This window comes from Psittacula echo (genome assembly GCF_963264785.1).
Source record: "Psittacula echo genome assembly, chromosome: 4".
NCBI classification, from domain to species: domain Eukaryota; kingdom Metazoa; phylum Chordata; class Aves; order Psittaciformes; family Psittacidae; genus Psittacula; species Psittacula echo.
Genome location: NC_137738.1, coordinates 111,854,279 through 111,964,182, shown reverse-complemented (window position 1 = coordinate 111,964,182; position 109,904 = coordinate 111,854,279). Strand labels below are relative to the sequence as shown.

At 44.1% G+C, this 109,904-nt stretch overlaps 3 protein-coding genes and 1 long non-coding RNA gene across 7 annotated transcripts; 2 read left to right on the top strand and 2 right to left on the bottom strand.

Annotated features, from left to right (window-relative positions):
* Positions 1–21,445: 21,445 nt before the first annotated feature.
* ACTR2 (actin related protein 2) lies at positions 21,446–47,021 on the bottom strand. Of its 3 annotated transcripts, none has more exons than XM_080614792.1 (9): positions 46,885–47,021; positions 40,627–40,737; positions 35,019–35,234; positions 30,358–30,430; positions 28,241–28,377; positions 27,328–27,477; positions 26,459–26,604; positions 25,939–26,071; positions 21,446–24,413 (listed from the first exon to the last, which is right to left on the bottom strand). In XM_080614792.1, exons 1-9 carry the CDS (start codon positions 46,930–46,932, stop codon positions 24,243–24,245), a joined length of 1,185 nt encoding a protein of 394 aa, XP_080470918.1. In that variant the 5' UTR covers positions 46,933–47,021; the 3' UTR covers positions 21,446–24,242. The 3 variants fall into 3 exon arrangements, with proteins under 3 accessions (XP_080470918.1, XP_080470920.1, XP_080470919.1); XM_080614794.1 differs by lacking the exon at positions 46,885–47,021 and adding an exon at positions 46,490–46,570; XM_080614793.1 differs by lacking the exon at positions 46,885–47,021 and adding an exon at positions 44,478–44,511.
* A 206-nt stretch (positions 47,022–47,227) lies between these two features.
* LOC308219584 lies at positions 47,228–78,482 on the top strand. The gene is made up of 4 exons (XR_013956537.1): positions 47,228–47,403; positions 48,122–48,256; positions 68,334–68,504; positions 77,318–78,482. It is a non-coding gene; the product is annotated as an uncharacterized lncRNA (long non-coding RNA).
* Positions 78,483–79,140: 658 nt separating this feature from the next.
* RAB1A (RAB1A, member RAS oncogene family) lies at positions 79,141–93,647 on the top strand. 2 transcript variants are annotated; one of them, XM_080615211.1, is made up of 6 exons: positions 79,144–79,475; positions 86,485–86,557; positions 88,691–88,786; positions 90,285–90,380; positions 91,389–91,520; positions 91,801–93,647. In XM_080615211.1, exons 1-6 carry the CDS (start codon positions 79,453–79,455, stop codon positions 91,996–91,998), a joined length of 618 nt encoding a protein of 205 aa, XP_080471337.1. In that variant the 5' UTR covers positions 79,144–79,452; the 3' UTR covers positions 91,999–93,647. The 2 variants fall into 2 exon arrangements, with proteins under 2 accessions (XP_080471338.1, XP_080471337.1); XM_080615212.1 differs by lacking the exon at positions 90,285–90,380 and having other exon boundaries at positions 79,141–79,475.
* Positions 93,648–95,748: 2,101 nt separating this feature from the next.
* CEP68 (centrosomal protein 68) lies at positions 95,749–101,821 on the bottom strand (the record flags this gene model as incomplete). The annotated part of the gene is made up of 6 exons (XM_080616539.1): positions 95,749–95,799; positions 97,370–97,524; positions 98,340–98,436; positions 98,603–98,725; positions 99,521–100,945; positions 101,438–101,821. 6 exons carry the CDS (start codon positions 101,819–101,821, stop codon positions 95,749–95,751), a joined length of 2,235 nt encoding a protein of 744 aa, XP_080472665.1.
* Between the last annotated feature and the right edge of the window lie 8,083 nt (positions 101,822–109,904).

The following is a 109,904-nucleotide window of genomic DNA, read 5'->3' as shown; positions in this document are numbered from 1 at the left end:
GAGCCCTGGGGCGGCTAGCACTGCCGTCCCTGCTTGGAGATGATGGAAGAGGAATAACCTGGCTGATATGAACATCAGGCTGCAGACTGACAAAACCGAGGGGATATCTGGTGAGTATATCGAAATTTTCATGTTTATTTTCAAAGGGGGCCAGAAAGGCCAATGCTAACCACTTCAGTTTTATTTACTGAGGTAACTTTTTGCCCAGAGAAGCTGTGTTCAAGGGAGGTTGGACGGGGCTTGGAGCAATCTGGTTTAGTGGAAGGTGTCGCTGCCTGTGGCAGGGGGTTGGAAGTGGATGGGCTTTAAGGTCCCTTCCAACCTAAACCATTCTATGAGTCTGTAAGTGATATAACCAGCTGTGCTCCTTTTTCTATGTGCTGCTGCTTGTTTCATTGCTGAACAGGAAAGCTGCCTCAAGCGGCACGTAAGAGGGGAACCAAGAGTACATGCACCGAACTATATATTGTCTTGTAAAAGGTTTGCTCCCTGCAATGGTGCTTTGCATGATCTGCACCCACCCAGCGCATGGGCTGGCACATTGGTTGTGTAAGTAACCTCAGGGTTTAATTCACCACAGCTTTGCTGAGATCCCCGCGTCCCCTCTCACTTTTTATTGGTTTCTATTTGTATTTACATACTTCTAGAAATATTATATGCTCATATAAACAGATTGCTATGTGTGTTTGTCATACAACTGTATGTTTGTTATGCAGTCAAAAACAAAACAACTTCGTGTACTTCATGAGAAACACATGCATGGTGGGTTGGGGTTTGTGTTCGGGAGGACTCGCTGCACACAAAATCCATTGGTCTTTGCTGGTGTGGGCTCCATCTGTGGCTAAACCGAGGGCAGAGTGACTCTGACAGGCTGTTGCTCACAGTCCATCGTGCTCCCTTGGTTAACTATGGCAAGAAGACTTCTATCCTGCTTCCTGGTTGGTTGGATTTAGCTTGTCCCACAGAAGACCTGGCTAAGCCATGTATCTTGCAGCCTGCAGCCTTCTTGCTTTCACCTGTGAATCAAAGGGGTTACTTATGCCTTGAGATTTCTAAAGTGAACCAATAAATGGTACATTTGGACTCTGGATCCATGGAAAATGCAAACTCCACCAAGATACAAGGCAACATGAAAGTCAATCAACCTTCTGCAGGCTAGTTGGTGTGGAGGCCCCAGGCTTACTGATCCTGCTGATCATCTGGGATGGGTACTATCCTCTCGGCAGGATACTATCAAGAAGATTTGGAGAGGACACAGCTATTGTAAGCTCACAACCATAGGAAACAAGGTTGAGTATTTAATGGCCTTTAAAAATATATATATTTCACTAGTAAATGTAATACAAATTACATTTTAAAGCAACATCCTTTCACCCAGGCCGAGTTTTAGGGGCTGACAATGCAGCTTTGCATTTTATAGCGAAGACACAACACTAAATCTGCTGCTACCATTGCCTGGGTCAGAATGGCTCTCCTGGCCTCTCCTTTCCCTGCTTTGGCAGCAGGAGCATCACTGATCCGATTCACCCCCAAGCCTTTCTCCTAGGGAGGCATCCTTGGGTTCAGACAAATGTTATCACAGCAGTCCCACCTGTGTGAGGTTTTCTCCTTGTAGCCTGTGCAACTGAAGAGGCAGAGGGCAAGGAGAGGATTTTCTTGGCTGTGCTCACTCAGGAAACCTGCAAATACTTTTAACAAGCCTCTCCTCATAAAAGCAGTGTCAGGTCGTGAGCTGCAGTGTGAACAGAGGGTGACTGAGGGATAACCAGTGTGGGTCCCTCCAACTACAACAGCTCTGTTTTCCTGCAAGGTATCAAGATAAGAGCTAACCAGGAGTGACTGTAGCTGCTCACTGTTGCCTTCAGGGGCAGAATGTTCGCACGAGGAGGGCTCACCCAGCCTCCTTTAGTCACTCAGTAATAAAAAGTTTTTCTTACTCTGCTCAGAGAGCTGTAATTTAAATAGGAGGAACTGACTTATCCCTGCTGTGAAAATGAGTAAGTCCAAGAGAGTCTGAATGACTTGTGTAATGTCACATAGTAATCTGTGGCCTGGAGTATCCTGAGTGCAAATCCACCACCATCTTCATCCAAAGGTCATCCCTCCGGTCACTGAAGCTCAACTGAGAGGTTTGGGCTTCTACAGGAGCCTTGCTGCATGGAGCACAAACCAAACCAATAGGCCCAGCCAGCAAGGGATGTGTAAATCTCCTTTCTCTGCTAATTCCACTTAGAAATGCAAATTGGAAGTAGCTGTCAGGATGCCTGGAAACAAGAGGTATCACTGCATGGATTCCCGATGCTTATCGCAGGCAGAACTTGGCTTCTGGTACAGACCAAATGCAGCCTTTTTCACAAATCGTTTGAGAGCGTGCTTGCAGCACTAGCAACAGGAAATGCTTTGCTTTCTTCACCACATGATGCTAGGTGACTTAACATCCTCCTAACGCCTTGTCCTTTTCCAGGATGTTCAGCCTTCTGGTATTTTCTTAACATTTTGAATTAGGCAATTAAATTCCTTAGTATCTTGGTGGCATACGTGGAAATAAATAGAAAAATGTTTGGCTTCCACCCAGAGACAAGATATTTAAATGGTGGAAAGTATGTGTGTATTTTTGGGGTGGTGTACTTAGATCTCCACAAATTCTTTTAGTTGCTTCCCTGCACAACCATCCCATGCCATTCATCTCATTCCCCTGTTCCCCACTTGTAAATTCATTTGGGAAGAGTTAACAGCCTTTGGTTTGGCTCCTGCTAGATTTCAAGCCTGCTGCCTAATGTTGTGTGAGACAGGATCTCACAGCAGCCCTCTGGGTGGTTGTAAAGGGAAAGGTTTCTGAGGACTGTAACACACCCCATCTCTCTGCATGAGCAATCACAGCTCCATGCACTGATGTGTGCTCTGAGGTGGCAGAGAAAGTACAAAGTCATTTCCAGACCTCATATAATTCATGTAATGACCTAAGGAGTCACTGATGTTAAGAATACGTATCCTTGCATGGGGAGCTAGAATTAATGCCTGCTTAGGGATGTCTAAGACATTACCAAGTCATACACAGCCTTGAACTTAATTCTTATGTAGAATATTTAATTATTCTTAATTATATAGAAAGTGTAATGTGAACTGACATTTCTTTTTCTGCATTTTCTAAGGTTATGTCACAATGAGCTGCAGAATTGGCCAACATCTGTTTTAAGGGAACTGACAGGACTACTATTGGGCTTACCACTTTGAGTAAGCATTTTTCTGATTTTCACACTCTTATTTCCTCTGTTTCAGTGTTGTGCCAATGTTAACTTATTATCTGCTTAAGCTCTTGATGTGAGAGTTCAGTATTATGAAAAAAAGAACAGGGATGGGGAACTTGTCAGTGCAAACAGCGAGATCTTTAATGGTGAAATATCAAGTCTGATATGTTCCCAAATGTACCCTATCTTCTAATCTGGGATTTCCGGTAGTCACATTATGTTTAGCTCTGACCTGATTCAGAAACTAAAAGCTCAGACACTTCTAAAATTCTAAGCATTAACATCCTTGTGCCCTGGAGGGCCATTTCCAAGCTTAAAAGCTCAATTCCAGAACTACTGAACTCAAGTGATTTCACTTTAAAAGTGCTTACTCTTTACAACTTCCTGAGAACAATGATAAAAGCCAGGTTAGAAAGTATAACTTTCAACCACATTTGCAAAAGTGCTGGCCACAACTTAAAACAGAAAGCATTTTGATGTGCATGGCCAAAAGAAGCAGCACTCTGCTGGTTTTGTTCATGAGTTTAAACATTGAAAAATTCAAATCCCAGTAAATGTGTCTCACAAAACTCTGAGCAGCTAAAAAAGACAGAGTAGAAGCTAGGGCTGAAGGTGGGGTATATGGCTCACCCCAGATATGAAACATAAGTAGAAATGCACTAATTTTTCTTCTTTTTTGATCGGGTTTTTTTTTGGGGGGTGCCTAAGGTGAAGATCCAGGTGTCACAGTAGTGTATTGATGCAGGGCCTGATGTTGAAGCTAAAGTACCTCTAGCAGTTTCTGCGTATTCCTGCTGGGAAGGGCAGATGGTCTGTGCCTCTGAGGGTTCAGACCATCACTGCAGCTCTGACTGCAAGCAGGAAATGTATATACACACATATATATGTGTGTGTGCACGCATATCCTTTTGGAGCAAAAATTGCCACCATGAGCTAAAACCCCAAGTGATAGTTACGCTTTAGATAAATAAATACACAGGTAAAACTCCAGCTGTGTGGCTGACCCTGGTGGCTTGGCAACAATGAATGGGGTTTTCTGTGCAGTGGCCCCAAGTGTTGGGTATCGCTGCAGGATTTCTTTGTTCGTGCAGTGATTAGACCTCAGTGAATGTCCTCATCATGGTGAATATCCCAGAACCCCATTAAGTGGTTGAGCCAGCCACAGAAAGGGAAGGCTTCCAAAGGAGAAAATGAAGCAATAGGATGAAGCAGAGTATTCTGCTCAGAGGAATTATCTGCTTTGCTATGACTTGAGGGTCATGTGCTGAGCGGTCAGTGCCTCTGTTTCTCTGGGGCCAGTGAGTGGTCTGTGGGGAAACCATGGGCATTTTGGGGAGTAGGAAAGCCTGTTTATTCATTCATCTGCCTGAAATGGAGGGGTTTGGTACAAAGGCTGGAGCAAGGCAGCCTTTGCAGTGATGCACCACAGTTTATATATGGTTTGTACCATTTGCCGCAGGGCTGAGGCATAGTTGTACTTCCACGTGTAGCCAGAAGTGCCACAGGCCTGGAGCAGGCTGCTGGGTGAGAAGAGTCCTCACACTTAAGTCCTGCTTTGCAGAGAGATTCAAAGGGCTGTAATGTGTCAGAGAGGAAGCAAGAAATACCACATACATTTCATTTCAAAACTCCAGCACCGACCACAGGCGCAAAGCTGTTTGCTGCATTTGTGCTTCCCTAGACTTTAAACAAATGGCTCCTTCCAGCATCAGGTAGGAGAAGACTGGAGAAGAAAAGAACATTTGACGGCAACAGACTGCATTCCCCAGTTCCCTGACTCCATTTAAGTCAGTGGCAAAAATCCCATACACTTAAGCCAGGATTTGTCTCCCAGGGTTTGAAGGATTTGGATGCCAGTATATCAAGATTTGACACTGAGAGTACCCCTTCCACTAACATCTCCCTGAGGTGTACTTCCCATGGTCTTCTCCCTTCCCCATTCTCCTAAGGGACACTATGTACAATGACAGCCTAAGTCCATAAAAAGGGATTTCTTATCCTACACTGTGCACCAGCTCTACAATTTTGTCTTTAAGGAGCTGTGTTTGAAGTGGGAGCCACTTTCTGCTCCTGCAGAGTTGCAAGTGGGTGAGTGAGGAGTGAGAGCATCCTGCTGACAGCGCAGGAAGGGCTTTGTGGGACCCCAGGATCACTGGTTTTAACCTTAACACCTTTGCTATCACCTTTTTTCCTGTGCTGAACTGCCAGGTCATTTCATTCACTTGGACCTTCAAAAATAACAGATGGCAAAGTGAAAAATACATCCAGGAGGAGTAAGCAGTTTTTACTTAAAAAGTGACAAATTGGCAGGGACCTTCCTTCAGCCACCTTGCATTCATTTTGACAGCTTAGAAGGTTTTGAGCTGTCACCAATTTTTTCAGATATTAGGTTGAATTTCCATTCAAAAAGGCTGAAAGGGTGCCCATGTACTAACATACATGAGAAAAAGGCCCTGTAACAAACAAGTACTCCTGAAAGGACTCTGTTTTCAAACCCACTCACATACATAATGTTTTAAGAGCTGTCACCATCAGAGCACATTTTATGGCCAGTTCCTGAAGGAAGCGGTTGTAAAGATGTGGCACGAAGAGCAGAAAATCCAGGTGCTGAGCAGAGAGCTTTTGAACTTATAGCAAATGCGTGATAGTTTTTTCTAACCAGAACAACTGCTGTTTGTGACCATCTGAACTTTGAGCTACAAGAAAATGTCTTTGGGGTTCGTCAGGCTGATATCCTGTTTCTAACCACAGCTTCTACCAGATACTTCAAAGGCAGAGAATACAAGAAACTCTGTATTGGAATCATCTGCTAGCAGAGGAAATTTCTTCCCAACATCAGACAGTTTGTCACTGATTTATCCCCTCTGACAGGAAAGTTTATGTGCCTCTTAAAAAACAATCCAATTGAATGTAACAGTGATGTAAGTTTGTTTATTAAGCCTAACGATTTTTTGTTTGAAATGTGTTTGATTTCTCTGACCTACCATTACAACCCTCCTACCATTTTCTCTGGAGATTTTTCTGGTGCTGAAGTAACAGTTTGATTCTTTTTCCAGCCAGTTTTTATATAGATAACCCTGCAAAGTTAATGATGCTCAAGCGCTGAGGCCCTATAGCAGCCATTTTACAAATGCCAGTGTCTCCTTCTCCAAATCCTTCTCCTGGCAAGTGTTTTTAATCCCCTTTTATGGATTCTTTAACCTTAATTTTCTTATTGTTGGGATGATACTGTGTTCTTATTGTAGTACAGTTTCTCTGAAGCCTCTTATCTGTCAAAAGACACAAAACAGATTGAGGATATGAAGAGACAGCAAATTTTTTGGTTTATGTGTCAGATTGCTGACATTGAGCTGGATTTGTAATATTTGCTTTCTGGGGCTCGGATACTTTCAAAGACAGCTGTGCTGTGGCTCTGTATATAAACTAAGATGCACTGGGTGTCTGAGATGAAGGTGTAAAGTCCATATTTAGGCTCTATAGTACAAGTGGCTTTGCTATGAGAGGTGCTGAATGTCTTAATTTCTTCCTGAAACCCACAATATTTCCTAGCTGGGTAGGTGTAAAACATTGGCCCCACTGAGGTCAATGGCAAACTTCCCACTCCCTTCAATAATGTATAATCACCCCCAAAATACAGAGCTAGGAGTCTAGTTATTGGCAGCTATTTTTCCAAGAGCCCAGTTAATACATAGGCCATTATCCAAAATGCCCCTTTGTGTTTATTTCTTTGTGCAAAGCTCTTCTATGCTTTTTCCCAACTCCTATAAAGAAACACAGAAAAATTCAGCAGCCTGAATTGCCATCACAGCCTATTTAAAGGCATCTATTCAGCCTTAGCCATAAACAACACAAGTGAAAGACCTGCTTTGCTTATAACATGGCCTAGCCAGGTGAGCAATTCAGCCAAATAGTAGAAACTTAGTGGTTCTGATGTAGAAACTCATTGGTTGATGTTTGGATCCTAGTTTGAGACTTCTAATTTGATTGTTTAGCAGTTGTTAATTGCTTCAACATGAACTACAGATGATCAGCAATTCAGGAAATCAGGCCATAGATTGCTGAAAATAGGGAGGTTTTAAGCTGTGGGTCCTAAGGCTCTGCGCCTCAGTGAATTTAATCACACCTTGGAGTAAAAAGACACACACTGATTCAACCTTGGCTTGATTTCTAACAGATCTGAATTTGCACCATTAATCTTCTACTTGCCCTACTCCCATAATGGTTCTTGAGCCACATGGTCAGTGAAAACCACACTGAGGTCTTGCAGAAGTTGATTTCCTATGAGCTTCATAAAAATAGGCAGCTGGGTAAAATAGAGAGCTGTTAGTGTGCTTGCTGAGCCCATCCCTGATCAGACACTGGGAAAACAATGTGGAACAGCCCTGTTGTGAATGCCCTACCTGGGGATAAGCTCCACTGGCAGTCATGCCCTGCTGGACGATAAACATGCACCCCACAAGAGCAACTTCACTTTCACACCATACCTCTCTGAGACAGCCAGTCATGCTCAGACACATCCTTTGGAAAGCAAGTGCTGTTGTTTTCATCGCTTGTGGAATACTTGTTTTAACATATACCAGTGATATCTAGGAGGGAAGTGACATGTTTTCCCAATCAGGGCAAAGAAATGTGTCAAGTAATGCCCTGCTTTTATTCAGTCTGGCTCTAGCTGCTAAAGGTCTGCTTCACAATTTGTTAATTCAGCTGAGAGTGTTGGCTGTGTCTTTGAAGGGCTGTAGGTGGATGAATTGCTTTTTTTGTTGTTGTTGCCAGATTAAAGTCTGCTTTCACCTTTTTCCTCACTTGCTTGTGCATAAATATGAGGATCTTTCCATCTATGAAACTGAATTACTGTAGCTGGAAAGTCAGTGATTCCAAGAGACTTCCTTGGGCTTCTAATTGCATGAATAAAGAGATTCCTGGGCTCCAAAAGGCTTAAAATATCTGGATCCTACTAATAATAACACCCCAAAGGGAATAGTCCAGATGACTGTATGTAGGCCAGACTTAATCAATTAACACACTGAGATAATGACATACCATCTTATGAAGCCACCTAAACAGGCTCACGTGTGAGGACAGCCACTGGCTAAAGGAGGTCTGATGGCTTCGCAAATTAAATAGCACAGAACTGTCAATATTTAGCTCTGGGATTTCCAGAAAGCCACACTGAGATTGAGAGTAACAGTGATTTCTGAAGAAACGTCTATCTTTCCATGCTAGTACCTAAACTAAAACCACGGCTCAGGGGACATTACCAGAAATAAATGTCTTTCAGATGCACTCCTTTATGGGCTGGTGGTTGCAAACTGATACCTGTTGGAGCTGTTCAGCCAGAGTCAATAGGACCTTTCCTGCGCATGTCTCTGCAGAACAGGGTTCCGCGTACAGAAATGTTGCTTACATTGGAAGTTTGGATTGTACACGTCTCCACATTGTTCAAGCCCATGTGAGCCAACGTTTGCATAACAGCTCTTGAAAAAGTGGGCCTCAAAATGTCAAAGGGAGCCCCCTTTCATGTGAAAGATGAAAGCCACGTTGTCTTGGCTAAATTCCAGCATCTATCCTTGTGTGTTCAAGCGGATGATGAAGGTTTTCTTGTGGTGGCTCCTGAACTGGGTGCCCTTTTACAGCCGATAAAGCTCAGTCAATTCGCCTTGATTTTGCTGTGGGCTGAATTGCGTACAAAGGGGTTACAGTAAACTCTTAATTGGTGGCTGCTTGAATGTGTTTGTGAGCCCGTAGTTCGCCCATCTGTACCATGAGGGCAAAAAAGGGGTCCCTTCCTTTTTGACCCTTTTGTCTGATGTGGTTTGTTTGCAAGATCTTCCAGGCAGAGATTGTTACCACATGGTTGCACACTGTCTACTGGGATGAGGGACCCTGGTCCCAGTAGTAAATAACAGCCTTCAACAGTTACTCTCACGTGAATAAAATACGACTGGCAGAGTGATCCAAGTCATTTATCAAATAACCTACAGCTCCATCCGCATACAGCTCCTCCATATGAATCCTGAGGTTAATTAAAAGAATCTAAAGAATGGTGGGGTTAGGGTGATTTTGGTTGAGCACTGAAGATTGATGTATCCTCACAAGGTCCCCGTGCTCTTCCTCGAGGCTGGCAGTTTTGCATGGTCACTAGCCAGGCCCCAAAAGACCGCAGCTAGGTTTCTAGCTCCCCTGTGCAGGCTATGCCAACCTACAGGTTTAAATATTCATTGCATTCCTTACATGCCAAATCATCTAAGTTGGAAAGCAGAAGCCTAAGATTTTGCAAAGCTGCTTTTGCACATAAAGACCATTAAAAATTCATCATGACAGGGAAAAAACAACAACATTGCCAGTAGTAGGGAACTTCGTGTTGACTTGGCTAATGCTTTGTGGGGCTAAGTTAGAGCTAACCCACATTAATCCACTTAAATGGAAGGGTGAGCCTGATCCAGTAAAAGCAATAAATCCTCTTTACAGCTGACCATACACTGGTTGCACTATAGAAGAACAGGGCTGAATGGCAAACAGTTAACAGGAGGTAACTGGATGGGGCCTGACTTTCCAATGTGCTGGTAATTTAACCCACAGCATCCCTTTCCCCCTTATGCACAGACCGGTTGTGGGTAGGACCACATCCCAAAGCTCTTGGCACCAGAGGTGGAATGATAGACTGCAGAGTGGGGAAACTCCTTGCCAATACAGAGCTGGAAATGTTGAAGCAGCTCTCCGTCATCGCAGGGAGTGGGTACCCGAGATGGCTGTGTCGGCAGAGTTATTTTCCCAGGCAGCTTGAGATGCAGGAAGCAGAGATGGACAAACACCTGACCTGGAGCTGGTGAGGCTCTGCCTTGCCTTGGAGACAGCCTGCAGATGTCAGGAGAGTAGAGCCAGCTGCTGCTGCCTTGTTATGGGTGAGGGATGAACTGAGTTGCTGTTAAACTCCACAGAATCACATCTGAAGCTGAACTGGCTCTGAAGCAAGTGGACCCACACGTCTGGGAAGTGGCTGTTACTGTCAGAGAGCAATTTTCTCAAGGCTGACCCAAGGCATGGAACTAACTCCAGACTGGGTGAATATTTGTTTCCTTATTCCTCTGAGAAACTGGGCCTGAATTTAAAAGGCCGTTTAACACTTTGAAGCCACCCACAGTTCTGTCTTTGCCTCCCACACAAGCTCCAAGGAACTGACTCATTCCCACCGTATTTTCAGCTGCTTGTAGATCCTGCTCGCAGCCCAGGAGGATCCCGGTTCAGCCAACCGAATCAAGCACACACTGTGACTTGAGTTAGTGGGTCTTGAAAGGGTTTTTGCCACGCCGACTAACAGTCGACTGTATCTGAAGACATCTGGCCTGCCTTTTAAAGTAGAGTAGGAACCATATTCTTTAGTTAGCTGTATAATTTATGCCTTGTCTGCTGTTCTCTATTCATGATGCTTCCTTATGTTAAATAGCTGTCTGTGAAAATACGTGACACTGTCATCTGCTGTTAAATGAAAAGAGGTCTGCTCTAGGAGCAGGCATTCACCTCTTCTCTTCCCTTCTTCGTGGCAAACTCATGTTGCTCATGTTCCCATGAGACGCACCTTTGGGCTTTGCAGCGCTTTAGAGAGTGTGAGTGATATGTACAGCTCTCAAGGGTTCATAACTCAGGAAAATCAACGAGCCTTTCTGCAAGGGGAGACATAAGGCTCTCCCTCTGTCCCCTGCCGATCTGATGAAGTCCAAATGCTCTTTCCAATTTGAACTAAAGTCCTGACATCCTTGGATTTCTAGCTCGCTAATTCTTTCACTGCTGAGGAAAACAACTCACTTCTTGCTGACATCATGCTGTCCTCCTGTTATGCCGTATCCACTGTGAGTCTTTAAAGCTTCATGCTATGCCTGAACAATTACACCCACGTTTTGGCTGAGAAACAGAGGCAAGTGAAGGCAGTTAGAAGCAGGACATAGGAGCCCTGCTTTCCATTTTCCTGTTCTTCACACTAGGCTCATTACTGCTGTATTTCCCTCTACCTGGTAGCAAATCCCCTGCAAATACGTGTTGGGGTCACCGCTCTGTGCCTTTTCCCTGCTCCTCTGCAGATATAACCCTGGTCTGTTTGGGCTCTGGAGCAGTTCTGCATGCTGTGACACCACAGCAGTCTTTACAGATAAACATTTGCAGGTTTTTGAGCATAATCCTGCTCACTGTATTGTTACTGAAAAGAGGGGGAGGAAACATCCTTTGCAATACAAAGGAATTGTCAACAACTCAGAGAAGAAGGGGAGAAATGTCCAAAGGCATGCTCTGGTTTTGGTTTGTTGCATTTGGTTTCCTTCATGCAACTCGCTGGATGTTTGCCCCCCTATGCAAAAAATCTGGGGCAAAGGCCTGGCTCTTGTCTACACTATTAGCTAACAAAGTCAGGAATTTACCTCTGTCACCACCTGGGAATTGAATAATGTGAAACCAAGCTCCTCCATCCTACTGGCACTGGGCTGAGTTCCATCAGCTTCTGAGGAGCTTTTTGGAGTGCAGAGTCCTGACCTGCTCACGGTGGCTAGTATTAGCTGAGACATGAATAAACAATAAAGGAGATAAAGGAGAGGCTGGCTTGAAAGCAACAGCTGTTTCCTATGGACTCCTGAATAAATTCAGGCTCCTCTTGCTGAGGGGTTGGGCTTTTGTCTTTGTGCAAAGGAATGAACAGCTCTGGGAACTGAATTCTGATATGAGAGCAGAGTAGTATCTGTTGATCACTAAATATAAAGGCTCAGCTCAAAATGTTTCAAGAATCAAAACCATCTATTTTAAAATGTATTTATTTCAGGTAGTTCCAAAACTTTAAGCTGCATTAGTTCCCTTCAGCTGTGACTCCAGGAGCAGAATTACAACTCAGACTTGCATCTGTAGAGCATATATGGCAAAGAGCAAAGTCCTTGGCCCGAGATAGCCTTTTGCTGACTCCAGATGTGCTCCCCTGCCATAAAACACTTTGGAGGCCTGATGCTACATTACATAAGCCACACAGTGGTTTTAACATTGATTTCAACAGAAGGAGTGATCCCTTCTCTGTGTAACTAAGCAAAAGGTTTGGCTTGAGCCTGTTGCTAGAGTGGATTTCTAAAGCTGGGCTTGTGGGAATGACTCCATTCGCAAAGCATGAGCCTTTGCTCTGCTCTACCCCCAGGAGTCTCGGAACTTTAGGCATTTACTCCTGATTTCCACCAGTGGAGCAGAGAGAAGAGCTTGGCCTGGAGAGGTGGGTTTTCCTGGTACTTCTCTGGTGTAAGCTCATTCCATTCGTGTGGAAATCTAGCATTTTTCTTTTATAGGGAGACACAGCCTTCAGTTATCTCAGCAGTACAGCAAGAGGGAATTCTAACATCACGATCCAGGAACCAGATAAGTGCAATTTGTCTTAATGCAACAATCTCCTTTTCAGTTCCTACCACCAAGTTCCTACATCTGAAAACCCTTTGCAAACTCTATTCACTCAGGTTATCTCTTAGTTTGCTGAGGGCCTGCCCGCTTTTGTTTGTATGTGTAAAACCTGCAACAAATTTGGATTCCAGATTAGCTGACCCCTATCCTCCCCCTCTGCTGCCCAGCTGCAGATGGGTGGTTGCAAACTGCAGCAGTTTGCTTTTGGCAGGACTGGCACCACAGAGACCTTCCCCACAAAAGCAGAGTTTGGGGATTTTGTAGGGAGCAGAGTTCAAACAAGCCCCATTTTTAATTTTTTCTCCCTTTTATTTTAAGTAGGAGGGATAATTTGTTTTAACATGAGTCAGCTTCCCTGGTATATCTACCTTTCTGATATAAAACTGCAGTGGGAATTGAGGACAGGTGGGGTTAGTGGGCTGTGATGACTTTGTGGCTCTCTGGGCTCTGCAGGCTACTTGGCTGCTGGCAAACTGGCCACTTTGGGAGAATAGACTATAGTAGCTCCATTTCTTTGCTAAGTCTAGTATTGAATGGTGAAATGGATCTGTGATTGTATTAGCTGCATCCAAGTTGTCTGTACGATCCTTCTTTTTTAGGGGGAAGGGGGAGTAAAATCCCTGGAAAAGTAAAACGTAAGGGCAGTCAAGCCTTAAAAATTCTGCTATTTGTATATTTGCAATGAGTAACACCTTGCCTTAGAACAAACCTAGCGTATTGAAATCTGAACCTGATAAATTTCTAATGCTGTTTTAGAAGAGGGCATCTTTGTTTTAAAGCTTAATATTAGCTAGAACTCAAACAGATCCCTTCAGCATTTCCTTTTTTCTCCTTTCTATTTTTCACCAAGTCTTGCCCATTTTGACTGCTTTCCTGAGGCTCTTTTTTGTTTATCCTACACAATTTCCTTCCTTCCTTCAAGTCCAGACCCCTTTGCTCCCCTGGGGCTTCCTATGATAGCTAGGCACTAATCATGTACTTCTGCCCCAGAAGCACAGATAGAGGCTTCCTCCCCCCTGCTTCCAGTCAAAGGAGGATGTAAGGCATAATGGTAATCTTAAACAACACTGCTATTCATTGTTTGGGAGATCTGGGAAATATCCTTGAATTCAGCTTGCTAAATTAGCTGCTTCTTGAGTAACCCACAGCTGCTGCGTATCTGTCCCATTACATTCTACAAAAATGCAGCAGTTCTCATTACATATGATATTCTCTCAACATATGGACCTTCCATTAGTTTATGTCTCTGTGTAGCTCTGTTGCCATGAATGTATACACAGAAACATTTTCTTTTGTACTTAAAGAAAAAAAGAAGAAAAACCGAACCAACAATTCTTGAGAATAGATTAAAGACAGGCATTTGCAATTATTCAGATGGAGCAAAGATGTTGGAGTGCCCCAGAATACAGAATCCTCCTCTGTCAGGAGCCAATACTTAGATTAAAATGTTGCTTCTGACAGTAAAAGTGTAACTACTAGTGGTTTTAAGGCTTCACCCCGCCTGTTGTGCACATGAGTATCTCCCCTGAAGCTGGCAGGCATCATCTTGTGCATTCAGATATTGGAAGTCAAATGGACCTTCAGTGTAAGGTGGTGCTTAACCATCTATCTGAGGCTCCTAAGGAGGCAGAGACACGGTTTTTGGATTTGGTCTTGTGTGTTTGCTCCTTCACAGTGATTCACAGAGGAATTTGGTTTGAAAGAAAATGGATTCCTGGTGTTAGTGGATTTACACTCCCTACCCTTTTAATAACTTCTCCGCATGAGCAGGGAACATGAGCAAACCCTGGGGAGAAAGGTTTCTGCCTCCCTTCCCTCTTGTGCACTTTTCTAGGCTCTGCCCCTCAAAGTGGAGCTGTGTCTTTGAGGAAAATCGAAACTGCCATCTTTTCTGTGCTCCTTGTGAAATAGCTGGTTCCAGCAGGGTGTAATCCTTGATGCATCAAGTACTTTAAATAAAAATGCAAAGCTAGAACAAGTGCGAATTTTCCTTGGAGAACTTTGAGCACTGTTCAACACCTCTCTTATCCTGTCCAGGGCTTATTTCATGGACTTCAAAAGGAATTTGGCCAGGGGCGAACACAGGCTCTACTCCACACATTGGGAATAGTGCTACACGTTTGCACACTGACTATTGTAACCTTGCATAAAATGAGAGGGGACAGGCCGTGTCCTCTGAAAGGCAGCCCTGGTCTATGCTTGACTGCATGGTCACCAGCAAGGACTAGAAAATATGTCTGTGACAGTGGTCTTGACTGTGACTGTGGTTGGTAAGTTAGTGGTATCCGCCTCATTGTCTTCTTTCCTTCCTTCCAAGTACCCTGATCTTCTTTCTTTGTTTTCCTTTTCCTTCTCCCATTCTGCTTGGTTTTCTTTTCTTGAGTCAAATTTTCCTTACTCCATTTCTGCCTTGCTGGAAGTTTGGAGCACTACATCTCTGTCACTCTTTGGGATGTTGCCATGCTTAATCCTGCCTGGTTCAGGGATGGGATTTTGAGGCTTCTGATTAATCACATTCAATTAAAAATTTGTAATTCTGTTTTACACCTCTTTCCTCCTTTTATAACTAAACTGCACTCAAGCCCTCTCAGACTTATCCACCCAGCTACAGATACAGCCTGCTTTACACCTGTATCTGAGCAATGTACTTAGTGCTCCTGTGCTGCAGGAAGGGAGGACCATCTCCCATAGGAGCTACAGAGCAGTTGCAGACCTGAAACTGTGCAAGGATGTGGCTTTAGTGCAGGCTGAAGGAGCTGCCAGTGCTAGGGGCTGTCATGTACTCCATTTCATGCTGATGGATGAATCACAGCATGTGCAGAGGATCCCCAGGATTTGGTCAGCTGTGTGCAAGGAGCTGTCAAAACCTGGCAAATAAGAGGGGCTAAGGACACGGATGTGGCCCCCACAAAGCCATTCACGTGCTGAATCCTGTGTTAGAAGATGTCTCCTCCTCATCAGGATGCACAGGCAGGAACTCTCTGCAAAAGAGGCCCTTCCCATGGAACAGAGGAAGAGGATTTGGGTTTCCCTTCAGTGGCCTCTAAATCATTTGTCCAGAGCACAGAACTGTCTCTTCCTGGAGGTATTTAGTCCCATTCCTTTAGAAGTCATCTATGATTGTGTTAGTATTTGTGCATAAATGAATATTAATGGTGAATGTGGTCTGACTACTGGGCCCATTTCCTCCCACAGCTGTTTTTGTGCGAGGCTCTATCCAAAAACATCTTGCACACACATCTTCCACCCTGGCTCCGCAGGCAAGCTTGATGGAGAATGCTTTGCTGGTGAAGCCTGTTGTGGTTTAGGCATAGACACAGCACATAGCTGCTCGGTGCTGTCAGGGTCTCAGCAGATCTGCATTCGCCTCACAGCAGACATTCAGGTACCCAGGGAACTTGTGTTTTAACTGGAAAAAAGCTCATGTGCCAAAGGCCTCCCGTTGCAAAGGGAAGTTGCAGCTGAACCGAGGTTTGGAGGGGCTGAACACTGGAGTTCACTGCTCCAGATGGCAGGGAAGGCCCACCCACAGCTTAGGTGGTATTTAGGCCTCCAGATTTCAGCCTGAGCACCAGCACCTCAAATCAAGTATTGAAACACATGCAGTATAGCACTTTGATTTGATTTGGATGTGGTTCTGTGCGTTTCTACATGTATCTTTTTGTGGATTTGTCCTAAAGAGATTGCTGGGACTGAGCCTGGGACTCCTGCAGGAAAAGACAGCCCCAGAGACAACAGGTTCTGAGAACAAATACTTTCCAACACCCTATTTTTTAATCATTAAATGAGCATATCCTCACTGATTTCAATGTATTTAAGCAGGGAAAGGGATTCATTGTATGACTCACATGTCTGAACGAATTGCTACTCATATACTTTTTGATGCAAGACCCTCACAACTGCACACCCATGTGCAAGGGGTGTGTGCTCTGAAACTCTTGAGCAAGTAATTTTGGACCCGAAAGGCTTGCTTGCACACAATGCGCATGCTGACCACTTCTATTGAGAAGGGGCATGACCCACAGTATGGCAGGCAGCTAGAAGGGTCCCATCCCCTGAAATTAGTCACAAATAGTTGGCCCTGTTCTTGGTTTTAATCACATGATCCAATTAGAACTTAATCCCACCAATATGAAATAAGCGTTCCCACCTTTGGTCTTTTTCTTGGTGTAGAAAGCTGCTCACAGCCTCGTGCTTGACAATTAGTCTGTGTGTTGTGTTCCTGGTGCAGAAGGGGAAGGGGGAAGGAGGAAGGATGGTTGGTGAAACACACAACTTGAAACCCCTTCTTTCAGCCCGAAGTGGGAGCGGAGCAGCCCGTAGAGGTGCTGTCACGGATCCAAGCAGGCTGGGGTTAAACGGTTTCCTCAGCTTTTCTTCCTAAATCAATTTGAATATTCTTGGCAAGCTCTGTTACTATGCATGGTGGGCAGCTGTGATTCAAGCAGGGAGTTTTTTTCCCCCTTTCTACTGTCCCAGTCTTCCTGTCTTGTGCAGATGTGATCCTTTCCCTCTGTCTGCCTAACAGCTAATTATTTTACCAGACGAGCCAATAGTCTGAAGAAAACAGACCATGCATATTCTTGAAAGCAACAACTGTGTTACAATGTCAGGGGGGGATGGGGAATTAAAAGAAGAGAGAAAAAGGAGTCACTTCCTTCTGACCTACTCCACTCCATAAGAAATCCTCCAGAAATAGCAAGCGTTCTGATTTATAAGGAACCAACCTACCTCCCAAATTAGTACCCCCCTTTAACAGCAAGAAACTTGCACCATGTATTTGGGAAAAGTGGGGAAAAGCCAGCTTGAATATAAAAGACATCCATCTAACAGCTCTGTAATCAACAGCAACCCAAAAATGTACACACACCCCTGTTACTGCAGGACTGTGGACAAGAGTGCATCAGCTGCTCCCCAGAAACTGTCTGGGTGTCGCTGCCCCTGCTGAAATCTCATTCCCAGTCACAATGGTGCCTTTCTGATTAAAATAATCAGTCCCTGGGTCTGGAAAGGGCATGAAACCTGCTTTCTGTGTTTGGTGGTTCTGTTTGAGGGAGGTTTTCTGGTGGGGTGGATCTCTGAGCTTTGCAGCGTGCTCCAAAGCCAACAGCTCTAAGCCACTGCCTGCCATGCCCCAGGCATGGACCACAACTGTGTAATTGTGTTTTATAGCCTACAGGCTCTGTTTTGAGAATGCCTCCAGGACTGGGTTTCATAGGCAGGACAGGCAGAGGAACACTCCATTTCCAAACCTCACAGAAGCTCAGCACAGTTGCTTGCTGGAACAGCACTGTGACACAAGAAGCATGTTGTCCTGCTGATACCCACTGAGCCACATTTACTGCCAGCCTTCATCCCACTGCAGTGAAGAACAGCAGGTCAGGGGTGTTTGCTCTGCTTTGAAAAGACTGGTACCTGCCTTGTATTTGAGGAGCCCTGGTGTTTTCTAAGTGGGGCAATAGCATACTAATGCTGGGAGGCAGGAGGGAAGGCTCTTGAAGGAAAGCACATGCCTCGGGGTGAGGTGGAAGCTGCCTGGTACATTTTGGAAAGTTGTATTAGAGCCTAGGGTACTAATCATTGGTGGATTCAGCACTTAGAATGAGAGTTTTACAGAGGTCTACTCCTGCTGGTGCAGAAGCTGCAGGGTCTTTAATCACACAGAGAAATGCCTCTGCTTTTTTCTAACAGGCAGCGCTTTTCCTAGGAGGTAGCAGCATGCCCCTACATGGGTAAACCCAAGTGCTCCAAAAACATTCTCTTTATCATTCTGCACAAGCAAACCCTTGAATATAAAAGGTGACCCATGCTGCTCTGAAGGCCAGCATCGGCTGCCTACAGGCATAACCTGCACCAGTGAATCCTCCTTCATTTTCAGTTGCAGCAAAAAGTTGAGTTGCTTTCAAGCAACTAAAAACCCTAAAATCAATCTACTCTCCTAAAAGCCTCAACAACCCACTACAGAATTCAGAGCATCCATCAGGATGAGGAGAGCCCTGTCCCTCATGGACTGCCTCACTCACCTTTCGAGGAACACGTGACTCTGCTCACAGAACTGGAACAAGAGCCAAAAGGATGAATGTGCCTCATTCCTGTGTTGCCATTTTAAGCCCGGATAACCATTTCATTAGTTGTTCACCCTCCGGGGCTGTGAATTCTTGTATAATTAGATAATGAGCAATTATCATCACAGCATTTTGTTCTCACGTGGTACTAGATGTGGATTCCAGCACTGTCCACGTTTCAAAGGCTCACGTTCCAGGTTATTACCCAGTAATGCTATGGGAAGCACTAGCACCCCCTGGACAATCTTAGAGGGGACAAACTGCCAGAATTACAGGTGCTAACACAAATCCCGCCTGATCTTATTTAACTTGCCCATGGTAGTTTTGAAGTAGTGTAGATATTCACTACAATGGGAAAGCCCTAAAATATTCCAAGGAGATTATGTGGTTGAGTGCTTCCCGAAATACTGCCTTTCATGTCCTTAATGCCACCCTTGCCTTCCCTGCTTTGGCACGGAAAGCCAACATCAGGGTTACACGGAGCGGTTTAGAACAGAAAGTTACTGGACAACACAAAGGTTTAGATTTGGAGTAGCCGCCAGAAAGGCTGCTGTGCTAAGAAAAGTGCCTGATGCAAGTCAGGACATACAGGATGTACTTGCGTTGAGGTCAGCAACTGGCAATTAATTACTTCGTTAAAATACCTGGAGAGGTTTAAAATGGGCACATGGTGAGAACATGCGTGCAAGAGGAGGATCTTGAAACCACTTCAGCTTTAGGGCAAACAAAAACCAGATGGGAGATGGGCGCGGTGATGAAAAGGTGTAGGCAAGGGGCCCATATCTGTCATTATTCCTCCAGCTACAATTTAATTACCATTCCTAGGCTTTGGGGAACAGAGATTTTGAGAAAAAAAAAGATATATGGGAAGGAACATAAGTTCTGCGGTTGGAAGATGCCCCTTAGCATCATCCCAAGCCTCTGCTATGACTTTTAATATGCTTTACTCATCACCCAGAATAGAAACTGTTTCCCTAATCTCCCATGTTAAGGAATTGCTTCCAAAGGACAGGGGGAAGAGAATTTAATAAAATATAAATTGAGAAGCAAATCTCCCCTCCATGAACTTCTCCTTTCAGCTGCACCAGAGCAGAACTCGGCACAAGGCAGGCAAGAAGTCCTTCTCCAGCTGTGAGGGCAATAAGCAGATGTGCACTGCACTCTTGTTATGTGCAGTTGTTAGTTGCGACAATAGCCTGCAACAGGGGGTTACAGAAAGATAAGCTGTGGATCTGGAGGATGTTACTTAAAGCTCATCTTAATGCTGTAATGCAGTGAAGGCAAGAGGCAAAATTAGCAGCCTACTCTGAACGGAGCATTTCTTTTCTTGAGGCCTATAAAAGTGGCAGTGACTGATACCACAAGGACAACAAACCAGCCCATTATAGAAGAACAAGTATCACATGGCAGGGCTCAAATAAAGCAAAATTTTAGTGTAGATTTTAATACTTGCTAAAAAGGTCCAAACCATTTTTTTCCTAACACAGTTCTTGCTAGAACACAGGAAGAGATATATTTGGATTAAAAAAACCCCGAACAACCAACCCAACAACAAAACCAACCCCAAACCAACAAGCCCCCCAGAACTTGATTTTTCACAGTATTGAAACAGCAAATGAAGCTTGTTTGTGGAAAATAGATGATGTGCCTGCAGGGAGGTATTCACTATTGAAAAAGTTGACTAGCAAACGTCAACTGAGCTGTTTTTAGTCCTTTCCACACAAAAGCTATGTCAGGCAAAGCAAAGGGAGGAGTGGGGAACATGAATTAATACTGAGCAGTGGTAAAGCCCAATTTAGTTTTTTCCCCCAAAATGCAGAGTGATGGAATAAAGATTTTAGGTTTGGGCTTACATTTGTTTGCTGCCTACCTGTATCTAAGATGACATGTACTTGATCTAGCCACCGAGACAGACGCAGCCAAATCCAAACTGCACATGCTGATTCACTCCAAGAAAACCAAACCCATTATCCTAGTGGGGCCACGATGCCTGGGGAACATACATACAGAACAGCACAAACAATGAACTGGGGTGAAGAGGCTGGTTGAGCTTGCTTCAAAGCCAGATAAATGCATCATGATGAATGGGCCAGCCACAAATCCAATCCACACAGCAAGTTGAGAATTACAACATTTCAGGTGCAAGAGCTGCTTCAAACCACTGCATCTCTAAATGCTACACATGAACCCCTCATACAGTTCTTGTATCAGTTAAAATGAAGGAAGCAGGTGAAGCAGCTCATGAGGTCAACACCACCAAGGAGATTTTTCCTAAATGGAAGACCATTGTGTGACTTCCGAGCTTATCCAGGGATGCTGAAGTCAATACAAGTTGAGGGCTCTTCCCATTTTGCAGTACTGAGCATAGAGCTTGAACTAGAAAAGAATCTTGTCCAAGGATAAGGACTTTATTTTCTTTTTAAAGAAACCAGGATGGAGGGAGTGGTATCCTGGCAAGAGAATGGAGTCGGGGTGCTTCTCTCACTCTACAACAGCAATCAGTAGGGAATGTGTTATTCTGTCATGTCAGATTTCCTCAGCATAAGCAGCTGATGATGGTTTTGTGATGGAAGTTAAGTTAGAGAAAAACTGACAGAACTGTGATTTCCCAAAGGAAACAAAAGCAAACATAATCTACTTTGAAAAAATCTGATTTTATTTTCGTATTGAAAAGACCTGTCAATTTAAATAGATGTTTATTTCCATTCATGGTCTCAACCAGTGTTGTGTGTTAACATTATTCAGAACTGTATAAAAAGCCATTTGTGTTACATCAGTTAACATCCTAGAACACTGGGGGGAGGGAGGGGTTTGAAGCAGCTTAACATTAAAAATAGGATGTTCCCAAAAAACTTACAACTGATGCGGCATCTTCTAGTCTAATTTTATAGGAGCTGAAGCATATTGCAAATACAACTCAAGTTATTTGGTCTTCAAAAACAACTTTAAAACCAGATTGCTTTCATAGCAATATCGAAGCTGTCAGCTGAGAGAACACACACATACACTCTCGTGTGTGCAAACACACACATGGAGAACCACACTGAGCACAACTGGAACACCCCATTCAGTATCTGAATTACGTATGTGTTCTGAATCCATGAGAGCTCCAATTTAAAATGCTAGTTGCCTTTTTTTAATATATACACCGTTTCCATGGAAACCCAAGATTCTGCACAATCAACTGACATTTATTACTCATGGTGCTGTGAAGTTCTCTAGTGAAAGGGCCGAATTCCAAAACCTTTACTCAAACATGCACATCCCTAACCAAAGCCAATGAATAGGGGAGAAGATGCTTTAGAAAAGGGGTTCTGCAGGGTCAAGGTCTAGATTTGAAAAACCACATGACAGATTGTCATTCAAAAAAAGGTTTTTAAGTCATTCTTTGGTTTATTTCCATGATTCTCAACACTGTCCAAAAAGCCCAGAGACAGTCACATGAGAAACCATTGCTCTAAAGCAAGCCCACAGCATTTTAAAATCTCGTGTATTAAATGTTCAGAAGACTACAGGAATTCTGAGTACCCCTTACATTCATGTCCCCAGAAATCTAGTAACCGCTTAAGTGCATGCACTGAGGCATGACCGGCATGCCTGTAAATCCGTATTGTTCAAGTTAAGAGTAAATATAGCTGCAAAAAACCCCACCCACCTATAATTAAATGGTCATTACTAGCAATACTATAGCGACTGTCTTGTTATTAAAGACATGCAGACATCGTTTCTGCCCCTTTGGCTCGCTCAGCCAAAGGGAAGCTGTCTGCTCGATTTAGAAAGAAAGCAAATTTTAAGAATCCAAGGGAGTTGAATATTTCCACGTTCCTGGGGTCAAATATTAAAGATGTAGACAAATGGCAAGGATATGAAAGCATCTCTCGTACATTCCAAGGTTTGGAAGTCAAAAGCAGATCTTAACTTCCTTACGCTTAAGTGTTATGGTAGGCTTGGAAAACCAGTAAGAAGTGATATAACATTTCCATGAAAAGCAAAGTAGAACTAAGTCTAACTGGCATTTGTATGCAAGTATTTTTTGCTATGCTTTCTGTAAGGCAGATTTTGTCGCAAAGATAGTTACCAGTCTGCTAGAAGGAAGAAAATACAGGCCACTATACTCAGAGAAGATGGCTGATAATTACTAGTGACAACTTCTATTTTTCAGAACAACTCAGCTTTAATGTACTTTCTGGAAACAGCATTTTCATCACTGGTTTTCACTTCCTTCCCCATCCCACGTTAGGTATCAAAAATCAAGAGTGGACAAAATGAATTGTGGATATTTACCAAGCAGCAACGTCTCCTATCCCAATGTTATTTTTAACTGGAACAAATATAGGTCATTCTTTATAACCTACTGCCAGTGGTTGTTTATAAATATCTGCTTGCTGCAATAAACACTGGTCATTGAAATATTCATTTGCAGTTAACTACTTGGCACTAGGTTAATATACTTGTAAGTTTAATGGAAGTGCTTCTGACGTACATACAAGCACTTGAAACAACAGACTTTGAAAACTTAGGTTTGGGGGGGTTTAATATCTATAGTTATAGTTTTCATAAGCATTTCTGAAAGTATTAGCTCTCTTCAGAAGTTTAGAGGCTCCTGTCTCAGCATATCTAAGTTTCTCAACAGTTACAGAATAGCTAATTTAACATTCTTGCTCCCTATGCTGAGACCACATGGTACCAAAATTTCGCTATAAAAAGAGGCATTTTTGGTCAGATTGACCCCCCAGCTGTCCCTTAACAGAAAAGCAACACAGCTCAAACCTGTCTCCTCCCTCCAGAAGACAACACCTAAGGCCACAAATTCACATTTGCCAGAGTATCAGGTGTTTCTCCATTTGTGGCAACCTTGTACATGCCCACTTAGAGAAATACAGTATGAAAGCCCCACCACCACCTTTAAGGACAAACCACCTCAGAAGCCAGTGTAGGCAGCAGTGCGTATGGAACCACATTACATTGAAACAGTGTGTTAAAGCCATTCCATCTAGTTAAAACTAGTTTTTAACAATGTTTAATCAAAATTCCTAATTGCAGGAAAGAAAAGAAAAAAACCATGATCTTAATGTAGAGAGAGGCAAAAAGATGCGAAGATAATCACCACAATGATCCAATAGCAAAAAACTCCTGTTTAAAGGTTTTCTTATGCTAAAAAAGGCACACAACCCCTTGTGAACTAGAGACAAAAGCTAGCAGTACTACAGCAATAAACCCAGAAGAAAAAGCCTACCAGAATTACCCAATTGCCTACTGGGAAGGAACAATGAAGTAGACAGGCTGCTCTTGCTCTGTTTTGTTTGCAGGGAAGTGGTCAAATTTAATAGTCAAATTTAGCCACATTAAGAAACATTTAACAAAAGCTACCCCAAGAAACCAGAACAAAACCTGACCTTTGGGTCAAAAGGCCACAGACAGGCCTTTCCATAGCATGTAGCTGAGTGAGTTCAGAGATTGGCAATGAAAGAAAAAAAAGCTTTAGACATGTGATGGGAACAAGCTTTGGGATCTATCGAACAGTCACACCAAGCTTCTCCAGCACACGCACTCCCTTTTCTTGGTATTCTTGTCGGGTCATCCAGAAGTTGTCTTTGTCTTTCATGATGTCTGCTAGCACCGCACCGCCCAGAAACACCATGTGCTTTCGGCGAGGTGGATCTTCGATTCGGATCTTGAATTTCTAAGAAAAAGAGAAGAAACTGTAGTAGGATTCTTGACACAAAGCCTTGCAAAATAAAACCCTGCCTTCCACCAGAACAATCACATGGAAGCTGTTTAGCGAGAAAAATGTAACCAAAAAACTGAAAGGCCAGACCAGGGAATGCAGTGTGAGCTTCCAGCTCGCGCAACCCAAGTCAAATAACTACTTTGAACTGGAAACTAGAGACAGCTCTTGACACTTCCCCCAAAATGATACTTTCAGTGTATCCACAAAAAGCCCAGGAGTCAGGATACAAAATTAAAGACCGTATTCTTGCACTTCCTGAACACGGTGAAGAGCAGTGAAACACTGCCTGAGCTTCAATGGCTGCAATGTTCATAAATTACCAGATCAAATCACAGAATATTTTAGGACTATACCGAGTTTTACAAGGGCAGATGGAGCAGATTTTAAATTTACAGAATCTACACCAGCTTAACTAATTAATATGCCTTTCGATTCTTTGATGCTAAAGCTCTAACTTCAAGAGCAACAATGAGCACGGTCAAAGCTATGTGTGAAATATTGTTTCAGACTTAAATCATTCTGTACAATTGAAACATTCCATATAGCTGCAAAAATCTTTAGAGAACACTGTATTAAGGGCCAAGGAAGTTCAGTTCAGTTCAACATTAGAAACTTCACTGAACGGAATTTTCTCTGTAAATATCTCCTCCTTGAGAAGCAGACAGCATTACAATGCAGTGTAACGTGTGTGGCTGCTGTTTTGGAGAGGGACTCTTCATCAGGGACTGTAGCGATATGACAAAGGGTAACGGGTTCAAACTTAAACAGGGAAGATATACAGAAGAAGTTCTTTACTGTGAGGGTGCTGAGGCACTGGAACAGGCTGCCCAGAGAAGCTGTAGCGGCCCTACCCCTGGCAGTGTTCAAGGTGAGGTTGGACAGAGCCTTGAGTGACACGGTCTAGGGCAAGGTGTCCCTGTCCATGGCAGGGGGTTTGGAACTAGATGATTTTAAGGTCCTATCCAACCAAAAACCATTCAATGATTCTATGGTTGTCTGCTTACCGCATTAAACAATAAACAAAGAAAATTTATTCCACTTGAAGGACAGAACTCTAGCCTCATACTTTTAAGTATTTCATTTATAGCACGAAACCCAAAACTTTCCCAGCTAAAAAAAAAAAAAAAAATCATTTTTGCTCAATGATGACTTCAAGGCACAATAACTCATTAGCGTTGTTTAACCTACACTGCAAGTTGTGCCGTAGCATTTATTAGCCCGTTTTACATTCAAACTAACACAAGACTTCAGGAATTACTTGCTATTAGCACGGACTAGAAGGTGGCTTTATTGCAAGTATATACACATAAGCCACACGTACGAAACACAGAGGTGTGAAGAACTGAGAGGCAGCAATTCTGCAAGTTGCAGGAGTGCCACCCGCAGCGTTTGTCATTTCTGGCTGCTTGGTTCCCTCTAGTGGGGACTCGGGATAAGCCTTTGCACCACATAAAGCAAGCAGCAACTTGGCACCTACCGAGAGTTTTTCCACATCTCCTTTCAGAACTCGTTCCAGGTAGAGCTGTTTAAGTTCCCGCTCCAGTCGCGAAGGCAGCCCGGGGTACATGGTGGACCCTCCAGACAGCACAATGTGCTTGTAGAATTCAGACCTGACCAAAGAAACAGTCTTTCTGATGTCTTATAGGACACTCTGTAGTACAAGTAGGTACCTGTACATACAGGGGAATAAATACAAATCTAGGAAGTGGTCACTAGACAATGACAGACTCTGTGTGTTTGGCAGACTTCCATGCTTTTCCAGGCATTCCAGAATGCAGCAGTAAAAGAATATTGTGCTTTTAAGATTTTAGCCTTGCTCATTCATGCCAAAATAGCCAGGTTTCCAGAAAACCCATGAAGCTCCAAGATCCCATCCCAAGCCCCACTGCCAGCAATTCACCTATTAGTTTCCACAGCAAAAGACATTATTTTGTTTGAATGCAGTTCTCACTTCACACCTGCACCCAGACAGAGGATTTTAAGTGTTCTCCTCTTACCTGGTATCGATGTCAGCAGCCTGGATGGTGTTAAACAGCAATTCAGCCACACCAACCCCCTCTACATTGATTAAGTGAGGCTGGAAGAGAGCCTCTGGTGCCTCAAACCGTTCTCCACCGACTTTGATAATCCTGCCATCTGGGAGCTAGTGAAAAGAAAACCAAACAGCATTTAGAAGACTACTTTTAGCCACTTGGATGCTACACAAACCAAGAGGAAACGACCTACATTGTTCCCTAATGTTATAAAACAGGAAATTGTTGATAATTGTCACCACTGCAAGAAGTCATTCAGGACTACTGAAAGGAGATACAAACTCTTCAACCATTATGCAATTCACTTAGAGACATCAGGGACCAGATACATTGATACTGATGTACCAAACATTTCCTTGCAATACAGCTCCTAATATAGATTTAAAAGATGATCTTACAGAAGGAGTAATGCTTTCCTGCAAGTTCTTTTCTTCCATGTGTGATCACAGGAAGTTTCCACTAACAGCAAGTTTACCATTCTTGTCACCAGGTATCATCAGTCTCACATGTGTCACTGCTAGATGGATGAAGCTGAAACAATCTGACATGCTAGAGTAAGTCCACTTTCTCTAAGTTCCTGGACTATAATATTCAATTTCAAGGATCTAAAATGACAAAAATGAGTACAAAGTCTTAAGGATAATCTGAAAAGAATAAAAGAAGAAACACAGCTTTTAAAAGTTTTCCCAGAACCAAGTAATCTGATTCTACAGGCTCCTACATCTGGGAAGTGAGCTACAGCCAAGAAAAATTTAGATGGAGTCAAAACTAAATGCTACCCAAATTTAAACCTATGAAGTTTAGCACAAGAAAAGCTGTCACAAAATACTCACCGTGTAGGATTCAACTAGTACTGTGGTCTCTAATGCCAGTTTCTGCTCCTGTTCAATGTTGTATCCCACATAACACAGCTTTTCCTTGATCATGCGAACAGTCTCAAAATCAGCAGAATGGTTGAAAGCATACCCTCGCAGCAGGAGGAGCTACAGAAAACACAACATCAGGTAAGCAGGAAATGAGAGGAACAGTCCAGATCTCTCTGACAGTAGATGGGTACATTCAAACACCTATCTTTAAAAGTTCACCTCCCCTTTTTAACTGCAAAATTAGTATGAAGTCAAACCTGTCACAGTACACCCATTATTAGCAAAAAAGTAGAGTAGCAGCAGCATTACTCCAAGTGGGAAATTTTCTTTGACATCATAACTTTCAGCATAACTGCTACAAAGTGAAAGATAACCAAAATAATTCTTATATTTAGGGCTTCACTTCAGAACATTCCAACATTCCAGTTTAACCACAGCATTCATCAATCCAGAATGTTGCTTATATTAAAAAGCAAACAAATAGTCTACAAAACATACTGTCTTATTTAGTAATCAGGGAAGAATCACTAAACCATTTTCCACACTCTAAGAAAAATTACTTCTGAAAATAGATGTGTAGAACTGATAGAATACAATTTTGTTTTCATTTTATGTATCAAAAGCCACTTTTGAGTTTTTCCTTCCCAAATATGGTATAAAACCCCTTCCTACAAGACTGACACTAAGAAATCAATATCACGTGTGATTTAGATGAGGAAACATAATAGACTGAAGCAGTACAGTGAATAAAAGAGTTCTTCATGCAGTTAACAAATAAATAAAGGGAGAATGTACGGTGGTTTCTTGGTATCAAGGATTCTAACTTGAACCCAAGTACCACAGACGCCAGACTCGACCATAAACATCCTTTCCAGCTTACCTTAATGAGGTACCTAGTGATATCTCTCCCAGCGATATCTAACCGTCTGGTGAGATGAGGCAAAGAGAAACCTTCATAAACTGGGCAAATATGAGTTACACCATCTCCAGAGTCCACAACAACACCAGTCAACAAACCTAACAGAATGAGAAGGGAAAAAAGGTACAACTTTCACTAACACCTTCAGAAATAGAGCAGAATAGCAGCGACTTTAAGATAGGATTTTTCATCGTTATCTTCATACAACTTCCATTTCCCCATGATGGCTGGTCATCATTTTGGGAAAAGGAGTCACAATTTAAAATTCAGTTGCTCCCATTCAGCTGGATTTTAAACTTCAGGGTTTCAGAGTAGCAAATACTTTCGTATAAGTTTTCCAAAAGTGTTACCTCTACTTTTTCCCAGATGCTTGTGACTCTATCATTCACAATCTTACCTGGTGTTTTACATCTTGAATTGCATTCTAATTTAAGAGAATATCTAAGATCATTAAATGCTTGTTGGGGACACAAATTCCTTCTCAAGATTCAGCTGCATATGTGCAACTTTATATTGAATTCTCAAATATGAAGAAACCTAGAGGTATTCAGGCCACAAGTTTACCTTGTAAAAATTATTAGGACTTATTGATGTTGAGTGGCATTTAAAAACCAAAGCAATGCTTTCATAAGCTAAACAACATTTGGACTATTCAGTACACATCTTATTTATTTTCCCCACAGAAATAGCATTAGGCTGAATCTGATCCACTTTTGTAGACTAAAGAAATTAACTCTGGTGAAAAAAATTTTACCATAAAACCATTTAATTCTAAGTTGTACAAAACTGAGGTATCATATAGAACATATAGACACAAAAGTTCCTATACTTCACTAACAAAGTAAGAAGCAGAATTAAGGGTGGAAGTTGATCAGAAAACAGTTTTATAGTTTCTTACAAGCTACCTAAAGCAAGAAAAGGGGAGACCTTAAAATAAGAAAGGAACATTTATGGCAAGATGCATTGGTTTGGCTACTGTAACTTGCTGAAGCTCTGCAAACAGAAGGCAACCAAATTGCTTATTTGCCTCAAATGAACCAAAGAACACACCTTGTTCAGGTATGTGATCAGATCTTCACATTTATTGAACTGGAATAACCGCTATGCAAACACAAGGTGTCTTGCAATCAGACACATTCAGTAAGGAAGGAAACAGTCACAAGGGACTACACCTAACTCCCAAAGACTGTTGTGAGGAATTGCTAGAGAATTTCCAAGTTAGAACTATGATTTGATATATAAACCCTTTTGCCTTGAAATGGCACGAGTACGAAGAATTCCAGGTAAAAGCAACAATTAGTTTTAAGAGTTTTAACAGCAGCAACAAAACGTGGTGCACTGAAATGAGGCACATCTCTCTTTAATTTTAGCCACTACTTTAATCCTTAATGCAATTTAAATTGAGTAGGATGTTTTAAAGGGCTTTTTTATTTTCAGATGTAAATATTCTATTTATGTGCCGCTTGGTTTTTATATCTTAGAAGGCCTTCAACTTCGGTTTAGATGATCATATGTAGGAACACTGTGGACTGCTCTAAGTTGTTTTACATTTTGTTATTCACAAAGTAATTGAGCACTGTTTGCTGCTAAAGCACAGAAGAATTTGAGACTCCGTATGTTACTCAATTAAATACTTACAAGGAATCAAACCAAAGAAAACGCAAAGAGGGAGAAGGGGGAAGAGGAAGAGTAACAGCACAGATCTCAGCAAATAAAACTAATACCCAGGTCTGCAAAAGTGGTTTTGATTTAACTAGTTTTAATGACTTGCATAGCAGTACATAACTTGCATAACATAACCGTACCCCATTGCTTTTGCTCTTGTATATAGAAACTATGGTGACATGTTAACAGACAATGAAATTTATGTCCTACTGTCTCTGCAGTTGGTTTATGAAACCATCACCACCAGAGGTACCTATCAGTAGTTCCTCAAAACAAAAAGCAAGCTCCTAAGTCAGAGCTGAGCTTACTTACACCACCATTAAATTAAGCCCAAGACCTATTAACACCATATTAGTACTTTGGCTCAGCAGCACATTTATAAACCAAACAGATGGTAAGTTATCTTTGCCTACCTTGAGCATACAAAGTAAGAACCGCCTGAATGGCTACATACACCCCAGAGAACTGGTATGTCTCAAACATAACCTGTAACATGAAGACAAAAATTAATGTCCAAAACAGGCCAAATACGTGAAAGAAATTTCACAGTTCATACATGTTTGAAAACTGTTTCTAGAATTCTGTATTTCTGCTCATCAGAAATACTTTCCAAGACAGAATCGCACAGATTCTATACAAACATCAGAAACCTACTTGCTTTATGGCAGTAAGTAGTACATTCAGTTCTATACCTTACCTGTTCACACAAGATAAGCCATACGAAACATGCCACATCCCTTTAGCAACAAAAGTGAATACTTACAAGAAACCCACACACCAGTTCCTGCAGCTTTACTAACCCGTTTTCCACAGTGCTTAATGAGCAGGAGGCAGCACTTGTAGACCAGCCAAGTACTTCATTACTGAAGCGTGAGTTGGAAATGAAATGTTCATTAAAGGCGTAGGCTCTAAATCTAATGAAGTTCAGAGTTCTGTTTTATTTATTCTTCCTATCAAGCCCTACAGGCTTTGAACAACCGCAGACACGGTCAAGATCAGACTCCTAAGCATATGGGTCTAGAATAAGCCCTGTGTCACAGGCTGTTCTCTGGATTTGGGCCGCCTTCTTCCCTTCTTTAAAGCACAACTGATGAAAACTTCCAGGGACTAGTGCAAAATTCACAGTGATTGAAAGAGTACAGGTAGGGCTAACGCTGTCACTACATACAGAAAGCCACAGGCTTGCAGAACTCTTCTTGAAACATGAAAAGTAAGAGCCTGTCTTGTAGCCAGGTTCCCCTAACCACTAAACCAGTTTCAGTGAAGAAACAGAGTCCAAGATTAAAGGATGTAGAGTTTATAGGATCTTGTCTTCTTTATAAACACAAAAAAGGCCAAGTAAACAAATCAGACTGTACAGCAGTTTTCCCCTCAAAATGCTTTACCAGGAAAAGCAGATGAACTCTGATTACTCCAGCACACACTGAAGTTTTGCTTTTGCTATTCTGCAGCCTCCTGAGCACTTCTGCAACTTCTAGGATTAGAAGCTGATGAAATCCAAAGTACTCCCGCAACTCAACAAAAAGATATCTAAACATTTTTAAACAAAAAAAAGCTGATGCCTGACAATTTTAGAATTCTGAGCTATTTCAAGAACCTCCTCTGTTAGAACAGTGGGATTTTAAAAGGCTGACCACTATCAAAAACCTGATCCTTGCAAAGCCAAGTTAATTATTTCATAGCTGCAGCGAGCACACTGCAAACCCCCTGGGAAAACTGATGCTGCCTATCTCAGAATATGTGCTGTGAGCACATAGCATGGCAGACATCCAGCAGCAAGGAACAGAGGGGGCGAGCTGCAGAACACCCTGCCATGACAACACCACACTGTGGGGTCTTGTAAACCCCCAATGTGAGCTGGATAATATAAAAGGAAATTTAATATAGCAGTCGGGTGCATGGATTAAGAACAAGTAAGACATTACAAGACTGGCTGCTGGCTAGTAACTTCCGTATTGGACACAGTTTAGCACAGATGCAATACCTTCAGGAACACGAAGCAGAAGTGTCTGCCAGAAAAGGAACAGTTGAAAGAGCAGCAGCTCACAAAGAGATCCCCTTCGAGTAGCCATTGCCTAAAGCCAGCACTATTCCGATAGATGACTCCTTCAAACAACCTGAGTGCTTACAAAATAAAAACTAATTTAAGAAAAATCTAAATTATCATCTTCATACAACAAAATGAATCATAGAATCAGAATAGTAAGGGTTGGAAAGGACCTCAAGATCATCTAGTTCCAACTTCCCTGCCATGGTCTTCAAATGGCATTAGTTAATGCCTTGACATGTTGCACTGAACTCCAGAAGTCACTACAAAACCCTTTATGCAGGCCTTTGGGGAGCTGTTATTCTTTCTCTCAAGACAACGCTAGATCTGTTCTACTGGACATGAAAAATGCCTTGACATGGGACATATGTTAAAAAAAATTCCTAAAATACAAACACTGAGCAGGATGCTCTCCTGAAAAGACTCTTCTTCTCGTGACAGCAGCTTCTGGATGACCTACAAAGTGCTGCTCTAACTGGGCACAGAAAGGAAGAAATAAAACCTGGAAAAAAGGATAAGGAATACTAGGTTGGGATTAGGAGAACTGACTGTGCTAGAGTATCTCTACAGCTACATGATATGCCATCAGAGTCTGGCTGCTCCTGAGGGTATTACAGAATTGAGAATGCAGAGAGATAAACAACAAACACTCAGTTAAGATGAGGAGCAGCCAGTGTCTTGTACACACCATGGAAGAATCTGCACTTTAAAAATATGTATCAGGGAACTGGAGCACCTCCCATATGGAGACAGGCTGAGAAAGTTGGGGCTGTTCAGCCTGGAGAAGAGAAGGCTGCGGGGAGACCTCATAGCAGCCTTCCTGTATCTGAAGGGGGCCTATAAGGATGCTGGGGAGGGACTCTTCATCAGGGACTGTAGTGACAGGACAAGGGGTAACGGGTTCAAACTTACACAGGGGAAGTTTAGATTGGATCTAAGGAGGAAGCTCTTTACTGTGAGGGTGATGAGGCACTGGAAGGGGTTGCCCAAGGAAGCTGTGAATGCTCCATCCCTGGTGGTGTTCAAGGTCAGGGTGGACAGAGTCTTGGGTGGCATGGTTTAGTGTGAGGTGTCCCTGCCCACAGCAGGGGGGTTGGAACTTGATGATCTTAACGTCCTTTACAACTCTAGCTATTCTATGATTCTATAGTATAGCTGTCAAGTGAGCACTTGCTGCTGTTACTGTGCAGCTGAGTTTGATGGAGCGATGGGGTGAGAGAGAGAATTACTGGAAGCAGAATGAAGTACAAGCGTATATAATTATCTATCATCTTGATATGGTCCAGATGACTAAGCTGTTCTTTCAAAATGCTACTGCACTGTATCACAAACTGCAGAGACATTATTATAGTAACTGCAGGCTTTAGGAAAAATCTTATTCAGTCCTCTGCTTCATACTGGGCTAACCTCCCTGAAAAGGAGGAGCCCATGTCAGAAATGGAAGGGGTATAAATGTGTTGCAGTTAAAAACCTAAATACTGCTAGTCCTCACAACACTGTGATCCATTAAAAATATTAATAGAAACAACGAGCTTCTGTTAACTCAGATTTAAATTCACAAAAATAGATTCCAGTTCTTCTTAATCCTCTGGATCATGATTAACTATCTACAATCTCTGGAGTGGTTTAAAAGGAACAAATGGAGCAATACAAATGTTTTATCAGAGTTCAGAAGCCATGCAAGATTTTTCAGTTTATAGTATAAAATTATTCAGTACCAGAATAACTAAAATCCAGCCTTTTGCATTTAGCAGGAAAACAGAAACAAGAAGACTATTGTAGACAGCTGAAAAGCAAAGAAGCCTGAACAGGAAATTCAACCATCCGTGCTACATGGAGGCCAACCAGAATAATCTGCTACGTCTATCACACCACAGCTGACTGACACACGTAAAAGGTATTATTAATGTTGCATTATAGATTACCTAAGTATTAGGTCCCTAATGTCCACAATTGCTAAGAAATTATGAACTAAGTTACTACAGTTGGATTTTTTCACTTCAGGGCTTCCAACTTTGCTTCACTTCACTTGCTCAAGCCATTGAAAGGAACGATTAGCACAAATATCTTCACTGCTACACTGCAGGAAGCACTACTGTAGCTATGATGACAAAAGGATTTTAAAAGAAAGGTCAGCAGGTCATGCTAAAGGTAAACTCTTACTAGACTAAGCAACAGGTTTGGGAATATATATATATACACACACAAGCTTTCATATTCAACGTTCTGGTAAATGGATAAGGTTTCAGACTTGGAATCCATTTTTCCTGTAATGCATTTTTTAAATTACATTTTTGTTACAGTGAATATTTACATTAACTGAAAATGCCTATGATGCTTGAGAAAAGAAACCAAAAAGTCCCCAAAGCCCAGGCAATGAAACTTTTTGACTTTTTGTTCTCATCAAACAATACTGCTCTTCAAAATCAAATCTTTGTCACATGGTACTACAGCTAAACAATATACATCTAACAACCTACACTAAAACAAGGTTCAGATGGACCTCAGGTCACCCAGGGGAGTATTCTGAAATCAAGGACCCAAGAACCAGGCTTCCCTTCTTAGAAGGCCTTTCATTGATAATTCACTGGCCTTTGATTAATGCTAGGGATTGGGTGTCATCACACCTTTGTCTCTACTACCTCTAACAACAACATTTCACCTGGTAAGCATCATCTTGCTCAAGCCTCAATCTTCTCTGAAGCATTACTGGTTAACAGAAGTCCAAGCTAATTTAAATGAGTCAGTAATCAATGTATCTTGGATACATGAAGATAAAGATGTATTTCCAATTCTACGCTTTAATGATGATACCACTTGAGACAAGAAGCTTGCTTATAGTTTTTAAATGAGATCAGCTTGTTTTGAATTTAACAACAGCAGCCTTCATGACTACAGGTGGACACAAGTTCTGGTTAGGAAACAGAACTGTTTTGCTTCAGATAGTAATGAGGTGTTCCAAGAAGTCAGAATCTCCTAGTGCTGCTTCACTGACAGTACATATCAATTTCTACTAGACAGACATACCTCCACGATTTTCTCCCTGTTTTTAGTTGGATTCATGGGAGGTTCTGTGAGAAGTATTTTACAATTTTTTGTGTCAATATTAAGTTTTTCTGGTCCAAACGTGTAATCCCAGAGATGCTTCATATCATCCCAGTTCCGAACTATGCCATTCTCCATCGGATAATTCACCTCCAGCATTGAGCGCAATTCACTTGCTTCATCACCAACCATGAGATCCTGCAAAATTTCAATACAGAAACATGTCAGTGCTTCAGAGTGTTCTAAACACCAAAATGCTCAAGAATGACATGAACTGCTCCAGCCTGCGTCCAACTGTGTTGTTAAGGAATGCCCACATTTTAGAACCATTTTCAGGTACTCCGGAGAGAAACAGAATATATTTTGTGTAGGATTTAAATTTGGCTGTTACCCATCCCAAACCTTATCCAAAATAAACTTTATTAATTCCATTTTCCAATTAACCTTAAACATGCCAATAAACCCTGTCACAGCCAGATGCCACAAAGACCTTTATAAGCACAGATCTTTCTCCAAAACTCTTTTATCAAATACTGATTTCCAAGGGTTGAGATGCAAAATAGCACATAAGGGCAGTAGGTGGGATTGGCAGAGTATTTTTCCATGCATGTTGCAAATTTCTGTGCACAATACCAAAAAAGGAATAATGAGTGGTGAATAAGCATACCGAACAGTAGCAAAAGCAAATAAGAGATTAGAAGTTCCACACCAGACATTAAAAGAAACAATGGTTTACATATTGCCTATGTCAGTAGGGTGTGAAGAGACACATCTAAATATAAAGTATACTCTCATCTGTTCCATGCCAAGAGTCCCAAGCCAAAACCCCCAGTAATGCATTCTTACACAAATACAACCAACTAATGCATAGTTTGTATAGTCATTTCACACTGATTAAGCAATCTGTTTATTAAAGTTAGTTATGCAAACACTGCACATTCAAATTAGTAGCATCATATCGTCTCCTTTCCCACGTATTTCCCAGAGGAAGTATGCACAATAACATCTTCTCCTTGCTCCCTATTATACCCCAGACTTCTCTAAAGAAGCCTTAACTGACTTGCTTGTATTTAGCCCATAAGAACATACTTCCAGGTACCAATAGCACTGTTTCCATACTAATATTAATTTAATAGAAAAAAAACCTTATCTGCTTCATGCAAAAATATGCCCCACAGTTTGCAGTTGCTGTGGCACAGAACTCTCTGAAGTGAGGGTTACTCAACCTGCTGTTCAATGCTAGGGAAAAAAAAGATGCACAATGAAAAACCTGCTGCCCGGTTTATAATGCCTTTTTTTGAAGTAACCTGAACAGTTACTGTTGACTATATAAAAAGGAAATGAATTGAAAATCAAACCATTCCTCTTCCACTCCCTCTCACTGACAATGTGCTTTGTTTTCTCTTGCAGAGCAAATCACACCTCAGTTCTCGACTGTACAGAAGACAAAAGTCAAGACTCCAACATTTGAAATCAAATGTACTCTAGTGAAGCTGTACTATGAAAACTCTACCACGCAGCCACATCACTCCTGAGAATTTAGGATGACAACTCCATCAGTCAGAAGAATCAGAAGCCTTTTTTACGCATTGTCCCTTGAGACTTCATGCTGCTGAACAGGACATAGCCCAGGAAAAGCCACTACTCAAACATGCAATGAAAGCTGCACAAAACTTTCACATCCTTTCAAAACAAAGCTAAAGGCCGGAACAATTGCTCTCAAGAGCATCCTAACAAATACAAGCACTTGGTAGGTGAAAAGGAAGAAGGACAGCACAACTGAATTTGCTCAGAGGAACCAGTATCATGACATCCAATGTTTCCACAACTTTGGTACTCAGTAACATTTGTCTAACTGATTATTCAAAGGGTTTATTCAAACTCTTGGTTTGTAATGTTAAACAGAGCAATTCCTACTGTTAACAATGCTGAGCTCCTGTTGATCTCTAAGTGTTATTCTTACATCTTGCAAAACTACAAGGTTATGTAGCATTTAGAAGCAATACATAAAATATTCTCATGAATTAGTTGCTAGTAAACCAAAGCAATGATCAACGTCCAAAATAAGTATGTATTCAAATGTAAAATGTAGGACAAGACAAAACAATGAGTAGCATCAAAAAATAACATAACAGCTACCAGGTCCCATCAAGCAAAAATGGTAAACAAACAGCACAGGGGCACCTCACTTACCATCTTTTTGTTATTCTACTTCAACAGGTCAAGAAAGGTGAAGAAAGAAGGTAGAAGCAAGAAAGTCAGAAAAGGCCTAAATGAAATTCTCAAATTATTTTAAGTACACAGTAGAAATAGGCTGAAAAGAGATGCATGTACAGCAGGAAATGATCTGAGTTAGTTTAGTTAGGGCCAGACTAACATTCTCAGGATCTCAGATTAAAACATCTCTTTAAAGGAAGCTACTGCTACAGGTCAGTGCCATGTCATGTTTATGCATCTTACATTGTCTATTTCTCATAAACAGGATTCTGTGCATAAATACTCTGTAAGGCTGAAATTTTACCCTGGGCAAGGTGTTTATCTGAACTAGACAAGAATTTGCACGAGGCATTTGACCATAACTACCTTTGACATGCTTAATTTAAAGTTTTGTTTTAAAATTCTACTTTCATTACCCAAGGACTGAAAACTATAACATAAAAGCATTCCCCGATAAGCAGGCTAATCTGTTCATGTATCACAGAGAAAATAACCAAAAAGAATCAAATAAGACATATTTACTTAAATTATGGCATCTTCTCTCAGAATGGAAATAAGCAATCACAAAGTGCAGTAGCAAGAGCAGCGCCTCAAAGCTCTTTTCCTATAACAAGCTATGGAGGTAGGAAGATAATTAAAGCAGCCAGGAAGCACTATGAGATACTCGAAGTATATGTCCACAACCATTGTCCAAAATTATACTAAAGGCATTTCCATGAGACGTTTTCCTCCTTTCATTAAATTCACTTTGAGTCACTTAAGCTGACAAAAGCAACAGGATAACTATCAGCACCATTAGGGCAAATCTACTTATTCTGTATGTCAAAAGGAAAGTTCACAGTGTTTCTAGCAGCTGCCTTTGGAGAGGCATTCCCAAAGAGGCTGGTCAGAGTGTGGCCCTCTTCACTTCAAACCCAGGGAATGACCCTGGGTTTCTGCCTTTGGCAGAAACTGATCAGAACTGTAGGACATGGACCATGGCTCAGGTCTGATCTGCCCCAAACCTAAGTAGGTTATCAATCTCTAAACCAGCTGCAAAGATTAGTAAGTCAGTAAAAAGCTAGGAGCAGCATCTATGCTTCTGGTTTTAGAGTTTTAAGGCTGCAATTTTAAGCAAAATAATCCCAGTAATAACTTTTGAGTTTACATCCAGAACCGTGGACTCCAAGTAGGAGGAAAAGCTGTATCCCTGCTGCTAGCTGACTAAGAATCTAGAAGAAAAACATGGACAAAGCAATTTGAAATCAGTAACTCAATAGATGGCTGATAACTACTGTTTTGATCAGACCAGACTCTTCTCACAGAGCTTATGAATTTCACAGGAATGATAGCTTTTCTGGGCAGTTTAAAAGTCAAACTGATAATCTTCTTGCCAGCTTCAGTTTTAAACTAATCCCCTAAGGACTTGCAGTGAATGGCTAGAATTAAACTTTGGCATCAAACTCATCTGCTAAAATAAATTTATTTATTTATTTTAGGAAATCTGCACAAATCTCAAAGAAAATCAGAACACACACTTACCAAGTCTCCCTACTGCATTAGCCTACTGGGATACACGAAGTATCTGTGGCAAGGATTTCTTCTCTTGATACACTACTTCCTTATAAAAGGCTGACAAGCTATTAAGGGCAGATGCTATAAAACTTCAAGGAAGAACCTCAACACCATTTATACTTCCTAAACTACACCCACGTGATCCATCCTCAAGCAGAAGACAAGCAATGCGTAAGAAAATACAGTTTACTGGTTCTTTTGCACTGATCTCATAGGAATTACCCACTTCTACTCCTGTCTTTCCAATGTCACATGTAATGATATCAAACTAAGCTGTCAGACAATCAGAAGATACCAAGACTAGCAGGACAGGATGTTATCATAACACCTGGAAAGAAAACATAACTTCAACAATGAGATTTCAGGCAAGAGGATTTTTCTTGGACTTAAGACTTGTAAATCACTGCATAACTTCCATAAAACTTTACCAGGACCTCCTTGAAGAAACTGTCACATTAAATTCAAGTAGACGTCCAAACAAACACCTCTCCTCAAGTCTTTCAAGAGAAAGGAAGATGTTTTCTCTCTCCTTACAAAAATTCCTATCTACTGTGAAAGGAAAAGTTCTCCATCCTTCAAACAAATTGTCCTGGCTGACACAAGGTAAGCGATACTGCAATATTAAAGCACAAACCACACAACAAAAAACCCAGTGCAATTTGGAAAGGTCTGGTATCTCTCATCCCATTGACTTCCTAGTATAGCCTTTTGCTGATAATACTAACATGTTACAGCAGCAGCAGAAATCGGGTAACTGAAGTTCTCCTGGTCACCCAGAGGGTTCTGAAAACAAGGCACAAGACTGGGCAGATTTTACTTTTTCCTTTTACTAAGCTGCTTCTCAGAAGCAACAAGGAAAGCAAAACTGAAAGCCTGTACATGTGGTTCTACTTGACCTTCACTGGCCTAAATGAGGCCTTTTGCAGTTCTGTGTTGCCACCTGCTTCGCCCTTGCTCTCAAACTGGAGCTTGCACAATTCTTTAGTAAGGCAGTCAAAACTCCACCTGACTAAGAAATCACTTTTTCAGCTGGATCAGCTCAGTCAAGTGGCCCACCACATGACTGCACAAGATGAGAATGTGTGGCAAGAAGCAAGAAGAAAGATGTGACCACCACAGGTCCAAGACACTTACTTAAGCCTGTATTGCAGAAGCAATTAACATTCGAAACCTTACTCTGTAAATACAAAATAAAGCAAGAAACAATAGCTCCCCAGAAGATTCTCAGACAGTGGCACCTTCCCATTCCAATTTGGAATAACATCCCAAGATGAAGTAGCATGAACCACAGCCTCTTCATCTCTAACTGGTATAGAGTACCTACATCTATCAACAGCAAGAAGAAAACAAAAACAGTAGGAACAATGAAATGCGAACACAACCAAGGTTAAACATCTCATACAAGATCACAGATGATCAACTGCAAGTAGAAAGCAAACAGCATAGAAAAACCTGGAAGCTCCAGCAGTTCTTCAGCATTGTCTCAGAATCCACAGTACAGCTCAGTGACAAACATCAACCACTTCTGCCTGTTTTCTGCCTTCTAATCTTGACATCATTCACATATTGGCATTCGAAGCCCCATTTTGACCATAGTACCTGCTGCCTCCTCAGCTGTACTATCTGAAGGTCTCCAGTGCTTTAGATTACCATCCTAATAACTCTGTAGCTTGACAGTACAGCCCAGTACAGAAATGAATCAAGACCTACTGAAACAGCATAAACAGGAATTAAGAAAAACACATTTGCAAACACTGCATAAGTCAAAAGCTGCCCCTATTTTATCTGTCAGAAAGCAATAATAATGAAAAGAACATACCTTGATTTCAATGTTTCCCACTTTAGCAGTTGATCTTATAATGGGTCTTCCAACCAAAGCTGGAAAAATGTGCTCCGGGAAATTTGAGCCCGCATAGCCACATTTCACAAACTGAAAAGGAATAAATGGTTTTATTAGCATAGGCATTGCTTTTGTTTACCAACAGAAGCCTGGTTTTGGGGGAAAAAAGTATTAAAAGTCCAAATTTAAGAGCATGTGTCCCACTGGAAACCAATTGGATTTATACTTTCAAATCAATTTTACACATTTCAGATGAGGGGTACATCTGTAAAAGTGAATTAAAGTACTTTCTGGAAGGTTTTCTGAATCAGATTGCCAGATTTTTTAGAAAAAGTATTGAAATGACTACATTACGAGGTGTAAAAGTCTGGTGTTTGAATCTGGATTTCCTGCCACTCCTTAAAAAAGTTCTCTAGCAATCTAAAATTCATCATTTTGTAATGCATCATCTTGTAATGAGTACTCACTGAGACCAAATTCAATCACCTTTCTAGTTACAGCACAGTCACATTAATGAGTTACACATCAGAAAAAAACAAACCCTTGTGAATTCAGGTGTTACGCTGTTATAAGTGCATAAGCTGAGATAGTGCGCAATTGATGCATTTCTCAGGAGTTTCATAATTTTCAGGGTTTCTTTTAAGGATAAAGATATGAGTTTGTAGTAAGCACTTTAAAAACCAACAGCACAACCAAAACCTTACCTAATGGTAGCTCACACCGAACACGATACTCTGAAAAGTGTTTGTTACCCAAATATGTGCAAAAGGAAGCTTTGTATCACTGGGTCTCGAGATACACACTGTATATACACTAAGAAAACAGTGAAGATTAAACTGAGCATAAATAAAATGTAGTCATTAGAGGAAGATCAGCTATAAAACAAGAACTTCTTTATCAAGAAGTACAATTTGAGCTCATGGGGATTGTGAGCTCTTTGGCTCTCTTATGTTGACGTTCATCTATCATACTCTGATGTTGTGCCTGCAGTTCATACAGAGCAGGCTTCTGTTTTTTTGATGCATACTTTGCATACTGAGCTGTACCAGCATGCCAGAACAAAATCCTGCAGTCCCAAACTAAACATTGCACATTTTCAGCTGCAAAATTACTCAACCATCTAGGTGTAACAGTAGTAGCACGGAATCACAGGGTCATTCGGGCTGGAGGGAACCTCAGGAGCTGTTTCATCCACCCTTGGGCTCAAAGCAGTCAACACTGAATTCAGACCAGCTTGCTTCGGGTTTTGACCAGTTGAGTGTCGGCAGGCAATTCACAGCCATTCTTGGGGCCCAGTCCCAAAGCTTAATTATCCACTTCAGGTTGTGTTAAAAGCTACCTGCAAGAATTTCCAAAACGAGGTCTGAAGCCTGCCACTGAAACAATTATCACAGCAAAGAGAACAGCTAATTGCAGCTGAAGGGAACTCTGTCATTACACTGACGCAAGCATAAAAAGTCACTTTCTATTGCTCTAAATTATTCGCCTTTATTCCGGTAAAAAGGGCACCTGCTGTGGAAAAGAATTCAGAAAGCCAGTTATAGAAAGAGTCAAGAGATATTTTAATTAAAGTTGGGCTAATACAGGGAGGAAGGGAGGTTTTTTTTCTTTTTGTGACCTTAATTTCCTTCATCCCTTTTCCAAAGGGATGGAATATCTGAAGAATGACACTGTGTATACAACTCAATTCACTCATTCTGCTTTAATCCCAGTTCTCTGAAAAGGCACATACTTATCAACTCTTTTGCTTATACTAAAGCCAGAAGTACCCAGGAGTTACAGAGATCTTATCTGTGGATTCAAGAATGTGGTGCTGCTACAAGAAAGCAGAGTAGCCACAAGCATTTCTGGATTCCACTACCTGAATCCACCAGAAGACTTAACCAGAAGTTTTATACCAAAGGGAACATGAGACATTTTGAAGGACTGAGCTGGGTCTAAATTTTAATAAAGATAAGCTCCCTTTCAGATTTAGCAAATTCCTGCATTCAGGGCAATCACACAATTTTTGTTGCTACCATAATATTTAGGTATACTTTTTATAAATTTTCTTGTGCAGGGCCTGATCACGCTAGAAGGAAGATCTCCAAAACAGCCTATACAATCTCATCCTCTAGCTTAGGGTTTAAAAACTATTCCAAGTGCAACTTGGGCACCTCCAGGTAGCCCATATACCTTCACACTTCTCTATTTGCTTACAGCTTTTCCTCCTTTCCTATAGCATGAAGCAACTTCCCTACCAGTCATCATCAACAGTGTCCGTCAACAGAAGACCGGTAATATCTAAGTGAATCTTTACAACTCAAGCTCCTGGAGGACCCATCAAGAAGCTCTACTACCCACACTGTTAAATCCAGCCGACTGGGCAGATAACCCCTGAGATTTAAACAGCAGCCACTGAGATACGTGACCCAAACTACTACTGCAGAAAGTCAGTAAGTGCCTCTTCACCAACCTTAAAAAATACCTCTCGAAATCACATACAACTGTGCTGACCTAGAAAATGCTGACCTACAAAAATACTATTCTATGCTCTTACTATCTGGACTGTAATAGTAACTTCCAGCCCCTGTGTTAAGACCTTGACACACCTTCCTGCAAAGTTAACAATGTTGGCAATTAACAAATCCTGGATTTTAAAAACAGATTGTCATTCCTCCAACCAGCCTAAACCACAATCAGAACCAGATTTAATCTCTGTGAACTACAATGAGCAAGATTAGGCTTGGACGTTCACAGTCTGTTTCCTGCCTCTTTCAGGCCAGAACAGAGAGCCTTAAAAAACAAAACAAAACAAAAAAGCATTTTTACAAAGTTGGGTAAAGTCAGCAGTTGGTAGAAGGGGCTGAATTTTAACTCTGCCTCCTCCCCTCTGAAGGGGGAAGTTTCCCTCTCCCAGCTACATTAAAATTTGGTGAAAATGGGAACAAGTCAGCACTGTGCATCAGCTTCCCCACCAATGAGAGCACTCCCACTGCAGCATTCTCTCTGACATGATATCAAATATACAGCTGACGGTTCAGTGGGTTTGTGACAACTTAACATTGGATATTATGGCTGAAGAACCAGACTTGGCCAACCTACCAACAGGTAAATGCACCAAAGAAACATAGATGTATATAATAATAGATCCTGGGCAGTTTTACACTTCTGAAGTGGTACAAGAAATATGAGATACTTCTCCCTCCTGTTCCTTACAGGAGATCCCCCAAAATCTTTGGTTAAGCATTATTAACTGCAGTACTCAGGAACAGAATCAGCTTCTCTTTTCTAGTGTCAGAAATTAAACACTGTTCCTGCCATTCTCTATTTGAAACTCAAGAGTTTCAAATAGAGAATGCCATCTCTTATTGTGCACACCTCTTGCAACAACTATCATGTTCTGTACAATACTCAGTACACACCGTATCTTGACCAATAACACCAACACTCAATGAATTTATGCATCTAGGGCAGCCAAGAGTTCATCATCATTTATTTTTGCACGCATTTGCTGCATGTTCAGAATGTTTTCAGAGCTACTTAGCTTGCCTGTGTGCAAGACCACATATGTAAGAAGTTTTACCATATATAGTTTCTTCTCCATTTCACTGTGGTTTATACTGACTCTTTCACTTCCTACTGAGTCATCAAACAGTAAGAACTTGTAAGTATAAGTACTCTTTCAAATTAAAAGAATGAGGAAGCTCACAAACAGGTCACGTGACAAGTTTTAAGATGAATACCAATATTCTTATCAGGTCTCCCAGCCTGATTATTTGCACTGACGCAACACAAATAAAAACCCTAAATACAATTACAGCAATTCTACAGGCCAACAAGTAACCTACCTGCTTGTCCTGCACCACCAACATCCATCTCCAATGCTTTAGATCTCTGAGGTGCCACTGCCTGCCTCTCTCCCACCCCATGTGTGGCAAGAACTTCCGTCTAGGCACCTCTTCCTCAACGACTGATTGCAGCCAGGAACATTAGAAGTCCTCTCGCAGCATAACAACAGTAAATTTCAAAGCCAAGCCTAAAGTTAAAATTGCATGTGATTTTTCTAAAGATAGCCTCCATTCTTATTTACTATTTCTAGCACCTAGCAAGAGATTCAATTTCAATCGTGGTTTTAAAGATGAGATATCAGAGTGTATCAAAAATCACTGACAAAGTGTCTCTTCCTTGTCATACAGAAAAAAATGATAATAAAAATACTGGTTTGGCAATATAGGATTATTTGATAGTCTCAATATGCAGCTGAGGCTCAAAAGATTTACTGAATGGAATTTTCTTCCAGATTACTTATCCCATTCTAGTTTAACTGTTCAAATTCAACTAAATATTTTTAGTTCACCAATTTAACAATTATTTCCTGATGTTTTGCTCTCCCACGTAATGAACCCTGCGGCCAGGGTAGTTCTATACACATGTTGCTCTGCTTAGAGGCCAAACACAACTCAAAGCAGCACAAGCTGAAGAGACACAGGCCCCTCCTCTCAGCACTGCAATGGCACTACAAAGACACCTTCCACTGTTATAGCTATTTATATCCTGCTGGTACAACTCACAGAGAAAAACTAAATGTTTCATTCAAATATATCTCTTGATTCCAAAGCACACAGATGTGTCACACTGTGCAAAATCTGTGCTGTAAACCCAGCTTGGGAAATGGGGAACAGTTTCCTACCCTATGCCTCACACCTTCCCAAGACCAGCCACAGCACAACACTGCTGTCACTACTAACATGCTAAACATTAACTCAGTGATTTATTGCTGTGTGAAGAGCCACACTAAAGGATGAAGCTCTAAATTATTTTTCAGAGCTGCGCCTGACCATAAGAGAATAAAGAAAATCAAAGCCAGAAAAAACCCAAAACTAATAAAAACCCCACACAACAACTTCCACATCCCTTTGTAAGAAGAAAACAGTGAATACCTCCTTTTTTCCTTTCCTTTTTCTAAATAATAGTGTAAAAAGTGCCGAGACTCCAGACCCCAACCCTATTATTTTTTGCTATAGGAGGAAAAACAAGATGACATCAGAACTGTCAACCCCCAGACCTGTCAGATACAATGTCCTTCCTGAACAGTTCCAATCGTTTCAGATGCTAATTGGAAAACTCTCTAATTCAGGATGCTGAGTCTCTAGCAACATCCTTTGTCTCAACTATTCCCTCTTGGGCTTTAAAAAAAATATATCTTTATTCTAACTGTTTATATATAAAAACCAAAAATCACTTCCTTTTTTTCTTTTTTTTTTCCTAACGCTCAAGAGATGTTCACATGCTGTCAGCTGTGCTACCTCTCCATATTTCTTTACCAGGGAAAACCTTAGATTGCTAAACAAAATCACCGAGGGAAAAGATCCACCTATAGCATCCTGTATCGTTTTGCTTTGAAACGGGATCTTTATCACTTCCTGTGGGGCGCCTCAAAGCCTGTGTACCAGTGACAAAAGGGTGAGTTTCCAGTGGGGGCGCCTGCATGCTCAGAGGGCAGAACAGGTGAAAGGATGGGGAGAAAACCTCTGCGTTTCTCTGGATTAAAAAATGCCAATTTTGAGTATGTTTCAGATCAGAAAGGTGTTAAGGACAGGATGACGCTCCATTTTGACCAGTAGCTGCAAAAAAAACACCCCTATCCCAAGCATTTCCCTACAACTAACAACCCTGCACAAGGAGGGCCCATCCCCGTTTGTCAGATATATATAACGTTCTCATTCAGGATTTGAAGATAATTGGTACTTTTGGTTAAATACTCGTGGCTGCAGACACTCGCCCAGGCCATGCAGAGAAATACTACATTCACGATAAAACAGCAAAACGCCGGAGGTAGCACAGCGCGATATCCGCTCACCGGGCACAGCACCGAAGTCCCCCGAGGTTGTGCTCTGCTTATCCGGTTTATAACCGATCGAACCACCGGCACACCGCCGGGGCCGCCCTTCTTCCGCACCGAGCTCCCCCCGCCCATTCATTCCACGGGCCCGCGCCGACCTCCCGGGCCGGGGCTGGCGGAGAGCGGCGGGCGCGGCCCTCGCCGGCCCCGAGCAGCGCCTTGGCACGGCGTGGGGCGGGGGGAACCGGCTGGGCCCCGTAGCGGCAGCAAGGCCGGGCGCGGCCCGCGGGCGTGCCGGCAGGAAGCCGAGCCGGGCCGGGCCGGGTGGGAGTCGCCCTGCTTCCCCTTTTCCCCCGCCGCCGCCACCCCCCCACCCCGGCTGCAGGGCGGGTCCCGGGGCCGGAGCCACTCACCCCGGTGCCGTTGTCGCACACCACCACCTTCCTGCCCAGCGTGTCCATCCCTGCGCGCCGCCGCACCGACACCAAGACACACCCGGCCGCTGCCGCCGCCACAACCGCCGGGCCCCCCCCAGCCTGCGCGCCCGCCCTGCCGCCCGCCGCGCGCGCACGCCGGAAGCCGTCAGCGGCCGACCCCGGCCAATCAACACCGAGACAGCCCCACCCCTGCCGCCGCTGCCGCCCGCCTCTTCCTGCCCCGCCCGCCCCCGTTGCCATGGCGGCAGCAGCGGACCCTGCTGCCCGCTGCCTTCCCCGGCCGCACAGGCCGCCCCGCTCCCCTCGGCGCGCCCGGGCGGCAAAGCGTGCCGGAGATCCACCCGAATGACCGGATACATATTTCCGCCTTCCACCGGGACGGTGCCTCGGCGCGGGAGAAGGGGTCACCGAGCTCCCCTCGGCTGCTTGTGCTGTCGAAACAGGCTGACTGACAGGGCGACGCTTCCTCTGCCGCCGCAGGAGCGCTTATACGAGGTGCCCGGGGCAGCCGTGGCCGGGAGCAGGGCAGGGGCAGTGTCCCGTGCTCCTGAGGACAGCAGGCCGCAGGCCCGGGGGCTGCCTGCCCGCCCGCCCGCGGGGTGAGAGGTGTCCCCTCTCACACCTTCCTCTCCCCAGCAGCCTGCGCCCCGATGGGTTTGGCTGCCAGCTCTCCTTGCACAGAGGGAAATCAGGCAGCTGTTAAAGAACTATTTATCAAGACTATTGGGTTACTTCATAGCTCAGCATCCCAGGAGAGCGTTTACTCGCCCAAAGAGGTTTTTCCCAGGTCTGCTTGGCAAACAGTTTGCATTTGGCTGGTGGGTGCTAACTAAAGAATAAGCATCTTCTCCTGGCTTATCTCTGACAGCCCTGTATGGGGTTTGTTACTTGTGTTGCCCAAATTCCGTTGTCTTTCACAAGACTCAAGAAGTGAGGAACAAACCCCCCCATTTTTACTTCTGTGCCATGAGCTGTGTCAGTCCACTATGAGCAATCGGCTGTTACAACCAGGAATAGCAGAAACAACAGAAGCAAAAGGGGGTTTGTACAATTATATGAGTTACATATGTATATATGTATATAGTCATGGTTGTATTGTGTTGCTCTGCCTTGAATTTTACAGGCTGTGGGAACAGTCAGAAAATTTAAAAATAACAGAGTATAGACCATAATATTTGACCTTTTTTTTTTTTTTAACTTTAATCACATACAGATATTGAGAATGAGAAGACCGGGCAGTACCTAACAGAATGAAGAAGCTATGCAAATAAACATGGACTAATCCATTGCCATGCATTATAATGGAAGGACATCCTGGTCACTGTGGAGCAGTAGCAACTTTACCTGGGTATGAATTGCTTTTTAATACAGATATGTTTAACATTCATATTTTAATCATTTTTTTTCAGGGCATGACATTTTGATGTTCACACAAATAAAGGGTTTACATTGTTGGTTGAAGCCAGATGCGTAAAGCCTTGAAAGCCTGCTCTTTGTCCAGAAAAGAAATAATTAATCTGTCTATCTTGAAATCACTCAGCTTATTGAACACAGGCTGCAGAGCTTAGACAGGGGAAATACACACTCTCTACTGTTCTGCTGTTAGTCCTGCTGGGCAATTCTGACACATCGCTTAACCTGCCTGTGTCTTACTTTCAGTAATCTGGGTATGGTACCATGCCATATCATATTAATGCTCATGAATAAAGCATCTGCAATCTCTGAATGAGAAAAGGTTCATTTTTGGTTCAAATCATCTCTTGATTTGTCAGACTGAATGCTTCAGCTGTGCCTCCTCATGTACAGTGATGGCAAAATTTACTTTGCTCTGAGGCAGACTTTTAATCTGGGAGACCTGAAGAAAGAAAAGAGCAATCTAAAGAGCAAACTGCCTTCACTAGCTATTCTAAGATTAGATATTCACTAGATCCTTAGATATGCTTATGATTTTAATTTTACTACATTCATCTACATCTCCTGTAATTTTTATCGCATAGGCCTTTTCCTACCAGGGATTTTGACTATTAAAGAAAACACTGTATGACTAAGGGTTAGTTTGAGAACTGCAGTCAGAAATTACAGTGTAATTAAAGTCACTCAGGGCATAGTGAGACTGAGGGCTGCCAATCACTGCAAAATAAATGGTTAATTTGCAGCTTCTAGCACAGCATATTAGATTACATATGAAAGGGATGCAAGTTCTCTGCCGGAAGGAGACCTTTTAAGGAGGAACTTATGTACTGCAAGGTACAGTCAGTAAATCCGTTGTTGTCCTTGCTACCAGCTATTGCTGCCAGTTGTTCGATACCCTTAAAAAATTTTGGTGTTTTATCAAAGGTCATGTACAATGTGAGAGAGGAAATGTATTGTGGTTTGGATGGAAGTCAATTTTTAAACTTATTTTGCTAGTTTAGTTGAACTGAGATCTTTTTTCTTGTTCTAGAGAAAAGGAAAGAGCAGTGTCTGTAGGAAGAAAGTTGCAGAGCATGGCAGCAACCTTCTTAAGTAACAGGGAGAGAAGTTTTGTCATTGTCTGTACTTGTCAATGTCATTTGGTGTGAACAGGGTAACAGAGAATGCCTTCTCCACACCAGTGTATCCATTGCTGTGTCAGTGGAGAAGGAGATAATTTTCTGCATGAGTGGTGTTGAGGAACAGCGTTAACACCCCAGAGATCCTGTGGAGTGTCAGTGTTTATGAAGTACCTGAACTGTGCTAATAGTATAGTGCACTTATAAATAAACCATAGCTGCAGATTTAGTTTAACTATACCCAAAATACACAGGAATTGGTATTTCTTTTGTACATCAGTGATAGGATGCAAAGAAATCTTGAAGTGGAAAAGCTTAAAAATCAGTGAATTGATGCGTGAAAATATAGAGTACCATATACACTTGATTTATCTTTTTGGGTATATATTGCACATATTCCATTCTGTGTATATTCTAGTTAGTGCAACTTGTTTAGAAGGTTCTAAAGAAATAAGCAAATAGAGGAAAATAATTTTTTTTCTATTTTCAGAGTAATTTTGTATATATACTTCAAAATTCAGATTTTCTGCAGTCAGTTAAAAAGTAACTTTTGCATAATATTGTGTAAATAGAAGATCTCTGTAGTGTCCACTCACTGCTTGTAAAGCCATGGAGGGAGCTCCCAGGTTTCCAACTAGAAGGTGTGGTGACTTGCTGTGACTTTTGCAAGAGAGCAAGTCTTTGTGACAGAAGGTAATAAAAGTATGATGACTGAGCAGAGTGCTGAAGCTTATCAGATAAAGTACTACAACTGTCTTCTACTGAGTTGAATAGGTTTTTATGCACTTGCCAATTGAGTGCTTCATGCTTATCCTAATGTGCAGGCACAGAGAAACCATACGAGCAGAGGCAAGAGGCAGGGAATAGAATCACAGAATAGTTAGGGTTGGAAAGGACCTTAAGATCATCCAGTTCCAACCCCCCTGCCATGGGCAGGGACACCTCACACTAAACCATGTCACCCAAGCTCCATCCAGCTCCATCAATCCTGCCAGGGATGGAGCATTCACAACTTCCCTGGGCAACCCATTCCAGTGCCTCACCACCCTCACAATAAAGAACTTCTTCCTTATATCTGACTTAAACTTTCCCTGCTGAAGTTTGAACCCAGAAATACTCAGAACAGAAAGGGAAAATAAGCTATGGGGGCAGCTGTCCCACAGCTCTGCTCAGTATAGCAGAGAAAGGAAGGTCCAGGAGGAGCAGACACACAGCACAGCAGTGTTTCTTTGTCTCACTTTCACTTCCTACAGATATGTAAGCTTTGCACATGCCAGCCCAGTGCTGGCTGGGGAAACTTAAGTTCCTGGCTTGATGAAGCTGGTTGTTTTGGCAAAGCAGGGAAAAAACATTCTACCTAAGTATTAGTATTAATCTCTTCATTAATCTGTTTTGTTTCTTATTGAGGCATTTTACCTTTGTCTCATGATTCTTTTATTACTTTGCCAAAAATAGAAAATCAGAAATATTCACAGAAAGCATCCCTTATAATTCCCTAAATGCCAGTTATTATTTGCTGATTTTATGAAACAGAGGATGCAAGAAGTTAAAAACATTCAGGAAGTTCTGTTTCTTCTAAACAGATCATGGTTTAAAGGACAAGATAAGCCCTCATCAGACACACCTCCAACATTGTATGGCTACTTCATTAGCACTAAGGAACTCTGACCTTCACCAAATCTTGAATATCTAATTTTCCTGGTTATCAAAAGCAACCTCACTCAGGTGCCAGGAGCATTGTGGTCATGGTAGCCTATGCGGGGTAATTTTCCTGCTAATAAAAGACAACTCTGGTGTCAAACTGTGTCAGATGAGAGTACTCAGCAGGCCTGGATTCCTGTGAAGGACAAAAGGGTCTGGATCTCCTCCCTGTAAGCACCACCCATTCTGAGTCATCTGAGCTGGAAGTACTGGCATAATTGCAAAACATCCTCACACAGTTGGAATGATCCAGTGTAGGTTACACCAGGATTCTTGAGTGAGCTATTTGGCTGTCTAATTAAAATATGATGTGGACAGGTCTTTGCTGTTGGGGATTTTTCACCAATGTTTCTTCACAAGGTGGAGAACATGTTTTTTCTCTTTAGTGTCACAGGGTTACAGACTATGAACTTATTTTTGTTGACTCATTTCCAGATACACCTAACACATTGTAAAGGTCACTTTGGGTTTTTAAATTCAACTTGAATTCAGTTCCATGTAGCATCATATATTTATGTTGGCTATAAATAGTTTTAAGGCAAAGAAAATCTGCCTTTTCAGCTATGGCTTCTTATTTGAAACTTTATATTTTCTGATGACCCAAGCTGAAGCATTGAATTGGGCAGATCAGGTGTGTTGGACATTGGGTACCTTGCTCATGGCAAGCCTCTGGATGCATTGGACCCTGCTCTCCATCCCCCTAAATATTTTGTAGTTGTTTAGGCATGTGCAGTGGATGCAAAGTATTAATAAATCTGAATTCTCCGCTTACATCACTGGCAACATTTTGTGGACACTTTGCAGGGATATAAATGGCAACCAGTGGAAATTCAGTTTTAGGAATCTGATTTCCTGAGATTTGGAGTTCTTTTTATACCAGCTGAAGTCAGTGAAACCAGTTTCTGAAAACTGGGTTCCAAATATTAAAGCCTGGCAGGCAAAGCTGGGTTATCCAAAATTAGCTACCACCTCTGAAAAGACAATTGTGATTACCTCACAGGGGAACTCTGAGATAGAGCCCAGAGTAGAATCTAAGTCAGCTGATATCCACCCTTGTGCATTAACCACAACACTGATTCTTTAATACTGTGAGCTTGAATACTGACTTGTTAAAAAATACATGCAGTGTCCAAAACTCATCCACAGCATATGCAAAATATGCTTTGATTTCATTTGCTGGTAGAATTCTGAGAGTTGAAGTCTATTTGCACCTCAGATTTTCAAAGAACATGGCTTCAAATTAATTCATTCTTTGTTGCTGTGAAGTCAAGCCCCTTCCCTTAACTTGTAACAGATTTATTCATTAATACCTGGAAAAGAAAAAGTTCAGGAGAACATGACTCCTGAGTTAACAGTAATTTATGTGTATTCTTTAACTAGTCTGTATTTACTTGCAGTAATGACTTTGTGATAAAGTATGATTTGAACAAAATGATGTCACTGGTAATCGAGCTAGCTTGCATTTGCATGCATGTATATGTGACAATAAGGATACTGGGGTTTTGATCAAAAGTTATTATCAGCACCCCACTGTGATAGATTGATCTGTAACTGTTATTATGTACTTAACAGCTCGTGTCTAGCTTTCATGGAGATGACATCCTGCAGTGTTTCACAGGTGTAAGTGATTCAAGACCCAGAGTATGTTTTAGGATGTATGCAGGACTATATGGAGTCTAGCTCCACATGAGGATGAGTTATAAGGGGAGCAAATGAAAGGTAACAGTGAAGTGTGTTATTTTAATTCATCTGAGGGAAAAATATGTTCCATACATACTAGAAACCAGTAAGCAGTGATTTATCCCATTTCTTCTATGAAGACAGACTGAGAGATCTGGGGTTGTTCAGCCTGGAGAAGAGGCTTCAGGGAGACCTTAAAGCATACTTCCAGTTCCTAAAGGGGCTGACAAGAAGACTGGAGAGGGACTTTTTATTGAGGCCTGTAGTGACAGGACAAAGGGCAATGGTTTTAAACTGGAAAAGGGTAGGTTTAGATTGGACATAAGAAAGGTATCTTTTATGCTACGGGCGGTGAGACACTGGCACAGGTTGCCCAGAGAAGCTGTGGCTGCCCCATCCCTGGCAGTCAAGGACGGGGCTTGGAGCAACCTGGTCTAGTGGAAGGTGTCCCTGCCTGTGGCAGGGGGGTGGAACTGGATGATCTTTAAGGTCCCTTCAACCCAAACCATTCTATGATTCTATGATTTTATGTGTTGCAGTGACTGAAGCAAGACGAGATGAGACCCAGAAATTTCAGAGCAGTACACACCATGGAAGCAGGATATGTGGGCTTAATAAATAGGCCATGTGTAAGGATATTTGAGAGATTATGTCTTGATTGATTCAATCCTGCAAGCATGCAGCATGCAAGAGGTGAGGAGATGAAAACATCTGTACTTTGTTTCCTGCTCTATGGGATGGAGGAAACCCTACTCTGCTGCTGTGCTGCAGGGTTTTTCAAGCTCACCTGTGTGACAACATTGATCCTTCAACACTCAGTGAGCTCTATATAATGCTTTGAAGACCAGGGAGGTTTGACTAAATCATAGAATCATAGATCATAGAATCATAGAATAGTTAAGGTTGGAAAGGACCTTAAGATCATCAAGTTCCAACCCCCCTGCCATGGGCAGGGACACCTCACACTAAACCATGCCACCCAAGGCCTCATCCAACCTGGCCTTGAACACCGCCAAGGATGGAGCATTCACAACCTCCCTGGGCAACCCATTCCAGTGCCTCACCACCCTCACAGTAAAGAATTTCTTCCTTATATCCAATCTAAACTTCATCTGTTTATTTCAGAATGAAGTACAATGTGTTCCATTAAGGAGTTTTTCCAGAAGGCATAAGAATTGTCAATACACATTTCTATATTGTTTGAATTGCACTTGTCTTTCAAAAAGTCTTCTGTGTTTTTAACGCAGACCAAATGGATTTCTCAGAAATGCTGGACATTTGCAGCATCCACTGATTTATGTGCAGGGCAGATGCTCAGCACAATTTCTTTTTTACCATACTACATTTAGTTGTAAGAACTTAATTATATGAAAGCAACCCAAGACCTGCTTGACATAATCAAAAATGATGTGCTTTCTTTCAATTTTTTTTCTCTTCGTACTACCATGGCACAAGAGAAGTAATATGTTCATACTGAAGAGAGAACTAGTGAGTACTGCCCTTGAAATTCCCAAGGGCAGGCTTCTGGAAGCTACCCTGGTTAAACAAAGACAGAGAACTTACTAAGATTGAGAATGAAAATGGGGAAATGGCTCAAAGAAGTGGATGCACCACTAGCTTAATGTAAGAAAAACCTCTCTTCTTTTGTGATGCTGAAAAATAGCTGATACTTTCAGTTAGCAATTTTGCAGTGACAATTATTTGCCCAAATTAAATAAGGCAAACAGAACGAAAAGGAAAGGAAATAAAGTTTCAGGGGTTGTTTTTTTAAATTGCAGGTGAAGATTGGGTGTAGTCGAAGTTTTCTATGAGAAATTTTATGTTTCCTTACAAGGAGGATATTGAGGTCTCAAACTAGATCATAACAAAGGAAAGAGCATTTACTTGGACTCCTGTAGCCAGACTTAAGAAGAGAAAGTCTCAGATGTGAATAAAAGACTGCAAGGTTGTTGCCTAATTGATTGGAAGCAAAGAACTGTCAGACATCAGAAGTGTGCACAGCCTAAGACTGTCATCTAATTTCTCAGCTTTGGCACTTTTTGGTGCAACTTGTGTTTAAAGTTAGTATTAATCTTTGTGGGCAAAAAATGCTGCCTTTCTCCCTCTAACCTTTCTCCCTTTAAGCAACAGTTTATAAATGCAGCAGCACTTTTTAGATGTCAGTAAGGTATTTTCATCTGGCAATTGATTAATGTGCATAGTAAAATGGATAGGCCTGTCTGTTGAAACACAGAACAGCGAGGCACAGCATAGTGCTACTAGAAGGAAATAATCAATTTTTGGGATTTTCATTAGGTCTGACAGCTTTGGATATCCATGGATATATAACTGTTGGTAAGATGAATACAACATAGCACAGAGCTTCTCTGCTTCCTGTAACTTAGGTTAATATTTGTGTCTAGTTATTTTTGAAGAAACATCCTTTCTATGTGAAATTAGCTTTACAAGCAAAGGGAGTATTAGAAGAAGCGCACTGCAGGTTCGGCCGCTGAGTTACTAGGGATTTAAGACAGGAGGTGGCAGTCTTGAGCAGCAACTCATTGCTGTGTCTGTTTAGTTAAGGTCAGGTCCGAACTGGAATCAGCTGAGCCCTTTTTCTTAAACATCGCAATGACAAGAAGCTGAGATATTGAAGATGGCAGCAACTAACTTTGTCTTTTGTGCCAGATAATTAAAATCGTACCTAAGTTATCTGATAATTTTAATGCAGGGTTTATGAGTTTTCCTAGGTTATTTAGTCTTTGGATAAATAGTCCTAGAGGGAAAGACTGCAGCACAGTGGAGAGAGAGAATTCAATCTGTCTCATTCTCATCAGGGTTTGTTCATTCTAACTAGGAAAACCATGTTGCAAACAAGAATATCTCCCAATAAAATATCACGTTGGTTTATTCAAATGCGAAGTGTGTCTAATTCTGGTGCTCTTTTAAGTATCCTGGAAGGGTGGGTGATCCTTCATCCCCTGACTGTGTGGTCTGCAGGCACGTCTTCTATCCTGCTGCTATCTAGGTGCTTCTATCTCTCTCACAAACTACCACAAAATAGTGGCAAGGGAACCTACTTTTATTAGTAACATAGATTGAAATGTTCTCATGAACAAATCAGCACAAAACTTTGCAGTTACAGTCTCAGCAGAGAAGGGAACTTGATGACATCATTGTTTTTCCCCTGTGAAAATGCTTAGTTGGAAAAAGACAAAAAAAGACTAAATGAATCACAGCAGCTACATGCGACATCCCACTAGTCATTCTGAAGAATGTGAACGGTGCCATTCACTGGGCAATCGAAATGTAACCAAGAGAGCTCTGTAGCATTGCTGGATATTCACAGCAGGAATTTTACTTGTAAATGATATTGTAAATGTTGTATATCTATGGATTGCTTTTCCCAACAGCCCCACACTTTTTAAATATGCATTCTGGACCAAATCTCAATTTACATATTTTTTTCATTCAGATGCACATGAAAAGTCTTCCTTTAGAAGTCTGCAAAGCAACAAATCCTTCAAATAGAGCAAGTTGCAACTCTGCTCTACTTAGAAAGTATACATGCATGTAAGCCTTGATCCAGAACAGAACTGATTTTCTAAGCTTGTTTTTTGTCACAACCTATAGTCAAAAAATACAGCCCCTTTTTTCCCTGTGGCTTGAATTCTTCAGTTAGCCTGTGCATGCACAAATGTGCCTGCTCCATGCAGACACAATAGTCTACCTGGATGGATCTGAATGCAAGATCAGGTTTTCTGTAATAGTCCAGTTCTGTTAGACACAGCAGACACTGTCATGAACCCTTCTGTTTAATCTTTTTATTAAGCAAACATTTCCCTAAGTTTGCATAAGCAGTCGCCCAGCCGTGGCTTCCACACAGTCCTTTAATAACTAGCAGGGTGTGGTGATTAAATTTCCTCAGAGGCTTTTCTTCCATCTGACTGCCAAAGTCTAATTTATTCCTCAGTTAACATCATCTCTTTGTTTTTTTCACCTCCTTCGTTTGTCGGAGATAGATCAGTGAGTTAATAGCTGTCTTTTTAGTGCAAAAAGGGGGTGGAGAATGATTCTTCGAGCCTGATTCGCTAATGAAATTAGGCTTATGTGATCATACCCTGTCTATTCCAACATTCAGCACTAAGAACATGGAACCCCGCTGGCCATTTCACTGCATACGGAAGAGAGACAGAGGACTCCAGTCTTCCAGCTTCCTAGTAATTTTATGAAAATGGATGGCTGGGAAGAGGAAAGAGTCCTACTACTACCTTCTAGTAAGGGAAAGCTTGCACTGTGAACTCTTTCCTTATTAGACAACTGAAAATTCATTCAAGCTGTCCTTTGAGGCACAGATGTCTGAGATGCTAGTCTTCACTCGTTGCATTGCTTAGAATTTATTCACATGGGGATAGCTCTCACTTCAGTGGGCAGTAGTGAAGACAAGGCACAGGCAGTATTTGTAATCTGGGTTTATGGAAGTTCTACAGTGAGGTGATAGCACAATGTGAACACATGCCTCTCCTTCATGTAGTGAGTATGAAGGTCTGCCTCTTATGTGTAGATGGGGTACCTGGGTATGGTTGTCATGGTGCTCTTTAAACAACCTGTCTTTAAACATTCTTGCGTCCTTCTGAAGGTGGAATGTACTGTACCTGGTGCTGGAGAGGGTATGAAACATAATTTTTTGAGTATCTATGACAGAACAAGGTATTTGTTAATTTTGCTACATTTCAAATATCAAAATGATGCAATTTAGTGTCCTGGGTCGGAGCAATCCCAGGCACAGCTACAGGTTGGGCAGGGAAGAGATTCAGAGCAGCCCTGCAGAGAAGGACTTGGGGGTGTTGGTCGATGGGAAAATGAACATGAGCCGGCTTCAGTGTGCGCTCGCAGCCCAGAAAGCCAACTGTATCCTGGGCTGCATCAAGAGGAGTGTGACCAGCAGGTCAAAGGAGGTGATCCTGCCCCTCTACTCTGCTGTCGTGAGACCTCACTTGGAGTATTGTGTGCAGTTCTGGTGTCCTCAACATCAAAAGGACATGGAACTGTTGGAACAAGTCCAGAGGAGGGCCACGAGGATGATCAGGGGACTGGAGCACCTCCTGTATGGAGACAGGCTGAGAAGGTTGGGGCTGTTCAGCCTGGAGAAGGGAAGGCTGCATGGAGACCTCATAGCAGCCTTCCAGTATCTGAAGGGGGCCTACAAGGATGCTGGGGAGGGACTCTTCATCAGGGACTGTAGTGACAGGACAAGGGGTGATGGGTTCAAACTTAAACAGGGGAAGTTTAGATTGGATCTAAGGAGGAAATTCTTTACTGTGAGGGTGGTGAGGCACTGGAATGGGTTGCCCAGGGAGGTTGTGAATGCTCCATCCCTGGCAGTGTTCAAGGCTAGGCTAGACAAAGCCTTGGGTGACATGGTTTAGTGTGAGGTGTCCCTGCCCATGGCAGGGGGGTTGGAACTTGATGATCTTAAGGTCCTTTCCAACCCTAACTATTCTGTGATTCTATTCTATGATTCTAAGATGAGCACCTGTCTTTTTGTGTGTGTTTTTTTTTTTTTAATAAAGGCACTGAAGCTGTGAAAGAATGTGCAAAACACTTCATAGAGCTGATGAGTATGATCATCTCGGATTGAAGGCTGAGTCTTAAGAGTCTTTCTGTGTACTAGTTTAATTTTCACTCTTTCACAGTCATATTTATGGGATTGGAGAATGTACCAAAAGGTATTTTGCTGTATGAAAAAGTGCAATAAACTTGGGCCTTATAATGTCTGTGTTGTTGGAGAAACACAGTTTCCTTTTTTCAATTAGGTGGTTTTGGAGTCTTAAAGACTCTATTTCTGCTTATTGGTTTTCTTAGGACAACAGTAGCTGCAGCCTTGCCTAGCTTAGAACATGGATAGATGTTTTGTTCCAGATCCAGATGTGCAGAGCAAAGAAATTTTCCATCCACAACCACATAGGTCCTTCTAGCTGCTACATCCTGGCCTGTTGCAGGGCAGGTTTTGTGTGTTCTCCCTAATTCATATTAAGCACAATTAGGTTGTTAGTTTAAAATCCAGGTCTGAGGTATGGCAGCTGCCTTTGCCTCACCTGAGATAGCAGTCCTCCCGTAGACTCTTCTCTTGGCACATCCAAAGAGTGGTGAGGAACTTCTGTGGTTGTTAATCCTATCCACTAGCATTACTAGATGTAGAAGAAATGATCTGTACATAACCCGAGCCCCGATGATAATGCAGAAACATACGGCATCACGGGCAAGACTTCTGCCTGCACAAAAGATACATGAATACCACTTGGGGGTTTGAATATCTAAGCTCAGCAAACAGAAGGAAAACAACTGACTCATATACTTTTACAAACTCATGCCAGTGAGCAGAAGCACATTTTAAATAAGGCCACATGTGCAAATGGTTTCTTACACTGAGAAAAACTGCAGCTAGGTGGAAACAGGGTATTTGAAGAACTATTTCGTGGTTTGGGGCACTAAAGAGATCTATTCTGAGTGTGGAAAAAAGTCCTCATGAAAGATACACTGGAGTTTTTAGGAAGAAGATGTAGTTAAAGTGTAACTTGGACTGTGAATGGCATGAGCAGATATTCAGGGAACCCTACTGGCTCTCTGTGTGGTGGGAAGATCTAAGAGAAATGAGCAAGCAGGTCCATGAGCAATGGGCAGTGAAGCCTGGTTTCCAATGCGTTTGTGTCTCATGCAAATTTTTCCCTTGGCCTCAATGTTTGTTGTGCCTCTCCTAGGTGGATCATCTGATGCCTGATAAGAATGGGGCTTTTGCTACATCCTTTTCCATGGCCGTTCTTTTTCAGTGGCACCCTTTGGATCTCCTTCCTACCTGGCTGCCAACTTCCACTAAACTTGTGATAACTTTGTACTTTGAAACCTGTGATTCACTTTCAAATTTAGTTGAAAAGCAGACACTGGATTCAAAGGTTACTCAAAGAGGAAGTGAAGACAGCAGATTAGGCACTCATACACAAAATATGATGACAAAGGCCTTTTTTCCTTAGGAAATCAGAACAGTTGGAGAAGGCACTTCCTCCAGACTTGGTGATTTCCAGCACTGGCAAAATCATCTCAAATTAGGGCACAGAAGGGGTAAATGGAAGCAGAACTAAAACCTGCTTTCACGTCGCTGTCTTTGAAGCTGCTTTGTAGAGAGCTGGGGTGCAGATTTACAACATTGTCCTTGTGGTGGATGTTTGGCGTTTATTTGAATCTTGGTTATTCATTAGGTGAAAATACATATAGTTAGAATTCCAAGTGTTGGTGTAAATCTAGATGTCAATTACTTTTTTAAATTATTGCTATTTGGTAGGCAAGTGTTACTGATAGGATTCATTTTGTTTAACCTCTTACTCATTCCAAAGCAATATATTTCTGTTTTTCTAGGTGGGAGCTACAATGGGTATGAATGAGAAAACAAAATGCAGTAACAGGTGCATAAACCAACCTACCTGAACACATATCTAGATCACTTTTAATAGGCACATTTTGTGAGCCAGAACAATTTTCTGTGGTTCTTATCAACATTTTTATCAGGTTTTCATCCCAGTAGGTCAGAACTGCATTGTTTTGCTAAGGATTTGGTTGACTTAAAAAATAACCCTCCTCTGGCTATTTGAGAACCTGTAGCTGAAATCCATGGTAGTGGCAGGCTCTGCTTTTGTCCTAGGGAAAATATAATGCTTAAATGGCAAATGAAAGAGGAAATGATCAGAAGAACTCTTCAGAATAAACAGCTCTATGTTTTTCCCCTCTGTCTCTGAAAACTTCTTTTAGCTCCAGGCATGGGTGTGAATAAGGTACCTCATGTTTGCTAACACCAGCTAAAAGTTTATTCTATAGAGAGTAATGTACACCTTGTGTCCGACTTGGAAAGAAGAAAAGTGAATTTCATGTCGATTATGTCATTGTCTGTAAAAAAATATATACTGCACAAAACAAAATGCTTTATCTAGGGGCTTATCTAAGTGCAAAAGTTTTTCTACCAAATATAAAATAGCTGTTGAGATAACTAGGGTGGGACAATCTGTGTAGATAGGTGTGATAACTGATAACCACACTTCTTTGCCTCAACTAAATTCTCACTAAGAATGTACTGCTCACTAGAGCTTGTGTCAGAATAATATTTCAGTTAAACAAACTATAACTTACGCTCCTAAAAAGTAGTAATGCTTGCGCAAGACCTGTATGTAGACTAGACCCTAGTATATATTATCTAATGACACAGCTCTTATCCAGGGATAAGTTCTTTTTAAATCTGAGGAATTCATTTCTATTCACTGCTTTTGTATCACTTCATATATTACTCTGTGAGATAGCAGACTTTTGTATTCAGTTCCTGCCTTCCAAGCCTTACTTTTTCAATTCCAACAAGCAGTCAGCTTGCAGGGCATGAACCCAACTTTCAACATTGCTGTTTATGATACTGAACAACACTGAGGTAGTTAGATTAGAATTTCCCTCTTGAAGGAATTCAGGACGGTGTCAAACCTGCCAAATGTCTCTTTCACAACATTCTGATATAGGTGCTGTGACTGGTGTGCTCAGATGACTCCTGCCTGAGCAGCACTGGGGTTGTTGTAAACCAGTAGAAGTATCTTGACCATTCACATCGGTGCTTCCATAAGCTTAGCCAACCTCAGAATCAACTCCAGGGACAAGTGGTCATGGTAGGGTTTCAGGCTCTTTACCATTTTCCTGCATTGAACATATTTGCCAGCAGGTTAGAACTGAGCCTTGGGTATCATCTATGAACTTGCTGGGTACATACTGTAAACAAGAGCTGTCTTCCAATTTGAGGACTCCATTAGATAACATGAAGGTTAAGTGTCCTCTTTAATGTTTATATCAACACCTTATGTACTCTGTGAATCTAAATGAGTAGTTTGGGGAGCTCTTTGTACCTGGTTCCCATGATTCTGTGAGTGGAAGAGGTTGGTTTATGTGACCCTGGCAGCAGATGTGTATGTGTTCATGGCTGCAGGAGAGACAAATGATTATGAAAGCTGGAGACTGGGAGCGTACTTATGGGAAGCATCACTACACACTTACCCTAGCTTGAATAGTCTTTCTTTGACACTACATATTGAAAATGTATCATGGAAAACAAATTTTAACCACAAAGGCTATGCAGAGTGTGAGTCTGCTGCCCAAGAGCACAGACCATACCCATAGCAGCCACAGTCTTCCTCTTAACATGATCAGCCTTAGTCACTGTGTCTCAGATCACGTTTTCCAGTGCGACTTTCAGATTTCCTTGGGTAGTATTTTGAATATTGTCAGCTTAGAAATTAACTGAGGATCAAGAATATTTCACTGATTTCATTGACAAATAGCTAAGAAAATCTGAGAGCTACAGCTCACAAACAGGACAGTCTTTCATTCAATTTTTTTCCTTCCCTCCTCTCCACTGGCTTTTTTCAGCTTGAAGCTGGCAAAGCCTTGTTTATGAAAACTTTTACTCTCAGGTCTCATGCGCTGAAATACTACCTCATCATTCCAGATCAATTTGTGGTACTCATTTAGCAGTACCTCTGCTAGATACAGAGTTATTGAAGTTAACAAAAACCATGTATTTTAACTTCTAGAACCCAAGCTAAAAATGTAGTGGCCAAGCGTAGAAAGTCTGTGTTTTTTCCCAATGAAAATGAATAGACTGAGTTATTGAGACAATAAAGATAAGTCCCACGATGGTATTGTACACAGCTTTGCTTTTCTTATTGAAGAGAGCTCAGAAGCAATTGACAAAGTAAAATGAATCACAGCCTAAATTCCAGCCAGCTTCTTTCAGCAAATGGTCAATAGTCAATAAAGAGAAAACAAGCAATGCAGAAAATTATTCCTTCCCTCTATCTCTGATACCCATTTCGGGAGAGAGCACTCATCCCTCAGAGAGAGGAAGGGATGCTCTCTTGTATATGCAGCTATCACTGCTTAGCTTTCAAATTAATCCCACTCTAACTAGCCTATCCAACCTGGTTTTGTTACTGGAAACAAATGAAATTCAGACCCTGAGGACTCCTCATTGCCTCCATTCCACAAGATGTGTAAAATAGTCATTGATGGATCTCACTCCATTTCCTTACTTCACTTAGTAGGTTTAGGAGCAGCCATTTCAGAAACATATTTTTCAAATCTGAGATAAACCATATTACAATAGTTGTTTGGAGGTAACAGTGCGGTGTTAATCGGGACTGTGATTAGATGTGTCTAGATAGGTCTGGAAGGTCTGATTCCTGTTTGAAATCCTGGTTTTCAACCTGTGATGCATGCATTTTTTTCCATACCTTCCCCCTTAACTTCTGTTATAACAGAATCTTGGGCAACATGGTCTAGTGTGAGGTATCCCTGCCCATGGCCCTTTCCAACCTTAACTATTCTATGAAAATGCAGTCAGTATTTGCAAAGGCCAAGTTCTGCAGGAACAGAAGTAATTCTGCTGTAGTTCACTCTGCTCTGCAGAGCAGCAGAGAAGAGTTTTAATTTACGCACTATGAAGAAAGTGCTGATTTGGCTCCGTGGTTCTTGGAAACCATCTTTGCTCTGCTATTTCCTGTTATTTTCTCAAGCTGTGTATTTCAGATGTGAGCAGGGACCTACTCAAAATCTCTTTATGTTTGTAGTGGAATGACATGATTCCTTGGACAGATGTAGATGGGTGGTTTTTGCCAGTAAAAAGGAACGGAAAGCAAAAGCATGGCAGAAAGTTTTCTCATCTTAGTTCTGAGGATTTGATGCTTAATACCAACACACCATGGTTAACAGCCTTCCCCAGTGCTGACTTCTCTTGATGGGTTCAGCACAGGCTGCACACTAAATCTCATTTGACCTTCAGCACTTTGCACAATTGCTGCTCCTCTCATCCTGAGACACACTTTCCACAGCCACACAGTGAGACCGTCGCTGCTCGCTGTTGTAGCGTTGGCAGCGGCACCCAGCAGCTCCTTTCTCGCAGCTCTGCTGCAGTCTGACAGTGAGAGGTTGTCTGCAGGCCAGACAGTGCTGCAGGACAAGCAACTTTCTGGCTGCATTAACTGATGATTCAATTTAAAAACCAGGCATTGCCATTGTGTTGGTTTGAATGATTGTGGTGCTTCTGTGATCGTTGACGTATGTAATTTATAGGATTCTGTGTGTGTTGGGAGAAGGGAATACATCACTGCAGTGATGTGACACCTCACCTACGTTGGTGACCTTATTTCAGACCTTTTTGGATGCCAGATTGAATAAAGAGCTTTCAGACTCTGTGGATGACCTGGCAGGAACTGAATTATTTTCCTCAAAACCATTTGTACTTCTTGTTTTGTGACCTTGGCAGAGCAGTGATTGGGAAAGTTGTTCACATGCCATCTGCACCTGCTAGCTTTGCCGTGCAGCGATAGGTCATTTCCTTTCCAAACATGACTGGCTTCTGATACCAGTGGGAAATTGGCAGCTCTTATATGAAAGCAGAAGATTCCAGTTTCCTCTTTTGGCTTTTCAGTGAGATAGGAAGGGAGTTGTTGTTGTTGTTGTTATGGTCCCAGTGCTCTGTGTCAGAGCTCTGTTCCCCACATAACTGCTTTTGCAGTCATTGAAAAACAATCTGTCAAAGGTATACAGCTTCATATCTTGTAGTGGTAATTTTTTCTCAATATCAGGGCATAATTCTAAACAGAACTGCACAACCTGCAGTGGAAATATTTCCCTCTTCTTTTGTGTCTTGGTCTTTCTTCCTCATTTCTGTGAAAGAGTAAGAGTGCAGAATAACGTGGCTCTCTGATGACAGGGCTTAAGAAACAACATAGTAGAGTTGAAGTGTACTTTTCTCCCTATTTCTTTGTCATATCAAAAATACAAGATGAAATGGCATTCATTGTTCTTTCAGTTCTCTTCTTACAGAAATGATGGGAATCTGTCAGATTTCTTTTTTGTAAGGGTGCTTAAGGCAGCAAGGTGGGAATCAGTTGTGTTGGACAGGATGCAGGCAATTGCCTCATCTCCAGCCTGAAGTATCATTTCTGCAGAGAACTGCAAAGGAGCTGTATTGCTGACAGTGAGGGGGTGAATTTTGTTTCCACTCTCAACAGCATAAAGCAGCTGCATTGGCTTTACAAGTGATTCAAGGATTTGCTCTCCCTCAAAGTTAGGGTAAATTGGTTTTTGCACCTAGTGTGTGTTCTTATAAATGTGCACTGCCTTTCTCTTCCTGTCAGTTACTGGAGGTGGAGATAGAATCATCTGGTTTTGTCTGTGCTTTCATGTAGCATTATTAATGAAACAGGTAATCCTATTTGTCTTAGAATCAAGGCAAGTATCTCTTGCGTTCTGTCCATCTGTTCCAGACACCAACAGCATGCTCATCACCATGGTATTGGAACAGGCTGGTACACAAATAGCAATCAGCAGTTACTAACATAATGTTATTACTTGGTCCATAAAACTAATATTGGCAGAGATATTAGACATCACTCACTGTGAGATGATACTTCCTCAGCTGATGGACTTTGTTGTGCCAGAATATAATAGTATTTTGTACAAAAATCAGCAAAAGGATGCATTTTTTTTATTTCATGCAAGTAGCATAAATTACCAGTCTAATCTATATCAAGATTGTCTCTTTACATCCAGTAATTTACAACCCATTGTTATCTTGTCGTAAAGCAGCATTCTTTAGAAAACTAAGCAGGTTTTTTTACATGCTTTAGATCAAATAAACCACTGAAAGTTCCCTTTTTCCCTCCTTTCTCCCCCAGCTGCTGATACAGACTGATGCAGGCAGAAGGCCATTTATGTCAAACTTGAACCAGACGAGTTCCGGTTTATTCAGCACACAATCTCCTTTGGTAGTGTTGGAGGGGTAGCATGTGATTGCTGCCCTCCAGGAAACTGTCACTCTCTGCACACACATTAAAGCAGTTGGTTCAATACCTTCTGAAAAGAGTAAAACTCACTCTGCTTTTCTAGCCTCTGGAAGGAACATGAACCTTTCAGACTGACTTTTTGCAGGACTCAGCTTACCAGGGACGCACACTGCAGTCCCCAGAACATCCTGAACTCCCTACCAAATTTGGAGATTCCTAACTCCCCTTCATAAATCTCATTTCCACATGGTCAAAAGTCCAACTTCAGACGTCTCCTTTTTGTTTGGTCACTTTTCCTATGATACAATGTAAAGATTTTGTCAAGTTGAACAGTCACACTTTAAAATCTCTGCTATTTAAATTGCTGGTTAAAATGAATAGATTCCTCTCAGGTGGCTTGTGCCAGTCCAGTTAAATGAATATTCCGTCTATATATAATTTTTCTTCCCTGCTTATTCTGAATACATTCCTTGGAGACTTATTTTGCAAGCTTGTCTACAGAGACTTCTCTACAGAAGCAAAATGGAGCCTTTCCAGATTGCAGCTTCACAGTTGCAGTTATAAACTATAAAGCAAAAGTGAAACCAAGGCATCGGTTTCTAGATTTTATATACAACTTTTGCTTGCTTTAGATGGCAAATTGCTGCTAAAGTAACGTTTCTGTAAGTGTTACAGTGTCCAAGCAAGTGCTGCTATGATGAAAGGGAACATCTTTATCTGAGCGGGTTGTGATTACCTCAGTAGGCACAAGCAGATTGCATCAGCCATTATTAGTCTTTCAGTGAAAATGAAACTTACTGGTTGTGATATTGGTTCAGTCTCTAGTTTTATATCAGTAGTTTAAAAAAGAAGAGTTAACTACAATAATTATGCTTTAAAATAAACCAATTAAAAATGTAAATGGATTATTAAGAACATTGTTGCCAAATGAGCTATATATATGTAGAGCCCAACTGAAATGGTCAGGAAGGCTAACAGGAATCTTGTTATAAAAAGAAAGGATCATTCCCTACAGTTTAGCTCTGCCTTGAACACTTAGCTTTTGGCCTCACTGTGGGAAGGAGTCTAAAGTACCAGGTGACTTTCATACATGTCTAGATACAATTAAGGGCAAAGAGCAGCATTTCTACCCTGTCATTCCCTCTTATCAATCTCAGTTTCTTTCATGGCCTTCATGGATGCATGCCAGCCTGTCCTGCAGGATATAGTCCAGCGAATAGGAGAAAAAATGTGTTTGAACTTGGCATAATTGCAATGAACATAAAGGTATAGTTGGAGCTTACTCGGAACACTCTCTTCTCTCTTGCTATCATAGGCCAGTATCTTGGGTCTCTGCAGTCAGTTGCTTTGGCTCAACGTTATTCAGGAGAATGAGTCATTTCTGGCTCAGCTTAATGGGTTTGTTGGGGCTGAAAAAGCTAAGGCTGGACTATAGGCTGTACCACAAATGATTTTATGTAGCTCTTTTTATCAGGTACAGTGACTGCCCACCAAAAGAAAATGAAGATGCATCACTTCAGCTTTTATAAGAAAGGTCTGTACAGCTTTTGTAATATCCATGAATAGAAAGTGGTTACAGAGGTCTTCAGCTTTCTCTGCTTCTGGGGCTGCAGCATACATCACAACATTACCTGTTGCCACTGCACTATTTCTCCTTGGTCCTTTTATTTGAGATAGGCTGCATCCTCCTCAGTAATCTTTCAGGTTTATGATCTGGATCATAAAATGTGACCACTAAAGTAGGGTGGATGATTATTTTGCAAAGTAGGATTTGGGGGAGCGTATGACCTCATATCTTTGTAGAACTGGCTGCCTCACAAAACAGCTGCTCTGAGGGGGGTGGGCATTCAGTTTGCCAAGTGTTAAATTGGGCATACCCTAGAAAAAGTTCGGTGGACTCCTTTGAATCAATGAGGGAGGCTGAGGTCTCTGATATGTTAATTACATGTTGATGGAAGGCACAGTAGTCCATTGCCCTTTCTGAACTACAGTATTAGTACAAAAAGCAATGAAAAATCATTGCAGCAGAGGCTGTCACCCTTGTTCCCATGTGTGCTATATTTCTTCCATGGATACCAACTAGAAAAGCAAATGTATTTCTTCTGATTATATTTTTTCTTCAAGTGCTGTCTCACATAATAAGCCTCTGTGACTTCCTGCCCCACACCACTTTTCGATGCTCTTGATTTAGGTATGATATTAATATGTCTTTTGAACCATGCATTTTAGCAGCTTTCGTATTCAGACGTAAAATCCCAGTTATTGAATGAATATTACATGGGGCAATATTGTGTTAGATGACAGCCTAATTTGAATAGTTAGTCATGTATTCAAAATGCGACCTTTTTTGGCATGGTACAAAAAGAATCTCATCAGTTAATGAACATAGGCGATGCATGCAGTGTGTAGGGAGTGATTGCATTTAACTATGAATTACTCGATCTTTAAATAGTGCTTTTTTTTCTTAAGGTAAAAGGAGCAAATAATTTCAGTACCCTGGCTTGAGCAGCATTCATTGTAATTATTTTTCACCATGATAGCCAGTGGAATGTAAATAGTTTTTTAATTTCTCAATGGCAAATCTATAGCTCCTGGAATTATCTATCTTTTATATATATTGTATATGTAAATTATATGATTTATCTCACCTTTTGTTTGCTTTTAGGGAGAAACCAGAGCTGCTTCATCAGTGCCAGCTCCACACTGTGGCTGGGCTCAGGAAAAGAATCGCATTGATGGATTAGTGCAACAACCCTCCCAGCCATGGAAGAATGCATCTTACAAGAAAATCCATAGGTGACTAATCAGCCAGACTGGCCATCCCTCACCCACAGTGGTAAGCAGCCTTTGAGGTCTGGGTATACCTGATATATTTTGGAGCTCAAGTCTAAATCTAAATTAAATTAAGCTAAGCATCTAAAATACAGAATTTCAAACTTCACATTATGTGCCTTATGAACAAAACCAAAAAAACAGTTTCCACTATGCATATTTTAGTCTTGAGTCCTGCTTTTCTACCACTTTTCAGCAGTGCCCGGTAACTTAACACCTTTGCTTTCATGTTTGTTTGGTTTTTAAGTTAGTCATCACACAGTGTCATTCAGAATCAATTAAGCACCCTTCCATTGTGCTGGGTGACTCCAGTGAATAATGATAGCAGGATTAGCCAGCTACTAATTAAATGCTGCTGCCTCTTAGCTTGAAAATGAAACACCTCTATGGAATTTAAGAGTTTCTGGCTTTATTTAGGCTGTGTGTCTAAATAGGATGTACCAGGCTAGTGTAGACAGTACAATCTGAAAATAAAATATTAAACCAGCAAAAACGAAAAGAGGGGGAAGAAGAGAGCAAGAAAGTGAGAGAAGGGAAACAAATTCACCCGGTCATAAAAATGTTGAATTGCATGGAAAATTTTCCACACTTCACTGAATCCTGAGTGCAATTTGCTAATTTTGCCTTTGTACAATGCAGATAAAGGGTTCATGTCTGTTCTCACTTCCACTCACAGGTGTGTCTTCAAATTTTTGCAAGTGATAAGTGGTGTAAAATAGGATGTACTGCCTATTTGTTGAAGCCTACAGGTGTACCTGTTCCAATAAAGCAGGAGTTAGGTTCCTTACCAGGACTAAAGAAACCATTGAGTGCTTGCTTCTCATAGTGGCTTTACTACTATGCAGTTTTATCACTTGAATTCACTGATTAATGTTTGAAGCAGAATGAAACTTTTATTAATTTTATTTCTTTTCAAAATCTGCTACCAAAAATCACAGTCTTTCACAGTTCAAAGACAGTTCTTTGCTTTTTCAAAAACATTGTTAAACTGATTGTACCATCTTCCTCGTAGGACTGTAGTGGTATACCCTCCTATGATACAAATAATGTAAATGGCACAAATGACACAAATTATGAGCTCCTGTCTGAAATAATAGATATGATCATAGAATCATAGAATAGAGTCATATAATAGAATCATAGAATAGTTAGGGTTGGAAAGGACCTTAAGACCACCTAGTTCCAACCCCCCTGCCATGAGCAGGGACACCTCACACTAAACCATGCCACCCAAGGCTCTGTCCAACCCCGCCTTGAACACCACCAGGGATGGAGCATTCAGAACTTCCCTGGGCAACCCATTCCAGTGCCTCACCACCCTCACAGTAAAGAATTTCTTCCTTATATCCAATCTAAACTTCCCCTGTTTAAGTTTGAACCCATTACCCCTTGTCCTGTCACTGCAGTCCCTAATGAAGAGTCTCTCCGAAGCATCCTTGTAGGCCCCCTTCAGATACTGGAAGGCTGCTATGAGGTCTCCACACAGCCTTCCCTTACCCAGGCTGAACAGCCCCAACCTTCTCAGCCTGTCTCCATACAGGAGGTGCTCCAGTCCCCTGATCATCCTCGTGGCCCTCCTCTGGACTTGTTCCAACAGTTCCATGTCCTTTTGATGTTGAGGACACCAGAACTGCACACAATACTCCAAGTGAGGTTTCACGAGAGCAGAGTAGAGAGGCAGGATCACCTCCTTCGACCTGCTGGTCACGCTCCTCTTGATGCAGCCCAGGATACGGTTGGCTTTCTGGGCTGTGAGTGCACACTGAAGCTGGCTCATGTTCATTTTCCCATCGACCAACACCCCCAAGTCCTTCTCTGCAGGGCTGCTCTGAATCTCTTCTCTGCCCAACCTGTAGCTGTGCCTGGGATTGCTCCGACCCAGGTGTAGGACCTTGCACTTGGCATGGTTAAACTTCATCAGGTTGGCATCAGCCCACCTCACAAGCGTGTCGAGGTCCCTCTGGATGCCATCCCTTCCCTCCGGCGTATCAACCGAACCACACAGCTTGGTGTCATCGGCAAACTTGCTGAGGGTGCACTCAATCCCACTGTCCATGCCACCGACAAAGATGTTGAACAAGACCGGTCCCAACACCAATCCCTGAGGGACACCACTCGTTACCAGTCTCCAGCCGGACATCGAGCCATTGACCACAACTCTTTGTGTGCGGCCATCCAGCCAATTCTTTATCCACCGAGTGGTCCACCCATCAAATTGATGTCTCTCCAATTTAGAGGCAAGGATGTCGTGGGACAGTGTTGAAGGCTTTGCACAAGTCCAGGTAGATGACATCAGCCGCTCTACTCCTGTCCATCAGTTGCGTAGCCACCAAATTGGTCAGGCAGGATTTCCTCTTAGTGAAGCCATGCTGGCTGTCACCAATCACCTCCTTGTTTTTCATGTGCCTTAGCATGCCTTCCAGGAGAATCTGCCCCAAGATTTTGCCAGGCACAGAGGTGAGACTGACTGGTCTGTAATTCCTCGGGTCATCCATTTTCCCCTTCTTGAAAATGGGGGTTATATTTCCCTTCTTCCAGTCGTTGGGAACTTCACCTGACTGCCATGATTTTTCAAATATGATGGACAGTGGCTTAGCAACTTCATTCACCAGCTCCTTCAGGACCTGGCAAATGAAGTTGCTAAGCCACTGTGATGATACCTAATCCTGAACTGACATCTGAAGGATCTTAAATAACAGTTACTAATGGCAGGTCTGTAAGCTAGCCTCAGTTCTCTTTATGCTGTGCTAGGATGTGCTAGGATGAAGATGAAGGCATTTGACCCTCTTAACATCCAGATCCAATGCCTGGGCTTTTTTCCCTTGAGCTCTTGTTTCATTTAAGGAGTCACACTGAATAACAGTAATAAAAGATGAGTCCCATCTGTTTTTCTGTTGGTTGTTAGTTTAATTCAGTGAATGATGACTACTCAGAGTTTAGTCTGCCAGCCAAGGAAGGTATGCAGTTATCAACATTACTGATAGGATAAACCAATTACATAAGCTTGTTTTCAAATCTCCCCAAATCCTCTAATACTTCACAAAGTAAAACTCTTCAGTTGAAATGCACCTGCTTACAGAAAGATACAGCACCAAATAGAAGTTTCATTTAGAGCTTTGGGTAGACCAAGTGGTTTTGTTGCCATTTTTAGGCATGAAATATAGCATGAAACTGAAAAGAAAGTAGAGATAAGAAAAACACAGTTGTAAGAAAGCCTTTTGAGAGCTGTCAGAAAAACCTTTGAGCTTAGAAGGCTGTGGAGGCTCAAGCGCTGAACAGCTCAGTATGTGCTGTGTTTTAGGGGTCTAGTTAGTGCTACATCTTTGAGCTGTAACAGTACTTCTCCAACTGTGCGTCCAGCCATTGCCTTGCCAGGGCTCCAGATTAATCCTGTGTGGGGAGAGCAAAGTGCCTCTGGGGCTTGGCAAAAGTGCTTGTCCTTTCCTCATGAAGATCTGTATTTGTGCCTGGGTAGTGTGGGAGATGTCTCCTCCTTTCTCCCAGCATTTATAGCCATTCTGAAAATAGATGATTCCGGAAGACAGTCTAACACACACCTAGAGACGCAGATTTCATTGTAGAGGTCTGAGACTCTCTCTTCTGCAATACAGCTAAATTGTACAGGCACACGCAAGCAGTTCCGCAAGCAGTTCCACAAGCATGCGCCAGAATGCACCAGACCAAGTGAGATGGAGCTTACAAGGGAGAGAACAAAATGCCAAGGGGCAAGAAAGAGGAAAAAGCACAAAGAACAGTGAGAAATTAAAAATGTAGGTCATTGAATGTAAAACAACATCATCAATGCCAGGCCATGAAACAGGAGGAGCGTTTTGTTGCTGAATAACATGTTGCAGGCCCAAGTCGGTGTGCAACACACGAAGTATGGAAGATGCTGTGCAAGGCAGTTGTGCAAAAAGGATGAGCAAACAGAGGAGGATTGGGAACAAAGAAAAACTGGGAAGAAAGTTTTTGAAAAAGGAAGAGGTTAGAAGAGAGAATAATGGCACAAAAGCTGGTATGGAAGAGAAGGGCTGAGGCAGTAGAAGATGAAAGAAGGTACAGCCACTGATTTGATTTGCTGCTTTTCATTAGAATTGTATCCTTTTGCCACTTTTGGATGCCATACAGACATATATATATATATATGAAAATACAAGCTTTTCCGCTTAACAGGGTAAAACTCCCTTCCAGAACTCTGGCATCAAAGCTACCTGCAAAACCCAATGAAACAACCTTACGTATTAAGTCAACTGTCAGTGTTAAACAACATCCTGTGCCAAGCAGGGGGATGCCAGCCCAGCTAGATGAATACATGCCAGAGTGTTTACATGATAACTGGTATGATGAATCAAACTCTTAAGCAAATAGATATCTAGGCAAAGAGCAGAGCGACCAAATTCCATGGTGCACTACCCTGCTATCTCTGATGTATTGCAAAATGCATGAGTCAGAGGTAGAAGATAGCCCTTGGCAGTATGTGTGGAGAGTACTATGATCCCCACAAGCCCCTGTGTTCTTACTTCCTGATGTTTTCAAGTGTGCTTTCTAGCAGTACTCTGCCTCAGTGTCTATGTGGCAGTCAACCAAGGTCTGCACCAGTTAGAGAGGGTTCATTTACTAGAAGGAAACAAGTCCTGCAAGCAGGATATCAGGTGCTCAGGAGATGGCAACCTCAGAGCCCAACCTCCTGTTGCGCAGTTGTGGTCCAGAGCCTGATCTGCCATTCTATAAACAACAATTAGGCCAGATTCTCTGCTGGCACAGAGCCACAGAAGCTCAGCTTGAGCTCTGTCTTCTTTATCTCTTGTAGCACTGAAGATTGTGCTTTGAAAGATGCCCAGGATATAACAGATGAAGTAAAGTGTACTAAATTCAACAGCAACCTTAAGTAAAAGCCTAAGCTGCTTAATTTATCCTTGGAGTCATTTTACCACTGAGCTTTTTTTACCTTTCTTGTGGGTGCTGTCATAAATGTCCTGTGGGAACAGTGGAATTGGCATTTCTGGACGTTGAAATAGATGCAACTAAAGTAGAGGAACTGACAAGATCATCTCTTGGTGTCTCTTACAACCTTATTTTTTTCTATGATTTTAGCAAATGCATTCAGTTACTGTCCTAAGTTTGCAATGTTACACTGCTTCCATTAGGCTTGTGTAACAAAAGCCCAACTACCAAACCCCTGTGCTTCCTCCATGCAATACAAAATGTGGTACTGTCAGTTTTGCAAAAGGTTGGGAAATCAAGATCTGAACCATGGCAAGCATGTAAAGTAAAACGTAAAGAAAGATATTAAAGTTAATAGGTAGCCAGCTTATCACAGAATCATAAAATCATGGAATGGTTTGGGTTGGAAGGGACCTTAAAGCTCCTCTAGTTCCAACCCCCTGCCACGGGCAGGGACACCTTCCACTAGACCACCCTCATAGTGAAGAATTTCTTCCTAATATCTAATCTAAATCTGCCCTTTTTCAGTTTACAGCCATTCCTCCTTGTCCTGTCAGTATATGCACTTGTAAAAAATCCCTCTCCAGCATTCTTGTAGGCCCCTTTAGGTACTGGAAGGCTGCTAAAAGGTCTCCCCAGAGCCTTCTCTTCTCCAGGCAACCAACACCAACTCTTTCAGCCTGTCTTCATGGGAGAGGTGCTCCAGCCCTCTGATATCTTTTTGGCCTCCTCTGGACTCACTCCAACAGGTCCAGATCCCTCGTGTGCTGAGGGCCTCAGAGCTGGAGGCAGTACTCCAGGTGGGGTCTCATGAGAGTGTAGTAGAGGGGGAGAATCCCCTCTCTTAACCTGCTGGTCACAGTTGGTTTCTGGGCTGCAAGCGCATGCTGCTGGGTCATGCTGAGCTTCTCATTAACCAACACCCCCAAGTCCTTCTCAGAGCTGCTCTCAATCCATTCTCTGCCCAGCCTGTATTTGTGCTTGGTATTGCCCTGACTCAGGTGCAGGACCTCGCACTTGGCCTTCTTGAACTCCATGAGGTTCGCACTGGCCCACCTCTCCAGCCCGTCCAGGTTCCTCTGGATGGCATCCCTTCCTTCCAGGGTGTCAACTGCACCTCACAGCTTGGTGTCATCGCAGACTTCCTGAGGGTGCACTCAGTCCTGCTTTCCATGTCACCAACAAAGATGTTAAACAGTGCTGGTCCCAATACTGACCCCTGAGGAGCTCCACTTGTCACCAATTGCAGTGGTTTATGTCCTGCTGAAATAATTTTCTGCTTCAAATTTGGGTGACAGTTGCCACAAAACTCCCATGTGCTCACAACTGGGCCGGGATTCTGAGGAAAGGAGCCAGAACAAGGTACCAGATCTCCTTCTAGGAGCTTCCTAAAAGAGATTTAGCTCACCAGAATTGGATGTCTGTTCCCTGAGTACTGCTGTCCCTTCACATTCACCACATGCTTTTGACACTTCACCCTGCCTATATCTGCTTGGCTTCTGCCTGTGATTGTAACCAATGTGAAACCCCTGGCTCCATTCGCCTCACTGTAGGATTCGAAAGCACAGGCTGTGTGAGGCAGAACTGAGAGGTAGAGCTGGACATCAGCTGTTTCCTGGTGACCTGCAGACCAGTAAGTACCATTGCACCATGTGGTTACCTCCCAGCTGTAAGAAGCAATATGTAATAGTGGACCAGCTCTTTTAAACAGTTCCAAAATACCATTAACACCATTTCCCTCTCCATACCTGTTTTTTTCTGACATCAGACTACACCTAGGTATGGCATATTGGTATTTGTTCTGTGCCTCGCAGTGGTACCACAGGTCCATCGGCAGCTTACTCCTTCTTTGTCCTTTACTTCCTAAATCAAGAATTAATAAGGAGAAGAATCTGCTAACACCATTTTAGGTGTGCTGCCACCATAGCACAAATGGCCTGGTTATCTTGTCAGAAAAACACTGGTAGCTGACAAGTCCTGCAGAGAGATTAAATACATGGGAGGACTGAGAGCAGTACGAGAGAGACCTGCTGCTACTGATAAGCTAAAATCAGTGTTTGCTCCCCAGCACTCCCGGTAGCAAACCAGGCAGTTGCAGTGTGCATTCCTGGTGCCTGACCTTCTCCGTGTGGCTGTTGTGCATCTCTTAGCCTTCGAGCTTCCCACAACATGGATCAGACTCTGAGAAGGGGGAGAGGAAGGGAAGAGCAAAGGAAGGCAGAAGGGGAAATAAATACCTAAATTCTTTATTTTTACTGGTTTTATACATAGTTTAGGGAAAAGGACACTGGCAGGGGACAAATGGTATCTGAACATTGCTGTGCTAACGTGACAGCTTTATGGGGAGGCAGTACTGGGTCAGAAGCCTGAGTCCCCCTACTTTTGGTTCAAGACCTGTTACGCAGGGGAAAAAAAAACCATTTTCAAGGTAAAAACACTGGTAGAGTGGTAGAGAGCAGACCTGAAACCTTCCTGTGCCCTGTGACAGGGTGGTGTGGTTATATAGCTAAAAAATACTGACCATTTCACATGAAAGAGGGGCAGAGGAGGATGGTAGAATGAACCCTACCCAGCTCACTGCTTTCTGCAGGCTGCAATCCATATGGGCAATTCCTTCACAGTCCCACTGACAGCCCCACAGCAGGTATGCAGGCTTCGTACCGCATGCAGAACGTGAGCTCATGCAGCTGTAACATTCCTCCTCCATCATTCATGCTGGTTTTCCTCCTTCCTCTCCCCTCTTACACCTTCCTGCAGCCACTGCACCTCACTTCCATCCTGTGTCCTCCTGTCTCCTCATTGCTCAGAGCCTCCTCTGGCACACAGCTTTTGTGGCTTAAGGAGGAGAGGGAAGGGAGCAGGGGATGGCAGGGCACCTGAGTGGAACCAGGACCCAGCAGAGTTCAACCTCAAGAACACGAGTTAGTGGGTTGGGGTGCACAGGACTGGGGAAGGTGATTGCAGTTCAAGGTAATCTCTGCTCATGGCTTTTCCTGGGCCGCTCCGGTAGAGCACTACAGCCCAAGCCAAAGGAAATTCTGCATCTGATTTCCACTAAGAGGATAAAATCAGCCTCTATTGGCACAGGCAGAATTCAGCCCTGAAGGTATATGAATAATGTTTCCTTAACTGGCATCTGATATTGCTCCTTGCATTACACTCCTATTAGCGAGAGACAAGCGAGGCCTCTCTGACCATCCAGTGGTTCGTGATGTTCAAGACAAGCTGTGCAAACGCACTTAAGGAAGGAGGAGGAACAGGACAGAATGTGATCCATGGATTGTAAATCATCACTCCAGCTAGAAACCAGGCAGGGGTCCTGAGCCTGTTCATCCAGTTAAACGGGTCCATGTGCAGACACTCAGCTGCAGATAACATCAGTGCAGCAGACAACCTCAGCCTGCAACATGGGCAGCAGGAAGCCCACCCTGCAGAGCTGAATTAAACCCACTTTTTACATAGCCTTTACACCCAGCCTGCATCCATGGGTTGCTACACCTGCCATGCTGCTGGTGCAGTCACACAGATTAAATATGCTCTTCTCAGACACGGAAGCTATTATTTCTGTGAGATGAAACAGCATCCCACACTCTTATTAACCCATGCCCTACTTCAGAAGTAAATCTAATTTGTGGTTTTCAAGTTAGCTAGAGCTGGAGTTGGTTTATCCCTGTGTCTGCTCTGTCTGTGCTGGGTACATTTATGCAGCACCATATGTGGCAGAGCCCTGTTTACTGTGGCCTGTAAGCATTATTTCTCACAACAGAATAAAGAATTGGGATGGTTGGAGCTTTCTGTTTCACTGGGGAAGAGAGGAGTAAAAGCACAACTGTTACAAATATCCTTTCATAAAGCAAGTTTTGTATTTGGCAGAGAATGACGTGCTGTCTGCTGAGTGACGTTTCTCATCTGGGATATTCCTGCACATCTGGACACCTTCCACAGACTGTCTCAAGAGAGAGGAAGAAGAGTTTCAAAGGATTCATTGGCTTTCTGATGGCAAACATCAAACAGAATGGGTGGTGTTTCACAAACACACTATGTAATGGGGAAAGGGAAGTAGGATCTTCAGCGATGGCCACCACAGCAGCAGTATGTACAGTAATTTATATGGTGGATTCATCTGGAGATTATGTTACAGAACAAGCAATGCAAGAAAGCAAACACAAACCCTTTTTTAACCAGTGCTCTATATTTTCAGTTATAGCTGGCACAGTTTATGGACTTTTTAAGGCACTGAACATAACTATATTAAACCCATGAAGATGTGTGGAGTGTGAGTGGCATTTCACGATCTTTGGGAGGAGAAAACACAGGGCTGTGCAATTTCAGTTCCTCTGGGGATTCAGCTCTGCTCTGTTGCTGTCCAGTTTGGTTATTTCAGTAGTCCCTGGGTGTACTTACACCCCTGGTGACCTGCAGCTTGATGGAAGGCAGTGTGTAACAGATTAGCATCTGGATGTCTGGAGTGACTCTGCCCAGCTCACAGAAATGGAGGCCTACACACACTTCAGTGACCTCGCAATCCGCTTGTGGATTGTTCCTCCTGTCCTTTGAGCTGGATGGCAGATAAACTTTGGTCAATGTATTATACTATGCCCTTTGTAATGAAATAACATCAGATAATATGTATTTAGTGGGGATTTAAATTCCCGAGCTGATTACAAGGAGCTGTTAAGACTCATAGGCTTTTAGCAGTGCCCTGTGTTGAGTCGCAACGATGTCCGGTGCTGCAGCGATGTGCTCTTCCCAGTGGTGCTGGCAAGGTTGAGACTTTGTTAGGAATAAACCTGAGAACACAAAAAGTCAGCGATACAACTTGATATTCAGCAAGAATTTAAGTGAAAACTCTCCTATATTCTGAATTCTTCCAGCTTTAACAAGCTGTTTGCTCTGAGACCCCAGGTGTGTGGCAATCTCTCCATGCACTTCCCAGCAGTAAAACGAGCCTAGCAGCATTTACTATGCCCAAAGAATGTTACAGAATGCAACTAATTAATGCTTGTAAAATGCTTCTGATAAGAGGAACCCAAAATAAAGGGATTGTTTCTTATTAATGCATGTGGAGAAGAGGTCTGAGCTCCTGCAGGTGCCTGGTTCACCACAGATGTCAACCCGCCCCTGATTTGAACCCCTCCATTTTTACCCCTCACCGACACGAAGGTGAGCGGTGAAACAAACACCCGGGTCGTGCCGGAGCCGGAGGTTCCCCCTTCAGAGATGAACCCCGCCGGGCCCTCACCGCGCCCCACATCGAACCCGCCCTACCCCGAGCCTTTGTGAAGCGCTTTAACACCCGATCGCTACGTGCGCATCGGACCCCAGCGGGAGCGAGGCGGGGCAGCCGGGACCGAGCGGCACCGACAGCTCCTGCGGCCGCCCCGGGCACCCGCCCCGGGATGGGGAGGGGGTAACAGGGAAGGAGGGGAGGCTTGGGCGCGGCAGCTCGCGCCCCGCCCCGCCCCGCCCGCCGAGGCCACGCCCCCCTCCTGCGCGCGCGGTGACTCGTCCGAGCTGCCACGTCTTCCCGCCGACGTCACCGCGAGCCGGCTCCTCCCCAGCCAATCCGCAGCGCCAGCCGCGGCCGCCAGCCGCCGGGGCCCAGGGAAGAAAGGCGTGCCAGGGCGCATGCGCCGCCGCCTCCGCGGGGCACGCCGGGAAAGCGAGTCCGACCAGCGCCGCCAAACGGCCTCGCCAGCCGCAGGGGGACTCGGTTTCCCGGCGTGCCCCGCGGCCGCCCCCCGGCCATGTAAGCGCTGCTCGGCGAGAGGCCGCCCCGTTTCCTGGTTGGGCTCGGGCAGCCATTTTGGGCTGAGGAGCGAGCGCGGAGGCCGCGGAGCGGGCAGGGCGCCGGCGGAGGGGCAGGCCGAGCCGAGCGCCGGGCGAAGGCGGCAGCCGTTGGACGTCTGCATCCGCGGAGCGCCCGCCTCGGCGGCGGGAGGTGCCAGGCCGCGACCGTCCCCCCTCACAGCGTGCTCGCCGTCCCTCGGGCCGCGGGCCCCACGGACATGTCCAGCATGAATCCCGAATAGTGAGTGCGGGCCGGGCAGGGCCTCGCCGCGGCTCCGCGCCGGGGGGGGAGTGCGATCGGCGGGCAGCGGTGGGGGGGGAGGGAGGGAAGGAGGCGGCCGCCGGGCCTGGCGCAGGGTGGGGGGGGGGGGGGTTGGAGGAACGGGGCGGAAGGGCCGAGCCTACAGGTCTGAAGGCCCTCGGCCATCGAGGGAGTGGTGCTCCGGGGGCCGTGCGGGCTCTAGGCCTGCGGGAGCCGTCCCCGGGGGTTGGGTTACGGGCCCTGGCGGGGCGGGAGGGGGTGGGCTATCCGCGCGGCGGGCTACGAAAAGTTAATGATGCCCCCGCCATAAACTGGCGTGGTGGGGCGGTGATCCCGGTGGTTCCGGCATCGCGCCTCCCTCCCCTGGAGCGCAGTAAGTATGGGAGCAACGGACGGCGATTTTCCCGGGTCTCGATACTGCGCATCGGGGCCCAGGCTCCAACAAGTGACGGGGGGAAACCAGCGCTTTGTGAAAGCCGATCTTCCTGGCCGGTTTGCTGCTGGCAGCTTAGTAGTCAGAGGTCCACCCTTCACTTTAGCTGCAAGTCATGTGTGTGTCACATGGCTCTTGCAAAACACTTCTTGCCTATGTAGATTTTGCAACGCTGGGAGTTGATAATGAAATGCTCTTGGGGTTCTCTTGAACTGAAATAGGGCTTGTCTAGAAAACCTGGTAACGCCACAGGCTTTTTTCGAGGTTTGCTGTACCTCGTATTGTGTTTATGGCCTTTTTTTGTAATTGGCCTGCTCGGGAGTAGGGATGCCTGAGCTCCCTGGTCAATAGGTGTCTGTATCCTGGCAACTGGAAGAGCAGGGACTTGCCCACCAGGATGTCAGGGGCCATAAACCTTGTTTTGCTCATGGCTTTTTTGAGTGAATAAAGGGAGAGAGTTGGTATTAGTTTAGAAAGCACTTTTGAAACTGCTGTGCTCTCAACACTTTATGGTTGAAGAGTGGTTTTAGTATTTCAGATGCTGGCTTTGCTGGCACTCCACTTTGGGATGATGAACCCACTGTGCCCTCTAATGTAACTGAAGTGGTTATGGTATTCAAATGCACGTGTGGTAGGACATTACAGCTCTAGATACCCGTTGCCTCTCATCATGGATGGTGCTTTCACAACTTTGGTCCTCAAACCATGCTTTGCCACACAGCTGAGGCTACTGACTTGAGTGGCTATGGCTTTTGTGCTCAGTGCTTATGACAGTGTGGTTGCAAGCACTCTGGGCCTGTTAAAATCGCCTGAAGAGCAAGCAGGAGTAGGCAGCCAAGCAGTCACTTGGTAGTGTGAGATTGTTTGGGATAGTTAAGAGGTACAGCCAGGAACTAGGGTTACATCTTGGCAAGATGACATAATGGCCTTCCTCGTGTGGCTTTGGAAAACACCAAAACAGTCACTGGAGGTAGTCAGTGGGTGAAAGACCAACAAATAGTTGGTACCTCTGTGGTTGTAATGATACACAGAGTTAAACTTTATCTTGCAGACTGGTGGGCTTTGTAGTGAAAAACTACCAGCAGAGTGTTGGACCGCTAACAGTGTGTAAAAACTGGTTGAAGAGGGCTTTTTCCATAGGTATTTTTGCCCTTGGTAAAGCCTCTTGGCTTTCTAGACTGATGCAGAGAGGAGTTCCTTGAAATGAGATACTGGATGTTGTTATGAAGATGGGGAAAACATTTTGAGGGAGGTTCACCCTGTGAGGAGTGCTTGTTCCTGGTGATGAGGGCTGAGTCCTTGAAATTGAAATGGAGGAAAAGCTGTATTTTAAGATTAATTTGTAGTATTAAATTGGTACTTCCTGACAGGATTGTGTCTGCAGGATGAGGATAGGAGAATGGGAAGGGTGTGGCGAAATGGACAGAAATTATCTGTCACTGTAAGATGTGTACTTGGATCAATGTTAAAGCAGGAATAAGACTTACAGGATTACAACACTATTCCTTCTGTTACCTGTAACAGATATAGATATAGATGACCATTTGTCCTTTTAAAAGTTCCTTGTCTATAATGTAACACATTCTCATGTCCTTATCACAACTTCAGATCAGGCTATAGCTCCAAATCCTCTCTCCTGGACATACCAGAACTCTGTCAGAGGCCAGTGGGAGAGCTGGTTAAAAGTGAAAGACCTGCCTCCTTGAGCTTTCATACTGAAGTTATGGGATTAGCAGCTGCTGGTGCAAGGGTTTGAAGGGGTGGGGATGTGTTCTTAGAGCTTCCTTAACTTCCAGAGCTGTGGGGCAGCTTAGTGAAGTAGTTAATGTGCTTTCCTTTGAGTGAAGAAGCTGAAGAGGGATGGATGGGATATTAGTGCTAGTGTTTGGAAGCTAAATTCTGGGAACACCTGCCCACTGGGATGTATTCCTTCTGCCTTCCTCCCCCCTTATGGTGTTTAAATGAGGGAAATGTCAATATTGACTCTGTGGTGACTAGATCATGTCAGGTTCGGCATTTCCTACCCCTTATGCAACTTGCATGTAGTAGGCTGACTAGCATAAGCACACTGGTGGGTGAACTAGCTAACAGCCAAGTGGTATCAGCAGTTAGTCTTGATCAGTGTTCTGTAGTGTCTGGATCTTGTTCTAGATACCTCCTTCAAGGAGATATGAGGAGATGAAGTGTTTTTAAGAGTAAATTGGGGTTTTTGCATTCTTCAGAAGTGTTAGTGAATAGTGGGAGGGGTGAGGGGGATGTCAGTCTTGTGTGATGATGTTCAGTAGACTAGAGTTGAGTGACAGCTTCTGGGTTGATGGAATCATCTGAAATTGTTTGTGTTCTCACCTTTCCAAACAGCAATCTGTGGTGCAGTGTGGCTTTGCCTTCTGGATTCTGTTTACTTGCACAAGCAGTGTGTAATCAGACAGCCATGCTTCAAATTTTCTTGGGTGGTAGAACAAAGACTGGGGATTTGAGGGTGCTGCGAGTACCTTTTCACAGTCAATGTGCAACTGACATAATGATTAAAGCAGATTCCAGCAATTCCTTATTGGATATGGATAACCACCTAGTCTTGTCTGCTTTGGCATTAAACCTCCCTAGCATTTAAAAAATCCCCACATCTGCCTGTATAAAAGGCAGTATAAGAGGCCCACAGGTTCCTTGTTCTACACAGCTGTGCCCAGGTCTGTCCTGAATTTGGCTTCCTGGCATTCTGCTGAACTTGCTGAGTGCTGCGTGGGAAATGCTTGTAGCAGGAAGATGCTGCTTCACAGCTTGAGAATTTGACAGGGCTGCTTTGGAGGTGCCTTTTTTGGCAAGAGACAATTAAACTTAACATGTATCATTTATCTCTTCGGCAAGAGGAAGTTGCCATATCCTCTTCCTGATGGGGAGGATTTGAAAGCCTTACTCTTACTGACAATACAAACCTACCTGCCTTGCTGCACATGTTCTTCCAGTGTGCTGTCTTACAGGAGTGAGGTATGACTTGCTTATATAAATGGTGAGAAATAGCTGAATGATAAATCTGAATTCACACTATCTCCAGGTATTGCAGAGAAGATTATGCTGCATAGCTCAGCCTGCTTTGTGAAGCCTCCCTAAACTGGAAGAGCTGATGAGTTAAGCTTTCAAGTTTAAAGAGTGAAATTCAGTGGCTTCAGAAATGGTGGTGTGGCTCTTCAGGAGCAAATACCAAAATTAACCTGCATGGTTTGTTGGCCACATTGTGCTACAGTTGAACCTGTTAACACAAATGTTATCTCAGTGTATGTCAGTCTAGAAATACATCTCTGCACATTTTTGGAGCTTATTTTCATTTTTATTTGATCTAAACTGTTGCTGTACCCTGAGAGCTGTCTCTAGCAGCACACCATGTGTAACAGGCTGCTGATTTGGTTCTCAAGGCACCTGCTGTATTTTAAAGGGTCTTAGAGCAGCTGTATCTAGAAAGGAAAGCACTGTATCACTGGGATATGGAATGATTTTAATCTCTTTAAAATCTAAATAGATTCTTAAATTACCTCTGAATTGATGCAGGTTCAGGTGTCAGTCTTGCTTACCTGGCAAAACTGGGTTTTTGTGGCACATCACCCATTTCTAAGGTCAGGGACAGAGCTCACCCTGTAAAGGCCATTTCCAGCCATGCTGCAGCCTGATGGGTGCTGGCCCTGGCTTTGGTGGCTTAAGTCACCATGTGAGCCTGGGGTTGTCACTTGCTTCAGGAAGTACTGAAGCCAAAAGTGAGGGAAGGTCTTAATAACAAAGATGTCAAACCCAGTATTTAAAGCTTCTGGGTTTTTGATGTATTAACAGTAGTGCTGTGTATAAACCATTATTCTTGTTTGCTTCTGAACACTAAAAGATTTAATGACAGGCTAGATCCGGTTCAGAGCTGCTCTTAGTGCTAAGAGTAACAGGGGAAGGCAAGCTACTTGATTTTGGGGGCTGGGGGGACCTGAATTCCCTTTGGAAGCGAGGGGAAGCTCATAAGTAACTCTTTCAGACTCATTGCTGAAGCTTTACTTTGCTACACTAGGAAGGACTTTTTTTTCCCCACTAATTTTATTGAAGACAACACAGTGGTAATATTCATGTGCTACCATTCTTAAGGGGATTATAACATGCTACAAGCTCTAATACTTTCAAGTGTATTAGTGCTTGCTGTAAGTAATAATTTAACTTCAGACCTGCTGAAAATTCTGGTTTTGCAGAGAATTGAACAACCAGAGCTTCCTGCTGAAGTAGGAAGGAGCTGTTTGAAGGCTTAGGCAATTGTGGCTTCAGTTTATGCCTAATCATGGGGAAGAAGGCATAGGTTTAACAGTGGACCAGGTCTTGGAGCTGTTGTAACTTACTCTGTGTAACCTGGAGACCAAGGTTTCTCTGCTGCTCTTGGGCTAAATTATTAGTGGGGTAAGAAGTATTAACTGTGTCTTGCTACAGTTGCTATTGGGTATTCCCTGCCTTCTCTTCCTGATGGGTGTTGGTGGATGAGAGACAACAGAGCTGGGTAGCTGAGAGTGACTATAACACTGGTCAATACAGTCCCACTTCAGTGATGTTGAGGCTTAAACCTTTTTTTTTTTTTTTTTTTTTTTTTTTTGTGATGCTTAGGCTTAAAACATGGTTTTTGTGTGTGATAAAGCACAAGTGCATCCTCAAGCACTGGCTGGTCAGAGGGGCTATGGTGTGTGCAAGTGGAGTCACAGGAAACACAAAACTTCTTTTAAAGTGCACAGGGAGGCAGTGCTCTGGACTCCAGGTTGTGAGGAGGGATTTTGGTGTCCCCTTATGGGCAGGCCCAAGCTTCAAGAAACATGTATTTTGGCTGTGATCACCAGTGTAAAAGCACAAGCAGTAACAATGCTTCTGGCCAGTAATAATGTTTCACCTATCTTGAAGCTGTTAAGAGTCTATGATTCTGTGATATGTGGATTGTGATGTAATGTAACTTATCTTCTCTTGAACAGTTTAGGTTAACTGTCATTATACTAAAACCATCTTGCCTTGTAGTAATAATGACTTGACAGGTGGAATAGTGAGTTCTGGGACTGTGAACTGCTGTGTATTCTTTGGCTTTGATTTTATTTTTAATAACTTGAGGGCTTTTAGGTTTGCACTGTGGGAGGAGCTTGCATTTTAAGGATCAGCTTTTTAGTTGCTACATTTGCTGCTTCTAGTCTTAAGAGAAGTGCTGTGGAAACTGAAGGGGGTTTCAGTTGAGTTTGTTCCTGCTGACAGGGGCCAGCCATGATGATGGTTATTTGGGCACTTGAGCAGAGCAGTGACAAGCAGAGCAGTTGACCATCTGCTTGACTGTATGGATGCAGTTTCCTGGCTGGATTCCTGCCAGCCAGAGTCAGTGTCAGTGCTGAGGAATAATAGGTGGGGACAGTTGACTTTGGGCATTTGCATATACTTTATCTTCTCAGTTTGGTTAAGGGGGCATGGAAATAGGTCTGTTTTAAACTCTTGTGGTTAAACAAGAACAGGGCTTAATCCTGGACGCTACAGGGCTGAAGAGTTGTAAACATAGACTGGTTTAGTCTAGTACATGCAAAGTAAAATAGCTTGTGTAAGTGGTGGCTTGGTGCTTTCCCTGTGCTACTTGATCTGTAGTATTAAACTGTCCCATTAGTCTTATGACTAACACAAAATCTAATGTATGCCAACAATGAAATCTTCACTACTTGTTGAAGTGTAAGTCTAGGTTGGGCATTGATGGTACTGTGCTTGTTCCCTCAATGTTGGGAGAACTCAGTGTTAAGCAAATAAAATGTCACCTCTTCCTGTGTGACTTGAGAATTCCTAATACCACATCTGACATCCTCTGGAGAATGAACAAAACCTCCTCTGGCAATGGCTTTAGCTCTATTTTAGTTCCTGAAAGGCAAGTGGAGTATGTGATTGCTGTCAGCTGTTAATAGTCTATGGTGGGAGGTGGATGTTCATTTTGTTTTAGCAGGCCACTAAACTTAGCATTCATAGTTTGTGTATTTAAATTTCATATTGTGCTGTTTGGTTCAGCTGGAACTTAAATTTGGGTAACTTAAGCTGAGGAAAGAATTGGTTGCTTTTGGCCAGCTACATGGTATTGGTGAAGCTGGGCAGTGGAATCAAGCCTTTGACTTTAAAGGAGATGCAGAGACAATGGCTCTGGTGGGCAGCAGGCTGTTACTACCCATCTGCGTGTTACTTGAGTCACTCAACCAAGCAGCGAGGCTTGCACTTAATTGCATGATTTTAATCTTAGCTAGAACACAAAGAGCTGAAGCAGGACTGTGTTAGTCTTGCTGATGGTCACATAATAGCCCCAGAGTAACTTCCTCGGAAAGCACAGTTTGAAGCAAAAATGCTGTGTTCAGAGCATTTTCCCTTCCCAAGTAAATTGTGAGTATCTAGCCAGTTTAGGGTAGAGAAGCTTGGAGTTACAGGTGCCTTCCCCAGTAGTAAATTAATTTACCCTTCATAGTACACTTGCTATAAGGAACTTGGTTCTCAATATTGTTTGTCATTAAGTGACTTAATCTTGTTTTTTTACTTCTGCAGTGACTATTTATTCAAGCTACTTCTGATTGGAGACTCCGGTGTTGGGAAGTCTTGCCTTCTACTTAGGTTTGCAGTAAGTGATCGTGCTTGAAAACTATGTAAAAAAACTACCAGGTACTTAGCAAGCACCTCTCTGCTACAAGAACTTCTTGAAAGGACTGATGTCTGTCAGGTTTGGTATTCCAAGGAATAATTAAAATACTGCAGAACTCTCCTGTCTTCTGTTTCTAGCTGATGTATGAGTAATATGGAAAGAAATAGTATCATGAATATGTCTAAGCTTAATTTTCATTTTCCTGTTAGCTGAGAACAAGGTATCTTAATCTAAAACATACTTGAATTCTGTGGTGTGTGCTTTCAGGCATGAAGAGTACAAGTGTGTCAGGGCAACACCTTCATCAGTTACTACTTGATCTGAATATTTTCAGCCAGATGAAGTTTGATGTCTTCATTGAAAAGGCCTATCAATTGCTTAGCCAGGGGGAGGACTGATTTAAATAATGCTCTAGGAATAATAAGGCTTTATGCTTCCTTTAGTGAATGAATGTATAATAGGTGTTCAAATTGCTGGTGAGCTGCTGTGGCTGAAATTTGATGCAAGAAACTCAAGTTTTGTTGGCAACAGGAAAAGTTAAAATGGATTTGACAGCTTTGAGTAGAAAAAGCTGGAGTCCAGTGAACTCTTTTATCTATGTCTATGCCGAAGTGTAGCTTTATGTTGTCATGGGAGGAGAGGAAGGGAGAATGTGGAGTCCACAAACTTGAGTCTCGTACTACAAAGTGATGGCAGAAGTTTCACAGCTTAAACAATTGCTTTAGGCACCTCTGGAGACAGCCTGTTGTGATTCATGTTGTTAATATGAAATACTGGTCTGGTGTGTACAAAGGGTATCACCTAAATTAAAGCTATTCCAGCTGCTGTTTGTGCCATATGAGGACAGGGAGACACCAAAACCAGTATGAACACTAGAAGCATGTATCCTGCTCTGCTCACAGACCTGGAGGCATTGGGTTGGAAGTAACACCAAGGCTTGAGCAGTGTTCCCAGATCTTGCCTGCTTCTCTTGCAGATACTTCTGAATTAATTTTGGCATCATGTGAATAATCCAGCTTCCCTTTTTGGATAGCCAGCAGCTTAAGTTTAGGCTTAGATATCTGGTATTTCTTCAACTAATTAGCTTTTTCCTTTAGAAATTTGACTTTTACCCTGACATAAAGAATTACTACAGCATTCACTTACCTGTGTTCTTGCTGTAGGTTAAATTGCATCAGGCTTTTCAAACATACCCTTTTGAGTATTGAAATGTTAAGGAAATAAATGTCATGTCATTCCAAAAGGCTTAATGTTTCTTACTTGCATGTGTTCCCTCAGGCAGATATATTGCCTAACATGTCTTCCATTCACAACCAAAGAAATGCCCAGCTTTTGTGATAGCTGTTGGTTGCATAAAGCCTTTTGTGGTATATTTTACATGAAGTTCTATCCTGCTGGTGCTTTGGGAATAGAAACTTCCTTCATGCTGACAAGCTAACAGTCACTAGAAGGTAGCAGAGACTCATCCAGCACTTCCTATGTGTCTTAAGGCCTGCTGGAGACCCTGCAGTCAGGTCCATGTAAGCTGCTAAACCAGTGCTGTGTTTTCCTTCCTGTATTTACACAGACTGCAGAGCTGAGGACTTAACACAAGTACCTCAGCTGTAACTCTAAACTGCCTTAGCAACCAGCTGTGGCAGCAGAGGATCTGAAATTCAGATGTGGAGTGTGACTGAGGCAAAGCCTCTGACTTGTAGGTAGCTGCTGTATAATACAGATGAAAAACCATCAAAGGAAAATGAAAGTCTGAGGCATCTTAATAACTAAAATGGTTATTCTAAGTAGCTCCTCAATCTGCCAACATGAGCAGAGATTGTTTTTCAACTACAGTTCAAAAGGACTTAACACTACAGAATTTCCAGAGGAGGCTTTTTAACTGGTCTTTGGAACATAAATCTTGTTGTTTGAGGTGCTTTTAAGAAACTGCAGAATTTGTGTAAAGCAAACACTCTGAAAATACTTTCTATCTCTGGATTTTGCCATGAATGATCAGACTGGTTTTGCTGGGGAATTAAGTACCTTTGTCTGCCTGGTGCCCACCTGTTGCATAATGAAGTAGGTGACTGTGGAAGAGGTGCAGCTGGCTTGACTTCTGTTCACTCTTTCTCCTAGGATGACACGTACACAGAAAGTTACATCAGCACGATTGGTGTGGACTTCAAAATCAGAACTATAGAACTAGACGGGAAAACAATCAAGCTTCAGATAGTAAGTAGCATTTCTCAACTCCTGGGTACTTTAATCTGTTGAAGCACAGAACTACATTTGTAACTATTGGTAGTTATTTTTGTACTTTAATCATTAAAATAGAAGCGGTATCTTCCCTGCTACAAGAGGCTAGGCAGTTTTTACAAGACAGGATTCCATGAGCTATCCTTAAAGAAGAATGCTTATCAGGCTGGCTGCCTGAAAGAGGAAATGACCTGTTACAAATTCCTTTTCCTGAGAAGAAGAAAAACCTGAAGTATTTAAAAGGCACTGGGGTGGTGAGCTGGAGGGTGGAATCCTGTGCTGAAGTGCTCTTCTCAAAACTGGTATAGTTTTGCAGTATTTAGCAAGAATTTGTGCAAGTGCAGGAGTATCACAACTCAGTTGTCCAAGATGCCTGAATTCTGCAGCAGCTGTTAATAGCAGACTGCAGTGTCCAGTGCTGGAAATTCTTTTTGTTGACCTGAATGGAAAAACTGACACAGATGCTGGTAACTGGCCTGTCTGCTTTAGCACTGAGCAGTGTTTCCTAGTTATGCTTTTGCCTTTCACTTGGAGTTAAGCAGGGGAAGGGACTTGGCAGTTCTTTCCTCTAATCGTGAAGCACTCTAAAAGGGTGACTGGTGTGATGAAATCTAATATCTATGCAAGGTCACACAATCCTTGTCAGCCACTGCTTCCAGCTCAAGCAGAGGCTGTCAGGACTGGAAGGCAATGACTCAGGGATTCCAGGCCATGTTGTGGAGCAGAAGTAGAGTTTACAGCCAGAAGCCTGAGTCTGAGCCTCCAGACTGTTGTGAGTGTCCTGAGTTCAGAGCAGCCCACTAGGAGTGCTGTCACTGCTGAAATCTGGCTGTGAGTCTGACTGTTTTTAATAGGCAGCCAGCCCTGTTCTTGGTGTGGCTCCAGGGAGAGAGGTATTTGGGTGAGTGCTGTTCTACCCTAGTGGGGAGGGGAGAGAAGTCGAACACCCAGTGTGCCTCCTTAACTCTCCCTGCACGGGAGGAAAACCAGGCTTGGTTTGAGTTGCATTTCATCCTCTGAAGAGGATGTTGCCTTCAAATGCATTGCTGCAGCTCCTGTACAAAGGAAGTTGAAGCGAGTGGTCATGTTAGAGACCCACATCTCTCTGACCTTATTCCTAGCAGGTTTTCAAGCCCTGGTTCATGTTTGCTCTTCTGACCACTGAACCATGGCTCCTTCATGGGTCAGAACTGCTTAATGTTTTCCTTGGTGAGATCTCTTGGCTACACTTGCCTGAAAGCAAACAAATGAGCACTTTAGAAAAGTACCTACTGAAGTGTAATTCTTCTCAGTTAAAGTATCCTGATCTTCTCAAATTCCATTCGATGCATACAGTTTCAGAGCTGCTTCTGTAGCTGTGACTTGGAGGTGCTTGTAGTTGGATGGCTGATCAGCTGGGCTGTATTTCTGTAAGCCAGTATGTAACACTAGAACAGGTACATTGCAATAACCGATCCTGTTATTTGCCTTGTAGTGGGACACAGCAGGACAGGAGAGGTTTCGAACTATCACTTCCAGTTACTATAGAGGCGCTCATGGCATCATAGTTGTGTATGATGTTACAGATCAGGTAAGTGCTAAACCTGTCCCTGAGAGTTTCTCCTGGTGGAATACACAAGGCTGATAAGTAAGACTGGGAATTTAACAACTGGGCACTACCTAAGGAGACAGTGACCATGTTCTTCAGGCTGTGTTAAAGTTTATGAAGCCAAATGTATGTCTTAGTCTCTGGTTTGGGGCTAAACACAGAAATAAAAGGAGCAATGGGATCTGTGGCTTTATAGCAGTTTTATTTCAGGCTTAACCTAAAACTTGCTGGGCAGGTAATTGATTGTTCAATGTGAATACTTCTCACCCTGCCTTTGGTCACAGGAAGTCTGAGTTACTGGTGGAAGTTGTTGAAACATCTCTTAAGGTATTTGAACTTTGATCTGCAGTAAAACCTGGCATTTGAAGCAGAAATTTGTCAGCATGTGTGCAGAGTACAACTGAGGCAGTGTCTTCTGTGAAAGATCTCTGAAGATTACTGGTGCAGTAGCCCTGTCTGAAGGGCTTTTGGGAAGTGTAGAGTTCCCTGAATTGATAGAAAAAGAACAGTTGGGTTCAACTGTTAACTTGGATATCTTTGCAGTGTGGCAGTTCTACATTTCTGGAGTCAAAGGGTGTTCCACCATCTCTACAACAATGTGGTTTGCACCTAGTGCCTGGTGCTTTGTAAATGCCTGGGATTCTTCTGGTTTTAGCTGTGCTATGTCTTATCTGTGCTACAGGAAGAGGAGGAAGAGTCCCAGATGGTAGAAGTTGAATAGTCAAGATACAGAGCAGGGAGAAATAATGGGGGGGAGTGCAGGAGGGGAGGAAGTGCTGATTGTGTAGGGCTTGGACTGAGGAGCTGCATAGACCCTGTGTTGACTGAGGCAATCAGGGGGAGTACTGTAGCGTTAGAGAGCTCTCTTGTGGTTGGGAGTCACGCTGATAAATGAAGTACATTGCTTTATCTTCTTTCCCAGTCATTGCTGAATAATGCTGAGCTTTCCTCTTGGTTAAGGGTCTTGCTTACTGCTCTCTTATCTCCTAGGAGTCTTTCAATAATGTAAAACAGTGGCTGCAGGAGATAGACCGTTATGCCAGTGAAAACGTCAACAAGTTGTTGGTGGGGAACAAATGTGATCTGACCACAAAGAAAGTAGTAGACTATACAACAGCAAAGGTATGTTGATGTTAATGTTTTTGCTCAGTTGAGCACCTAATCTGGATTGTAACACACTTGAGTAAGTTCTAGTGCAAAGAAGTGTCTTGGTATGCAGATGTCAAGGTACCATAAATGCCAGCAGCTCACTGACCCTGTGCAATGCAAGTTTTCATCAGGCTGGAGCCTGGGAGTGGGGTGGTGGTATTGGAACTTGCAGCTTTCCCAGCGGTGCCCCAGGAAACCAGGTGAGGTATGAAGCAGTGTATGAGCTCACTATTCACTGTTTCTTGATTTGCAGGAATTTGCAGATTCTCTTGGAATTCCGTTTTTGGAAACCAGTGCAAAGAATGCCACAAATGTAGAACAGTCTTTCATGACCATGGCTGCTGAGATTAAAAAACGAATGGGCCCCGGAGCGACAGCTGGTGGTGCAGAGAAGTCCAATGTTAAAATTCAGAGCACTCCAGTCAAGCAGTCTAGTGGAGGTTGCTGCTAAAACTCGCCTCCCCCCTTTTTGTCTCACAACAATGAATTTGCAATCTGAACCCAAGTGAAAAAAAAATTGCCTGAATTGTACTGTATGTAGCTGCACTACAACAGATTCTTACCGTCTCCACAAAGGTCAGAGATTGTAAATGGTCAATACTGACTTTTTTTATTCCCTTGACTCAAGACAGCTAACTTCATTTTCAGAACTGTTTTAAACCTTTGTGTGCTGGTTTATAAACGTGTAATCCTTGTTGCTTTTCCTGATACCAGACTGTTTCCTGTGGTTGGTTAGGATGTATTTTTGTTTTGATGTTTCTATTGGCATGTTTAGATGTCAGGTTTAGTCTTCTGAAGATGAAGTTTAGCCATTTTGTATCAAACAGCACAACAGTGTCTGTCACTTTCCATGCATAAAATTTAGTAAGATATATGTAAGATCTGATTTGCTAGTTCCTTCTTGTAGAATTATAAATGGAAAGATCACACTATCTGATTAATAGTTTCTTCATACTCTGCATATAATTTGTGGCTGCAGAATATTGTAATTTGTTGCACAATATGTAACAAAACTGAAGAAAATGTTTAATAAATATTGTACTTATTGGAAGTAATATCAAACTGTATGGTGATAAATATTGTCTTAATTTGTATGGCTAAGGGGGAAATCAGGCTTGCATTGTGCACAAAGCGTATCTGTGTGCAGCCATGGCGCTCAGACCTCCTAGTAGACCAGAGCCCTTCCTTGCAAGTGAAACTAGTGACTGTGGCCCAAAAGCCTGAGTGGTCATGGTGCTTAAGGCACATCTGCTGTACCAGAAGCACCCAGCCGATGTTCAGGGACGCATAATGCACTCTGAATGTACAAACAGTTCCCTAACTTGGTCTTGGAACTTAATTTATTTCTCAAGGACTCTACTTAGGGAATTCCTGTCCGCTTTGCATAGCAGGGGTAGAGAACAGTATTTCCCTAACATGAATGGCTTCAGTGTAACCTTGAGGTGGTATAACTTTCTACCAGTATGTTACGTCTTTTCTATATACTGTTGATTCCATCCTCTTCTAATCAGACCATTTCTGACTTAGTGCAACAGCTTAGCTTCTATTCTGTTATGCATAGAGGCACCAGAAGGATGCAGTGGGACAGGGAGGCCCCACCCCAGCCTGTTGCTCAAAGTAGGCGCTATCTGGAACAATTTGGAACTAACCAGCAGCCAGGAGGTTTTGGACAGTGTGTGATTCTTTGTACAGAGCTAATCAAATCATTAGTGCCTGATGTCTAGCTAAAAGCCACAGGAAAGCTAGCCTATAACACTTCCTATACATGTAAAATTGTTCAGCTTTATCTAAACTCCAATGTTCAGCCTATTCTGTAAATAGTCTCATGTTTGAAAGACCATGTAACATTCCCCTAGTAGTAAATACACCCTGTGATAGTAAAAAAACCTATAGCCTAGGTATGTTGTGAGGTATAAACTAAAACTGGTGCAAATATCCTCTGATTTTTTTTTTTTGGGGGGGGGGTGACTTTGGCTAACAGCTTTCTTCAACATAGTTGCATAAATCAACAGGCAATTGTAATACATAAAGTATTGTCATGGTTAAGTTGAACTCTTCCACTTGAGACCTTCACAATAAAGTGATGTGCTTTCTATTAGAGATGTGCTTGTTGGTATAATTCATTATACAATGTGACTTGCTCCTCCTTGGGAGCAGGAACAGTAGGAGTAGTGAGTGCTGCCAAGATCAGGGAGTGAATCAGGAGGAGGTGTGTTGAGGGTAAAACATCTTCCCTGCAGAGAAGTGCACAAATGAACTTAAATGTCAAGATGCCTGCTACATACTGTCCAAAACAATGTTAATATATACAGTAATAAAAGCATTGCAAAACCAGCTTGGGCTACACCAGTTTTTTGGTGGTTATTTTTTGTCCCTAAGTCATTACTGGGTTACTGTGTTGGTGTTATTAAATGCTAGAGCCTGCAGAGGTCAGGCTGGAGGTGTGTGGAAGAGGGCAGAGCAGACCTAGAAACCTGGGACAAGGGCACTGTTGTTTTCTAACCTCGGAGCTCAAATGTGAAGTGTTTAAGCATTACTCTGAGTGCCTGTAGGTACGGGACCTGGTGCTGGTAATGCCAGTGAGACCAGTCTTGCTGTAACCATTTGCTTGAGCCTTTCTGCTGACATTTATACTCATAGAATGGTTTGGGTTGGAAGGGACCTTAAAGCTCATCCAGTTCCAACCCCCTGCCGTGGGCAGGGACACCTTCCACTAGAGCAGGCTGCTGCAAGCCCCGTCCAACCTGGCCTTGAACACTGCCAGGGATGGGGCAGCCACAGCTTCTCTGGGCATCCTGTGCCAGGGCCTCATCTCACCTTGTGCTGTTCTTTGAGTTGTCACCTGCATCTTGGCAATAAAAAACATTGCCCTTTTTTAAGCTGAGGAGGTGGAAGAGGGGAGAGTACCAAAAGACCCCACAAAACTCAGTGAGTCGTCATTTCTAACTGCTTCAGTTTGTGCTTGTGCAGTGCAGAAACTTCATGTTGTTCTGCTCACAAGAATGGGAGGAAATTACATCTTCTGCATCAGAACGTGCTGATCACCATTGAGTTGAAAGGTTAATTAAAGCCAAGTACCAACATTCTAGAGTTGGCTGTAACTCTTTGGGCACTCACTTCTCTCATTCTGCTGTTCAAGATGCCTTTTTCTGTTGCAGAAAGGGTTTGGAGACTTTTTGTGACTGTTGTGTGAACAATGATGAATTGCACTAGCTGCAAGAGGGGAAGGGCAGAGCTGCACCCAGGGACCCCAAGCACAGCATCAAGACCACTACTGCAAGTAACAGCAAGCAGCAGTTTATGCATAACCTGTTCTTCCCTGAGTGTACTCACCTGATGATTACTAAGATTCCTATAATATATTGGCTCTTTGTGTTTATGCCTAAGAAAGCTGGAAGTTCCACAGGCTCTGCTTCAACAGGAATCACAGAATAGTTAGGGTTGGAAAGGACCTTAAGATCATCCAGTTCCAACCCCCCTGCTATGGGAAGGGATGCTTCACTTTAGACCGTGTTGCCCAAGCCCCATCCAACCTGGCCCTGAACACCACCAGGGATGGAGCATTCACAACCTCCCTGGGCAACCCATTCCAGTGCCTCACCACCCTTACAGTAAAGAACTTCCTCCTTATATCCAATCTAAACTTCCCCTGTTTCAGTTTAAACCCATCACCCCTTGTCCTACTGCTACAGTCCCTGATGAAGAATCCCCCTCCATCAGGGACTGTGGCTAAGTATAAATAAGAGTTCCGTTTGCTCGCAGGATGCAGGAGGAGTTGCTATTTCTTGCCTTCTCACACCTATTTCTGAAGATCACAAACAAACCATGAGACCACAGCTATTAAAATCACACAGCTTTACTTAGGAGTGAGTTGCACGGCACACGGTGGATTACTCAGTTACAAACCGGTGTGTTCCTGGCGTTCTGCTAACACATGGAACAAAGCCACTTCGATTAAAAACCCCAGGAAAGCTGCATTAAAAACAAACCCTGAAAGGCCAGCTGCACATTGCTCACTCACATGACTATGAACTACACACCCCAGCAGCCAGATAACTGCTGTACAGCTCGCCCTTCTCAAGCCACGGTAAAGAACCAGCACAAATTCAGCCCCAGCTGGTTAACTCCCTACAAAGTGCTCGTACGTGTTTTGGCGTCTCTGCGGGAGGGGAAGGAGGTACTTTGGTGCTTGCTGCAGCTCTCAGCCATCCCGTGCCTGGCTGACCAAGGCTAGGTCTGATAGAGGCAGCACCTGAAATGAAATGGATTAAGTTCGCTACTGTGCTTTGGCTGCAATCCCAACAGCGAAAGAAAACACCCGTGTTTTCCTTAAATCACCCCCAGAGCTGCTCACTAGTGAGAGGATATAGCTCTAATAGAGGTATATTTAGCAATTAAACAAACTACTTATCACAGAATAAGAGAGTGGTTTTGGTTGAAAGGGACCTTAAAGCTCATCCAGTTCCAACCCCCTACCACAGGCAGGGCACCTTTCAGTAGACCAGGTTGCTCCAAGCCCCGTCCAACCTGGCCTTGAACACTTAAGCTATTGTTAGTCTCTAAAGTGCTGGAAATAACATTTCCCTTTTGTAACTCCAAATGTTAAGACGTGCCATGGAGCAGGCTGTGGGGATGTCAACAGTCTGAGGTAATAGGGGGTGGCCAAGGTTATCCTGCATCCTAACTTCCTGTCTCTTGGTGCTTAGAAGTTGCCAAGAGCCTTCCTGTGCTTCTGGCCCTAGCGCCAGCACCCATGAGTGTTCCGTTCCATACAGACATGGTTACAGTGATTCCCATGGCAGCACACGGCTGGTGGTGCCTCTGCCTGCAGACACCACGTGCCATTGCCGCCCCGGCACCCCTGTTTGCTGGCACTCCTGCCGTGCCCTCTGGAGATGCTTTTGCCTCTGTTTCAGTTGAAAGAAGATGGTCAAGAAATCATGGAATCATTCAGGTTGGAAAAGACCTTTAGGATCATCCAAGCCCACCACTAAACCATGCTCCTCAGCACCAGATCTCCACGGCTTTTACATACCTCCAGGGATGGTGACTGCACCACAGCCCCAAGCAGCCTGTTCCAGTGCCTGACAACCCTTTCCAGGAAGCAGCTTTCCCCAGTATCCAGTCTAAGCCTGCCCTGGAACACCCTGAGGCCCTTTCCTCTTGTCCTATCACTTGCTACATGGGGAAAAAAAGAGACTGACCCCCACCTTGCTCCATCCTCCTTTCAGGCAGTTATAGAGAGCAATAAGGTCCTCCTGAGCCTCCTTTTCTGCAGGCTAAACACCCCCAGGTCCCTCAGCCGCTCCTCACAAGACTTGTGCTCCAGATCCTTCACTGCCCTTTGGATACACAACCAGCAAACACATTTTCTAGCCCCTTTTACACCGGGATTCACTTGCTCCCCTCTCCCACCATGACACGGCAAAGCAGAATGGTTCTGAGGAAATACCCCCCCCCCAAATACCCCTTCCTGGTCTTCCCTCTGCTGCCCAAGTGATTCCAGCAGAGCAGCTGCTCTGCTGCTGTCCCCTGCACGCTGACTGACAGTGACCTGCCCGCTCCCTGTGTCCCTCCGAGGAGCTGCCACCGCTCTCATCGTGCTCTTGGGTTTCATCAGCTGGTTCATCACCACCCTGCTCTTCCCTGACACACACGTACAGACAATGGGGCATCCATTTTGAGCTCGCCCTTGCTCTCTTCTCCTTATTGGCTTTCCAAGCATCAGATTGAAAGAGATAATAACGAAGCCTGATGTATGGTGTTGGCTAATTCAGGTGTTTATCTTCCCCCCCTCAGAAGGCTGGTTTGCCCCTCCTTACCCACTGAGCAGCCGTCTGCTGCACCCCCTTGTCCTCCATCCCGTCCTCGCCCTGCACAGGACCCACAGCAGCTAGAACGGACTCGTACAAGTGCTCTGCATGTGTTTCCAGCTCTTCTGACTGCTTCGCAATCAAACCCAGCGTATCCTTCAGAACTGGAAAACAGGAATACACGAATGGAGGAGGTAGTAATGTGAGAATTCCATGTCTGTAAGTGCAGGGACAGTGCTCCACTCACCTGGGCAGGCTTGGGAAGGAAATGTGTTAGAAATCACTAAGCTGATCTTCACCCCATCCAAGTTGTGATGCAGAGTTTGGAAAGGGTGGGAAGTGACCTGGGAGGCTCCAGGTTGAGAGGGAAGATATAGAAATAGGGCCTCCTAAAGAGGACCTTTGGGACTGTGCAAGGAAGCCCATCCTATAATGCAGCACTCAACCACTAAAGCCCCTTTGTGACTGCAGATGCAGCCAACCGTTTAGAAACCCCTTATGCAGGATACACCAGGTCACCAGAGCGGCTGCTCCATGCATGCTATGCCACAGCCTGGGATGCACCAAGTGCAAACAGGGTGTGAAAATCACCCCTCCTGCACCAGACCAAAGCATCTCCCAGCTGCAGGCTGACAGCATCCCACAGCCCAGTGGCCATGCTGTAGTAAAGATAAAACCTAAGGGACCTACAAGAGAGCAAACATCCATCACCCACAGTGGATGGCACAGCACAAGGCAAGGGTCAAGGCGTGGTGCAGCTGAAAGCACTCGAGAGTTATCACTTCAAACCTCCGAGACACCTCAGCTCCAAGTCTCCAGACAACAACAGAGATGTAAAACCCTTCTTCACATACAGCTGCTGAACAGCAAGCTGTGCCCACTGCTTCCACACATACGTGGGGCCAGGGACCTCGTGAGGCAGAGGCTACGGCCAGCATCACAGCTGTGTCCCTGGCCCCGCTCAAGTGCTCCTCCTCACCTGGTGAACTCGATGCCATGCAGTCGAGGAGAGCTTCTCCCTTCTCCAGCACGCTCTCCGTCAGGCTCCGGTGGTCGGCCACGTCCTTCCTGAACTCCTGGGAAGGACGGGAGAAGGGAGCACGGCTTAGAAGGGTGTTTGGAAGGGACACATGTACTGCAGGTTTCCCACATTCATCTCTGCATGCCCTATTCATCCCACATCACCAGCCTGGACCATGCCACCACTGCAGAGAGGGAAGAAAAGCCACGGGTGATGCCTACCAAGCAGCGGTGCAGCGATGCCTTCACACTCTTGGCATCTGGCAAGGGTGGTACCCAGCTGTCAGTGATGTCCACGACGTTGTACAGCCAGCGGATCAGCTCTTCCAGCTGGCAGCAGAACATCTGCTTAACAGAGCACAACAAAAGGGGTTATTGATCTGTTCCTGCAACAAAGGCACAGCAGGGACAGGAATAGGTGAGCCCGCGCTGTATTGGAAAGTGCCTGCTCCCTGCTTCTCTCCTGTCCTCCCATTCATACACATAAGCATCCCTAAACACTCCCACTGAAAGCAGACTGCAGCCCTACTCCTGCTCCTCGGGAGTCAGGACTTTGCTGTAAAGCTGAGCTACTTCCCCCTAGTACCATGATTTGAGGTGAGATACACCCTGATGCTCACAGTAGAAAAGGCCCTTTTAAATCAGCAGTTATCCCCATGCAAGAGGAGGGGATGAGCTGCCCTGGTGTTTGCAGCTGTGTGCAGGATAATAACTACTTTATAGCCAACAGCCCACCATGGCTTCCCAATTCAGTGCAGGGCTGGGGAAGATGATAGAGGGGAAGGTGGGGAGCACGGCACCAGTGGTAGGCTGGCACTGAACAGTGGGAGCGACGGGGCAGGCAGCAAACCCTGGGCTCCACAGCAGCCCCAGCTGCAGCTCCGGCCTCTTCCCTGATGCAGCAGTGCCGCAGGATGGATGGGCTGCGGGAAGCTGATCCCCCCAGGAGAAGCGAGATGGGCTCCTGCTCCATTAGAAGGAATTATCTGCTCCAGTGAGCCCCCTCTGCATAAATTACACCCAGCTGCCAGGCACCAAACACCATGCAGAAGGGGAAGCCTTAATTAACTGTGCCATAAACACAGGCACAGTTCATGTGAGAGCTTCCCATAATAAACCCGATTTCTGGTCTCAGCCTACCTTCACGCACTGGGCAAGGGACTCACTCTGAAGGCTCTTCTTGGGGTGCCCCTTGACCCATGGTTCATTTAGGTATGTCCCATCCAATGTGTTTCTGAGACCAATCGGTAGATGAAGCCCCTGCAGAGGATCCCTAGGGATGTGGCCACACGATTCAGTGTTTTCCTGGCTGGACTTCAGAGAGCTGCAGGGGTGCCACAGCCCACCATGTCCCTCAAAACTCCCTGAACCATCCCTGCCACCCGCTCCTCCGAAAGGAGCCAACTGGGATGAAAGGGGCTTCCTGCTGTTGCTGTGACATGGAAGTTCATGACGGTCATGCCCAGGAGTCCTTATAGTTAAAGAAAGATCAGACAAGAACTGAGCCAGCCTTTCCAGCTCCAGCAGTCTCGGAGGCAGGGAGAGGAATTCTTCATCACCGTCCCACTCCTTCCTCAAGGGGAGCACTGCCGTTGTAGGTAAAAACCTACCAGCGCTTTTCGCCTGCCCTTTGTCCTTTGGGAAGGGGCTCCCTCTGGTGCACCAGCTTCTCCCATCCGCAGCAGGGCGGCCAGATGAGCCCGTCCCACCTGACTCCGTGGTTCCATCCTTAGCAAAGCCTCTTGAAGGATGAGAGGAAGCACTTCTTGTGGAGGATGCTTTTGCTATAAGTAAAGGTTCATAGGATGAGAGGCCTCTTTTTCGAGGCTCCAGGGTGGAGAACCTCTCTGCAGAGCCCATGAACCCCCAGCGTCCATTTTCTCTGCCTCCCTGAGCCTGCCCACCCCGGCCATAGATGCTGGTGGACCTCGACGTGCCCTCAGGCGAAAGAGAAAAGCTGTCTAAACCTATCCCCGAGTCATGGAAGAAAGGGTCTGGCACCTTTCCCAGCTTGTATCTTGGCTTCAGTGGATAAGCGTAATCCAGCAAGTCCTCATATTCCTTATTGGGGTTCCAATGGGGCGAGCGACGGTCTGGAGACGGGGGTAATGAATCCGGTAGGGCACATGCCCAGTAATCAGCTTGATACGACGACATCCCCCTGATGCGCTCCACGGTGCTGCGGTAGTCAAGCAGAGCACTGAAGGGCTTGTGCACCCGCGCTGCCCTGCCTTGTGCTGCTCCCCACCGGCGGCACAGCTCCCGGGTGGTGGTGGCAGGGGAAGGCACATCCACGCTGGCCGGCAAGCTCCGGGATGGCTCCTCGGAGAGGCCGTTCTCTTCCGAAGACAGAGTGGAGCAGCTCGATGCGGAGCGGCTCCGCAGGGTGGTCCTGGGGCTCGGCGGGGTCTGAGGCTGCAGGAGCTCCAGCGTGGAGGAAAGTGGGGATTGAGCTCCAAGCCTTCGGCTCTGCCGGCCGGCAACGTGGCAGCTACCAGCAAGGATGCTCTCCTCTGCAGAGCTGGGAGGGCTGGACACCGGCTCCCAACAGCCCGATGCCTTCACCTGCTCCAGAATGGGGGAAAAGGGAGAGAGAGATGTATAAAGTGAAGCACAGAATCCAGACAAAAGGCTCCTTTGTGCTAGGTATGGAGATGAAAGCCCAGTCCTGGACCTGCTGCAAGGAGAGGCTGGAAGGGGAGCTCTGTTCCGTCTGCAGGATGGCATGCAGCTGCCTGAAGCCTGCGGTAAGGCTTGTTTTTAAAGAAAGGCATCCTGAGGGCTTGGGAAGCTGCACAAGTCATTCGGCAGCAAGAGGCACTTATTTAAGGAGCCCTGTTCCGAGTGACTTCCCAGCTCCGCAGCAGCAATATGGGAATGGAGGCAACAGCTTTGGTGTTGGAGCCCAAGCCCTTCCCCAGCACAAGGCTTAGCCCAGGGCACGCTCTGGCTGCAGGAGAGGGAAAGCCCTTACTAGGACAGACCAGACACGCCAGTCCCCACCTCACCTGGGACCTCGTGGTGACGCAGCAACACCGGTACGTACAACCCCCTCACCTGGTGCTCCTCGGAGGACAGGAACCGGTGTCTAAGGTGACGAGGCGCATCACCACTGTCACTGACTCCATAGATCAATGCCTCCGTCGCCAAGGGGCTTTCCCTTGCTCTGGGAAGCCTGGATGCGGATGCTGAAGACACTTCCTGGCGGTAGCTCGAGCCTCCCTGGGTAACACTGCTGCCCAAGCGACTGTGCCCGCTCAGGGCCACGCTGTCCATCCCCTGCGGGCAGGGCTTGGCCTGCTCTGCCCCTACAACCTGGCGCAGGCTGTGTGCAAGCTCTGGGTAGTCCGTCTCCACCTCTGCACAGCCCCACCGACCGCTGCTCTCGGCATTCCCACTCAGTGAGGCCTCGGAAAGCGATTTTCCCACATCCACAGCCATTGGGACAGGATGATGCCAAGCCTCAGGCTCTCTGAAACACACAACACACGGTAGCAGCACTCGCTGGAGCCCTTTGTCTCCATGCCAAGTAAAGAAACTGGGTATGTCTAATAACGAAGGGATAAAGCATTTACTGAGTCAGACCCTAAAATCACACCTTGGGCATCACGTGGCACAGGGGAAAAAGCAAACCTTTGTGTCTCAGCAGCATTTTCTGGTTTTGAGGACATGACACACAAGGAAAACCTAATTAAAGCTCTGGCTGCACTGAGAACAAACCTGTGCTTCAAACCTCGCTGGCACAGCGCGACTGTCTCCTGGATCAATGGCCAATCTCACAAACAGCTTGTACCCCAGCAGATAACTGGGCCCAAATGAGACATTAAGTAGGACGTGAAGCACCTTTTAGCATGGCTGAGCCCTGAAGGCTGTTGGGATGGAAAGTTGAGGGGGTTTTAAGAGGCAAACTCAAAGCCTTGAAATGGAAACCACCCAGCAGTGAGAAGTATATATAAAAAATAAGAGGGGGAGGCAGGAGGCTGCAAAACCCAAACGTGGCACTTGGCAGCTTCTAGCTCAGCTCACGGAATTAACTCCTTGTGCAATTAATTAATGGAAAGACTTGCTCAACCAGTGACACATTTTCAAGCCCACTGCATGGCCAAGCCCACTGCATCTTGCTGCAGAACCTCCTAACATGAGATGTGACTCTCAGAGCTGAGCCCTAAGTGCTCTGTGCACAGAGATGCTCCACCACCACCTCTCACTGGCCTCGAGTGAGCAGCTGCAGCACAGCCAAACCAAGGACACCCAACAGATCTTATTTAGTGAACACCAGAGCCGAGCACCTCTGCTCGTGTTCTCCAAGCCAGCAGGACTCAAAACCACTCTCAACATAAGTGACACCCTATGGGCTACCCACAAAGCACCAAAACCGGCGCTGGCAAAATCCCCTCCCCACGCTCAGTCACATCCTCAGAGCACTGACAATACCAAAGCTTCTTTCAGCAACTCCAGCCCAAAGCAGGGTGCTGGCGCTAGGAAAACACCGGCAGAGTGGTTTTCCTGGGACTCACGCAGCCAGAGCCAGGGCACTGATGGAGAGGCAACAAGGGGAACATCAACAGCAAACTCAAATAAAGAACAAAAAGAAGGAAGAGTATTCCCAAACAACACTTGGAAATGGGAAAGAAGCTGATACTCACATCCTCCATTAGCTCTTGTGTCACGATCTTGTTTTATGATCCCACCTCCCGGAGACGAGGGTTTTCCCATGGGCAGAGCCCGTGCACAGAACAAAGAGCAGCAGGGCCGCACCGGGTCTCCAGGGGAGCCTGAATCCCGGCACCGCAGCTGCCTTCCCCTCCCCGAGAGCCGCAGCTATATTGAGCACGGCAGCAGCTGCGGAGAGGGCAAGTGAAGCCTGGGCTCTCCCAGCCCTCCATGCAAGCCTCTGCTGATACCTGGACTCAACCGCTCCATCACTTCAGTCACTATCGAACAACCCTACGCACATCAGGTAATCCTAAAATCAATGGCATTGCTCTCTTTTCCCCCCCAGAGAGGTTGTATATAGAAACAAAAAGGCATGCTGACTGCAATAAATGTAACTGATAATCCCATCCCTGCTATATTACCTACATTACCTACAATACCTAAATTAGCTACAAATTACTATACAACAGTGTATCATTAAAATGCATGTAAGCATATATAACTAGTTCAACAGAAGACAGATTATTGATGGTAACAGAAAGAGTATCCCAAACCACTCAGGAACCCATGAGTGTTTCCCACACAGCGTGTGCATGATTTCTTCACGTATCCATCATAGAGACTGTTTAGACCAGAGGTCTCCTGAGCCCCCTCAGGCAGCCCCTGTTACCTGTCAGCCTTCACCACCTCCTGTTTGGTCCTTCTGAATCAGTTTTGTTTAAACAGCCAGGCAAGCAAATATTAGTGAATCAAAGGCCAAACCCAACTTACAGGTGATTTAAATGCCCAGAAAATCCCCTGAGATATATTTATTTACTGGCTTTGAAAGCCAGGGCCTTAGCCACAAGGAGAAACGATGCTCGCTGGTTGGATACCTCCTCTTGCAACCAAAACCTAACGAGCAAAATGCCACTAGGATGATAAATTACCTGGTACCACGTATCCAATTCCAGGATCCATTTCAAAGCTTTAAATTCACCATTTTGGGTGCTTTCCCCTGTGACAAGCAGGTGATTCCGCAGAGAACATCACTAATTACCATGACATGAACAGGCATCTCACAGCAGCTCTAATCCCTCCTTGCACATACCTGGCAGTGCTGTACATCCAAAAATGACCCAGTAAATAGAAACCTTCACAGAGAGGAGGGTGCTGGGCACCCGTAGCTTAGGACATAAACGCCTCAACCATCAGTTCTGTTGTTGGGCAGTGATTTAAAAAGATGTGGAAAAGGAAGAAAAGCTTCACAAGGCATCAAGTTAGAGTTTAAAATTTCAAACTGAATGTGCAGTAATTAACACTCAACCACAGCACATCTTTATCTTTAAGATGATCATAGAATCATAGAATAGTTACAGTTGGAAAGGACCTTATGATCATCCAGTTCCAATCCCCCTGCCATGGGCAGGGACACCCCACACTAAACCATGCCACCCAAGGCCACGTTAAATTCAAACAGCATTACTTCCAACAGATGTAGTGGCTTGAGTTCATGTTGTCAGCCCAGTAAAAACAACTATAAACCAGATATAAGCTTAACCATAAATCAGAAAAAGCATGTGTGAAACAACATTAGATGAAATTACAGGTCAGAACCCGACTGTTACTTCTGTAGCTGTTTGCAGGAGCACAAAGGTTGGACTAATCTGAACTTTCAGGGCTGTTTGTTGATCTTACGGAGGCAGCACTGCAGTGATGCACACTTCCATGAGGCCATCAGCCGGTAAAAAAAGAGCAAGTGCTGCTTCACAGGTTCGTTAAATCTCCAGGAGCTAATTGGAAGCTAAAGAGAAACCAGGAAGCCTGCCAATACACAGGAGCGAGAGTAAATCTGCTCCTTTCAGAATAAGGCATTCCAAGGGATGCCAGAGATTTCGCTTATTTTCCAAAGTCCCTAACTCAGACAACTAATTTCAATTCATTTCAGAGGGAGGCGGACATCCAACCACACTTGGATGCAAACTGGAGGGGGGAGTCACACACATCCCATACACAGAACAACCAGGCAAAAAGTCCTATTTAAAGCCAAGGTGAAAACGCTAATGCCACGCAGCGCATCTCCCAACTACACAAGCTCGCATCAAACAAGGTTTCTCACCATTCTCCACCAAAACCACTCAATCTCAGAAGCTCAGTGGTGGCACCGCATCAAGATTAACTCTCACGCCGGGAAGAAGCAAACCCAAATCCTCGGTCAGGACAGGCACGGCTCTGACGAGGGATGTGCGACCACAGCCTTGGGCACGGTGGAGACTTTCCACTGCCCTTAAACCCAAGGGAACCCAGCCAGAAATCCCGGCTACACCCGAGCCCTCCATTGTCCCACCAGCGCCGGGGCGGCACAGAAACACAACCCGCGACTGGGTGTGTAGATAAGAAATGAAGAGAGTGGCTGTTCCATTCATTCCAATGGGAGACGGTCCACAGGGAGCCCTCCAGGAAAGCGCTCCCTCCACTCTTCCACGTCACCAGAAGCCGCCTGCCAAAGAGCCACACAAAGCCCAGTGGACAACACAGGCTCTGTCCCAGCCAGAGACCTCCCTCTGCCCGTGGGCATCATCCCTTGGCTGGCGGACTCCAAGGGCAGACTCTGCTGATAGACAGTTTCTGTCTCCCACCAGCTCTGGTTTTGTTGTAGTTCGGGGGGGTTTGGGTCTGTTTTGGGGGGAAATCACACCACTCTTGCCTTTCAGGCCTGCGGGACGTGAGTTTTGGTACTTTTTGCTCCTTTTCTGACATGCTTTCTGCCCGAAAAAGCCTTCCCAACGCTGAAAACTCGCATATGAAACACAACAATTCCGACACAAAGGCAACAAGCGGAGGAGGCACCGCACTCTGGGGGTGCCCTGAACTGCTGGGGGTGCCCTGAACTGCTGGCGGCACGGACACAACGCGCTGGAGGTAACGGGGACGGGCTCCCGAAGGGAAAGCCGCCCGTTCTGCCCCCCTCCCGCACCCCGGAACCCCCGACCGCCCACGGCAGCGCCCGGAGCCGAGCCGAGCCGGGCCCGGCCCGATCCCACCTCCCTCCCCGGGGACCGCCGCCACCGCCGCGCCCGGGCCCGCACCTACCGAGCGGCAGCCCCGCCGCCCCGCCCACCGCAAGCGTCCCAGCCAATGGGAGCGCGGGGCGCTACGTCACACAGGGCGCCCCTGAGGCGCGGCAGCCAATGGGAGCGCAGCGTGGCGCCGAGGCCGGGACTGACCCGGGGCTGGGCGGGGAGCGGCCGGCGCGGTTCTGGCCCGTCCTGGCCCCGCTCCGGGTTCTCTTCCGGCCCCCAGCCGAGCTGGGGCGGAGCGCGGGAGCCACCGGGTACTGGGGCCTGAGGGGCTCCGGCTGCTGGTGCCGGAGCAGCGTCACCTCCAGTGCCCTTGAGGAGCCGTGGCAGCTTCAGGCTGTCTCCCTTACCCTGTGCATTGACCTTCCCCGGCCGAGCCGTGCACTGGCAGCCGCTGCCCCTCTCGCCGCGGGGTTCCTGGACGGGAAATCACCTACAAGTGGTGGTGTATGGGCAATGACTGTACGTGCAACGGGAAATGGAGTTGAGCATCCTACAAGGACAAGGCAAAGGCCCTGCAGCCCGGTCCAAGAGCTTCATCCAGTGCAGCAGAGGGGGTCTGGTTCAGGACCAGGCTGTGAGCGTGTTCAGGGGCTGCCCATCGGGTGCCAGTGCTGCCTGGCACGTCAGTGCGGACTTTAAAGTTACAGTTTGAATGTGCAGTAATTAATGGTTGACCGCGGTACCTCAATTTCTAAGAAGATGCCACATTAAATACAAAGCGATGTTGAACATAATTACCTCCATTAGGCTGGAGGTTTACCCGGCTTTCTGGGTGAGTGCTCACACCACAGGTTTGAAACAGGCTGCTTTGGGGCTCTACCTGACCCTTCTTTGCTGGTTGGAGCACCCATATCCTATGGAAAATACAAACCTTTTCCTTTGTGTCCAGAGGCTGATCCTGGTTTTTGTCTGCATCACCTGTTCTTGGAGCTTGTTTCTTAGGTAATGCTGAGATTTCCTAGAGGTCAGTTATCTGATAAAGTAATCTATGAATGACATTGCTGGCAGCTTTAGGCTGTGAAGGACCAAAGAGACCTCTCAGGTTGGCTCAGCTAGGTATCCCAAGCCCCTGGCTACTGCTACTGGCCACACTGCTCACCCCTGCAGCATGCTCCAGTCTGCCACCCTGTGTATTATAGTCCAGATTCCCAGCTGCTGTGACACAGGTTTACTCTACTGACCTCAATGGAACCGGGCCCATTTACCATCGGGGAGGACCTTCTTTATTCTCTTTAAAGGAACAGAGTGGGAATATCAGATGCAGGGCTGCTTCAAAAAGCAGAGCTGTAATGCCACTGTGTAACATGGCACGGCGCTCTCAGCAGAAGTCACAGCCAAGGAAAAGCCCGCATCATCTCTCTTCCTGCGTGACAGTTCTGTGTTTGGGGTTCCTGTGATGAGTGCTACAGCAGCTCTTCCGGAGGGCTGCACAGCCATCCCCCTGCCTCGGATGCGCGCTTCTGAGAGCTGGCTTTTCGTTGGAATTGACACAGGCAAAGCCCCTGTGAAAGAGAAGTCCTTTCTAATGTTGTTTATTGCTTATTCTCCAGGGAGCCGGTTGCCTGCCAGTAGAGGCCGCGCTGATTTCAGGCTGAAGCAAACACGGATAGGTCATGATTCATACCCGGGCTCGGCTGTTTTTAGCTGGTTTAAGTTACTCGCAAGCTGCCAGACATTGTTCTCGAAGCTGAATAGCGCTCGGCTGCGGTCTCAGCCCCGGCAGGAAAGGTTTGTGTCCTGTTCCGCCTCCGATCAAACGAGTGCCAGGATGTCTGCAAGAACAGCCAGGGCGACGCAGAATCGTTCCCCTCTCTTTGGGCTCACACTGGGAGGGTGTCAATAAACAAAGGGGAATAAACTGGTGATCTAAAGGAGAAATTATCTAAAAGCTCAGGGGACGCTAGTGGTTCTTTCCTGCTGACATCCGGCCTTCTTTGTTAGGAACCCTGCTGAAGAGTCACTAGCGTATTTGATCTATAATGCAGAGTCAGACCCAGCCAAACTCCCACCCAAAATCACTGAAGGCTGGCAAAGACTAAAATGGGTATTTTCTTGCTGATTTTAGACTTCAAGATTGTTTCGGACCTGTGTTTTTTAGTAGCAAGTTTCCCCAGCAAAGACGAATGATTTCACCGCATCTGCGAGTGCAGTAATTCAGCAGTTATCCCCACACCTATGGTGTGAAGTACAGCTTGTGTACAATGATCACATTTGAAAGTGGCTCATTTCTAGTATATGAGAAGCTGGGACAAGAAGAATCCATTTTCTTCAAAAACTTCTACCTTCTTGGTGGGAATATCCATGGTCTTGTACAGAACCAGATCCATCAGGAGCACCAGCTGTGTATATCCAGTGTTTTAATATGCCCATAACCAATGTTATGCTGATATCCAGAACTTTTGGTGCTTCAGTTTGTAATTTGTTTCTACCTTGGATGGTCTTACACTACAAGCCAGACAGTTAATACTCTGCGATGAAACCTGAGGCCTGGACCTGCACCATATGCTCTTGAATAGCATCTACACTATCTTTGGCATCAGATTTCAGTCTCACAATGCAAATGCTTGGGATGGATGAGATGTCAGCAAATGCAGGGCATGGACCTGACCTATTTGTTAGCAGAGCATTGCTAGCAATATTGATAGAGTACTGCAGGGAACAGAAAATCTGGTTGTAGTCACTTTGCCATCTCTTGGCATTATCTGTGGGGAGGATTTACCTGCCTCTGGAAAATTGTTCCATTTCTGATGCTGTGCTTCAGAGAGCCAGAGAGTTAATATTACAAGAAACCTGTTAGTACACCTGCCTATCTTCCAGTGTTATCATCCAGATGGGAAGGAGTTGCCACAAGCTGCCTTTGCTTCTGTTGGCTACATTGAAGTGTTGACATTATTCCTCTCCTGTGCTAAAGCTGCTCAGGCACGGACTTATAAAAATACCTATGTTGCAAGCCGACAGCAATGCATGCCAGCTCCATAAGGACAGCCCGGCTGGCACACTCTCTCTGCTTAACCCCTCTCTCAAAGGGAGAGGTCCTTCTCTCCTTGAGGCTAACAGCCCTTTTCTTTTCCCCACAAGTCAGGATTTCCACATCTTGGACTGTTCCTTTTGTTCTCCTCTTGATTCTCACTCTTTGGGCCACATTTCTTTAATGCTCAGCACCTAAATCTGGTCCAAAACTCCGGCATGGCCTTGGCTATAATTAGGCAAAACTGTTATGGTAGTCCAGGATGCATTCCTGTTTACACACCCTGGTATAGTATCTGCCTTATTCATAGCATAGGGCATTGACTCATGCTTCTGACTGCCCTTAACTTCCTGATCCTGCTCCTTAATCTACCATTTCCCACCAGTATTAGTGCACTTACCCACATCTAGATTAATTTCCATGTTTCTCAGACCCTCTCCCAGTTCTTGTTGCTATGAATTTCAGCCTTGCGCTTCTCCACGTTCCCAGAACTTTTCTTCCAGGTGGGACCTGCAGATTTTCTCTGATCCAACATTTGTATCACTAATTAACTGATTATGGTCCTGGACCTACGGTAGGCCCCTGAGGAATCCAGTCCTTCAGCTGGACAGTCACTGTAGTAGTGTCTAAATAAGCAGGTTCAAACTGAGCCATGTTGCTTTAGTTTCTTCATAAAGTCATGAAAAAGCTCATTGAAAGCCTACAAACTCTCCCTCACTCTTGTAGAACATCATAGCTACCACTGCACTATTGCTAAATATTCCCATGAAAAGGTAGCTGATGCTTTTTCTTCCTGATTTTGGAGAAGTACCTGAAAATAAGACTGAAGCACACCCAA

What these genes read in the sequence shown, in the direction of transcription:
- ACTR2 (XM_080614792.1), bottom strand. Translation starts at nt 46,932, where the DNA reads ATGGACACGCTGGGCAGGAAGGTGGTGGTGTGCGACAACGGCACCGGG. An exon ending in TACTAGTTGAATCCTACACG is followed by an intron (nt 26,605 to 27,327) that starts GTGAGTATTTTG and finishes TCTTTTCACTAG; the next exon opens with CTCCCAGATGGCAGGATTAT. An exon ending in GCTGCTGACATCGATACCAG is followed by an intron (nt 26,072 to 26,458) that starts GTAAGAGGAGAA and finishes TTCTTTGGTCAG; the next exon opens with GTCTGAATTCTACAAGCACA.
- RAB1A (XM_080615211.1), top strand. Translation starts at nt 79,453, where the DNA reads ATGTCCAGCATGAATCCCGAATA. An exon ending in TCCAGCATGAATCCCGAATA is followed by an intron (nt 79,476 to 86,484) that starts GTGAGTGCGGGC and finishes TTACTTCTGCAG; the next exon opens with TGACTATTTATTCAAGCTAC. An exon ending in AAACAATCAAGCTTCAGATA is followed by an intron (nt 88,787 to 90,284) that starts GTAAGTAGCATT and finishes TTTGCCTTGTAG; the next exon opens with TGGGACACAGCAGGACAGGA.